Consider the following 110,612-nt stretch of genomic DNA (forward strand, 5'->3'; position numbering starts at 1 on the left):
AGGAGAGAAATGGCGAAGGACAAAGCAACTGCTGAAAAATGTCGAAAACACAGTTTTTGTTTTTGGGCTGTAACTTTTCATACAAAGATCGCAGCGTATTGAGACTGCGCCTAATCGATTTCTCTCGCAAAATTACGTCGAAATAGTGCCACAACGAATTTATTCCAGCACTTTTCAAAATCGCAAAAATTTTCGCCAAAAATGCTAAGGGGTTAGCCTTACTTTTTCTTCATTTTCGGAGCCGAAAATTTTTGGTCTCAGATTCGATTTGTATGACCCTTACCTGACCAATTGGACCCTCAGGAACTCAGAAAATGCAGCGAAAAGAGGGTGGGACCAACAGGAGAGAAATGGCGAAGGAAAAAGCAACTGCTGAAAAATGTCGACAACACAGTTTTTGTTTTTGGGCTGTAACTTTTCATACAAAGATCGCAGCGTATTGGCACTGCGCCTAATCGATTTCTCTCGCAAAATTACGTCGAAATAGTGCCACAACCAATTTATTCCAGCACTTTTCAGAATCGCAAAAATTTTCGCCAAAAATGCAAAGGGGTACTTTTTCTTCATTTTCGGAGCAAAAAATTTTTGGTCTCAGATTCGATTTGTATGACCCTTACCTGACCAATTGGACCCTCAGGAACTCAGAAAATGCAGCGAAAAGAGGGTCGGACCAACAGGAGAGAAATGGCGAAGGAAAAAGCAACTGCTGAAAAATGTCGAAAACACGAGTTTTTGTTTTTGGGCTGTAACTTTTTATACAAAGATCGCAGCGTATTGGCACTGCGCCTAATCGATTTCTCTTGCAAAATTACGTCGAAATAGTGCCACAACCAATTTATTCCAGCACTTTTCAAAATCGCAAAAATTTTCGCCAAAAATGCAAAGGGGTTAGCCTTACTTTTTCTTCATTTTCGGAGCCGAAAATTTTTGGTCACAGATTCGATTTGTATGACCCTCACCTGACCAATTGGACCCTCAGGAACTCAGAAAATGCAGCAAGAAGAGGGTGGGACCAACAGGAGAGAAATGGCGAAGGAAAAAGCAACTGCTGAAAAATGTCGAAAACACGAGTTTTCGTTTTTTGGCTGTAACTCTTGATGCGTCGATCGCAGCGTATTGGGACTGCGCTTAATCGATTTCTCTCGCAAAATTACGTCAAAATAGCGCCACAACGAATTTATTCCAGCACTTTTCAAATCGCAAAAATTTACGCCAAAAATGCAAAAGGGTTAGCCTTACTTTTATTTCATTTTCGGAGCCGAAAATTTTTGGTCTCAGATTCGATTTGTATGACCCTTACCTGACCAATTGGACCCTCAGGAACTCAGAAAATGCAGCGAGAAGAGGGTGGGACCAACAGGAGAGAAATGGCGAAGGAAAAAGCAACTGCTGAAAAATGTCGAAAACACGAGTTTTCGTTTTTGGGCTGTAACTTTTCATACAAAGATCGCAGCGTATTGAGACTGCGCCTAATCGATTTCTCTCGCAAAATTACGTCGAAATAGTGCCACCACGAATTTATTCCAGCACTTTTCAAAATCGCAAAAATTTTCGCCAAAAATGCTAAGGGGTTAGCCTTACTTTTTCTTCATTTTCAGAGCCGAAAATTTTTGGTCTTAGATTCGATTTGTATGACCCTTACCTGACCGAATGGACCCTCAGGAACTCAGAAAATGCAGCGAAAAGAGGGTGGGACCAACAGGAGAGAAATGGCGAAGGAAAAAGCAACTGCTGAAAAATGTCGAAAACACGAGTTTTCGTTTTTTGGCTGTAACTCTTGATGCGTCGATCGCAGCGTATTGGGACTGCGCCTAATCGATTTCTCTCGCAAAATTACGTCGCAATAGTGCATAAAATAATTTATTCAAATAGAATAGAGACAATGGTAGGGTAGAGTATGGTAGGGTAGGTTGCGGTAGATTAGGGTAGGGCAGGGGAGGGTAGGGAAGGGCCCCATCACCCCACTTGCATACTACCCCAACACCCCACCACCTTAACACCCCATCATCCCAACATCCAAACACCTCAACACCCCACTACCCTAACACCCCACTGCCCCATCACTCCAGACTACCTCACCACCTTCAATCACCTGAGACGACCTTCGTCCTTCTTGTCCTCTTCGTCCTCCTCCTCCTTTCCCTCCTCCTCTCTATCCTCCGTCTCATTCTCGACCACCTTCGTTTACCTCCTGTCACCGCCAACTACCTCCTATCACCGCCAACTACCTCCAACGACCTTCAACCAGCTCAAATCACCTTCTGCTATCTCCTACTACTGTCAACCATCTCTATCCTCCATGTCCACCTCGTCCTTCTCGTTTTTCTCGTCCTCCTCCACCTTCTCGTCCGCCTCGTTCACTCCTTGTATTCGAGTTTGATCAGGTAACGGAAGTAGGATATCCAAAATATTGTGTAAGAATTAATATACTCGTAATTTTTACATCGACACATTTTACCCAGAAGAATCGAAGAAAATTATGAAAAATTACAGAATTTTCATTAGCGCATTGATCGGTACTGAATTAGGGCTTGCGCGAAAAATGAATTGAAATAATTCATTGTAAACATGACAAGTTTGAAAGTTCTGAATAAAATATAATTACAATTGCTATTATACATCATAAAAATATTATACTCACTGGGAACAAATACTCGTCCTCCTTGTCCATCTTGTTCTCCTCGTCTTCCTCGTCGTCCACCTCGATCACCCGCAACCACCCCTGATCACCTCCGACCACCTCCAACCAACGCCAACCACCTCCAGCGACCACCGATAACCACCTCGGATTATACCTGGAATAGTAATAAATATTTACAATATAAGAACACTTTAAGAATATTGTGTAAGGATTAATATAATTAATCAATTACTTAATAATATAATAAATTTTATTAGTGCATTTATAGCTACTGAATTTGTGCTTACGAGAAAAATGAATTGAAATAATTTATTGTAAACATGACAAGTTTGAAAAATTCTAGATGAAATATAATTACAATTGCCAATAAATATTATGTAAATTTTAAACTCACCGAGCACAAATCCTCGTCCTCCTCGTCCACCTTGTTCTCCTCGTCTTCCTCCTCCTCCTCCTCATCCACCTCCGACCACCGATTACCACCTCGGTACTAATAAATATACCTCGAATACTAATAAATAATTTCAATATTAAAACACATCAAAACTATTGTGTAAGGATTAATATAATTTCTTTATTGACACATTTTACCATGAAGATTATGAGAAAATTAAAAAAAATTATAGAAATTTCACTAGCGCATTGATAGCTACCGAATTTGTGTTACGCGAAACATGAATTGAAATACTTCATTGTAAACAAGACAAGTTTAAACAATTTTAGACAAAATAGAATTACAATTGCCATTAAATACTGTTAAAATGTTATACACACCGTGCACAAATAGTAACATAGGTTTTTGTTATTGTTTTACACGAAAATAGTTGATTATAATCATCGATTTTGTACTATCAGGGTATACAAATGGTTAAAAACTGAAAGCAATCAATAATTATATAGCGAAATATTTAAGTAACACCGAAAAAAGGTCAATAATAAACTCAGATAATGGAGAAAAAATATCTTTCACGTCGGTTCAAAGTGGAAACCAGGTTCTTCAAATGCTGCCATATGAAAGACCGTGAAAAGTACACATATTATTTTTGTTTTAAATCAATCAAATACGATAATTCTTAAGCGAAACGTTGATCGTCGGTTACTTTTTTTCTAATGGGAGATATCTAACGAAGCTTTTTAAAATTTTGACTGTATTTTAACTCACATTTGGACAGTACCAGAAAAATTGGCTTATCATCAATTGTCGCAAAATGGCGGATTTATTAGCTGACCATTGAAGCGCTTTGCCACTGGAATCTCGAATTGGCAGGAAAGTTGGAGTGCGTAATTTTTAGCTGAAATGGAAAAACTAAAATTACTTTGAATTGACATATATTTTCATCATCGATGAACGAAAAAACTCAGAAAAAAACGTTAAGTCACATTCATTTCCGTTCAGAATTTTCTTAGTAAAAATTGTTACTTTCTACGTTTGAGCTCAACGATTAATCACGGTTTTTTCAGTTATTTTGGTACATCGATAATAAAATAGTGTACGAATTGAAAATAACTAGCTTTAAAACCCTTGCTCGCTAAAGCTCGCTCGAGGTCGGATGCCTAGTGTAACTGGTTTTTGTGCTCGTGCGCTCGCTCACTAGTTGACAGTGTTTTACCATATGCCATAGTTGTAGAGGAGACTGGGGCACGATGGACTTCCCAAAAAATTCTGGTATTTGCTTCACAGTACACAGAATGAACAATGTCTTTGTGCATGTGACGCAAACCGAATCTGCCCGTAAGATTTTTCCTATACAATAATGTTACAAATCACGTTTACACATGCATGTAAGTATCACGTATTGTTATTTTATGATAATAAATTTCGTCAAAAAGTACCACAGAACAATCAGCTAAGTGCTAACAGATTTGAAACACGACGCCCAGCAATTTTAGCTCTAACTGAACGAGGTTATTGTCATGTATTCTTATTTATACTATGCCAACCACTCACCAATTGCATTTTGTTGATCCTGGTCGTTCGGTTTTTTTTCCGATTCAAAATGTTATCTGAAGCATGCATATTGGTTTGATAGTACAAAACATGACGTTTTCATTAATCAAACTTGTAAACTTGAAAATTAGTCCTGAAAGTCAAAAGTCACCAGGTCAAGGACCTGGACAGTCAAAACCACGGAGCGCTTGTCCTGGAGGTCGAGATCCACCAAGTAGAGGACCTCGACAGCAAAATCTACAGAAAATTAGTCCTGAAGGTCGAAAGTCATCTGGTCAAAGACGTGGACAGCCAGACCTACGGATCGCTTGTCCTGAATGTCGTGTTTCACCAGGTAGTGGACCAGGAGTGCAGGGACCACGGAGCGCAGAAACTACGCAGAGCTTGGTCAAAAGTCACCAGGTCAAGAACCTGGACAGCCAGAACTAGAGAGCGCTTATCCTGGATGTCGAGATTCACCAGGTCGAGGACCCGGAGAGCCAGAACTACGGAAAATTAGTCCGGAAGGTTAGAAGTTAATAGGTCATGGACCGGGACAGCCAAAACTACAGAGTGCTTGTCCTGGAAGTCGAGTTTCACCAGGTAGCGGACCTCAAGCGCAGAAAACACGCAGCGCTTGGTCAAAAGTCACCATATCAAGAACCTGGACAGCCAGAACTACGGAACGCTTTTCCTGGATGTCAAGATCCACCAGGTGGAGAAACTGAACAGTCAGAACTACCGAAAATTAGTTCTGAAGCTCAAAAGTCACCAGGTCAGGGACCTGGACAGCCAGAACTACGGAGCGCCTGTCCTGGAAGTCGAGTTTCACCAGGTAGCTCACCTGGAGCGTAGGAACCACGGAGCGCTTGTCCTGGAAGTCGAGTTTCACCAGGTAGCTTACCTGGAGCGTAGGAACCACGGAGCGCTTGTCCTGGATGTCAAGATCCACCAGGTGCCGAACTTGAACAGCCAGAACTACCGAAAATTAGTTCTGAAGGTCAAAAGTCACCAGGTCAACGACGTGGACAGCCAGAACTACAAAGCGCTTGTCCTGAAAGTCGAGTTTTACCAGGTACGTACCTGGAGCGCAGGAACCACGGAGCGCTTGTCCTGGATGTCAAGATCCTTCAGGTGGAGGACTTGAATAGCCAGAACTACCGAAAATTAGTTCTGAAGGTCAAAAGTCACAAGGTCAAGGACCTGGACAACCAGAACTACGGAGCGCTTGTCCTGGAAGTAGCGTTTCACCAGGTAGTGGATCTTGAGCGCAGAAACCACGCAGCTCTTGTCCTGGAAGTCAAGTTTCACCAGGTAGTGGATCTTGAGCGCAGAAACTACGGAACGCTTGTCCTGGAAGTCGAGTTTCACCAGGTAGCGGATATGGAGCGCAAGTACCACGGAGTGCTTATCCTAGAAATCAAGTTTACCAGGTAGCAGACCTGGAGTGTAGAAACTACGGAGCGCTTGTCCTGGAACTCAAGTTTCACCAGAAAGCGGACCCGGAGTACAGGAACCACGGAGGTAGAGAACCCGTACCGCTCGAAATCTGCGGAGCGCGATTCTCTTACGTCCTCTCAACTGCGCGGTTGTTTCCAGACTGAGGAATTCGGCTAGCCGATTTTAGATTGATGACGTCAAGAGAAAAAAAAAATTGGGTGACGTCACTTTCTGAACATCTGAACATCCAAACTTTGGTTTCGAACTTCAATACTATGTATGATGTCGTATGATGTGATGTATGATGATGTATGATAATGTATGATGTATGATGTATGATGATATGATATAAGGTATAATGCTTTTAGTTTTCACATTTCATACAAGAAATACGCACTTTATCTTTGCAGCCGATTCCAGATTCAAGCAGCCAGGCGCTTCGATAGTCAGCCGTTGACTCAAGATATATTCTTCGGTTAACGGGTCAGCTGATAACGCTGCCGTTCTGCGACAGTTGTATGATAAAAAATTTTTCCTCGGATATTTAGCTTGGAATCACTACACTGCGTTAAATACTGTCTTATATACGGAGCATCCATTTCTTCTCGATCAAAATCAGCGCATCCGTGATGTATTATAGTTACTCTGAATTTGTTTTCATCCGAACACTTATCGAAAAACAATTCTGCTTCTCTACCCAACGTAGATACTTCACTTGCGACCAGCTGAAACAGCGCTTCAATCCTATGCCTACGAAAATTCAAGATCGAGAGAGCAAATGAAAAGTTGTCGGAATAATTATGAATAATAATGTTACGGAATACATCGAGCGCGTGTCGAATAGAATCCTATTTCGAATGGAATAGTTGTTCTATTTTCATATTATAGCCGTATTATTGTAGATAATCTAGTTTTTCTCCTTGAAAATTATAAAATTTATAGTATGCATCACGTATTAATCGTAAATGGATCATATAGGTATAGTAATATCGTACATGGACCACATTTACTTTTTGGTCTCTGCATCATTATTACATCTGATCTATTATTATTTCTAATCTATGTACACATTCTTCTCTCGGGAACCTATACTCTAATTAAATCACTGTTTTGCTGCGAATTTTGGAAGAAATTTACTGTCATTATTAATTTCTTGTATCGCCGACAATTCGGTAAGTACACACAGGCTAAGTACTGGCTTGGGCTCACCATTGCGAAGACTGTGTTATTCGGAAGGTGAATGCAGCCAGCATCGTGTCGAAATCCGTAACTCTCTGATGTTCTGCAATAAGCTCTCAACTCTACCGTTGGGACATCTCAGGGGGCGCAAGCGCACAACGATTTTCGATTGTCACACCAAAGCCCATTAGGGCAACAGTCTTTATATTCTTCAGTCAAGCGTAGAACCAACGGCACAGAAATTACAGAGGAAACCTCTTTCGTTTTTTGGCTGTAACTCTTGATCGGTTCCTCGCAGAGTATCCCGACTGCGCGCAATCGATTCCTTTCGCAAAATTAAAACGATATAGTACATCGAAGAATTCGATCCAGCATTATTCAAAATCGTAAAAATTTTTAGAAAAAATCCAGACGGGTGAGACGTACTTTTTTTTTATCCAAATTTTTTTTTCCGTTACCGATTTGTATGGCTCTTTTCCAGACTATTCAGACCCGCAATGAAGTAAAAAAAGAACTGAGAGAAGCGTAGGGCCAAGCACTGAAAAAATAGGAAAGAAAATATGAAAAGAAATTCGATTATTTGTTCATTTTAATTCAAGTTGTATAAAATAGTAACAATACAACATCGTACACAGTGAATCGTATCTGGCAGAGGTGCGTCGGGCTTGTACGCGAACCGCAACTGTAACCATACTTAGGTACAAACTACGACTGTTACTATCTGATACAATATTTTTCATACTGTGCCTAAGATAGTGTAATTACGCTCCGTTTTTTTCTCATAGTAGTCTGATTTCTTGAGTAGTTTTCAATCATATTTTAGCATTTTATGATTCACTTTTATACTATTTGACAACTGGTCAAATTGCTATAAACTGACACTCGAACACTTGTACTAGAATTAAGGCATATCGAATAAACTGGAAATGTGTAGCTATGAATTTGTAATTTTTTTCCCCACCTATTTGAAATCCAATACCCAGATTCGACGTATTTCGAATGTAACTTTTGAGCCGTTGATCGCAGCCTATTGTGACTGCGCCCAGTCGATTCCTCTTGCGAAATCACGTCGATATAGCACACCAAACAATTTATTCCAGCACTTTTCAAAATGGCCAAAATTGTCGCCAAAAATACAAAGGGGTTAGCCTTACTATTTTATTGCGCAAAAAATTTTTCGTTTCAGATACGATTTGTATGACCCTTACCTGACTAATCGGACCCGCAGAAACTTAGAAAATGCATTGAAAAGAGCGTGGGACCAACAGCAGAAAATTTACGAAGGAAATCTTTCGTTTCTTGACTGTAACTCTTGCACCGTTGATCGCAAAGTATTCCATAGAGCTTATTTACAAGCCTCATAAGTAGATGTTCACTTGTTCTAGATATATGAAAACAATCCAATCCATAAATCCCACTATTCCAAAACCATAATACATGTAATGCATTGAAATGAATCAACTATTCATAATTTCACGATCATTGTTTATTGTTTAGGAGAAAGGCCCTGAACACACAGCAATATTTTCGGTATGGCCTATGCGGTTAGGCTAGATTTACATGGGCGTTAAATTGACGTACAGCGTCACGTTGTGGACGGCAAAAAGACGCTCATGATAATGCATCCTCTAGCATTCTTCTTCTCGCTAAAATAGATATGACGTATTTTCATATGAGTTTATAGACGACCGTGTCCGTTTTACGTGGCGTTCAACGAGTGGTTAATACACTTGTAAGCACGTCACATACATACAAAATTTTTGTAATTGTGCTTTATAAGACGAATTTCATAATATACTAACACCAAGCACACGAAAACAAAACAAATTCTAACTTACAGGTGATGAGAGAAATTAAAGACAATGTAGTCAGGGCGGCTAGGTGGTCTAGTGGAGTAAGGCTCCGGCACCGATCTTTAAACACCAGATTCGATTCCTCCGTCGTTAATTTTTCAAATCACCAAAAATTTTCGAATTTGCATCCTCGCTCATGATAATGGATACCGTCGCAACGGCAAAATGCCGCGAGTTACGCAGTTGAGCCAGTGGTTCTTGGTTGCGTTTTTGTCCTAAGAATTGACAACTCTAGGATTGCTAATTTAGTGTGAACAAACGGAGAAAACGAAGAATCGAGAAGGAAATTGAATGAAACGGTAGCAGTTTTTCGAGATAAGAAAATAATCTGATTCATTCTTATCACCCTACAATTGGGCACTCGTGCATAATTAAGATATCTTCTTATACGTTTATTACCGCATAGTTCATACTGAAAATATTGCGGCGTATGAAGGTCCTTGCTTCTGAACAATAAACAATAACAAAAAAGATATCAGTACTTGATTGATTTCAATGCATTATATTGAAACGTGCGCGGTTTTCTTGAGGAGTCTACCTATAAGAAAACCTCGTTATTGTGAAGTTCTTTTCCCTTAACCCCTGAATTTAAGGTAAATATGGATAATATAAAGGACCCCCTCTGATGGGCAAAAGGAAAGGTCGGTCTTTCCGACCCAAAATCACCCTGAATCAATTAGCTGTACGGACTTAGGTGATACCAAAGCCGCCTTGGTTTATAAACAAGCACCTTCTTTTTATGCTCCCTCGCGTAAGACAAGAGCTGTGTCGCTTTTGCTACCGATCAGAGACAAGAGAGTGAGGTGTATGTCACCCGTTTGGACACACGGGTTTCCCGGTGCTCCCTTCTGACTGCGAACTCGGAGTTAACAGAGTCGGTTTTAATTGAAAACTATTACAGGGCTGCGCTGAGCGCTCAAACAGTCTAAATTCTACAAACTAACTGGGAAAATTAATATAAAATAAAATAATATTGCGAGAATTTCTAGGTTTTTCTTCTGGTTACTTTCACGGCTCAAATTTTCTATTCGAAGCTCTTATGAAATAACCTCCATACAAGGAACACTTCGCTACCAAACCTGGGTGAGTCAGTTCAGCGCTATGCCGGTCAACTGCTCTTTTACAAAATCTACCTCTGAACAGTGAGTCAGTTCGGCGCTGTGCCGGTCAACTGCTGACGATGCTCTCCGCGGTTCTCGTATTTATACTCATCCCGATTTCCCATCCCACTACGTCGTCATCGGCTCCTCCTTATTCATGACCTTTGCGGAGGATCTTCAAGTCAGTGTTGTCAACGAGGTGTCCGTCACCGTCTATTGTTGTTGTGATTTTTTGTACGTATGGACATTGCTGATGTCGATGGTGACCGCGATCGGCTGTCCGTTACAATGTATTACAGTTCTAGAATAATGCCTATTAGAGTATTTTAATTTTTTGTAATAAATAAATATTAATATCTTGAACAGCTGCTTCATCTCGCTAATTCATTTTCTCCATTTTTTCACACTTTCAATCAATATTCCTAGATTTCTAAATTCTTCGATTAAAAATTTAATCGAGACTGACAGAACCACGCGAGTTTCGACATGCGGCATTTTGCCGATGCGTCGGTACCCATTTCCATGAGCATTTTTTTGCTCGCGCAAACGCGTTAATTTTCCGTCGCATCAATTTGATCGCCGTGAAAATCCAGCCTCAGAGTTAGCTATATCAAGGGAAACAAATTTCACTGCTAGCAAACTTTTAACATTATTACTTCATTTGTTGTCGAGATTGAAATTAATCATTTCAATCCCTTTATCATACAATTCCATTTAGTTATACATCTATTATTATATTTTTATTTAGCATCAATGTATTTTGTGCAAGCAATATACAAAGGTGTGAATCTTTCGCGCAGAGTACATCACAACACTGGTCAAATTCGTCGATGTATTACCCGAGACAACAAGGAATGATTCCCCGTTTTCTACGCCGCTTAACCGCGTCATTCAGTCGTCCAAAATCTGCATCCTTATCCCTCGGACAAAATTCTGACCAATCAGAACTGCTCTCATCGCTGAATGAGCTTTCGAAACACGGCCGCGATTTTTCGTCGTCAAAGTCCTTCGACGAATTTCTCGAAATGTCATCGATCCCAAAATGATCGTGATAGACTCGGACCTCGCTCTTGGAATTTGAGTGATCAAAAAACTGCAATTCCGTCTCTTCGCCGCTCGGAGGATCTCCGGATTTATTCTCTGTGGTTTTTCTCGCGTATTCGAAAGGCAGAAATGCGATATTGACTGGAGGATACAGAGAGAAGTCTTTCATCTCCCGGAAATCGTTGTTCAGCACAGAGGCCAATATCGGTGTGACCGGGGTTTCCGGTTCATCGGGAATAATCCTGACCAACTCGGTCTCGGCGTGTCGGATAATTTCGGCTTCAAGAAACCGTTTGAAACTCCGTTTGCTCTCTTCGACATTTTTTAAATTTATCCTATCGAGTTTTTTCCGTAATTTCAAACAGTCTTCGAAATTCGTTACTATTTTTGCACTTCTTGAATCATCGTGTACTTCTGGCTTTTCGCCGATTGACGATACCGATGAAACATCTTCACCGCAGCGATTTTTCGATGAATCTTTAGACACTGGTTCGGTCGAATTTCCATTCTCACAACGGTGTCACTTGCAGACTGGAAACGACTGCTCGCTTTGTCTACGGTGCTGGTACGTCAAAGGCGCCACCAATCGACTGTCTCGGCTCTTGTAGTATTCGTTGAAATCAAGCCGAACGCTGAGAAGCTGAAGTGAAACGTCTTCAGCAGATGCGAGCATCAGGAGAAACTTTTTCACACGATCCTAAGAGAAACGAAAATGAAATCAGACGATTTCCGATTAGAGAATGATGGAAATTAGGGGCGTGCGAATCGAATAGTGGCAATTGAGTGTTCAAATTTTTTTATTAAATCGATTCAAGTTCGAGTAAACAAGATTTTTTGAATTATTCAATCGGATTGGCGATCTTCGATTTTTTTTTTCACACATCTGTGACAAAATATCCGAATAATTTCATTAGTACGAACTATTCAGTTACCACAATAATTGGAAGTGTGCGAATCGATTTTCCGATATAATTTCACTATTCGATTCGATTCGATTTGACGACAATTCGTACACTTCTGCCAAAATTAATTAACTAAAATTGGATTACATACTTGATAAGTTCTCGAGAGGAATTTCAGATGCAAAGAGAGTGTGGCTAGATATTTGGTGAAAATATTTGTACGTTTAGCGTCCTTCGCGTCTCCGCTTGTTGTCCTCCCCCACTTTTTACTTGAATCACATTTGTTCTCAATTTTATTTTCTGCTTTTGTTCGGTCCTCGTACTCCTGCATCGCTCTTTCTAGAAATGTTTCCTCCAACCCCTGGAGCTCCAGGATCGGACCGTAAACAGATCTCAAATGATTCATGAGCTCCTGAAAGAAACAAATAATTTTCTCAGTATTTTAAGGAGACACGAAACTCGTTGTTTTGCGATTTTACAGATGTTTCATCCTCGTGTGATCCAAATTCACTGAGAATCAGCTTTTGGAATTGATTACATAGTGAGAAACTCTATTTCACAACGAAATATTTCATCGCAAATCTATTTCAATGATTGAATCTTTGTTTCCTGATATTTTCGTAGACGTTCATGTGGGGAATTAATTCTATAGTTTGGATTCCGGCGATAAGAGTCAATCAATTCATATCAAATTTCGCAGAAAAAACTAAAATCGCTTCAAGATGCATCCTAAAATTTTTCGGAACACTCCAATATTTTATCGCGAAACTGCGATGGCCTAAACTTTCAAAATAATTCATAAATCATAAAATTCAAGATGAATCTTCACAGAATCAGCCACATCACTTGATCGCGTCAATTTATAATTTCCAGGACTTTGTCTGTAATTTTTAATCCGTGAGATACTGCAAGGCGAAATATTTTAGCCATTGACGACGAAAAATCGCGCATAAAAAATTGCTGCTCTCTACATTCTGAAAAATCCAGTGCGCTTTCACCTGCGAATTTTCGTCGAGCAGAGTGCCGCGTCTGACAGACTCAACGAAGTTGTTATGCGCAGATATAATGTCATCAAGAGAAGTTGCTTGGCCTAATTGTCGGGCGAAAACATCCCAGGAGCACTCTATCACCTGAAAGAAGGGTCAAATCGCTTTAAATGACTTGATTCTGTTGATTTAAGCGCTGATTCCGATCCAGGTTGAGGAACAATTGCTCACCTCGAATAAAAAATAATACTGCATTTGATGGACGAGATGAACCATGCTGCTCGTTATCAAGTGAATGTGATTCTGTATCGGCAATACTTCCGGCATTTTTCTAAATATCTTCGCTGACGTCGTCTGCCGTTTCCATATACCAGACAAAATCGATTCCATCCTCTTCGCTCGCCAAAGAGAGAAGAAGACAGTCTGATAAGTTTGGCGACAAGGCTCCAGAATCTATAATGCGTCAATATTGTGTACAGAAATGGTGGATTTTCGGATTTCTTCAATACTCTTGCGAAACAAAATCGTTTCTATTGATGAAAAATAGAATAAACATGCGAGATGATTCGGCAGATATAGCAGTCGGTGTGCAAAATTATTTCAGAATCTCGTTTTTGAATGGTTATGGATCAAAAGTTACGCTGCGCATTCGTGGTGAGTCGAAAATTCTCTTACCGTTCCAATCGGTCCGTCGACGTTGTAGTCTAGTATAAAAACGTCCCATCCAGTCTCGTTTTCGGACGGAGCAAGCGAGCGGACATACAAACGTCTCTGTACATCGAGATCGTCAAATTTCGCACTCGTAGCTCTGATCGCCGTTTCAAGGATGGGAAACAAGTTGTGAGTGTTCAACGAATTTGCCGGCTTCGCCAATTCCGGTCTGAAATGCAATTACCAAGTTTTCAATCGCGGAATTTCGTGGACATTCCGGTTAAACTAAATTTAGCAATTTTCGACGCACCAATGATTCGTTCAAATCAATAAAAGGAACAAAAGGATTCGAACACAGAGTAAAAAACACTGCGAGAAACCTTAAATACATTGACTTACTCGAGGAGATGCATCAGGTGTTGAATAAAATGACCTTGTCCAAGCAAAAGGTAGCCTTTTATGCCCTGGAGGTGTTCCATGAGGTTGTATTGTTTGGTCAAAATTTCGACGACCCTCGTTGAAGTTTCTTTGAATGCAGTTTCCATCATAGTTTGAAGAGGACCGTCTGGATCGATATCGAACAGAGCTTCAACTGAAAGAATGTCGATTTGTAAGATGTGGCAATGAATTTTTGGGTACAAAAAAGCATCGAGAATTAATCATTCAGGTCTCAAATTGAGGTAAACAATTTTTAGAGTCTGAAAATCATTACAGATCTTAAATAATCGATTAATTACGGAAAATAAGAAATGAATAGAAATTACACACTGCAAGTTAAAATAAATTTCAACTAAAAGAATTTTGTCCAGTTCGTTGAAAGAAAAATTTGAGTTGCTGGAACAGATTTTGTACCGTTTGAATCTTCCGCGTTTTGTTGAAAGGATTCCCTGTGTCTCTCCTGAAGGGGCGCGGAGTCCTTGCAAATCTCTCTCAGGAAATTGATACTCTTGCCTGTACCAAGAATCTTCCTAGCCTGAGCCTTGCTGATGAAAGTCGGAACCATGGAGTCCCTGACCTGATACTTTTCGTGCCACATTCTGTCGCCGGCGACGTCTGACCGTGCTTCGATAAAAAACTCGTTTCTAGAATCGTCCAATTCTCCCTCGGCGATCCATCGCACCAGCATCGTGTGTAGAGGGTCGCAAACTTTCTCCAGGATTCTTTTTACCAGCTGTTTTACGCCCGCGTCGCCGTGGTGGCTAAATCCGTAAACCGCAGATGCCAGGGCTCCGCCTTTCTGGCCCTCACAGGCTTTTACGATACTTGCGAGCCACTTCAGCGATTCCAATGGCTGATAAGCCCAGAGATGGAGATGCGAAAGTGTTACGCTGTCCATTCCCAGCGGACTTTGAGATCTGAAGAGACAAGGAATTTAATTTTGTAATGAGAGGTTGGGAATTAGGGCTGAATTTAAGTAGGAGTGGACGGCTGAGGAGACTGAGGAGGTGAATTTGGAGAATTTATATTGATTTGTGATCTTGATACGTGCATATTTTTTCTGTTAAAACCAATAAACAGGAAACATCGTTACTGTCCATACAATGTTAACCGTCTTGTTTAGTGACAGGTTTTGCAATGGCAATAATATCTTTATAACAGCTAGATCAATTTTGAAGACAGTAATGCTTGGATAGTTTATCCGCGTTTCCAGAACCAGACTTTTTTTTTATTGTCATATTTTTTTGCCAACGAAATAGAATAGTAGTCAGTTTTGGAACAGAAATCGAATTCCCACTTTAAATGGTCGACGTTTTATTAAGGCAAGGTAAAAACTAAAAATCGGACAACTATCACAGAATACTGTCATCGAATTTAGAGTGAATCCGTTAAGCCATTTTTAAAATATCACTGGCGCTGCAAAACATTTTACTACTCAAAATGGCTGAAGTTTTATTATCCATACCAATGCTCCCTTATTAATTGATTCTCATGAAAAAAATAAAACAAAAATCGAATCGAATAAAACAAACCCAATTATAATTGAATAATTGGATGTAGAGATATAAATTCCCGAAGTTGATCGATTTTCTGCTCTAAAGAGTGATACCAGTATTGGAAAAAAAGTCAAATAAGTCATTGAAAACTTGAGATTCGTGGAATAATCGGTTGAAGAAGAAGGTAGTACGAAACTTTCTTTAAAATAAATCTGAGAAAAGAGAATAAACTCTGACCTGTTCACCTCCTCCTGCATGATAGCAATAAATCTATAATATTCCGAGAGTTCCTGATGCAGGGCAGCAACAAAGCTGTCTGCGACTCGTCCAGAGCATGCAGCAGACATTCTTTCCAGCCCGCGGCTGACAATGTTGTGAAGATAGCCAAGCGCGCTGAGCCTCAAGACACCCTGTCTGTGCGTTCTGTTTAATTTTGCTTTCGGGTCTATTTGGAATCCATAGCTCGAATCGAGCTTCAAAACCTTTCCCTCTATCCCCTGGAATGAGTAAATAAGATCCTGGACCAGCAGATCTTCGGACACTGACTCCTCGTTGAATATTCTTGCGGGATGTAGAGATGGGCCGCGAACTATCGTCTCTGTGTAACTCAATGGAAGCATCTGTCCCTGAGAGCACGAGACCTGTGAGGTCTGACCTAATTCAAAACAGATGATATGCAATAAGCAGGGATAAATTTTCAGGAAGCCTTTACGTGACTCAGAAACAATTAATGAAAGAATTGATACTATTTTATGATATGGAAGACGAAAATAAGCTAATAAGAAACTCGAATCTGTAAAAAAAACAATGTATAAGACTAAACAAAGACAATGCGATTGAATGATTGTATTATGTTTGTTTATTCTGATTAATCGATTAATTAGTCTTTCCAATTCATTGTTTTTCAGTGAATCGAATAATCGGCCCGGTTTATTAATCATATTTCCGATTAATTGGTGTTTCCAACTCCATTTTGTCAGTTAATCGAGTTAATAATCCTTTTAATTAACTGCTTCTTTAATTAATCAATTAACCGGCATTTTCAATTATTCACTTTTTCAATGAATCGATTATTCGGCACTTTATTCTTCGTACGCTTGATTAATCGTTTTTGCGAGTAATTAATGATTAGATCTTGACAAATATTTATTTTTTCGGCTAATGGTTTGTTTGGCATTATCATTTAATCGTTTTTCCAGTCATTCGACTCTTTCAATTAATTGCTTTCATAATTAATCAATGAAATGCACAGCCCTAAACAAAGCATTAATTACAGTAGAAACTCTATTATCCAAACCATGATCACCTTAACTAAACCATCTATTGTCCGAATCTCAAGTCAAATTGGCATGGAATATATATACATATATCGTAACATATATGTGCATTACATATTTATTGAATATTTTCTAGAGCTGATCATCGCGTCACTTAACATTACTGTTCAACTATCCAAATTTTTGATTATCGGAACCAGGCCTGGTCCAAATTGGTTCGAATAATCGATGTTTTACTGTATAGACGTTTTTCTTTTAGGTTTGGTATCTTTAAGAAAAAATTTTCCTTTTTTTTTGACAAGTTCAGAGTCATTTTTCCCATACTATTCTTAATTGAAAATTCGTAACGAAGTTAGAAAGCAACTGAATTTCTTTTTTTTACAATATCATCAATTAGAAGTGGCTTGTTAATGCGTCCGGCATCAAATGCATGTTGTCACAAATGCATTATTTGCTGTGTTAATCAGTTTCATTTATGAAATAGCACAAAACAAAAATTCAGAAACTGGTACAAATTCTGAGTTTCTTTACGCACGGCTGGTAGATGCGACAGGTGATGTCAGACCAAGCCTCATATCGGGGAACGAAAAATGCCTGTCCTTAGTCTGATCAGCGGTTTGTCCCATGTAAAGCAGAAAAGTCAGGATGCTGAGCCTGTTCTTTAGTGGCTGAAAAAATAAGGTTATAATATCAAGAATTTAGTTGATATGAAAGCAAAATAAACTACAAACAAATCAAACGCACCCCGTCCTTAAGGTCGTTGTGGAGTTTGTCGAACTGAACGGCATCGCGAACTTCAAGTTTTCCCTTGATCTGTACGGCAACATTCATTTCATCTTCTCGGAGTGTTTCGGCACCTGGAGACGAAGAGAGGAGTCCCAATGCGAAACGCACAAAGCGTCTTATAGCCTCTGCAAGTATTTAAACATGCAATTTTTAGTCTAAATTGATTGATGATGCTCTCCTCCTTTCACCTCTGATATATGGATCCTTAACAGGCATGTTTTAATTTAACAATAGGATTGTAAATGATCCGAAAATGTTGTGACCCTGCATAGAGGTAAGAATAATAATATCTCAATTTTTCCTTATATCAAAAAACGTTCAAGTCCCCGCCGAAGTGCTTGCTTTCTGCATTTGTTTTCTGCGATGCCATGGCAACAGCAGGAAAGAAAGATGCATCTGCATGCGAAAAATTTGGGATAGCTGAAAACTACGCGGCTGTAAATTGACAGTAATTTCTGATTATTATCATCCTTGAAAAATAAATTACGGTAATTAAAATATTGGTATCAACAAAAACCATCAAAGGAAAAATAAATATAATATAAGAAAGTAGGAATTAAGGTTTTTTTAACTTCTCGACACAATAAATAACAAGCTACACAAATTAAATATCCAATCGAGATAATAATGGTAGGTGAACTTTATTTTCAATTGTGTAGTGAAAAGATTTTATGCTGAAAATAGGAGCAGAGTATTTCGGCACATTGAGCATAGGTTTTTTAAACGTTTATATGGTTTTCGAATCGATAGTCATTTTCATTCCAACAAACTTATTGCTGATCTTGTTCGTCAGATTGTAAAAGCTATGCGAAATCAAATCTTTGGTAGATACTTTGTAGGAATTAAAAATTGAAAACCTTCTTTGCTTCGTTTGTTATTTCATTTATTTAAATAACATTTAGAGTTAAAAATAATTCTAGGGATGAAACCTAATCTATGACTGTTTCTGATTGTAAATATAATTTTAGTAGAGTTAAAATATAGCAATTAATGTCCAAAAATTATCACAAATGACTGTAAATGATGAAATGAGAAGTAAAAAAATTCCAATCGTCAATGTTTCAAGGTTTTATAAGGTCGAATAACGTGTACAACCAAATCTGGAGATTCTAACAAAGCTGAAATACATATTCAACGGGATTAAACACTTGCATAACATGTCATTGTGCTTAAACACAGACGTAATAAACTCGTAAAAACGATTGTGGCGAGCGGTTAGCCCGGCCTTAAACCAACCTAAGCTAATTTAACGTAACCTAACCTGGTTTCTGATCTCCCCAAAGAGAAACGACAAGTTTTTGGATGAGATCACTGATCGTCTCAACGTCAGGAACGCTCATTTTTATACTCTGTAGTGCAACTGATGCACTTCTACCAGGCTACGGCTGTTATTAAGTTTCTAATAATCATGCACATTTGTTTCCCAGAGAGTGACCATAGAGTGAGTGACACACGGGTGACAGGTAAGCAATTAACTATTTACAGGCGAGAAGCTAGCTTTTGGGCAATGTTGCCAACTTCGATTAGTTAACGCTGCAAATCGATGGCTAATAATCGATGTTTTCAGTATTTATCGTGGTAATTACAGAGAGAAACCTGTAATTATACCATACCGCTAGCCATTACGTAAGCATTACGTAAGCTAGACACGGAATACTACTGGGAGGCCTACCAAGGCCGTGTTCGTAAATTGACTGCCAGTACTAAAAATTCCCTAGGACAGAGACAGAGCCATCCATGAACTCGGCAGCACAAAAGAGATAAAAGATTGCTAACAGTACTGTGAGTCAATTTTCGAACACGGCCTAAATCTAGTCAAAGTCATGAACTTTCCCTTTAGAAATGTCGAATTATGGGCGAATCACTACATTTTTCAGTGAAAACACTGATTCATGTTCAAACCGTCAAAATTTTTCCACCAAAAACCTTCAAAAACCACCAGATCCAATCAAACACCACCAAGTTGGCAATGCTGGTGACGTTTTCACATCTTCCAGTCCCTGCATCGATAAAGCAGCACGTATCCGAAAAACTAAGCCGAAGGCAGTTGTAACGTTACTGTTTTGTCTCTATTTGGCGGGAAATATTGCGCGCGAGCAACAAGAAATAGCGCGGGAAACGGCCGAGAGTAAATACGATCATCTTTTATTACCGAACCGGTACGCAAACGACAAACAGATTTTTTCCCGCCACGTGATTGCCAAAGAAATGAGCATAAACCGGTTAATCGACGTATGAGCAAAATTTGGCGGCAACATCACCTTTTCCGATTGGCCATCACGGTCACGTGCCGCATTGTGTTGGCAAATTGGCCAACCAGAGAAATGAGAAGCGGAGCCTCGATGACTGAGAATCAGCAATCCGAAACCGTTTGTTAACTTGTCGTCAGAAGGTGATCAAAAGTAAACGATAATGGAACCTGAGCATAAATTGCCTGTAATCACCATGCCACTCCAAGTTTCGCAGAAAGAGAATGTTTCCCGAAAACTGGAAAGTCTGCAAATCAAGGAAAATGTAAGTCTGAGTATTTGTAGTGTTAAAAATCATATTTATTCACTGTTTCAAACTCACGCTTAGCGCGGAGCTTGTCTCATTCAGCAGCCTTTTGCAGCTGCGCGTGACGCGCGATAAGTGTTTTAACGTGTGCATTAATGCCGCAATTCACACAGTCACACATGCACATCGTTTTAATTTCCTTACGCGAGTTGTGCTCTAACCGCAAACTGCGTCACGACCTCGAAACGCTTAAATTCGCCAAAACTGGCTCTCAGTCTCACTTTTCGCTTCGCATATTCTGCTTAGTGAAACATCGTCATGCTTACATCCGCAGCTAATTCCACGGCGAAATCTGTAATCCCAGTTCCCACAGTAATCGACGAAATTTATGTCTGTGCAAATGCCAACGAGGACCTCAGGTTATCGGCCACTTTCCTTCTATTCTTTGCTCTCTCTACTACAATTTTTTACTGCGCTGTGAAGCGCAACTTCTTCAGTGCCTCCACTCACCACAAATCGTCTCTTTTCGCCTCCTCTGGTCATCACGATTACTGCAATTATCCTGTCGTACGTATCTACAAATGTTGATGCGAGGGATTGTTGACTTGAGAAAGCCATGAATACATGTTAATTGAAGAAACTAAGCAATTATTCAAATATTTCTTGAAATTACAAGCAATCTGTCAACATAATTAAAATCGTCTTAGAACGACTTGAAATGTTATGAAATCACATGATAGCGCTGAAGAATTCATCCAGCAACAAGTTTTGCAAATCGTTGTAGGTCTTGCGGTAAACTACAAATTATTTCAATTCATTAAAATCAATGTCCAGTCTTTTTATTGATTTCTATTTTACCATGTGCTGATTTTTAATTATTTGTTGTGATTTCCCGTGATCTTGTTGAATCTCAAAATCATTGAGAATTGCTTGGTCAACTGGAAATAAGCCACAATCAGATATGGTAGAAATCAGAGATAATCAATTCAAATCAATCATTTGATTCCCAAGTGAAGCCACAAAATTAATTAAAAAAAAAAAAAAAACCAAAAACACAACAAACCAGATTGAGTGTCTGGTTTTTATTTCTACTAATATATAAAGTTGCTAAGATGATGATATTGCATTTTAATACTTAGAAGAAAATAAGTTGTCTTGATGGATCAAATTAATCGAATGAAAGAAATTGCCATATTTTATCCTGAAAATAAAGACAAGACGTGCAAAAGTATTTTTTGTCGTTCTGTTGATTAATTGTACCATACACAGTTTGTATAAATGATAAAATAATTCAATAAACTAGGCGATGAATCCAAGGACTCCATTAGAACTTCGTGGGAATTGAGAAAGTACAACTAAATTGACGGTTTTCTTTCTACTTACTTTTCAGGTTTCTCCAAAGAAGATCTGCATCTCTCCAAACTTCCAACAGAACGTGAATGGAAAGCCTGAAATACAGAATGTACGGAATTGGTTCGATCAGAATTAAGCATTTACAGTACACGAAAATAAAATATAGTAAAAAAAAAAAAATTTTATCTCAGTAATAAGACATAGTTTAACTGCTAGAATGAATCGAAAATCGTTTTTGAAAAAGTGCTACGCGATTATATTTTGTTCACTACAAACTGACGAGAATATTCGTGACAGATTTTTTTATCTTATTTTATATATATATCGTTATTCACTTTCTTTTTAACAATCAAGCGATTCACTTTCAGGTTGACAAATCTAAGGCAGTGAGGAAGATTGATCTCAAGGAAAACACCTTCAATCCAGAACTGGAACCACTGCTTAGAGATAATCCTCAGAGATTCGTCATATTCCCGATTCAATGGCCGGACATTTGGAAAATGTATAAAAAGGCAGAAGCCTCATTTTGGACAGTCGAAGAAGTAGATTTATCCAAAGTAATTGAGCATTCGATGAATTTGATGTATTTTTTAGTTTGTGCCGCACTTTATTGCTCTACCTGGTTTTTTAATCGATCTCATCATTCTTGTTTGTTTAATTCTCTCAAATCCTTTCAGGACATGACGGACTGGAATGATCTAAAGGACAGTGAGCGTCATTTCATATCTCATGTCCTGGCATTTTTCGCGGCATCGGATGGAATCGTCAACGAAAATCTAGTCGAGCGTTTCAGCCAAGAAGTGACTGTAACAGAAGCCAGGTGCTTTTACGGCTTTCAAATAGCCATGGAAAATGTTCATTCAGAGATGTACTCGCTGCTCATAGACACTTACATCAGTGACGCAAAACAAAGGTGAGAAAAATTAAAAATGATACGAGTTAAGAAATGTCGGGGTAAAAAAAAAAAAAAAAATTAAATAAATTTCTGGCAGTGTTACTGGCACTAATGATGGTGAAAACTAATTATATGATATTTTAACTGTGTGCTAGAAATGATTCCATGTAAATTCGAACAATGACAAAAGCGAAGATATCAACGATTTGAGAAAAGGTTCTGTAATTAGGACATTCTAAATTACTAAACTGTGGTATTTTTGAACCGATTCTAATGTTTTTGTGCATCAGAGTTCTCCAGAGATTTTCTAAAGAGAATTTACCAATTATTCATTTCCAGAATGGATAAAAATAGATTTTTGTAAGTACCGTACCACAGATATTCGTCAAAAGTTATATTTACGCCTTACAAATATACTATAATGTAAAATTTTTCGAATGTATCTCAGAAAATTAATCAGGATCTGATCAGCGAGAAAATGAGCGCAAAAGCATTTGATTAAAACATCGAATTTTGATCGTTTTGCACGTTCTGATCATTAAATCTTCTCTTAAATTGTCGATATCTCAGCTTGCGTGTTTCGAATTTGTTCAACATCGTTTGTATTACATGGCAGGGATATTATTTGATTTGTGTTGCAAATCATAGGCGTAAATAACACTGCTAGAGATTTTTTTAAACTGCTTTGCTCCCTCGTTATGTCTGATTCAGTCGTTAAGATCTATATATCCAGAAAAAAAGTTCTAGCTGTAATTTTCATACTCAAAATGCTTGAATTTTTCAGAGACTTCCTGTTCAATGCCATTGAAAACCTTCCCTGTGTCGCTAAGAAGGCAAACTGGGCGCTGAACTGGATAAACAACGACAGTGCAAACTTCGGTGAGCGAGTCGTTGCCTTTGCAGCAGTCGAAGGGATCTTCTTCAGTGGAAGTTTCGCCTCCATATTCTGGCTCAAAAAGCGTGGATTGATGCCAGGTCTGACCTTCAGCAACGAGCTCATTTCCAGGGACGAGGTTAGTCGCAGTTGATCAGCATTTTCTTGGAATTCTGGAGATCGAATCCGTCTATGAAACTTCCATCTCAATCTCCTCATCTTCGGTTTTTCCAGGGATTGCATTGCGACTTTGCTTGTCTCATGTTCCAACACATCGTCCAAAAACCCTCCCAACAACGAGTCACTTCCATCATCAGAGACGCCGTTGTTATCGAACAGGAATTCTTGACTGACGCCCTTCCCGTCGCTATGCTGGGAATGAACTGCAAGCTCATGTGTCGCTACATCGAATTCGTCGCTGACAGACTCCTCGTCGAACTCGGCTGCCCGAAGGTAAAAAAAATTCATTACTCTGTTTGAATTTCTTATAACACAAGTTTCTCACTTATCTGCCCATTTTTAAATAGTTCTTATTTTCCGCATTTTTACGTCCACTAGTGTTGCCACTTTTTGTAAATCTGTGGTAAATTTCTGTCCATTTTCGATTGATTGAACAGATTATCAACAATTTTTTCACCTCTTAGACCAATCATTTATAATTTTTGTCACTCTTTTACGAAACTTGATAGTTTGGACAATTTTTTTTTCCACCCAGTTTGTTCTCTAACGATGAAAGTCGGATCGAATTTTCATGAGATATACGTAATATTGAATATCTGCAGATATACAACTCCGAGAATCCGTTCGATTTCATGGAAAACATATCGCTAGAAGGTAAGACTAATTTCTTCGAGAAGAAGGTCGGAGAATACCAAAAATGGGGCGTGATGAGAGAAAAGAACGAGAGTGAGTTCACAATAGATGCAGATTTTTAAAAAGAAAGAAAATTACACCATTAAAGCGAACAATCAGAGTGAAAGTAAATTATTTCATACTCAATTTGTGTAAGCAGTAACTGAATTATAAACGAATGTGTAAAACATGTCGATATGAACTCGGTCAAACTTATCTCTGAAAATTCGTTGGTAATAACTAATTGACTTCGAAATTATAATGTAGGATAGAAGATTCGGGATCTTGTAAACCTTTGTAGATTTTGTAAAAAGAATACCAGTTACACGCAATATTCGAATTATTTACGTTTAGAGTATAATTATTTTCTAATTCGGAACCCGAGAAAAGTTCATGAAAGTAGTATTCGGCAATTGAATAGAAATAAATTTACTTTTTTTCCCCATTACTTAATCTATCGAATATCGTTTAAAAACGAAACTTTAATATAGTCTAGCATTTAGTGTGTTTTGAAATATTATCAGACGCGTTCTTCTTAAGATAAACGATTATTTGTACACGTTTTTTCCTATCTATGTTGATTATTATTGGTTTCTTTCTTACTTTTTTCATACATAAATTGTAAATGATACTGCATCACAGTTGACTTGATATTTTCGATAACACCGCAAATTAGTATGATTCGTATGAACAAGATTGGCTTTCTGTATTATGTTTTTTTCTTGACTGCGAACTCGCAAAAATTTCAAATAGCATTCGCTTCATTTGTTTGTTGTATTTTTCACGATGTGTGTTTTACCTAATCACGCCGTACAATTTGAATAACGACAGTATTTTTCACGACTATGATAGATAAGTTAATAAGTAAGTTAAGTACTATTACCATTACCTGTGCATATACAATATAAACACATGTAATATTGTTAATTACTTACAAATTTTATAAAATAATACACGATAATAATTATCTTCATGTGTTCAGAATTTTTTTCCCCTTTCTTCATCTCCGATAATTACCTAAATCGCATTTTATACAGCCATATTTTGAAGAACGAACATTTAAGTACAATACCAAAATAAGTGCGCTGCAACTTCGCATGAAAAAAGAAACAATTGTTGATGGAAATAATTGTTGAACAATCTGAGCACAGAACGAAAACAATCGGAAAAATTACACGTAAAATCGTGTTGAGCATGTTTAAAATTTATTGAGGGTAAAATAAAAATGAAAAAAAAAATTACATGTATACTGTTGCAGTCACAATAAATATACCTATGTACATAATATAATAAATTCTATTACATATGAAATTTATTGTTATTCATTATTGCATGTGTATTTCTTTCGTTAGTAGTGACTATTATTTATAATATCATATATACTTGTATATTATATCAAGGCAATAAATTATTTAATTAGTCAAATATATTTTTCACGTACGCAATTAAAGCGATTCGTAATTTACAATTATTATTATTATTATTAAAAAAAATAATATCTGATATATTTCGAACCTTCTAAAAACAATTTAACAGATCGTGGAGAGATTGCAGGCTTATCGTTTTCGTAGTCGTTTTGTATTTCGAGTTTGAGTTTTTGTATGTCATATATAAATATTAATAATCTATACATTCGCATCCCCCGATGAGCGAAGAAAATAAAAAGGGAAAACAAATCTAAATACTTGAATATATTGATTTGTTTATTTATATACCTAACCAACTTTTCTCTAAATTATCATTTATTTATTTATAACAACCTGCCGGTTAAAAACACAGATCACATAATATAATTTATAATTAGAAATCTTGGAAGAAATTATTTAATGTTATAGGTGATTCACTAGATATTGCCAAGAAAAAGAATAATGAGTGAATAAATTAAACAAATAAAATTAGTGAAAAGATAATAACAGGAACCAAATTATAAAGCGAATGCGCAGTGTGCAAAATTAAACTACATATCGTAAATAAAAATATCGTTACTTCAATTCTCGCCCCTTCGAAAAAAAAAAAAAAAATTAAACAAAGCGAAGGGAAAAGTCCTTACACCATAAGCAAACAAAATTTTTTACCTACTAAAAAAACATTTTTTTTTTTCTTTAATTTTTTTCTTTGAAGCACAGTTATAGCATTAATTTCAGTGATTATTGATAAAGACAAACACTAGAACAAAAATTCGCCTCGAGTTTTATTTCTGGGAGCGCCCCGATACTGAAACAGTATATTGTGTAACAAAGGGGCAAACTCGGTCTTTTCGGGCCGAGCATAAGCTTGCAATATGAGTCGTAGGTGGGCACGCAACACACGAGCCGAAGGCGACTACTGCTAATACGAGAGGCAAAAAACCGATGCCTCCTTGTTGCACACTATTCTTTATATAACAAGAGTATGTTATGCGTTTTTTCACGAAGCACGAAATTGAGGTTAGGATCGCGTAGTATCAGATTTGTTTACCACAGCGCATGCGAGCAGTAAGGAGTTAAAGTGGTCTTTTCTGTACTCCGCGCATGCGCATTCGCAGATTCACGCTATCGTCATAAAAACAGGTAATTCACTTACGGAAAACACGGATGAAAAAAGGCGTAAAACATGCTCGTGTTATGTAAACTCATTTCTTTTACTCTTTCACTTCCAATCTCTCAATATCTCTGTCAGTCTCTATCTCACAAGTTCGCTTAGAAAGTAAAAAATATAAAATCACTTTATAAATCTTTTTTTTTTTGGTATTAGATTCGTTTGTAGTTTTTTTTGTTATTTTTTGTAGTTTTGTTGTTAGAGTCGATTTACTTGTCCGTCATCTACGTTTATACTCGAACGATATTTCAACAATTGAAATGTAATGCAACATGCATATTAATTTTTTTTCGTTTATTTTTTTCAACGTTGCTTTTTACTTCTATCTCTCTCTCCCTCTCTCTTTCGCTTTCATCGACATTCTCATTATTAGTATTTAGACTAGACTATACTTAATCACTGATCATCGTCGGTTCAATCCTTAAAGGACTTATCAGGATTCTCTTTCGTCGCCAAGAATATAAAATACGCGTAAAACAAAATCTGAAGAGCACCGTGTAAAATTTTTAATATTCTTGAGAATTTGATCATTGTCTGAAAATTGCGTAACAATAACAAGAAATAGAGAAGAACGTCCTTTTTGTTTCTATTTCGTTTGTTTTTCAAATAGTTGAAACAAAGTAGCTAAAAAATTTAATGCTGTTCGATGAAGTAAAATTTTTTTTCGTAACTTGGCTCCTCAGTTTTACGCCTTCAGGACTGTATTATTTTAATTAAGTATTAGAGCTGCGTTTTTTCTAAGTTAGCGATAACATTTTCATAAATAATCTACTAGGATGCCACTATTTTACAGACAAAAATATAATTTTTTTTGTTATTATTCTTATTTTGGACGAATGTGACAAAGAGAGATTCCTAATAAAACTGTACGCATAGTACATAATATAAATAACTAATAACCATTTTTTTTCCTACGCTATCTTTTTCTCTTTTGCAATAAATAATTTTCTCAACGCCAGGAGTAAAAGAAAAAAAAAAACAAGAAAAAATTAATTTGACAAATAGGATAGAACAACCGTGTGTTTGGTTGATAAATAAATAAATAAATGAATAAATAAATAAATAAATAAATTAAATAAGTGAAATAAAGTAAAGTGAATAGAAAAATTTTCTCACGACATTAATAATTGATAGCAAAATTCGGGAAGCGAGAAAAAATATATAGTACAAGTTTAAAATAGTGACACCCTTGCTCTTCAATCAACTAATTTCAATCAAGAGTCGCTCAAAGAACAAAAAAAATATATATGTAACCAATACATATGATGAATACAGTTTAGCTATCTTTAGAATACTCGTGTTTATTTTTGTTTTTTCTTCTCTGATATAGTGTGTAGGATTTTCACGCCTACCGCTAATTTTTCACACTTGTCTTTACAAATAGGCGGACGAAACAAAGAAGACAAATGTCCAAAAGCGCGACATTGAATAAAATGAAAAACTAAGTACTCTCAACACTTGATAATTAGGCTTGTAACATGTGTAAAAGGCGCTGGTCGCGATGAATGTTACATCGATTTGATAATCAGATTTCTGCTATAGTTGGAGAATAAAAGGGTGAGAATAAACTGAAAAGACGAAAGTAATTAGAAAAATAAAGTGAACGGGATTGACTCCATGAATACTTTTAGAAATTCTCTGATGCTTCTACCTTCTAGCATTAAAAACCAATTTTCAAAACAGAGTAACGAAATCGATCGCGAAATTCACGTACAAAAAACCTAAATAATTCCTTAATTTCTGGAATTTCGATTATTTGATGAACCATAATTTGATTGAATCGAGCTTGTTGTTTCAGATATTCTCAAATCTACTTTATCATCGTTTTCTAAAGCAAAAAGTTTCCTTTCGATTATAAAAAAGAAAGTTGTACAGTCCTGAGGCAAAAGCGTTATTATGTTACACAATGTAATAATAACGATAAATTTATTCTATATACTGTTAATAGTAGATCTAATTAGGGATTAGAGAAGTTATTAAATTTATATATATATATATATATATATATATATATATATATATATATTGATTTTTCACCGTTAAATTCACTCTGCTTCATTTTCTGTGTCACCGGCAGGTACGACGGTAACAAGACCTGCAGCTGCGACTCGCACCTTGTATGCCTCCGGTTCAAAAAAGCTGATCGGAGCCTACGAAAACAAATCGAAACAGAAAACCAATTATTGTACATGAATGTAATGAACAGAAATATGTTTTCAAATTTCATTATATATAAAAGCCTAGAATTTCATTTAAAAAGTATGATTTTTTTTAATATGTAAATTCTGATGGAAATATCGATAAATTTTTTGGTACTGAATGGTTGAAAAATTGGGTGAATTCAGGGAATTTATAACTCGATCAATTGATCAATTAAAGTGGGAATTTCTTCTGTTCAAAAGCATGTCAATCAAGCTTTTATATTTTTTTTCTTTCATTTAAATCAATCAACAGGAAGCATTGTTATTGACAATAAGTCGCACATTGTCTATCCTCTTTGCTATGATCAGAGACTTTTTATTTTGAAGTTCAAATTTGATTTACGGTGTGAAACTGTTGCCTTCTTTATTCAATTACCAAGGTAATATGACGATTAAAAATAAGTAGAATCGTGGCAAAGAGGATAAACTATTCAAGAATACTGGCTCCGTATTTGAAGTGAATCGGTTCAACTCTTTTTGATATCGGGGACATAGCAAAACATGTTACTTGAACAAGATAGTTGACATAATTCTCAATAACAATGTATCCGATAATTTGATTCTAATGAAAAAAAAAAAATGAAAAAAAATTACAGACCAAGTTCGATCTACATATTTTTGAACAAAACAAACCACAACCCGGTTGAACAATTGGCAATCAAGATATAAATTCTCCAAATTAGCCTACTATTTCAATGATTCATTAATAAAAATTAATCGATACTTCCATCAGAATTTATTACCAATATTTGAAAAATATAATTAGATTACTGAAAATGAATGAAAAATAAACAAGTATCTAAGAATTTGGAATAAAAATTCTGAATTAGTTGTGATTCAGTTTCATTTACTTCCTCTTGCACAGCAGGCGTTACTGAGGTGATGGTAAAATGCTTGTGGAACATGTATGAAAGCGTATTGTTACATCTTATCTTATCGTCAAAAGCGTCGATTAATGATGAAAAGTATGAATGGGGCGGCTTACCTTCACTGAGGATTGGTTACATGGAGGAAGAAGCAGCATGCCATAAAAAATTTGAGTATATAGTGATAGTTCGCCTGGTCACAAAATGCTGTGCAGATTATTTAATGTATTAATATTCACAAGTGAATATGTATGTACATATAGGTATGTTATAAATTTATCCGTACAGGTATATGTATGTGGATATGTAAACGGGAATGTATGCGTTGCGAAATTGTTAATTTGGAATCAATATTCACGGAAATTTATGCAAATTTTCCGGTTGCATATACATGTATATATGTATGTATTAAACATTATTCGACAAAGTTTGATGAGTTTCTCTGTAACTCGTTGAAATTACACAAGATCTCGAGAAATTTGTGAATATCTTCAGAACTTAATGACTGTATCTATAAAAATTATTTCAATAAATACAAAATTTCGTCGACTGTCTGAAAATCTTTGATAAATTTTGTATGATTTCATTATGTACGTGTAATGAAATCGTTTTATAGAAAATCTTTCAATTAAAAATTTAGTTCTCGCATATTTTCCCACTTTTTACCGTAAGATGCATCACTCACAATTAGTACGCTGAATAATGACATCATCGTTAATAAATGTGAAGTATTATTATTATGGTAGCATTGCATTTGGCGATGAATATCGAAAGCTGTTAGAAGACAAGAATTTTATTTATTAGTAAGTTTTTTTTGTTTGTTTTTCTATTCCACAATAGTAACAAACGACTATTATCTTTAATATTATAATAATAATCGCTTGGTAAGCGTTATTAATTTAACGATAATGTTGTGTACGATTTTCTTTTGTTTTCTCCGTTTGTATTTTGGTATTGATAATTTTTCCTTCTCTCTCACATCTTCTTTGGTTTTGGTATTGGTTTTAAGAATAACTACCTATTTAATCATAGCTTTCTTTCGTACGAGAGTTAACTACTAATTAGCGTTAAGTATATAGCAGCAAAGTTATTTGTATATATATTGCTAATTCAATACACAACAAATTTGTAAATTTAAACAAATACACACATATATATATATATATATATATATATGTTTTTTTTTTGTATAATAACAAAGTTACACAGAAAATTCAAATAAAACACGAGATAAAAATATTCATAGGAACTGGAACTGACTGAAGTAAATAACGACAATGCTTTTCAATACTAATGGTAACAAATAATAATAATAATAATGAGTAATAATGGCAACTGGAACCAAATTCTTTTTCTTAATTGGTTCCGCTTTGCATAGCTTTCGCCCTTTTCTTTGTCAAATTCTTTTCATTATAGAATAATATACATGCGCCTATGCGACACAATATATAAGCATGGAATAATTGCATGTGTCAACATCATAAACTTTAATAACATTTTTAATAATAATAATAATAATGATAAACTTCAATCTCTACGAAAATAAATTTTATATACTAATAATAATGAAAAAAATAATAACAACGCTGCTATTATTATTGTTAATAATATTGTACTCGAAAGAAAATACTGAATTTGTTTATATCTTTTTGGTTTTTTACCTGTTCATAATTATGAACACTGCTAAGAATAATTATCAAGGAGATGCCCTGGTCGTTTTCGACGTTGATTTATATATCTCCAAATATCAAAGTCCACGTGTCTCAAACGCGAAAAACAGCTTGACTGCCCCATTCTATGCACGATTCTGAATAAAAAAAAAAAACGATCCAACACATTTTCGTTTGTCGGAGATAATAAAGAAATGGCATTTCTAAGAAATCGCAGTAAATTCGTAGAATTCACGCCATTTCTTTGTTACTGTGTAAAATGAAAATGTATTGAAATGTTTTTGTTCAGAATTGCGCATAGAATGAGGCTGTTAATAATGGGTCCTTTTTTCGCGTTTTAAATACGTGGGCATACGATATTTGGAGATATATACTCCAATGTCGAAATCGACGAGGGCACCCCCTTAATCACAGAATCATTGGAATCTGTTAAACGAGTAACGCTAAATATCAATTTTCCGTAATCACAAGAAAAGAATGAAAGAAAGCACGGTGTAAAATATATTTTAATTACGGTAATACTATCAGATCGACCATTAGGTATATATTCAAAACCCTAAAACTGCCATGGAATATTGAATTGAAAAAAAAAGAAGGGAAATTAAATTTCTGACAGTTTTCGTCAAGCTCGATTTTTGTTTCCTTTCCTGTTTCTCGCGTTTATACCGCATTTCAAGATAAAATCTATCGAAATTACAATAAATAACTCGAATCTGTTTATCGGTTAAATAAGTATTCCATTATTAATTTCATTTCTTGAATCACGATATTTACGAAGACTTTTAAACCTTCTTTTCACCAATGTGATGTATGAATACGAAAATGGTAACGATCTTTGGTTAACTTGATCTTGGCATTGTAATTTTATACTGTTAAATGCGGCGAAGAAAGTTAAGCTTTTACGCATTTTATACATTAATAATAAGAATAATAATAACAATATACTCTGTTCGATAATATCGTGTAATAGTTCGTTTTTTTTCTCTTTTTTATGATAATAATAATGAACCCGAGGAATTATATGAAATGCAATTAATGCGATTCCAATACACAATACACCGTAATATATGTAATACTCTTGTATGCCTTAGTTTTTTTTTCTTTTTGACGATTTTCCTTCTCTCAATTTTTATCGGTTTTCGTTAATAATAAATCCTCTAAATAAGCACAGATCATTTTTATAATCTTCTCATAGGATACTTTTTCGTCTTTTTTCTCCCCTCTGATTGATTGTCGCGCTAGAAATGATGTACAAGTATTGCATTTTTCAAACGAGCTTGAGATAATTTCAGCCAGTAACAATTGAACATGTTAACAATTGAAAAGAAAAAAAGAAATCATCGGAAATGAAATTAGGGGTTTATAAGCGCAAAATTTTTGGAACAAGTATTTCATCTTTCTGATAGACCATAAACTGGAATCCAAATGTGCAAAAAATTTTGAACGAAGCTCAAAACGATATTCAAGACTTTACTGTTTATTTATGACTTCGTTTAAAATCCTTAACTAATCGATTTCCGAGTAGTAGTTAAAAAAAGATCTAAACACGAGTTCATAGAAACGTATTTGGAACATCTCATAAGTCAAAAACGGAATACGCCAGTTTTCTTCCAAATCTCAAAATGAAACTAAAACTTTGAACTTTATTTTGAATCTTGATTTAACTTATTGACATACCGAATTACAGAGAATGAAAGAAACTATCGCGAACTCGATACATGGCTAAGTAATCAAAGACAAAGGCCTGATTTCATTGCCAAAGAAAAAACACGTTACCTTCAATCTCCGAGCAAAGTGCTGTGGGAAGAAAATTCTTAAAATTAGAAAAACATGTTCACATTGTTAGGATAATTGTTAATGGTTAATATCGAGCTATGTTAGTGATTTGTTATTCCTTCTGCACTACCGAACCAGAGCCCCGCGTATTTTAATTCAGTACTGACGAACGGCAATCGTGGCAGAGTGAGAATTGCGATTTTCAAACCATCTGCAGTTGTTCTGTTGATTATTGTCGAAGTCATAAGCTACGTTTTGATTGTTATAGCAATTGTTAGCGTCAGAATACGGTGCGATTATTGAGCAGTTTGACAACGAATAGTGATTGTCGTAGTTGTTGTCACGTTGTTCTTGTTGTTGCTGTTGATGTTGTTGTTGTTGTTGTTGCTGTACCTTTCTAACAATGCTCGGACAGTCCTTTTGGATTCTAGCCCAATCGGCCGGGGCTCGTTTTGCGTACGGGCCTGCGGAGCACTGCAGCAGAAACTCGTACGTGAGCTCTCTGCTCTCTGAAACAACGTAACATAAAACCCTCTACTTGTTTCAGAACAATCGCTGCACTGGCGTGTTTTCTATCTTCCAAATTGTTTTTGTGTTTTAGTTTCTCCATATTGCGCAGGAGATTTCGAGTTTAAAAGAAGCGAATTTGAAATGTGCGAGTTTCGAGAATTTATATCTCTATAACCGGTTGTCCAATTTGATTGGAGTTCGTTTTATTCAAAAGCATGCTATTCCAGCTCGGTTTAGTTTTTTTTTTTTTTTTTTTTTTGTCGCAAGTAACTAATGGGAACCATTCTTATTTGCAATAACCTCGACCATTTTGCTCAGCGACAAGTTTTACAGTGTTCACATCTCAAAAACAAGTCGACTATTTACTTGAAATTTGGAGACAGCATGCTTGGATAGTTTACCCTTTTTGCCGTCATCCCACTTTTTTTTCATAATCATTCGTTAATTAAATAAATAAAAGGCGTAAATTTAGGACAAAAATCAAATTTCAACTTGTATTGCCGATTGCCATTTTAGCGAAAAAAGCCCAAAAAACACCTTGGATCGTAGCAAAGAAGATATAAAATAAACTATTAAAAAACATAGTCTCCAAATTTGAAGTAAATCGGTTGAGTTGCTTCTGAAATGTCGCAAACACCGCAAGACCTGTCTGACGTTATTATCAATAACAATGCTTTCTGTTAATTGATTCAAATGAAAAAAAAAAGGTAAATGTAGCTCATTTTACATGCTTTTGAATAAAACAAACCCCAATCCAATTAAATAATTGGTTGTACAGGTATGAATTATCGAAAATCATGTGCATTTTAAGAGTTTTTGGCATATGTCAAGAGTTTAATGATCAACAATAAATGGATAAAGGGTCAAAGAAATAGAAGCCAATATAAACGAAAATGAAGGAAAACCAAAATGGGAATGGAAAAAGAAAAATTCAAACAGGAATGTGTAAAACAAACAATACACATGCTTTCGATGCTTTTGTTTGTAATCTACAGAAGCTGAGGAAAATAAATTTGTTCGAGAAGAGTTATCAATCATATTATGATGAGAATTGACAAACACTTTTAGCTTCTCAATTTTAAAAATGCACAAAAATCAAAATAGAGGATTTCAAAATTGTTTGGCAAGACAGTCAATTCTCATTAAATACGCAATATTCTTTATTTTCTAACACAGAGGAAATATATGCAAATATATTCACCATTAGGTATCAAGGATACTCTTCTTTTCAAGAAAAATCCTCAAATTTCACTTCTAATTGATACAGTGTGTAAAACAAAGAAAACAATTCGAGCAAAAAAAAAAAAAAAGAAAAAACAAAAAACAAAACAAAGTGGCAAAAATTGTCTAAACTAAATAAAAACCGTGACTAAAGTAAAATGAAATTGGATTTTGAACAACGTTCGATAAAAAAAAAAGGTGATCATCTGAAAACGAAAGAAAGTATCGCAAAATGTAGATTTAAATTATAATTTTCGACGCACCGGCTGCAGCAGCGGGACTGAGCTGGGAATTGGGACGAGGTTTGTATGTTTCCTCGCTTTCTGAAGTAGCTGCGCTGTCTAGGCTTAGTTTACGACCGACGGCGTTCAATCCGCCTGGAGTAATCGGGGTGTGCGGAGTCGTGGGAGTAACAGGAGCGTAAGCCGGTTCCTCCTCGAAACTGAAGTACTCAACTCCACTGGTAAAGTGTTCAGAATCACCAGAAAAATATTCCTCAAGTACCAGTTTAGCTGTCTGAAAAAAAAAGGAGGAAGAAAAGAAGTGAAAGCAATCCGAAATTGGAAGATTCCTCACGTTTTTTGGAGCGAAGAAAGGTGTAGAATACAGAAATTGTTTGCGCTCGGCGTCGATGGCGGTAAGAGATTTTTTACCAACAAGGGTTGTAAATCCTCGTCAAACCAATCGGGAAAGATTTTCGATGCACTGGCTTCCTTGAGACAATTGGGTTTGACTCAAAGATGATTCAATGTTAGAAGGTTTTAAATCAACAAATATATTTATTAAAAGGCTTGAAGTAAATTGAATACACTGTTGATCTAATGTTGTACGAGATTCACGCGGGATAAAGGTAGTGAGAAGAAACTGTGGAAGTTAGAATAAGCTGGTCTTCTCTTCGCGTTGGTTGAAACGAATCTGATCTTAGAAGTAGTTCTTAAAAATTAACTGAGTTCCGATGGCCAAAAAACCCCTGGAAGGGGTAGGAGTGTCCCTTGTGAAAAGGGATGAGTTTTGCTTGGGAGTGGGAGAGATGGTCACTCATAGGAAAGTTTTGCACCGAAAAAAGGATTGTAGTGGGTAGGTACGAAGGAATGAGAGGGAGTGAGCAAGTGAGCGAGAAGCAGAAACGTACATCCCCAATGTAAGATGCACGTGCGGGCGTTTTATGATACACGTCATAAAAAACAAGGTAAGGATTAGAGGATTGGTAGGTAGGCAAAGGTATTTACTAGTAGAAAGTAGAGAAATTGTCGAGATTGCAAGACTGGCTGCCAGATGTGGCAGACAGGCGTAAGGATTATCCTTTTTTGCAAATCAGTCGAAGAAAGTTGTCAATAAGGAATGGGAACTTCCAGCAGTTAAGTATTTTATGAATCTTAAAACGTGACTAAAATGCCCACGCAGAGATTTAGGATTAAAGAATGTAAAATAAAAATTAAGAATGTTGAACGTGAAAAAGAATGCCGCTAATTTACAGAGCGGATTCAACAGAAATGTTAAAGAATTCTAACTCGCATTGAGATCAAACACTTCGTTTAGCTAATGAAAAATCATTCCAGTTTTTTTCTTTCTTTTTGGAAAAACTAAGTGAAGACATCGAAATAATAAACGGAAACTGTGAAAAGAACTTCGAGACAGTTATTTTAACCTGTTTAAAACTTGAAAAATCATTTTATTCAATACGCGAAATTCAGTATACTCGAAATTCAAACAAAAACATTCAAGATGAATTAAAATTGAACTAGAGGAAAGAATTTTAACATAAAAAACACGAGACATTAACATTAATTTTGTATATCTATAAACAACCGTACACTGTTAATTTGCGATTTATAATGTTTCGGCTACATTGGGCGAAATTTTTTTTAATAAAATCCAAGTAAATCTAATTCAGTTTAGTCTTTGAAACCCTGCTTTTCGATAATATTTTCACCAAAAAGATGATTTTGACAATGGAAACTAACGTGAACTTTCCAAATTCACCTAAAAACAAACTTTCTTTATTTGAATTAACGGTTTTCAAAGTCTTTTCGACATCAAGGACAGATTCTCTGGATAAAATCTTAATCTGATAAACTCGACTTCCAATTTTTAAACACCAATCTTATCTACCGTAAAAACTTCAAAACGTCAAATACCTTAACGAGATCCAGATTGGATCCAGTGATCTTGAGGGAATGGTTGTCAACTGTGACTGTATATTTGTACTCGCCAATGCTGGCGTCGTTGGTGGAAAAACTGTGGAGTAGGGTGGAGCGGAAACGGGAGGCTTGCTGCTGCTGTTGCTGAAGCCTGTTGCTCTCGTCTGATGCGCTGCTGTTCAGCGAAGAGCTGGAGCCTCCTATTCCACTCTTGTCGCTTCCGCCCTGCTCCAGCCTCACCGGGGATGCGTTTCGCTGTATTGTATCTTTTATAAGGTCCTTAGCGTAGCTGAAACAGTTTCAAAATTCTCATCGATTCCTCTCATTTGTGGTTGAAAATCATCGAATTCCTGTTACTGAATCTGTTTTATGCAATTTCAGCACTATTTTAAAGACGAATCAAATCACACCAGTTGAACCAGGAGTTTGGATGAAAAAAAAAAATGAACCGAAATGAAACTACATTCCTGCTGTGCAAGAGAAATCATTTCGGGCAAATTCGATTAACACAGGCTAAGATATCGACGATCTTAGCAAAGATTTTTGTAATCAGAACATTAGAAAGGCTAAAACACTCAAAAATTAACTCAAAAACATTAAAATCAACTCAAAACCACCAATGTTTGATCATTTTGAACGTTCTAATTATAAAACCTTTTCTAAAATTGTAGATATTTTAGCTTGTGCTGTTTGAATTTGCACAAAACCATCTTTATAACACAGAAGGGTTGTTATTTCATTGATGCTTACTATTGTTGGTATAAATAATCTACTGTCAATTTTTCAAACGATTTTTTGCCCTTTCCTAACTTTTAATTCAAATTGTTGATTTAAAATTAAATTTATGAACAAAGTAGCTAATTATGAGATTTTCCAACAGTTTAAAAAATATTTTTCCATAGTTCTATATACTGAAATTCTGGTCAAAAAATTACGGCTTGAATTGATTACCGATACATTGAATATAACCTGAACTACGAATTTCGGACCTCCAAAAACCGAGTTTGAAGGCTTAACTGTCCCTGAATTGTTAAAATTTTACAAAATATATGAAAAACGCTCACTTTATCTTGTCCTCGGAGGTTCCCGTTATTTGGACAAGTCGTTCTTTGGCTCCAGGGTTCACTGAAATCATTTCAACGCCGTCAGTCGGAACTCGTAGCTTTTGTCAAATGCGTTCAAAATCCGTTAATTGCGTTAATCAATCACATTAATTAGTCGTTTGGGTTTATTTATTAGCATATGAATGTGCATGTATATTTATTTTTCATTCAAGATAATTCCACGCAAGAATTTCCACCAAAGATCTGCAAAATTCCATCGTTTCATTTCCAACAGTTAAAAATTTGATGAATAAACTTTTCAGCTGTATTAAATAAAATCTTTCAACTCTCACGTGGAATTTACCTTTATCGATTCACTTGCTTTTTATTGTTTATGCGAACATATGGCAAGTTAACAAAATATCGTATTATTATTGTTATTATTATTATCATCTTGGAGATATTAAATATATGAGCACAGCATTCGACAATCGTTATCGATGATATCAGTTATATGTCAAAAAATTGATAACATGAAGGATTTAGAAAATAAATCGAAAGCGACAGATTTTAAAAGTAGGTGATAAAAAAAAATCATTAACTGTACACACTCTGAATACGATTAATTGAAAACGAAAATCGAATAACTGTAAACGTAATTCACTGAAAAACAGATAAACGAACAAAAGTTACGAAAAATAATTACTATAATAAATAGAAAAACATTAAACAATTCAATAATCGCTAGATGAAAATATTAAAGAGCAGAGTTATTTTGACAACAAAATAGCAACAGCAAGATGCAAAAGGATGATTCGATTTTAGCGTGTCGGAGGAGCAGCCATGTTTTTTTGGTTCCATCCATTGACGTTCGATGCACGTTTTAAGTTTAACAAATAATCTAATCTTCGAGCATGAAAACGATTTTGGTGAATTATTTCATGTGAAAAATATTTCGGAAACTTATGTGTATGCAACATTTTCAGATCTTCAACTTTATTCTCTTTTTCTTCGATGTTTTTTTTTATACCATGTTAAAATCGCTGATTCAACTAACTCGTAAAATCTTAACTTGTTATTCTAGTTTCTTAAAGAATTAAAACTTTCACAAATACGTCGATCCGCTTCATTGATTATTAAATGATAATAAATAAATCGACACATGGAAAACTCTAGCGACTTACTAATAATTTCGTTCAATGAAATATTAAATAATTGTCTTTCAGAAAGTCATTTTTCTAATTTGTGGTCAATTCTAATAGGAATTAATTAGGACAAAAAAACAAAAAATTCGTTTTGTCCTATTTCCTTTGTCATTGTGGCCACAAAAAATTCCCCTGACATTTTCCGATCAAATCTTAATTGTATCCTGACTATAATTGGAACTAACATCATCAATTTAATTGTCCAATATACTTATACATAAAGCTCGGAATCAATCGGAATTCAAAAATATGTTCACGATCTATCTTTTTAACCCCCATAAAAGTGAGCAATCCAAAACAACAATTATTCTGAGAATTTTTCACATTCAACAGGAAAAGCTCAACGTTGTGTCTCGTTTCATACCGCAAAAAAATTCCCTACTTTTTTCCCGACCATTTTTCAAATTCCTTTACCTTTCACTGATCATTTTTCAGATTCCCTAGCTTTTCCTTGGTCATTTTGCAAATTCTAGCTTTTCCCTGAACATGTTTCATATTCTCTGACTTCTCCCCAACTTCTGAGTTTTTCCTAACCAATATCAATTTGTTTTAATCCTGAATTATTCTTTCTCTGACCGCCGACTCATTTTCTACTCTACCACTCCCCTAACAGCATAGTGTAACAGTTCAAGGTTAGATAAACGGCTGCAAGCAATCATGCGGGCAATATTTCATATCGCAATTCATCGAAGCAGATTGAATGACGATTATCAAATCGTGCGATAATGTCATTGGTACATTATGCCGATATTAATAACGAACATTCAAGTAACATAAAGGATGAAAAAAAAAATCGTCGTCCAATCTTCGATAAATTAGATAAACAAAATGAGAGAATCTAATCATTTTTGTTATGACATTAAGTGATAGCGATGCAAATATCAGTCAATCAGTCGCTATTTGTAAATCTCTTGACTGAAGTTGAGTCGTTGCTTGGTTGTTACTGGAAAATTTTCCCTTCTCTCTGCCTTTGATTATAACTTCTTTTTTCTCTTTTTTTTACCTACCAATAAATTAGCTGATAAAAAGTGCTATTCTTCATTTTAATCTTTTTAGCCTTAGTTCACTAGATGCTTACAATTCAAGTAAATCAACATCGGCACTTGTCGATCAAAGAAAAAGTGCGCAAAAGACAATGAGCATGAAAAATTAACCAAAACAGTCACATATTTTTTCAAAAGTTCTCTATTGTCTACTTTGTTATTATGCTTTCAAAAAAAAGAAAAAACAAATATGAATATCGGATGAATGTTGAAATGCTCTTCCTCCAAAAGTATCGCAACGGCCCAACTCAGTCAGAAAAATTCAGCATGAAGCTATTTATACTTGCATTTTGCATGTTTTCAAAATTATTTGTAAATTTTTTTTTTGTTTGAATTCTGGTTTGTTTGTTTGTTGATATGTTTTACCTCGCTGGAAGGAGATGATTGTCTCGCTGAGCTCCTCAATCATGTGAACTCGTCTCCCCTTTATTCCCATCACTATAGTATAGCAGAGTTTTTGTGTGATTCAAATTTTTTATTTTAGGCAATGCAGTTTTCTTTTTTTCTCATTTATACCTTTGTTTGAAATTAACAAAATATTTATAAGCGCAGCTGCGTTTCGTTTTTTGATAAAATATGACAATTTTACTTAGATATTGAAGTGTTCAAAAACTTTCTTTTCGCTCTCAACAAAAAACAGTAATAATAAGAATACGAAAATAAAGAAAACAAAAAGTCAATTTAAAAGAAAGAAGTAAAAGAAATTTTATAATATTTTGAAATAATTATTTTCTGTGAAATAAATATATATTCAGATTATATACATCAGATATTGAAAGACAAATTGACGTTGACTCACCTTTCCCAGAGTCGCTGTTGCGTATCACAACTTCATCCTTGCAGTAATTTTTTCCTGATATACGAGTCGGTTTTGAAAATTTACCACTGTTCTTTATTACTTCGCCAGGTCCGAGGATTGGGGGAGCGGTCGGCGATGCCGTTGGCATCAAGTTAGAAATCAGCAAGTTTGTTGGCGTGTCTGGGGTCAGCGGCACATCTCCTTGCTGAAGATAAACAATATGTGAGAAATTAATCAACAAACCCATAAAACTATGTTATTTTGCAAATTCGTAGGACATTTTTGGGACGGAATAATTTATTTAAGGTGGTTGTTTGCAGACTGGACCCAATTTTCCCCGACCTAATTAAACCCCATGACATTTTACCTGAGAAAACCCACCTGAAATAAGTCCAATTTAGAAAAAACATTTTTTTCTATTTTAATATTGTTTCCGTTTTTTTTTTTTATTTAATAAAGGTGAAAAGAGTATATTTTTGGATTAGATGTGTTTATTAAGTATTGACAAAACGTTAAAACGAACGATTGACCTCAAAACAATATGTTATAGTAACCTAAATATTAGTTTGCAGTTGAGCGAGAGAATGCCAACCACAGAGGTCAGATGAGAGAGTGCAAACTAGACCGAACGTTTCTTACTAATTTGGAGTCGAATAACACTAAACAAAAATGCAATTATCAACTTTTGACAATCACAAACATGCAATGAATTGAACCCATTTGACCAGGGTGGAAGAAAAAAATAATATCCCAGGTTTTTGCCCACCCTGGTGGTTTGCCCAAAGTGGTACTTTTCATTCCTTTTATACATAGTTACACATTGAATATTTTTGAAATTTTTGTGTCTTTAAGCCACGAAGATTTATACAAAAGAACAAAAACAGAAGAGTCTAATTATGAACTAAATGTTAGATGTCCATGATTTATTTTAAATTGCTTCAAAATGATGAAAATCTAGTAGATTCGTTCAATGAGACTTTACGATGGATCATTTTATTCACAAGAATATTTTCTGTGCTTTCACTGATACAGATTTTCTGTTTTTTCAGTACTCAATATTACCATTTTTTGATCATAACAAATATCGGTCGAACAATATAAAATTAAATATTTAACAATGCTAACTGCAAAATGATGAAAAAGAACTTCCGCCGATTCATAGACAGTCACCTGGATAAAATGATTCATCAAAGAATGAAATTGAACAAATCTAATAGATTTTTAACTATTTTCAAACAACTTAGAACTAACTATAGATATCTAGATTTTTGTTTATAACTCAAGCATTTTCCATTTTTCTATTTTTAAAAAGAATTTCGTAACTTACAAATAGAATAATTTGATAAATACTTAATAAATGACTATTTAGTAATGAAATTAATGAAAAGTTTCTATTTTGGAAAACAAACTTTAGTAAAGAACAAAAAACTGCAGATTATGAGAGTGGAATTCTCAGAAATGAGTTAAGTGGTGTTCCTCAGCCCTTGTATGACCCTTGAAAAAGAAGGGAAATTTGGAAAGGATCAACAACATTTGACCAGGGTAAGGGTCTGGCTTTTTTTCTGGAAGTGGTTATAAATTTTGCACATGGCCAACACTTTGTGACCGAGACTGTTTATAACCTGTTTCTTCTCCAGCCTGATTTTTCTTTACCCACGTAACAGTTCATTGTTTATTTTTTTTTCCCCAACTTTGTTTAGATCAAATCAACGAGCCTTGACTGTCATTCAAAAGTCGGTACAATATGTAAAAATGGTCGTAATGATAAAGATGAATAAAAAAAGACTTACAATGTCGAGGTGGGAAAGTTTATGGCAATAATAGGAATCCATCGCGTCTGTATGACGCCATTGTTTCGCTCTGAGTTCAATCAGCTCCAATAAGTGAACTCTAGTCGTGACGTCAAGCCTTTCATCTTGACTACCGTTTCTGATAGCAACGAAAGCTCTGTCAAGTTGATCTGGAATAGACGGAGGTATTAAAGAAGTTAAAAAGAAACACATTTTTCCAAAGTTTATTCTCACTATTTGTGAATCAATTTTCAATTTCACGAGTTTTATGTGTCTCAAACAATTCCCCTGGCATTTTCCAACTACTTCGAAACTTTCTTTGATTCTGCCAAATATTTAGTGAATCGGAAAATTTTCATCTGTTTTTACTACCTATTTCTCAATGAAACTTGAAAAATTAAATAAAAATCTGCGTAACTCATTTTCCCTAATCTTTTGGGTCAATCTGCGCCCTACATCTTTGCTTATTTCTACTAATACAAATTTTGTAATTGAAAAGTATTTAAAATACGATAACAGTGTGTCGGGATTTTTTGATCATTCTTATACCATAATTCCATGGCTAAAGATAAATGGGAAAGGATTTTGCATTGTCTTAGCACCTCTTATAATCGACAGCGGCACAACAGAGAGATCCTCATAAAAAATGACCCACTTTAACTAACAGTAAGGAGGGAGAAGGCTTGTTACAATAGAAAGTAATAATTTCACAAAGTAACTGTAAAGCCGACAGTGTATTATATAATTATTATTTCGTCTTAGAACTTGTATTCTAAATTATATTGTTCCTTCTCCTTTATACGAAAAGAATCATTCACTCTTTATCAATGTTTAATTGCGCATTATCAATCAACTTTCTTCTATCTAATTTAAACGATCTCAGTCGATTTTTTATTGCCTTAAATCGTCTGACAATAATCAGAAAGCAGGGAAAAGATAGTAAAGCATTGAAGATAACATACTATTTTTCATAATATCGTACATATTGTTCATGATCATTTGATAAAACGATTAGAGTAGATCATTTGAGCGGATTTTCGAAAGAATCAGTTGAATTCATATAGATTTTCTAAGGTTTTCAATAATTATCGCAAATTATATCTAGCAAAACACTGATATGATTCCAAAAACATCGAAATACGTGAGAAAAAATTATATATCGATAGAAAAAAAAAATGTACTAAAACAGATATTTTGCAAGGTATAATCATGAAAATGCATGTACCATTTCCAGAGATAATTGTTAGATACGCACCCTTGTAAATAGCTTCCAATTGGTGGGCATGAAGCTTGACGTGATTGCACATTGTGATGACGTTCATCTGCAGAGTTCTGTCGAAGTAGCCATTCGATAGATGTATCGCAACATTGTCAATCAAGGAAACTATCTCCTCAACTGGAAGGAAAGTCAAGCAAAAATGAAATTAAAAAAAAAAGTCAAATACAACAACATAACTACTGTTAAATAAAAGTATTAACCCTTAGCACTGGGATGTTTAAGACCCCAAGCAATAAAATTCATATCGCGAGTACACTACTGGTTGTTTTAGTTTGCAACAATTATCAGAAAATCTGAGAACTGTTTTTTAAAAAATAATACAGTTTGAGGATGATCTCGAGGGTTAGAAAACAGTTGATATTGACATTATTCCAAATTTTATTATAATATGTAATAAAAATGTTACCAGTCGTGATCCGCCCATCGACAGTCGTGTGGCGATGCTGCGTAAGCTTTAGAGGTCTGGGCTTCTCAAGTTTTCTTAGTGTTCTACTTCTGTTCAGTTGCTGTGTGGTCGCCATTGTATTCTGGAAAATGAACTGGTATTTATTCGTGAATAAAGGCCTCAGCATTTTTATATTTGATAGATTTTTTCTTTTACTTCCCAATTACACAAATTGATATGTAAACAAAAAAAAAAAAAAACACACTAAATTTTACGATGTCCATATTACAATACAAATAAACATGTCATCTACTCTTCAATCCGATAAAATACATGATTAAGGGGGGGGTAAGGTATTAAATTTTTTTTTTTTTCAATTTTTTTTTATTTTTCTAATTGATTGCACAATATGTCGAGAATATTGTGTTAAAATTTCAAGTCGATTGAAGCAAAATTGAGGAAGTTATGAGTAAGCGTCCGTTGCTCCGGGATGAGGTTTTATACCTGACTGACAGTTACGCGACGCGCTCACCCGGCCCAATTAAAACCAAACGGGTCTGTTCAGGTAGAGTCAAGAATATTCGAGGCATGGTATATACATCAGTTAAACACTGTACGCCGTGCTGAGCAGTAACAAGTGACGCTAAAATTTTGACTCTGTTTTCCTTCAATTCGTACATCGAAAGTGTTACTTTGTTATCGTTCGTGTTCGTACATCGAAAAATGCCCCGAAAAATTAGCCAAAGTCTGTCAGTGGCACCGCTACAATCGTTGAAATTGCAGCTCATGTAGCTGCATGTACTTTCAATGAAGGTTCTTTTGCCTTGCTGGCCTTTATGCAAGAGATGCACATCCCGACAGGGCCAAGTTCTCACGAATGGGCACGACAAGCTGACGAGTTGCGAATTAGTAGAGTAGAGGAGCAAGCAGCGCGTGACAGTAAAGAAGAAAGAGTTTTGCGTAGACAAATGCAAAAAGATGCTCTAGACCATCTTGATGGAAGCCTTTTGCTCTACGGACCTGGCATCGACGACTCTGTGGGAGTATAAAAAAATTATCGAATTTTATGTTGAATTTTTCAGTACGCAAAACTCTAAAGCGTTTTTCTGAGACTTGTCATTTTTGGAGTCCGTGCCCACCATAACTAAAAATCTACTGGACCAATCGTTTTGAAATTTTGCACAGTGTTTTTTCACATTATTCACCAGGTATTGTCGGGAGCTTTTTTTTTTTTTTCAATAATTATCAATTTTACAACAATAACTTAGACGTTTTTTTTAGCGAAAATCTGGTTTTTGGCTTCCAAGTGCTACGAAAAATCGAAAAATCGAAAAAAAAAAAAATCCTCCCGTGAATACCTCGACAAACATCTCCTTTAACAAATGCATTTTGATTTTTTCGTTTCACATGATTTGGTTGCGAGTTATGATGGGCACCGCAAAACAACTTTTTCTCGAGGCGCCTCCGGAGATTCATCGTCAGTCGCTCAATTTTTGATATTTTGCAATGAAAATTTAGGGAAATATTGTTCAAATGTTACATTATCATGTATGGATTGCCTGAATAAACTAACACCATCTGTATTGCCAAAAAAAAATCTTATAAACATGCTTTTTTTTCACCGAATTAACCTTACCCCCCCCTTAAAATATGCACGATACTGAAAAAAAGCGGACAAGAGCGAATACAGCTTGCACCCTGAGGGTTCCATACGAAATTAATTATTTTTTTTTTTTGTATGATATAAGTGCAAATTAACTATTTTCCTACTTATTCCTTTACTTGTGTTGTGAGACCTTACTTCCCTCCAAATTTCATGATTCTGGGTCAACCGGAAGGACCCTATAGGTTTTTATTTATGAGTTGCGAGCAGTAAAATATATGACATAAATGGCCGTATCTTTTGAGCGGGTAAATTTAGAAGCTTGAATTTTTTACACCTCCAAGGGACCGTAGACCTTGGTATTTGAGATTAATTGCAACTTGATACCTTTACCTGGTCCTGAGAAAAAAGGTCTTGACAGACGAACAGACAGACGAATAGACAGACAGACAGATATACGGACAATGAAATGATCCTATAAGGGTTCCGTTTTTTTCCTTTTGAGGCAGGGAACCCTAAAAATGAAATAAATCTCATCATAAAAACACGTGATTTTTGCGTTTCAATTTTACATGAATGAGACAAACTCGTAAAATCGTTAAGGAAGTACCCTGGTCGATTTCGATGTGACGTATATATCTCGAAATATCTAATTCCACGTATCTCAAGAGCGACAAACGGCTTAACAACCGTATTCTATATACAAATCTGAACAAAAACACTCTAACCCATTTTCCATAGACACAGAAATAAAGAAATGGGTTGGATTCTACGAAATCGTAATATAAAATTCGTAGAATTCATGCCATTTCTTTGTTTCTGCGTCAAAAGAAAATAGATTTCAGTGTTTTTGTTCAAAATTATGTATAGAATAGAGGTGTTAAGCCCTTTCTCCGTGAAGTAAAGAATTAAGTCCCTTGTTCCCGTAAGCCCCTTAAATGAATTTAAAAAACGAAATAAATAAGCATTAAATAATAAAAATATTATGAATAAAAATTGTGGCGGCGAGGGGGGTCGGGGGGGGGGCTGCATACGGCCGCCGCTGAGACGCTTGGAATTTTACTTCGTCAGTATTATCATTTCCAGCATTCCAAAGTTGTCAAACGCTATTTCACGCCCAATAAAACTACGGTAAGAATAGCTAAAATGTGATTTCACTATCGTCGAGTTCCAAGACTCGAGAATTTAGTCCGTAAAACTCCATCGTATGGCTGAAGAGTGAAGTTTGCTACTTGCACATTCTATTTCCTCTTATAGGTTTGAAAGCGGCTAACTTCACCCTCCAATAAGACCATAAAATACATCGGGCGAACCGTTGAAATGTAAGAAAAATTTATAATAAATATATTCGCATCGAAATTATTCCCATTAAACGAGTTGATGAACGGGAAATTAGGATTATTCCGAAAATTTCCAGACAGATGTCTGTGACCTGGAAATATTCTGCATCAACGATTTTGTACGCACACGTACGCGGATACGCGTCTATGTGTTTGATGTAAAACAGACGTAAGTCAAACTGTACATGCACACTCGGCTCGGCCTTCAGTTCAGCAGCCAATGCTCAGCGCTCAAGCAAAAACTGTGTTATGTATTTGATTCTATCCACATAAGTATGCGTATGATAATTTATGCACGTAACACATCCCAGGTAAGTGTAATTGACGTTGTGTTATGTTATGACAAAGTTTTTTTTTTGTCGCAGTTAAAGTTGGGATCACAAAAAGGATTAGAAAGCTACAGAATCAGTTATACCTAGAAGTTTGCTTCAATAAGATTGTCGGTAGAGTACATAAATAATATGGATTTAGCGTAGATAAGATGCAGGTATGTTACATTACATACGTAGAATACATGGTTATGTTGTGGTATCGTATGGCGAACGTTAAATTAGGTTAGGTTAGTGCGAATGTTATCTAATCAGGGTCGTTGGCGCGCGTGGAGGAGTAACAAATTGCGCGCCAAACAGGGAATAGAGGAAAATTAAAGGCACAACTCAGTACTGACAGTACCTTCGATAATGACGCGAGGGATGCTGAACGGCAGTGGAGTCCGTTAATTTGGCAAGTGCTCTACAGACCTCAAGACGCAGGGACCGTCAAGTAATCGAAAACGGCGAATATGCGAGAGATTATCGCCTGGCGGCATCGCGTAAGGATTACAACGCAACGTCTTTAAAAGTCACCACCGGCGGATTTCTTGAATTATGGGACAAGGAAAAACGGATCTCACGACGTCGAGTAAATTTCGTAAAAGCACGAGAAAACAGAGGAAGGTCTAATGATGAATATGCGAGAATAAACGCACATCGTCGCTTTCGGCTACCAAAGGTTTATAGTAAAAATGAATGATATGGAGAACGAAAATAACCTCACGTGTCATACCAGCGATATGTATTGTATATACCGCAATGTATACTTGAACATGTGCCTATAAAGTCGCCTAGCTGTATCTACCATACACTAGAGTAGAAAATAAAGAAATTAGTCTTATTACTACTTGCAATTATTTATTAATAAACATTTTTCGTGCCCGATACGTGACCGTTTTTAGCATTTTTAATTGCATTCTATCAATGCGGTTGATCAATCATTGTATATTCAAATGGCGACGATTTTTGATCGCACAGCTTTCGATATCCGATCCTAACGCTGATTCCGATCTAGCTCAAGCGAGCAGGCGAGTCAGCAGGCGATCACTGTATAAAAACCGTAAAAAATGACATATGTAAACGCTTACAGCATAAAGATCACCGCTATTATGGATGTAGACGAACGTGTGTGACAATTTTCAAAAATACACGCACGCACGCGCGTTTGATCATTAACACATACATGCAGGCATACTTATTACTTACTTCAGGTAGATAGGGATGTTGCTGATTTGCGGTGCGCACTGTCCTCTTCTTTTCCACCCAGAATGACAATGAACAGTTGCTTAATTTTATGTGGCCACACGGCGATCGAAAAACGTGCGCGCACGGATCTGACGCGAATTCTAGTATGTTGATTTTTATTTTTTCGATTTTTATTTAGGGATCAAACCAAAGAGGACGACCAACGATTCGTCATGGTATTTTCTCTCTACCCTGTCCTCTGCCTCGCCGCACCTCGCTTAGCCGGACTTCTCACCCGGGCTCTCACGACACGATCTCCCAGCCTAGAGCAGAGAACGGGCAGAGAGTCAACTAACCTACTAGTCGACTAAGCGCCGACTTTCGTTCCGCCTTCGTCTCCCGACAGAAATTCAGGGGCCAATCAGAATTCGAGTCTGACGAGAAATACCCTAAATTCTTGTATATTTCTTTTCTGATTGGTTCACTTAGCCTTAAATCAGCTGCCTTCGGTGAATTCTCGTTACTTTTTTACCAGATACCTGATGCGGGAAATTTGAATTTCCGCTCAAGTTGTAAATACATATTCAAGGGTCACAAGTCGATGTAAAATTTCAAAAGTGAAGTACAATGCAGTTTTAAATACATGATATTTGAAGAATATTATATAATTATGAAATATTCATATTCTCGAACATCTCAAAGTAAAGAAAAAGTAAGATTCTCTGACTTTAGAGACGGTAAATGGATGTTATAAGGAGGCAAAAAGAATTCAGACATTGAAAACATTTTATTCAGTCAGTAAGAAGCCTTCTACATAATAATTCATTTTCATATGTAAATCACACCTCGTGGTGTAATTTACACAACAATATACATCATTTTTCCACGTACCGCTTAGTTTTTTTTTCTGTTTTCATTTTTGTATTTGTTCGGATTAGTTAGTTTACGTTTATGTTATGCCGAAAATAAAATTATCCTAAAAAACATAATCAATAATAGTACTCATAATATTATTTATCCATTATCATCGTCGTCCTCGTGTATATTTTATACTATTATTATTGTTGTTACTGTTATTATTACTAATTGTAGTCAATAAATGATTCCTATTTTGTTTCAACTTAGTTTTCACTGCAACAATGTTAAAATTTGTTACTTTTTTTTTTTGTATCGGTTTCTCCCGCTTTTCGTCAGAATTCGAAATAGAATCCATTCAGATCTCACATTGAGTATTTGACGTTACGATTGAAGAATTAGCAAAGCTGACACCGGATAAAATATTCTCTACCTCAACATAATTGTTTGTTTGTTTCAGTTTTTTCTACAATCGTTTTTTTCAAAGTTCAACTGCAATGTTCATGAAATCTCAAAAAGAATCTTTCGAATTCGCAGAGGTTTCAGTCTCAGGGCGCAAACGAGGTGCTAAAGTACAACATTGTATATCATATATCGTGATCTATAAGTAAAAATTTGCCAACTGTTCGCAGAGAGATCGTAATTTAATAATACCTTCAATAATTATTAATATGTATGTTATGTATGTATATGTTATAATGTATGTATAATATTATCAACTATAATTATAAGTTAGATAATGCGAGATAGAATATAGATGAAAAAGGCACTCGTTTTGTGTAGTAGAAACATAATCCAGGAACCAATATAACGTTGTGTTAACACAACGCTCCAAAACACAATCTCCCTACATTTTGCAACAGCTTTCCTCCGTCTTTTCATTCTTCCTCTCTCTTCCCTGTACTAAAGGTACTCGATTGATTACGTAAATGAATAAATTATTATCATTATCATCGTATAACCATCATCATCATCATCATCATCATTATTTATCATTATTAGTATTTTTTATATCAGTCTAAAAAATTATTACTATCATCTCCCTTTCATTATTCTTGTTCTTCTTCTTCTCAGAAGGACTGTATAGTGTATTTATCGATAAAATTAATACAATGTATACGCTGTATTCATTAATTCTCTCTGTTCTCATCTTCGTCGTCAGTATTGTGACATATTTTATTATAAAAGATCTCGCTTTCTGCAACAGAAGGTAATTTCAACTTTCTTTCAATGTTTTTGTTTTTCACACATGTATAATCGAAAAATTTGTACGTTAGCACAATGTTTGCATCAAGATCGGGAGCGATTGATACGTAACTTAAACAGGCTTCAGAGAAGAAAGAAAACAATATTTGTTATTTCCTTCTGTTTTGCACATTAGTATAATATATACTTACATTGATTATGTTTACATCAGAAATAATATTATTTCATGCTAAAATTGACTCAATTGCTTCGACAGCGTTTATGGATTTATAGTAGGTGCAAGTTTAGTGAAGGGGAAATAAAATCTTTGTAAAATAACACAGAATCGTGTACAGTGGAAGACAAAAAAAACAAACTACAAACAAACAACCATTAAACCAAAGGATTGATTTTTTATCTCGATGTAAACATGACAATGTTCTTTTTGTTTTCTTTCCTCTTTTCTATTGACTTGAGGTAGTCGATTAAATAATAATAATAATAATATCATTTTTTGATTCTATTGTGTGCGGATATGTGTGTTTTGCTTTTGCTTTTCCTTCACTTTGCTACGTACATTTCTTGTGCCCAAAAACATTCGAATGTCCTCAAATGCGAGTCAGGAGAGAGCGATGCGATAAAAAAGTTATGGAAAATCTACAACTGATTTCCTCAGAGAGAAGAAGAAATCAATTTTGTCGCTTGTCCTTCTCTCCCGAAATACAGCAAGGAACAGTGATACCGAACATTTTCTGTTTCATACAAGTTTTACCAAGCATTTGTAAATAATGCAAAGGCAAATGCGCTATTTTGTTAAGTATCATTATATCATTAGTTTTATCATTATTATTATTATTTAGTTATAGTATTATTTTTAAAATCTTCCTCGTATTCTTTTCTTTCTTGGTTGTTTTTTACTTTTTCCCCATCAAACTGTTATTTTTTTTCTCCATTTTCTCTCTTCATGTTTTTTATACTCATGAATAATTCATCGGTTATCACATTTTTTTTCTTCTTCAATTTATTCATGTAATTCTTTATTTACTTTTTATTTTACTTCACTTTAATTTTATTCATCTTGTTCTTTATTTATTTAACTTTTTCACCTTGTTTTCACAGATTTAAAGATAGGGAGGAGTGTTTTTGAAAAATTAAAAGCAAAAAACCAACCAACGCCGTCTAATTTTTTCAACTATCCCCGGAACGCGACTCAGCAATTGAACACTTCTGTAAAAAATATAATTTCTATGGATGGTTGATGAGCGAGTACCGGGTCAGCGATCATATACACATTTCTATATGTATATATACATATATACATGTATATATTGACAGTAATGATTTTAAATTACGAAACTAGTTACGCAATAATTATTTTTGTTTTCATTCTATACCGCTCACCAATATGACGCAAATTGACTATTAATTCGTCCAAAACGAAACAAAAAGAAAAAAAAAAGAAAATGATAAAAAACTTACCTAAACGTTTATCGACCAAAAACGTGTCCTACAAAAACTGAGATTAGTATTGACATATTTTCTCCATGATATCAATTGGTTATCCAACATACGGTTTGAGCCCCAATTAATTAGCCATTTGGAACAAACGGTGAGCAGGTATCAGCATCTCGGTTATTTAAAATCATACTATTCGTTTTTTTTCAGCTGTTAGACGTCGTAATTGGCTTTTCTATTCACCCCAGTGATTCAGAAATTTCAACTCAACGGCCATAATTATTATTAAACCTAAGTAGTACTTCTTCGGACACGTTAACATCAATTTTGAATTTTGTCACATACACATTACTTTTAATTAATTAATGATTTTTTTTTTCCTTACTTTTCTCCTTTTTTTTCATTTCTTCTTTATAATATAAATACCATAATACTATATGATTTAGAAATCAAGTCGATACTTGAAAAGAAAGAATCAATCGAGAGACTTCTTCTCTTTTTTCTTGCTTTCTCCGAGTAGACATTGTTACTTTCTGTAGATTTTTTTTTTTTTTTGCTCCTTTCCAAACATATTGACATCCTCTCTTACTACGATTGTAGCAACGAATAAGAAAAGAGATCAAAAAAATATAATAGTGATATTAGAAAAAACTCGCAACAAACACGTTAACACAATAATTATGTATAATTATAACTAATGATAATAATAATTGTACACCGCGAGAACGAAAAAACTTAACGATAAGAATATACATAATAATAATAATAATAATAATAGTAATAAATACCTAAATAAAAACACAATAATTAATTAGACAAATATCGCCAAAAACTTCAACATATTTTTTTTTTTTCTTTGCTTGGAAAAATGCGAACAAAATATATTTAATTGCTAATCAACGAGATAAAAAATTGATGTTAGATGAAAACATTATTCGATCTTTTAACGCTATATAGCTGAGATCTGTATGCTCAAAGGAATTTGATCAATCTAGGGTGGCAAAAAAAGCACACAACGAAGAAATTAAACAGCGAGAGGAAAAAATTCCTCGAGTTTTCTTTTAGAGACTTTGATATTGCATTAAATAAAATTTTAACATCCGTTGTATTTTTGTTGGCATTGTTTGGGTTCATATTGCATGATTTTTATCAACGACAACTTAGATCTCTGTAAAATATCATAAGTACTCAACTAATATTTAGCTGGTTTAATGTTGTTGGTCCACCTCCTGCGTAAAAAATCGATCGATTAACGATCAAATGGAGTCAGTATACGTTTACATATAGTTTTTCTTTTTTTTTTTGCAATTTATGAATTCTTTCGTTCTCCTTTTCCCATTCTGTCTGAGAGAGAAAGCTTTAATATTTGTTATTCAATCATGTTTTTTTTTTCTTTTTGTTAATTTATAGTTAATGTCATATAGTGACAGAATTATTCGATTCGTTATTGTTCGATGTATTGTCATTACGGATTGAAAAAAAAAAAAAAAACATCTAGGACAAGAAAAAAAACGTGGAAAATAAGATTTGGCAAAAATGTCAGCAAATAAAAAATTACAATCAAAGATTTTAGCCTTCTCTCTCTGTTCATCTTTCATTCTCCTTCTCATTTTCCTTCCTTATTCCTCTTTCAGAATCACTTTCTTAACAATTAGAACCGATAGTAATATTATTAATGACATTACTACATTAATTAATTACTTAAATAATAAGTAATCGATAATAATAATAATAAATTAAAAAACCATACCAAAATAAAAACAGAGGTATACACATATTATATATATGTATACGAGGGTGGTTCTTATTTTGATCATGTCGGAATTTCTTCGCGCTCGCCCCCCAAATCTAATCAACATATATAGAAAAAACTGGCTAAATTCCTGAATTTACCGATAACTCCCAACACGCCTCGCCAAGCAGTCAAATTTTTTATATGAAAAAATACATGAAACTATTAATTACTTTGAAACAACATATTCTAAAAAAAAATTCTATTACAGATCACTATTCTGTAGGGAATTTAATGCTCTACAAAAAAGATCTCTTATAAAATTTTCTTAGATCTAATATTTATCACGCTATCAGTGGAGAACTGTCTTCATTTGTTAAAATATATAGTTTTAAAGTAATAACCAGTTTTCATGACAAATTTTCAAACGCATCCGTTTTTCGATAAAAAAAAATTCGATAGCTTGGCGGGGCGTGTTAGAGTTATTGAACAAATTTGGGGACTTAGCCAGATTGTTTCTATATATATATTGATTACTTTTGGTGGGTAAACGCGAAGAAATTTCAATACGACCAAATTAAGAAACACCTTAAAATATATACATATATAGTATATATATATTATATACCTATATATATATATATATGTACGAATACACGACGTTATCGATATTAATTAATTTGATCACGTATAAATAATAAGTGATTAAATTGTAGATTTGAGTATCTCGTTGGGTTATTTCCAGTGAAATACGGATATTTCATCGATTTTCTTTTTTCTTTACACTGATAAACTATTAATTAACCAGTGCGCATTTTATTCAACTCATTGGATTATCTGAGTAAATTCCATGTATAGTTTATTTTATTTTCATTATTATTAATTATTATTATTATTACTGTTACGTTTTTCTTCTTCTTTCATTTAAAATGTTTATTTTATGTTTATTTCAATAGTTACCGCTGTATGATCCTCGGCTTTGTGGGTTTGGCTTGCTTGTTTTTTTTGTGTGTGTGTGTGTGTGTGTGTGTGCGTGTGTGTGCGCGTGTGTGTGTTTCTTTCAAGGTTTTCAAATTAATGCTTTTTTTTTTTGAAACCTGGAAAAAAGAAATGTACAAATTTAATCTCAAAGATCGAACGACGATTTTCTTATGCTTGCGAAATTCAGACAGACAGACAGACAGGGAGAGAGAGATATTGTCTACCTTCAAAAATTCAATAAAATAGCGCAGAGATAATTACTTTTTTTGGCTTTTCCTTTGGGGACTTTCCTCTTCTTTCCGGTCTTTACAACGGACGAAGGTCCACCGAAGGAAGTGATCTCGTCACCCAAACTTCCAAGCGTAGTAACCTGCCGACGACGGTGTCTCTCTTGTTTAGTGACGGGAAGACGAGTCATGTAGTTCTCCTCGTACTCCATTTTACGCTTGTTCTCGAACCCAAGACTTGCCTGCTTCTCTCCAAGGCTCTGCGAGTCCTCTGCAGGCGCGTCCAGATATTCCTCTCTCAGCTCTCTAAGAACCGCTCCTGACACAGCACGCCTTTTTGCTCTTATATCCGCCTTGCGCTGCCTCTCTGTATTTGTTTCATCTCCATCTAAACAGCCAGAATTAAGATTAGTACTTTCGAAATGTTTTTGTCTGCGGGAAGAAGACGTTAGATATCACTTGAGATAAGATGGCGAAAAAAAGGAATAGAAATATCGAAGAAAAATCAGAGTTCTTTTTCCTATTTCTTACCGTAATGAACGGCAGCCAATCTAGGCGGTACATAAATGCCGGACTTCTTGATTTGAGTTTTAGTGATCTCCTTTTCCTCGCCGTCTTCGCTATCCAGGTCCAAATCGGAGGCCTCCATTTTTCCAACGAGAGCGTCAGGATTTGCCCTGAAGTTGGCTGGATCACCTCCGCTGGCAGCACCAGTCACAGCGGTTTTAACGAGCTTGTCTATCTGGTACTTAAGTTTATGATCAATTGGTCGAATTTTCTCAAGGACGGTCCTTATCTCAACGAGACGGTCTATTGATGGATCACCCTCGATCTTTTCTCCCGAGCATTTCCTCAGGACGACATAGGTCAGGTTTATGAGATAGGAGAGAAGCATGTGATACTTCATCTCCAGGAAACTTAGACCCTTGTCCGTCGATATTTCTCCACTTTTTACCCTTGCCAGCATGTTGTCCACAAGCTGATTCACCTGCGTTACATTGGCGTTCATTTCGCCTAAAAGACGGAACGCCTGTGGCAAATCACACTGCTCCATTTCATCGATTGCCTGATGATTATAAGAGAAGTATGTCTTAATTTCTTGGCTCGGAAATTCAACAGATTGGGCTTTTCTATCGTTTTCATACAGTCAGATTAGGGGAGGGAAAAATGTAAACGTGTATCAAGAACCTACTTACTTTGGAAAAATTTCAAAATAAATTGATAAGTAAGATCGTGCTACAGCAGATTTTTCAGTATCAAAAACCAATATTCAACTTTTCTCATATTTTATTTTAACGGTAATAATTGAACTTTTTGATAGATAAAAATTCAAATTACTTTTAATATCTGAATAGAAATTTGTGTCGCTAACTACAATTGAATGAGGGAAAGGCACAAAGCACCGTTTCTTCGAAAAAAGAAAACTATGTTTGATTGTGGAAAATACTTGGAAATTATGAGAGTTGGGAGATTTTAGGAATGAGGATGGGAAAGCATGGAACAATTAGCTCAATGACAGAATATGTGAAGACAGAAACAAAAAAGAAAAATGATTCTTTTTCTTTTCCCATATACCTTATAAAACTATGACATAACAACAAAACATGTGCATTACAAGTACAATAACAAAAATTATCTAAGCTCGTATACCAAGTGTAAAATGAGAAATTTGAGTTGTGGGATACAATATAAAAGTAATTCAGCTTCTCTGATTAATGAAGTGTAATAATAATAATATTCCGTACTTTAAAACACACACGCATGCATGCATTAGCATTACTTTGTGAGAACACAAGAATATTATTTATAACAATTATAATACAGATTGAGATCTAGTTAACATTGACTGTGGGCGTGTAAGAAATTGGTACTAACAAACATTAAATAAAAAAGAAAAAAAAATTAAAAAAACGATAAAAAAGAAAGTAACCTAGTTCGTTTCGTAGTACTTGTAGCAATATTCGATTATTTACGTATGTATACTTTTTCAGCTCGTTATCGCAGTCGCAGTTAAAAAGCAGCAGATATATGTATAATAATGATAACAATATTATTGGGTTTTCGTGTTATGTTTTCTTCTTTCTTTTTGTTTGTTACTTTTCTTTCGTTTCACAGAAACAACCCTTCGCAAAGTATTATAAAATTGAAATAATCTGCCATCTTCCTGCGTATAATGTGTATCTGTATTTACTATAATGGATGGCTACTGTGGATGACAGAGTAGATACCCGGCAACCGAGAAAAGAGAGTGATTCGGGACGAATTGCAGTCAACGAAGAACCAAGGGTGCCGGAGATGATCGAGGAAGCGAGACGGAGAAAGAAACGAGGCAACGCGCTAACGATAAAGAAAGAGCGAAATGAAAGATAAAAGAAACATGAGGGAAAAAAATTCAGGTACGCGCAGCGCACAGCGCAGAGAAAAACACGAACACAATCACCGGCACATGGATGCCAACTATACCACCGCGAAATACTTTACGACGTTGTAAGGGTAAAAAGAAAAAGTGAAAAATGAACGAATATGCATCGGTTCTTTTATCATTATTTAATGATTGTTCTGATACTATTTATACAGTCAACACGATCCTCTTACCTGCACCATTGTTATTCAATCAAAATAAACTCAACAAACACATATCTAATCGAACAAAACTTGTAATTAAAGCCCCCCACGTGGGACGATATTTTCCTTTTTCGAGGGATATATTTCGTCTTTTTTCTCCCCCCCCCCCCCCCCCCCCCCCCGCCCCCCTCTTCACGCTGGGATTGCGAATCCCGTTACAAATTGGCCAACCGTATGGCGTCAAAAAGTCTAGTCAAGATGAAGACTGATCTAGTTCCGTTTATTTCGTGCCCACGTCGACCTTTTATATCTTATTTCGGAAGGAGTAGAAAATATGTGAAACTATTTTTCGCTACTTTTCAAGTCATCAAAGAATATAGTTGCGGCATTCATTTTATAATTAAGTGTGACCCGAAGTTAGCTACTAGTGCTCAAAATTATCCAAGCCGAGATATTTATAGTGATCTCTGGTGATATGCTTGTAAGGCATGGTGGAAGAATTATTATGTTGGTATGATTATATAGACGAATAACCACACCATTTTGTGTTTTCGGCAGGAAAGAAGTGCGCTCAGTGCGGTTGAATCTTGTACTAAACTTCTGCCTAAGAACAATATCTGATAGTAGACAACCACCAGACGATATCGCATTTATTGGGCGCTGCCGATCACCCTCGTGCACGGTCTGATGCCGCTGATGCTACAGGAAATATTCCCTGGGTTGACTGCAATTTTAATCGTTCTTACGATAAATTGCCGAAAGATGGCGCAAGGCGCGATGAAAGATTCGTCAAATATTTATTCCATCAATCTCGCCAGTCTAGCATCGAAAGTCGAATAGCGGCTACGTTCAGACGACTGTTATGGTTCTGCTGCAATTTTGACGTGTGAACGAGTGGGGTATCGCGATTAAAAGTCAGGTAGGGTCGGCGTGGCGCGCCTTTGGCCAAACACTAACGTCAAATAATGGTGAGTAAAATAATGAAAATATTCAACAACGATGCATCTTAACGCTGAACATGTGCAGCGATATTCGAGCGCTCAATTTCTTTCTGTTACCCGCATTCTCGAATTTCCGTCGAATCTTCTTCATCTCCTCGCGGTTTGAGCGTTTCTTACACGTCCTCATCGCCTCCTTTCTCAAACATTAGCGGTTCTTACACCCCAAACATCATTCATCGTCCAAAATCGCACGTCACGTCATCGTCGACGGTTCAAACCGCGTTTCGATCTCTCTTCCTCTAAGCTTATTTTTTCCACGTATTTCACGCACTTCTGGTAACGCAAGCTATCAGCCACTAGACTGACAAACACAGCTAATGAATAAAAGCTGTGCAAACATTTAGAGACAACTTGGCACTTTTTGTCAATTCAACGCTTCACACCTTTTTATTAGTAAATATTGCACGAACTTTATCTAGATCCAATAATCCAAAATTGTGATCCTATGACGCTCAATTTCACCCGCGTCACCGAATCTTGTAACATGCTTCGATTCGTTTTCACTTTTTTTGTGTTTTCAGGAAAGGTTAAAATGGTGGACGATCTGGCTTTTCGTCTTGCTTCTCCAAGCAGATGCTTTTTATGTACCAGGAGTTGCACCGGTGGAGTTCACGGCTGGTCAGAAAATCGACGTCAAGGCTGTCAAAATGACGAGTACCAGAACTCAGTTGCCATACGGCTACTATTCGTTGGACTTCTGCAATCCAAAAGGCGGCGCTCTCATCTATAAGTCCGAAAACTTGGGCGAGATACTCAGGGGCGACAGGTGACATGATATATTATTACCCTGAGAGGCGTTCTGCTTTTGTAAATGACTTATGCATGATATATCCAAACTCTGCTGGAAAAATCCTTTACTAGAATATAGAAATCAGGCAACAAGCCAGGGATTGTATTTAATTTATGAATTAATTCATAGCAATCAATGTCATTTTATTATTCCATTTAATATATGCTGACAAAATTGCGATCAAGCGTTTATCGAACCAAATATTAGCTTTTCAAACCCACGCAAGTATTTTTCTGTTCAGAAAAGAGCAGTTTTTGGTTTTTGCTTGTACTATTGGTTATTTTCAAGTTTCAACAGCATCTTTGCTACTAAAAATCTTCATCTTTCCTGTATTTTTTTTTTTCACACCCAATTCAAAAGCCCTTTTCTTTGTTCAAAGAATTGTCAACACGCCTTACGAAGTTGAGATGAATGTTCCTGTTCATTGTCGACTTCTGTGTCACACGCCGAATGAAAAGATGACTTGGAGCAAGGAAAAATCTGAGCTAGCAATAGAGCGAATTCAGCACGAGTACTATGTACATCTGTGAGTACATTTTATGACCATTCCAGTGATCCGTGTCGAAAAATCTATGAAATCATTTTCTCAAGAATTTTATGTCAACGTTTCTCTTCATTCTGTTGCCCTTCCTGATTTCAGACTGATAGACAATCTGCCTGCGGCAACTAAACAGCAACATCCAGAGACCAACGACTTCACAGTACAACCCGGATACAGATTGGGTGGAATTAAAAATGGCCAAGCGTACATCAACAATTACCTGAAGCTGATTCTCAGCTATCACAAACACGGAGAGTAAGTTGATCTTTATTGGAAAATATTTGAAATGTTACTAATTCCAGCTAGTATCTTGTAACAAAACACTTTTAGAGTCGAAAATCGAATTATAATCAAATTCGAAACTTGTGGGTAAAAATGTAAGTCAGACTTATGAATAATATACGTTCCTTTTTTTTTCAAACAGAAACCAGTACAGAGTTGTTGGTTTTGAAGTGGAGGCAAGTTCTGTTGATACCAATCAAATCGAATTTACTGACAAGAATGAATGCATCATCCCTGATAATCCCAAGCCACTTTTCATCAACCCTGAAGGCACCAAACTCCAATTTTTCTACTCTGTCGTGTGGAAAGAGTCCGCCGTCAGTTGGGCGAGCAGATGGGACGTGTATCTTGGCATGAGCGACGTCCAGATTCACTGGTTCTCTATAATAAACTCGTTGGTTGTGGTCTTCTTTCTATCTGGTAAGAAATTGAGTCTTTGATAATTACTGTTTCCGTTAAATCGAAGTTGTGGTAAACATTTGTCGTTCCTCCACGAAATTCGCGATTGTCTGAAAAACTGGGTGAATTTCGAGAATTTATATACCTACAACCAATTCAATTTAATCGGGGTTTGTTTCATGTCAAAGTATATTGATCGGGCTTTGCTTGTTTTTTTTTTTTCATCAGAATCGATTGAAAAAAGCAAGTAGACGAAACAATTTCTCATTCGATTTGCTTCAAATATGAAAACAGTATTCTTGGATAGATAGTACCTACATCTTTCTCCCTAGAATCGAAATTTACCATTCCAAATTTTCTCAGCCAATATAGTGTAGTTTTCACCATTTTTTTTGACGATTTTAATTTTGTAAACACATGTGCGATAGCGAAAATATCGAAATCTTATTTATTCCAGGAATACTGACTATGATAATGGTGAGAACACTCAGACGGGACATAGCAAAGTATAACGCAGGCGAAAGTGACAGTTTAAGCGGTCTTGATGAAGCGATAGAAGAAACTGGGTGGAAACTTGTTCACGGCGACGTTTTTCGACCACCGACAAACTCTCGACTCTTCGCTGCTGTCATTGGTAGTGGAATTCAGATTTTCTTCATGGCGCTTATCACTATATGTAAGTCATTCTTTCAGTTTATTTGTATAATAGAGACGTAGATACAGAGAAAAAAGGTTTTGGAGTAGCATCCAAAGTTCAATGGAAATAGGAAAATTCTCTCGTAATATCATTTCAGAATTTGCAGAAAACTATTTGAAGTAAGTTTTAGACACTTGCCGATTATAAGTTTTCAGTCTTCTAGACCGTTTTCACATTTTTTTTTTTTTTTTTTAAATACTATTTCAGCCTGTTATCCGGTTTCTTCATCCAATTTCTAGGGCTTTCAGATCTGTTTGGGTTTCTTTGGATGGTATTTTTATCAGTTAATTCTATAATAGTTTGTCCATATTATTCAGATGCTTTTTCGTTTTTTTCTTTTTAAACTGTTGATTCCAATTATTCACGACAATTCTTCACAGTTTTTGCAATGCTGGGTATGTTGTCACCTGCGAGTAGAGGAGCCCTTGGCACCTGCGCTATATTCCTTTACGTGTTCTCCGGGCTTGTCGCCGGTTACTTTTCGGCGCGTCTCTACAAAACGATGCGAGGCAGAGAATGGAAGAAGGCTGCGTTACTGGTGAGTGATTCTCTTTCTCGGTTGTTTCAATATTTGTTCACCTTTTCCTCGTCGCCATCTGTGCAATAAATAATTTAAAATTTTCACTTTTCAGACCGCAATGCTTTATCCGGGGATAGTTTTCACCACTTGTTTCTTCCTGAATTTCTTCATTTGGGGAAAGAAGAGTTCAGGCGCTGTTCCTTTCACCACTATGTTGTCCCTGCTTTGCCTCTGGTTTGGCATTTCTCTGCCTCTCGTTTACCTCGGTTACTTCTTCGGATATAGAAAACAGCCCTTTGCTCATCCCGTTAGGACGAATCAGATTCCCAGACAGGTTCCTGATCAGTTGTGGTACATGAATCCAATTCTATGGTTGGTATTCGTTTTCTCATCCATTTATAATGAAGTTTGAATATAAAATTTCTCACCGATTTCTCTTCTGACCGATGTATTAGTGTTTGTGAGAAACGATCCTATTTTTTCTTGGAACATCGATTCGATTTCATATTTTTTGTAAAATGATCGCCCCAATGTTGGAAAGTGCACTCCCGTCAGCCAGGATTGATAAATTATCTTTCTAATTGATAACAAATAGTTTACAAAATATAACCCCAACGGCCGTCTCGCTGTGAAATAAATAAAGTCAAATTCTGTAGAATATGTATTCAGCCGTAGCTGCTTAGAGCGAACTTTTTGACAATAGTTCGATCGTTATTAAAAAATTCCTGATCGATTTGATGAATCGAGAAACAATTAGACTGCTTATGGTATAGTATGTTGTGTGATAAGGGACGAAAGTTGGCGATTATGACATAATTTTTTTCTGAAACACCCTAGTATACATGGATTGCAAAAAGAAACTAGTGTAGGTGACCCTTGATAAAAACCTAACCAGTGCTTCTTTTCTCTTTACTTTCCAGTACACTGATGGCGGGGATTCTGCCGTTTGGGGCAGTTTTCATTGAGCTGTTTTTCATCCTGACAGCACTGTGGGAAAACCAGTTTTACTACCTATTTGGTTTTCTCTTTCTCGTCTTTTGCATACTCGTCATATCCTGCTCGCAAATATCCATTGTTATGGTCTATTTCCAACTTTGCGGAGAAGTAAGTAAATCGATTTATTATGTTGGAAAAAAATGGAGACAATATCGACAAGTTTTCAATCAGTATAACAACATAACAAAAAGACCAATAACAAAGAAGTTCATTGAGTTAGTACATCCATTGTCAAAGTATACATCTTTTTTTGGTTTCAAATTTAATTGCTATTCTTATGCTTCATTTGCAATTTTTTTGCTCAATTCCTTCACCCGAAATTTCTGATGTTGCCAGCTTTCCAATAAGTTAGCAACATCACAGTGTTTCATGGAGAACTAGTGTCGATAGAAAAAAAAAGACAACACCATATTTTTAGCCTTTTATTTGCTCAAGTAATCCAACGACCCTAATTTGTTTTACGAGAAAAGAGATGACCAACCAAAAATCGAGTATCGTCATATGACAGCCTGACCTGTATTTCGGCCCTTGGAATTGATCACACACAGATGCCGCGAGGGCGATTTTTTAGGTCATCGACGAGCCTGAAAAATCCATCCTTGGTAGGGAGATGGTAAAAAAAAATATGGCGTTGTCTTTTTTTTTTTTTTTATCGGTACCAGTTCTTCATTTATCGCTGTGGCGCTGCCAACTTTGCTGAAAGCTAACCGGAACACAAATTTCGGCAGAAGGAGTTGAAAAAAAAATAGCAATTAAAGAGCAATTACAGCTTAAAATATTTTGGATGTGGGTGTGTTAATTTATAGACTTAGAACATAGAATAAACCCATCAAGTAAATAACGACAAATCGGACCGATAAAAAAATTATTGTTACAATGATTTTTATTTATTTTCAGGACTACAGATGGTGGTGGAGAAGTTTTATAGTGAGTGGCGGATCAGCCATATATGTATTGGCTTACTCGATATTCTACTTTGTGACAAAGTTGGAAATAACCGAATTAGTGCCAACGTTGATGTACTTCAGTTACACAGGTCTGATGGTACTGACATTCTGGCTTTTGACCGGAACCATCGGATTCTTCGCGGCTTACGCGTTTATTGGGAAAATTTACGCTGCCGTGAAGATAGACTAGTCAGTGATAAAAATAATAGTAATAATATTATAATATTAAGACAAACGTTAAAGAAAAAAAAAAGAAAAACCAGAAAGACAAGAACTGAGAGGAAAAATAAACAAACCAGTAAAAACCCCAGACGAGTTCGTTGGATCTTAAATAAATTCTTCTCACGATATAATATGTATATTGTATATCTTTGCGTTCGAAGCAAAAAAAAAAAAACAAATACAAAAAAATACGCAGAATTACAAAATTTCAGGACTGTGGTGTGAAATTCATCGGATATTGATTTTCAAAATATCTAATATGAAAACGCTAAATCATCCTGCATCTGGAATTTTTTCACAGTGATGACAACACTTTCGACGTTTAGTCAATGACAAGGCTGCGGAAAGCATTTTGTCCAAATCGAATCTCGTCGAATTTACTTATTACCCCTCTAAATAATAGTAATAATAATGACAAGAAAAAATATTAATTTCGTATAATTTTCATTAATATACAGGAGGTATGTAGTATTTAAAATAATGTTGACCAGGATCAATATCGTCACTCTTTTGTTTTCAAGGTGAGCGATGGAAAGAAAAGGAAATAAAGAGAAAAGAAAACAACATTTAAATAGCTGAAGAAATAAAAATCTGAATGTCATATGGAAATGAAAAAATGACGAAGCGTACATTGAACGTGACGACTGAAAACGACGCTAGAAGCTGTCTCGGTTGTATATAAAAAAAGGAGAAAAAAAAAACAAAAAAAAACAGGAAAAGAAATAAAAATTTTATATATAATAGGTAGAAATGGAAGTTATTATAAGATTCTGAGACAATCGTTACGTCGATTGATTTCGATCGTTAATCATCAACGTCGTCAAGGAAAGAGTAAAAAATAAAAATGTATATTCAGACCACAAAAGAGTTTCCTCTTAATTATCACTATCATTAGGATAAATAATAATAATCGTAATAATAATAATAGTAACGATAATATTGAGCTTGCAATATGTACATCTCTGTTGCTGTTTATTAGTATCGTCTTCATATATATCATACATTTCATTCAAATCCATTTGGTATGATCGATTTTTTAATACGAAAAAGGAAACAAAATATACCATAACTGGGGTAAGAATGTGAACGGCGGGTAAGTCAGTCTAGCATATGATATGTGTGTTTTTGTGATTTCGTACATGCAGTTACATGAATTCGTTTTACGGATGAAGTTTCACCAGACGACGGTAATTAAATCCTCTTCTAGCTTTGAGCACGAGGTAAAGGAATACTACAATAGAACCGATTATATATATTCCTATGACCGTCGTTTCGACAGGCATGTAACACTTTGATACCGAGTAATTGTTCGGCGTGAATACACCCTGAAAAAAACAAAACAACGAAAAATATGGTTTGTTGTTGGTTCTATTTTTTTTCATACCTCGGTACGATTAGAAAATTTTTTACTATGTCATTGCAGCTTTACATTTATTATTTAAATACTTACGAGTAAAAACGACGGATTGTTTTTGTTGCGCCAACTGAAAGACGGAACGGTGAATTCGAGGATATTTTCTCGGTGAATTCGCCTGCAGCCATGATGCGTGTGACCATTGACTATAAGTCTCGGTTCCATTATGTCTAAAAGCTGACAAAGAAACAATCGATCAGCTCTGTTTAGGTTCATTAAATCATCAAGCGTGAAATCTGATGTGATAATTACTTGTCGACTAAATATCAGCGTTTTTTCTGCCGATGTTTTCATTATTATCACCTTGAGAAAGTTGTTTGGTTAAAAATCGATACATTTTTGTTAATTTTATTACTAAATATAATGAATTGATAAATAATCAACATACGATTATGTTGTTATAAAATTCTTTACAATGTATGAATATTTAATCAAAACAACCTCCTTGAAGTTCAATCACGCAACATTGGTGATTTTTTCTTCTTTCTTCAATTTTTGTGAACGAGCATCACGAAAAATATAATGCCTTACGAACTTGTTCAGACGCTTCTTTCGACAGGCATTCCCAACGTTCTCGAAATTTTTCGCTCTTTATATTGGCTGGAGCTTCGTCAACCTCGTGGCAAATTTCATCAGATTCACGGTACATAGGATAGTGCTGAAAATACATTTGATGTAAAGATTATTTATTCGCTCCTTTGAATATGAAACTTCAAAAAGCATTTGGCTCCCGAAAAATAGCCAGAAAATTTTCTTTTGGCTCTAATAAACAAAAAAATATGATCTTTCACGACGAAGCAAATTGAAACGAAAAGAAAAAGAAAAACATAACGAATCTGTTATCCCTTTTGCACAAAACTTGCAAAACCTCTGATTAAAGGCGTTTATTAATAATTTTGCCCCTTCTTTCAATTTTTACGTCAAAAAAAAAAAGAAAAAAAAATAAAGAAACCAAAAACCCGATTGTAAACGTCGTTTTGTAAATCTCACCTGCAAAAGTATCGGCTTGCTGTACTGCTTCAGAATGTCTTTACTTTTGCAGCTGCTTCCGATACCTTTTGTGCATTTTAATTGCTCTGAAAGCGAAAGAGAAAAGGGATGATTTTCACATTTCTTTGATCGTAATTTTAACTGCAACGCAAGTTGAAACTTGCGGTTACCGACAAAAAATCAAACAAACTTACTGGCAATTCTGTTTAGCGCCATTTCTGTAGGCTTGCAAAGGAAGCATCCGTCTCCTTCCAACGCCATGCTGTTCATTAGAACGAAATGATTTCCCCTCACACTAACTCGCTTAACACTCGGCGCGTTCATCGCGTTAACGAACCTTTGATTTAAGTAAGGGATGATTTCTATATTATAAAATTTTTACAATATTAGCTTTATATATACTCGATTAAAAAGTGTTAAATGTCTTTGAGACTACTGTAATTTTCATTAGCTTCTTTTTTGAAAAAACTTATAAAATATAAGGATGTTCTTTGCAAACCCATATTATAGCTATAAATTGGAATTTGTAAGAAGAGAAGACAAGAAAATAAACTGCTCTAACTTTAAGGATGTCAGTTGCCCAAAAATTGACACTTTTTGTCGATTTTGTTACAAGAAACTATTATGTAATAATATTAATAAGAAATGGATACTGATTTTTGGCTAATCAACCTCCTCAATAAGGAGTAATATTTTTATAGGCAAACTGAAGGAAAATAAAATTGAAAAATGCACCCAAATCGAAGCCACGCCATGACTGATAGCTCAAATACTGCGCCACTCAAATTCAACGTACTGTAATGAAAGCCCATGTCGTGGTTCCCAGCAACGACATATAGCTGTGTATTTTGCGGAATGTAGAATAGGGAATTGAATCTAGCGACGTAACGATCAAATTCGGCACTGCTGCACCAAAGTCCCTCGTCAAATATGTCCCCTGAAATTTATTTCCCATTTTTATCACTCTTTCTTGCATTTCACATATGAAATTAAAACTTTCCGCCGATTTACAAATTGTCTTCTTACAAACCTAGTATGAAAACCAATTCCGGCTTGTGAATAGTCATCGCTGTCTGAAATGCTCTGTACATTTGCCATTCCCTATAAAGAAACAAAGAAAAGGGATTACCATAATTATTATGCCCAATGTATTTTTGAATTGCTATCGAAGTCAAAACTTTGCAATTTTATCATTCGAAGTTTTACCATTTATTACTCAATCAACAGTCAAAGCTAAAGATGAAAGAGTCAAAGAAAGAGATATAAAACACACCATGCATGAAATAACTTCGTGTAATCTTTGATGAGAAAATGAAATGGACACAGCGCATACAGAACATGACAGAGACGATAAGAAAGGCAATCACATCGATTGTGAATACAAGACCGATGGCTGGAATAAAAATAATGCAACAATTATACTACGCAGTAACGATAGAATACAGAATAACGGTACAGGGAAGTGCATATGACAAAGCGGACGAACCACTCGAAACGATGCAAAATATCATCCTTGGATAAGAGTGCACAAATCACGAGACTGTTCAAATGACCAGCTCTATTGAGCAGCAAATACATACCTAACAAACATCAGGATGCGACTCAAAAGGAATCCCTGTAAAGTCATACAAAGAACAATACAGCGTGAATACAGAATATGAGCGAGGGAACACAGAAATCTCAAACATGGCAGGAAGAATGTATGATCAAATATCTGAACGTGTACGTAACAAATCCATAGATTTATTTAATAAAAAACATTATGAGATGGATAATTCAGCAAGCAAGAAATTATTGCAATACAATCATGAATAAATAGACGCGACGAGGATGAAAAACCAAAATCAGCCACACAGAGAAGAATTATAAGTGAGAGAGGGAAATAAAAACACAATCAGACTACACTGAAGGACCAACAAAAATATATGAGAGATTCAAAATATCAAGCATACACTCGCCATACACAAGCATGTATGTAAATGCTCATGTGGAAAGAATAAACCACATCGATAGTACAACATGAATCAGTAATGAATGTAAGACATGGCAATGATAATAACAGACATGAACAAAGAAATAAACACACTCGCATTACAAATGAAACATCAAAGAAATGTATACAAAAACGATGTAACAATGAAAGACGCTGTTGGAAATATTGAAACTAGTATATTTCGGCTCTCCCTGCATCGATTGTATTGATACAGGGCTTAAATGAAAGCTCGTAAAATCTAGAAACGTGCAAAACTTTCCAAATGTCGGATTTCAACGTGAGAGAAGAGGTATATGTGATAATATTCTCGCCGCCAGGGCCCAGGAAGTAAAAGAGTAGTAGATGTACTCAAGCCTATGTGCCAGCTAAAATTATGCCCGTTATTGATGCAGAGTTAGTAGTACCGATTCGTTCTAAATATGTAAACCAGGCAGCTGTCAACACCTGGTCAGCACTTCATAATTGTAATATTTCAACGACCAAAGAATACAGATGCAATGAATGGCCAAAATCGGTATTACGAACTCTGCGCTGAAATCTCCTCTAACATTTTAATCCGGAGTTTTATCTCCTTTCTTACTTCCTGGGAAGGCCAGAGGCGCCTTAGTGCTGTAAAAAATTGTGCGTCGGCTCGCGCATGTTCAAATTTTTTTTTAGCGAACTTGGCGTGATAGGTGTCCGCCAATCTTTATTATTATTTTTTTGACTGTAATCACATTGACTTCGATATGAGTGCTATTGATTACAATTAAAAAAATTACTTGTTAGATTGCAAAAATTTTTATGATGTGATTACAGTGATTTCAAGATGACTAAAGTAAGGAGTGACACAATGATTGCTTTAGTGGCCAACCCCTTAGATTTATGCGGATTTGATAGTTCAGTGATTTTATTGTCGTTGTTTTGGAAAAAAATTTCAACATATTTGAATTTGGCACTTGGCTGAAATTCTTATTAGGATTATTACTATCAATTCAGGATAAATATAAGTTTATTAATTTCATTAGTATTTTTAAATCTTTTATTTTGAGATTCTTAGTTGAAAATCAGGTGTCAAAACACAGGGACTTGTATATGGTTTCAAATAATTGTGCAGATGAAGTGAAATTTGACCAATTACATTTCTTTTGTGCTTGTTTCATGTTTTTGCACATTCCATATTTGCCAGAGGGAAAATCTCAGAAGTGTGATATTGTTTTAAAAATTTTGCAAAGATATTTTCTTTGATGGAGGAATTTGAATGATAATTTAAGCACCAACCTTTTTAACTTGTCGAACCAGTGACCGTTTCTGGATCCCAACAAGTGAGTATCGGATAAAAACATCACTTTCACAGGCCGCTCTTCTGCATTGTTCAGCAGAATAGCTGGATCTGCTTTTTGGGCGTCCAGATCTGGCCACCCACACTTAAAATAAGACAAAAATTAGAAACCAATTTGAGTGAAAAATTGACGTTCAAACAAGCAAGATTTCTATTTTTGAGGAAAAAATATGAGCGCTAAACAAAGTCTCCAAACTGCGAAACGTTAGCCTTTTCATTCATATTTAGCAAATGAGAAAAAACTTATGAATGGTGACCGCAGGTTTCTAAAAATAAATCCAGAAATTGAGTTTGCTCGAGTTCATTTTTTCAATAGTTTTTCTGTAAAGTAAAAAAGAAATCTGAGCTAAAACAGACTCTTCAAAGCGAGTCAATGTGAGCAATGTTCTTTGATTTTTGGGAAAAGGTGTGAGCAAAATTGGAGTTTCCTCAGTATCAATGAGTAAAAATAAGTTTCTCTTTTATTTAAAAAAGAAGATAGCAGCATGTTTCTTAAAAACCGAGCGAGTATAATTTACTGAATGTAAATGCTTGTTTTCATTAGAAACAAAAAAATACGAACTAGGTGGAAGTTAGTCTTAAAGTAAATGAGTAAAAGATGAGTTGTTTGAAGTAAAATGCAAGTATAAGAGTAAGATAAGGACTCATGATTTTTCAATTTTGTGAATGGTCGTGAGTTTAGTATTATATTCTTATCACTTAAAAAAAGAAAAGAGATGAGTAGCACTTGCTCCTATTTTTAGTTAGGAAAGGACAAGAAAAGTAAGAAAGTAAATTTCACAATACATTAGATTTCTCGTTTCTCTTTTCTGAAAACAAATGAGTTGAACTAAAAGCGAGTTCATAAAATAAAATAGCAACATTATGGAGTTCATGATTTTCTTTTGTTTTAATAATATGAAAGACAAGCAAGCTCCTCAAAACAAATGAGTGGAACGACTTTCAAGATTAGTTCAGCAGAGACTTGGGTTGAGCGAAAAGATAGTTTCTGAGGTAAATTATGAATGAAAGGGGAGTTTCTTTTTCTGTTTTATCAGTGTTATCACTTCGTCCGGTAATCTTTCTATTTCCTTCATGACCACTGAAGTATAGTAATACAAAAGACGTGTCGCTAGTTTAATCCCCACTATCGCGTATATCCCCAAAGGTTGAACAAGGATAGAAATATGCCCCATTAGTACAAGAGATGTCCTCCCAACTCTATCTCTTTCGTTGCCAACAAAAAACGAGTATCTAAGAAAGACAGATTCCTTCCAATTTTCCATCTTTCTCGGGCAACGCCGCGTTACGGCGAGCGTTCCAGTATTACCATATTTCAGTGTTCGCCGCTACATCCCGTTAGGACAATTGCTTATTTGTCCGTTAAATGATTATCGAAGAAGCAATGTGTTACAAATATTACGTTTCTTCAAATGCTGATGAGAGAAAAATAATAAGAATTAAAATCTTGGCCAATAACATTCGGGCACTGACATGCCGAATCGTTAATATCTGGATACCTGGTTATACTCACTTGAAAAATTACGAGATAGTGAACGGCGTACTCGCAGTAGAAAAACAAGGTAACCAGGCCGAAGAATGCCCTGAGTATACAACGATTGTAGTAGTTCATTGATGGTCTCCAGTTTCAGATAACCTAACCTTACATATCGCAACGAGATATCGCAGCCGTCCATGCACGGTCAATGTGGCTGATTGTATTATGGGGGGATGCTTCGTCACCGAATCACAATAGAGGCACGATAAGATTCGAAAAAATCTGGGTCACCCATGGCGCGGAATCTCACAAGGTTTTTTGTTCGCTTTTACCTGACGTAAAATTATTGTCAATTTTCTCGTGTGGTAGGGTAGAAATCAATTTTCATATAATCATCTTGGACAGAGGGAGAACGACGTAATAACACTACATGCCCTCTCTTTCTACGACAGGCGCATACCTATCGTAGTTGAGTGCCCCGAGCATTTCGTTGATATTATCTGGATAATATGATTACATATGCAATAGTGCCTAGCCATCCGCGGCAACAATTCCTCCATGTAACATCGTGGTCAGAAAGGGTCGGTATGACCACAATCGTCTTTAAATAGCTGTCGCATGAACAGCATCGTCTCGATCGACTCATAGAATTTCAGGGATATACTTTGGACATTGTAGATTAGGAATCAATCGTTGTTACATGCAAAATTTAATCATGAAGTGGTGAAAAAAATCTGAAATGTGTAAAAGTGTGAAACATTCCTTTTATCACTAAGAAATTCATAACTTTTGCGTTTTTCAATATTTTTTAATTAACTTTATGGGGGATACTTTTGAAATGTGATACTCGTAAGGAAAAAATAGCTGTATGGTGGGCGACCTAAAAACGGTATTTATTCTGAGATCTGAAGTGGGTTTATTTTGGAGTAAGTAAAAACGAAAAATTATGAGAAACTTTAATTATTTTATTATGTATTCTTGTTTTAATCATTTTTTGAGCAGTACAGGGATAGATTAGCGTATGGGCACTGCTATTTCTTATTGCGGTCAATTTTTCGAATGCACATCACGAAGTAAGGTGTCTCGAAACATGCGACTTCGTAAATTGTAAGCCATCTGATTATAAATATCGCAGTAAGTGCGTGTGAAATACTTGTTACGAAAAAAACCGGTCATCATATTACCACTCGCGTTTCTTTTAGCTGCTCCGGTGTTGAAAAAACAAAAAATAAAAACTATTTTCACGAAACAGTTCTTTGTTGGTCACACGAGGGGTTTTAATGACCCCAAGACGCACTCACGTCAATGTTTTCTCAACGGCTGTTGCGTAGATACTAGCACGAGGACGTAACGCCTCTATTCTAAGTATAGGCACAAAGGACATTTCCAAGCGCTGCTAGACAGCGCGCTAACAACTTATAGTTATTTGGGGTTAAGCGGGTAGCTTGGTTGATTTCGCATTGATGTATATATATCCAAATATCGAAGTGTTTAGTATCTCAAACGTGAAAAAGGGCTTAACAGCTTCATTCTACATGCAATTCTAACCAAAAACACCCGAATACATATTCATTTGGTATAGAAATAAAGAAATGGCATGAATTTTACGAAATGGCAATAGTGAATTCGTAGAATTCGTACGATTTCTTTATTTCTGCGTCAAATGAAAATGTATTGGAATATTCTTATTCAGAACTGTGTATATAGAATTGAGCTGTTAAACCCTTTATCGCGTTTGAGATACGTGGATTTTGATATTTGGAGGTATATAAGTCAGTGTCGAAATCAACCGGGGCATCCCTGGAGAGCTAGTGAGTCGGGTTATTGAAACAAACTGTCAGTAATATCAATGTTTGGCATATTTTTAAATGAAGTAATATGATTTGTAAATGTGGTACGGGCATTTTCGCCGAAAAGTCTCATAGATACATAAAATATTGAAACGTAAGGTAATTTCTTATAAAATAAGATAAAAAATTCTAGTAAATGGCTTGCAGGAGGAAACGCAACATTTAACGACACAATTCAGTAACTAAATGAGACTTAATAAGTACAACAACAACAGCACAATAGAGCCTTTAGAGGCAGGCGTCGGGTTTTTGTAGTACGAGCATGAGTGCTCGGAACATTGGCGTGAGTCGGCCAATTGGAGCCTGCGAGACAGAGAAAGGTTGTAGTGTCGTTAATTCCCTCTCTATACCGTTTACCACTTACACGAAAGGGTATGCTGGTTTCCTCCTTGTCTGCATGCTCTAAGATAATTATGTACGTCGTCGGTAAATTTTTGTTGACACGTGAGCATGAGTCGGTAATTTCTAATAACACGTGATTGTCGGTCGGTAAAAAGAAAAATAATCGTCTTTGGTGTGACAGGATGAATTCTCACCAACTGTTCTTATAAACCTCAGTAAGCATGCAATATTGATGGTTTTTTCTATTCGCGTGGGCGCCAGGCTACGGTACAGATAATAATATTTAGGTTTATATCAGAAGTAAATTCGAAACTAAAATTCTGAGAGGCTAAATTATGGCCCATAAGTCATGTTAGCAATGTTTCTAACAATAAGTTTATATCGTAAATCACAATTGATGTAACTTTTACATGCTTCTGTCTAATCCATGCAACTCGATCTTTATTGCAACGATCATCTTAGGTGCAGGGAATTTAAGAAAAACAAAAATTCGCGAATTGACAAGTTTTGAATGAAATCATGATTTTCTGATATTGCTGGAGACTGTGCATCTACGCTAGTAGTGTAGTATATTTTGATTATTTTTCTTTCAAAGCGTCGTTACATTAACGTTGCAAACTTTAATCGGGTTCATAGTCATCTATGTTCCAAATTGTTGTGGTCTTGCACGTTTTCGGAAAAGTAGAGTTCAGAGAGTGTTAAGGGGTGCACTGGTGATTTCAACGTTGACGTTCATATTCTCACTAGTCAGAAAATCGATAATTTGATCATTCTTAAACGCGAAAGAGGGCTTAACAGCCCCATTATACACAATTCTGAACAAAAACTTCACCTAACCTCATTTACTATCATAATAGAGAAAAATAGTGACGTGATTAGTGAAGTGAAAAAATATGTGGAAAAATGATGGATTCCGGACACGGGCCGCTTCGCTGCAGCAGATGTCATCAGGAATGAACTGCAATTGGTAAGTTTTTTTGAAATATCTTAACAATATTTCATCAGTTTACAGTGTCGTTTCAGGCTGAAAAAATTTAGCTCTGAAATTTTCATTGCAATGATTATAAAATGACTAATAGCTCACTATTTTTCAACACCATATGACACGAAACTCTTGAAATTTAAAAGAATTTTCGTTTGCGAAGACTTGAATTGCAATACTAATTACTATTATCATTACACAAGAAGAACAAGTAATTATTGGATGAAAATTTTTTTTCTAATCTAAATATTCACCAGCCAATGTGCAACGAAGTATACACATACATTCTATATTTATTCACTCTTTATGAATCAACCATTTACAATATAATTCAAATATTCTTTTTTACGTAACGAGGAATTTACTCCCCCAACGATGTTTCGAAACGTGTTTTATTCATTTTAGAAGAGGACCACAAAAACACTGTTTTTTATACAAGAATAAGGTATGATAAGGAGAGAGGGAAATTAAGTTCGGCAAATGGGTAAATTACCATGATTATGATTATGATTCAGTTATGTTGTAATTATCTCGTCAAACTACGGCTATATAGCACAAATAACTACACATGAATGATTTAACGTGAATTTTTCGCAGCCATTGCAGAGAATTTGTTTTTTTGAATATGTTAGTCAATGTTGATAAAAATACTGTAAAAAAAGGGTCTTGGATATTTTGAAAAATATTTTGAGACGACCAGAAATTCGTCAAGAACTGCATTTATTCAACCACAATAATTAAAATAGCAAAATTTGAAAATATTTTTAACCAAAAAATATCCAGCACTTGAAAAAGGTAATATTATTCAACCGAATCCGGGTGCATTCTCTAGTTTTATGACACATACTGGTTTTCATAAAAACGCGTTACATAAAAGCGCGATATTTGATTAAGCTCTGGGATTTTCTTCTGGATCAAAAGCGAGATTAACGACGCCTGGATGCGTCTCTGAGACTCGCATGATGATGGATGCTTGGCTGCCTCTCGTACTCATTTTGGGCTGCATGGTCAACGATGTCCTTGCCACGCCGTAATTACTGCTCGATGCTCCTCCCGGCATAACTTGCATTTGGGATTTTCTCTTCTCGGCCAAAATACTGTGGCGTCTAGCTTCGAACGCCTTGAAAGCTACAGTTGATCTTCGGGAAGACATGCGCCGTGAAAAATCTGGGGAGCCAATCAAAGAATGAGTTTATAATTTTGTACCCTTCATCGACTTTATCTGATTACTTCCTTCTTACGAGGAGTAAAACCTACCTGGGCCCTCGGCTATGCTAAAGAATCTTTCCCTAAATGCACTGTCAAGATTTTTATTCGTCTGCGTTTTTCTTCTATTCTTTTCCAGGTTGCGAACAGTGGTGCGTCTTGCAGGCGGTTTTAGACTGTCTTCATTATTTGTTTCATCAATGCTATCGAGTCGTTGAAGATCTTTCACTATCTGAACCGCGTCTTTGCTCAACAATGCTTGTTCCGATACGTCTTCCGGCTGTTGAGGGGAAAAACGCGAATAGGATAATGCACGTGTTAGATACGATGAAAGACAGATGGCAGCGAATTGTAGAGATATGGTAATAGAAGTGTGAGTTAAAGGTAGATGGAGTGTACAGCGAGAGAGCAAGTGAGTAGTAGAGAGTTGACAGTGAAGGTACTAAGAAGAAAGTCAGAAGAGAGAAGAGTGTGTGTGTCGAATGATAGAAATAAAAGAACGAGTACATCATATCAAGTTACTGGATTTATTTAATCTGGCGTCTCTAAATTATCGACGTGTTGTTAACGTACTGTTATCGAGAATATATATATATAATTTGTTCATTCTCCCGATTCCTGAGCGGTATTGAATATTTCTTCCCAGACATAATCTTTCGTTATCCGGGCCATTCCTTGTACACACCGTTCTTTAACACGCGTGTAGTTTTTAAGTCACTTACGATCGGGATAACGTCTTGGTTCAAAGATCCGAATATTTGCTTACCTTTTTGCAACAGTACCAATCTAGCGTTGTGGTTGCCACGATATGTGCAAAGGTGCCGCATCTGTGGAACAGCATCGCTATAAATTGTATGATCAGTACCAGAGCGAACGAAAATACAAACACTAGACCGATTGGCTCGAGTTGAAGGTACTCAGAGGTCAAGTTTACCTGGAAAGTGGGAAACAAACTGAATTCATATCCATATTGTAATTAAAATTAAAATTTGGAAAGAGTAAATGACTACTCGCGAACCTCCAGGGCGGTTTCGTCGTAGGTAATATTCGTTTGGATACCCCAGGGCCACTCAATGTGTAGATCATCTTTGTTGAGCTGCATCAAGAATACGATCATGACGAAAAGGGCATTCAGCATGAAAAATGCGAAGAAACTTTTGTCGCGAAGTTCTTTCAGGTCACCAGCAATTCGTGTCTACAAATCCGATTACCGGTATTAGGGCAAGAGTCATAAGACATGGAATGTACTTCGAACAAATTTCTGTTTTTTTACCTTCTCTGCCTTGTCTTCGTCGATCGGAAAGAGGTACTTCTCGAGTATGTCCTTCCAGAATTGTTCCTCTTGTGGTGATAGGAAATCGACCTCTCCCTTCTTAAGATCCTCATCCTCCAACCAGTAAGGACTCACCAAAAATGTACGGTCTCGCTCGCCCTCAGTGTTCTGGCTAACCGTGCTCTCCGTGTCACTTTCAACTTGGTCCTTGTTCGTTGGATTCTCGTCGTCCAGGTTGGTGGCTTCGCCACCAGGCCGGGTGAACGAAACTCGCCTTTGTCTCGGAGCGTGGCCTTGAGGATCTATGGCCCTATTGGTGACAGATTTCAATTATTTTCTCTCGAAGGGCGCTAAGATGTTTTTTTAATTCATTTGTGACAATTAGCTCTTACTTCGATATGTTCTCCAACTTCTTCTCCATCTGGTTTAGGGACGTCGCAATTGCGTTTAGCTGCTGCTTTTCGTCGGATGAGTTGTTGTGGGTGCATAATATGCACTTGAACAATCCGGCCAGCGAGATCTCTATCGAACCGTTATCGTCCGTGCTGTTTCCTTTGCCGTCTTGCAGAAAACCGAAGAGCGACTTTTGCTTACCCTTTCGTGCAGCCTCCTCAGCTTCTTTTTTATCTTCCTCTAATTCCTGACGGTGGTTGAAAAAATGTGATGACATTTTCATTACGATATCTAACATCATTCGGGGATATCCAAGCTAATTAGGTCTTCTAGGAATATTGGGAAACTGGTAATTTGTTCGATTTCTCAGTCCACGATTGAAAGTACGAATTTACTATTACATGAATTGTAACGTGACATGATGATATATAATTACCGCAGCTGTCTTCTTGACTTGCACTTCTCTGGTACCCCAGGCGACATTGTTAAGATTTGTGATGGAGTATATAACCAGCAGCATGTACATGGCAGGTATTGTTACGTAGTAGATTATTCCGCACGGAAGACACATCAATTCTTGGGGATGCATGAGTCCCGCTAAGACCAGCTGGCCGGTGATTAGGATTAGAAAAAGAGAGCTGGGAGCGACCCAACCATCGTCCGCCATTTGTATTATAATAGCCACTATCACGGCCATCATAACAATACCGTATCCCATGCTGATTACCGCGGCTACGAAAAGCTACCGGAAAGTGTTATTAGTACCTACCCATGATAAACGCATAATGGAACTGTAAAGAGATCACGTACAAACACACACACAAACATCTATACTGTCAACATTAATACGAATAAGCATAATAAAGATGAACCCCGGTACCGCGAGAGACACTAACCATAACAGACGTGTCTCTTATTTGAACATACATATCGCAGAAAATTAGTGTCAATATAGTGATGAACTGCTTACTTGTATACTGGATTTACAAGTTAGGCAGACAATCATGAATATCACAACCGGCACGAGATTGTAATGAAAACTCGGCCAGTTTCCAATTCCGAAAGCCGCGCTACAGGCACCAACCAGCATGAGAAATATTGTTCCCGGTCCGAGGATCGTTCCAACTGTTGATTAAACGGTGATTTTTAAGTTCAAACAAACCGCTTGAAGTAGTTAAAGGTATCGACTTACCCATAAGGAAGGTCTGATACCACATATAAACAGTCGATATGTTATCATTGTTTTTTACGGTCCGTTTGGAGTCTCCTATTAGATCCATTATGTTGGCCATTGTCGAGGGAACCCAACGACGTCGTTGATTAAAAAATTCGTTGAACCCTTCGGGTGCGTGTGTGTAGGCGTCACTGGCAGCCGAGTACTCAACCTAAAAACAATGCCAATAATGAAAATGCGATGAAAGAGAGCAAGGAATAACTATTTTCGTTCAGATAATCAGTTATTCATATTTTTCCGAAGAAATCAGAACTCGCAAACCATACCCTGTAACCCCGCTGCAACAGCAGAGTGCATAGCCATCGATCCTCACCCTGATCGTACTGAACGTAGTGCCGGGCTTCGTTGGAAGTCGTCGTGTATTTGCTCATCACTCTATCGTCCATAAGCGCCTTGCCTCTGAAAAGTGAAAAGCATCCAGGGCTGCAAAGCACGCAACCGATCGTGTGCTCGGTCGCCTTTTGTAGCCAATGTCCGATCGCGTATTCGAACATTTGGTACCACACCATGAAACCTGGAATAGTGACGGTATCACTAGCTGTACTGGTGCGAAGTTTACGATCGCGAACTTACCAGATCCTACTGGATGGATGCGGCCACATGCGGCACCGAGGTTTTTGTTTTTTTTCATTAAGTCGATCAGGAGCTTGACAGCGGCTGGCTGGAAGTCAATGTCGCCGTCAAGCGCGAGAAGGAATGTATGCTCAGCAATAATTTCCTTCCGTTCGATGCTGATTGGCAGTTGCATTAGTCGGTGACCGAGAAGATAGTACATGTACATGACCTAAAAGCAATACAGTGTCGCAAATTTTAATGACTCAGTTCACCGTTCTGGGCTTAGCTTCATCTCACCTGGCTCCAACGTTTCCTGTGCCGAATTTTACTCTTGTCCTTAAGATGAGCAATCATCTTTGTCTTTCCTGGAAGTGTCCATACTAAACGACCCCCATAGGGTGTCGGGTACTTCTTTGGCGCACTGACGTGCATCGTCGTTTGATGAACGTTCGACGCTGCCTCATCCAGCGTATTCACGAGAAGTTTTACAAACCAATTCACCTGCGATTCGTTTTCATCATGATCTGACATCTCGAACGCGTCGTCAAAGAATATGTGAGCTGAGAACGCAGTCAGTAGATTTGGGATAATGCAACGGTGTCATGTATGGTAATAAAACCGATTGACCACTTACTTTCCAATTCATAGTAATCGGGGTCAATAATCTTAAGGAAGTTCTGTGCGTTCCTTCTGGCGCACTGATCCTCATCCAGTCGCAGAATGCTCTTTAAGAACTCCATCATTTCCTCCTTGTTCTCATGCCACATCGTGGCGCACACGTGAATTCTAGTCACCAGATCGCTATTCCTGCTGGCTGTGTGAGCAGTTCCCAACCCTTCGTTCTGTTCGTATAAGGTGTCATAGTCTTCGCCGTGCCTCACGAAACCCTGTAAAGTGTTTCATATTCCGTATAAATGATGAAGTTTTCAATACCTCACAGAAAATATTGTTGCACCTCATTGGTCATGTTCGGCTCATCGTTTCGCTGTCTGTTGAGTGCCAACGATTGGTCGACCAACAGTCCATCGTACAGCGGCAACACAAAAAGCTTCTCGGTTGTCGCAAGACGTTCGCATTTCGGAGTCCATATGTGGATGGTGATCCACGTTTGCGAAAGCAGCCATAATATCCATACCCAAGCGTACTCACTCCAAATGAAATCGCTCAATGAGTTTAAAGACGGCGACTGATAGAAGAGATAGTCAGGAATGAAACCGTGAAAAGTGCAAGGTTCTTCGTTTCGCAGAATGCACATGACGAGCAGGAGTGATATCGAGACGGGGACGGTCAAGTTAATGGGCAAGGCGTAGCCAAATCCCTGCATTAATATCTTGCAAGCGAGTTTACCTGAAAAATTAATAAATTGCTATTACCATTTAAATGGAAAGGCACTTTTAATGTTAAACTTACCAAAAATGTAGGTGAAGTATGCTGCCAATATTTGTATCAGCATCACGTACACCGGAGTGAGAGAGTTCGTGGTTACAATCGCCGTTACTCCGTCGGGAAGAACCTCTGATAGGTCGGGGATGGTCCCTCCGCCAATCGTCGACTGAACCTCGGAAACGGTGACATTGTGCTCATTGAATGTGGTTCCGAACATGGTAAATAAGTTACTGATCGTAGTACCCTTCATGTGTAGAATTGACAAAGTAGTCAGGACGAAAGCCGCTATCTTCCAAATTGACACCACGAGGTAGGTCGCGGACCTCGTAAACTTCAGTTCCTCCTTCACTTGACCCAAGTATCTTACGATTCCTGTAGTCGTGGAAAATTTAAGGATTATCACATGCTACTGCGTGGATGTTTCGTTAGACTCACCCAAGGGGCTCTGAATTGAAACGTAGTTTTCCCACCAACGGCAGGATACTAGCACTAGAGCAACGGGGGTTAGCCATAAGGCTGGGTTCGAGATGTAGACGAATGGCCATACCACAAATCCCGTGACCTGCATCGCGAGAGCGGCAACATCCACGATAAATAGAAGGAACAGTATCGGCTTATCACGTTTCTTGTAGCGAGAGAGAAGCCCTACGAATTAGCCATTTTTCATCATTCCCCATACTGGTTGAAAGACTTTTTTGTTCAGTTTTCACTCACCGAGCAGTCCTGGAACGAAGCACAGGCAATTTGTCAGCATTGCTCCCTGAATTACATCGAGGTCAGGTAATACGCTTACAATCAAAATGGCCAGTCCAATAACATAGGCGGTTTCTGTAACCCATACAACTATGAAATGGGCCACCTTTGGTTTTTCGTACGACTTGAAACAGAGGATTCTCAAACTTCGGACGAGCGTCAAGATTTCGGTGATCGAAAAGGCAAACATTATGCACCATATCCAAGCTATCTTTTCTTCCTCTGGTAAAGTGGCTGCGAATGTTTTTGTCGTTCCTGAAAACAGCGCGATCATTCGTAAGCGCCCAATAAATTGATTTAATGGGCTTTCATACCTAGCTGCTCGTTGCAGTAGTAAATAGTCCTGTCGTCCCGCAGTTGAGAGGTCATGAACAGTATTGTTCCCTTGGCAATGACGCTACAGCTCAAGACTATAGCAAAAACAAGGAGGTAGGCCACGATTTTTGATATCTTTATCACCAGCTGCAAGCAGTTCTGTTCGGCCATCGAACCCGAGTCCTCCTTTAATGGTGGGTTCCGAAATAAGTCCCATTCTTTAGCTTCCGTGACTGTTTTTAAGCTGTGTGTATTTACGAACGGAGGCATAAAGAAATGAACGTTTATGATACGTTGCAGTTGTATTTGCGAATTCATATCTCGTTTGGTGGTTCTCACCTTGCAGCATATTGCTCTTGGACTGCTAGTGGGGTGCTTTCATCATCTGAGAAATCGACTGGCCCGACGGTCCCGATGCCCGGGACAAATCCGTTAGGATTTTTGGCCATCTCGAACCTTTGCTGTAAACGAAATACAGTCTCTTTTTGCCTCACTGGGTCTTGATAACGGAAATTTTTGCACGTTGGTATCGATTACGCATAATTCAAGCTCATTATCTTCAGACACCCGATGGTGTGAAGGTCCTTGCGATTTGACGAAGCCGATACTTGTGGTATTTGAATTTATCTTACCTTGGCATGTGCGTTCTCTAGTCGAGCAATATTGGGTGATATTATACCAACTTATTGTTAGCGGCCTTTAGTCAGAAAGATACGGCTACGCGATACCGTTTATCTAAAATTCTATCATATTTTTATCAAACCAATCATTCCAAAACCTGTGAAACATTATTGTGTTGCCTGATGTTTATCGCAAGAAAGTAATTGAACAATAAATAATTTCGGGACAAATGAGCTTATATTACAGGTCATAAAAAATCGTAAAAAGTATTGCTGAAGTCTTAAGTTTGAAATATTTAACGAATCTTTATACCTCGCGCTCAGTCATCTAGTCCTTCAGATTTGTGCCAGAGTTTCAAGAGTTCTTAAGTATCATACGATCGCAGCGGTCATATCTTCGTAAATAATGCTCTATATGTCATATCTGACATGCCGTAATTATTTTGTAATTGTTTATGATACACGGCTGTAATTTTTCATGAGTTTTTGGGATTAGAATTCGGCACCTGGATTTTGATGCCCGAGACATTTTTTTATCAATAATAAATGAAGGTTTTTTGTGCGCCAGATGCTGATTCTTTCGTCGAAACTTTCAAACCAAACAAGACAACGTTCGAACTCAGACGGCAATATTAACAATGGCCTTTTGTTGGCTGGATATGAAACGTGTCATGATTTTTGGTGTACTTTTTTATCACTGGTATCACCTTCTCTGAAATGATACCGATCGTCGTTGGCTAAGTAATTGAAACGTAATCAAGTCTATATCGTATAGACAATACGTATAGACAGACACATTTTTATAGTATATCTGTGTTTCTAAATAAGCTTGATTATGGGGCGTTATTTGGAGAAGCCATATCAGTGGACTGATCTTAGGTTTACATCCCTAATTGCTGGTTGCCGATTAACTATCAGTAATATCAAAACAACTCAGTAGCTATGATTATTATTGTCATTGCTGTATTCACTAAATCACATCCTTCATAAAGTGACGTATAATCAAGAAAGTAGAAATGACGTGTTCATTTCATAGACCGCGGCTCATAAATTTTCTTGGCTACACGAACTCAGCCGTCCCATATGCTGGCTTTCAACGAATCATCTATCTCAATCGAGTGTCAAATTATCCAATTTGTAACTGACTGTCGATCATCAGCTAATATCGACGATATCGAATTGTCCAATTATACACCCCGCACTAGTAAATCAGTGTCTACTTCATAATCATCAAAATGGCACATAGTTCACCAGTCCAGAATCATTCATACAATATGAATACTTCCATGACAGGCGAAACCTAAAATTTAGATCATTTGATATGTGTTTTCTATAGCTGTCAGAGTTATATTAGGGTTTACTGATGAGAAATTATATATGGTCTCCGAACTGTGCATTTATGGTTGGAAGTCTTAATGGACTAGCAGTACTAACGCGATATTCGTAGATACGTTAATTGTCAGCTTTAAAGATTCGAAGCCACTTTAAAATCTTCCAAATCAGTAAAACAGTTTTTGTATCATCCGTTATTGGCAAGGCTATTTTGGCCAGTTTTACCGGCACGTGGCACAGTGAATTTTCAGTTTCGAGTTCTATGTTATGGATTTGGATAGACCAGCGTAATTTATAATTCAACTTACTGTTCGGTGCCAATTAGCAATTAGTATTAGTCACAGACTACGTAGTTGCAGAAATTTGCAACATGGACGCCTGAATGAACGGCTGATATCAAACTGAACACACGCGTCGTGTTCCTTTGATTTGTGGGATCAACGATCAGTCCAAATGTCGATTATCTGTTTCCACTGAGCACTTTGCGGACTGCGTCCCTCGCCGAAAATTTAAACCAATTTCTGATACAAATCAACACTTACACTGAAAACTAGATTATGGAATTTATTGCAAGTGTGTAAAACGCGTGTCGTCTCAATACTGACTCGAGATTAACGAGAGAGACCTAACGCGGCAGAGTTTCTCATACTTTGAGGAAGGTTACTTCGGAATCTGATACTGACGATGACGTCATTCAAAAGATTTGCTGTTGTATCAGAAAAAAAGCAAAACAGAACAGAGTGGGGAAGGGAACGGAACGAGCTCTCAAGTAAGTGATACTTACTTTGCAACTTTTGGATCACCGATCGTAATAGACATTGATAAACCTATTCTCGTGGCAACCGTATCACTCTCGATTTCGAATTTATATTTTACACTGCCTTGAAAATAAGTTTGCAACATCGTCAGAGCTCTCGAAGTCGAGTCATGCTCGATTCGTTGGTGGGGATTTTACAGATAAAAGCTAACGTGGCTCCGTTCACAGCAGAGTGACTCTTGATCAGGGAAACAACAGTGATTATCTTTTGATACTATGTAAAAATTTATTTAACACTTCAAAATATTTAAAAATAGAAGATAAATTTGTACAAAAAAGTAGCCTAGAGACACAATTATTTTTATATATTTGAATATCGTAGTTCGGAAGAGTGAAATAGAGTGAGAGAAAACCAGTTCCATTTTACTGATATCGCCACCGGAAATTGAAATTCACTCGCGCACTGACTTAAAGTTCCGCGCCAGTTCTTCAGTAGGTTATATTTCACTGCACTGCACAATAGTAACAAGTTTCTGGGATACACCAAAGAGAACGAACAGTTTATACTCTCGGGGAATCTTCATGATCAAATCCGAGGTTGATAACGCCTGGGCTTCTGTCGACTTCTTCATCATCCGAATTATCGGGATTACTTACTGGTCTAAGACGCATACTAGTGGGTTTCCCGAACATTCCGTATATACTGCTTCCCCCTGCTTGGGCTTGCAATTTAGACTGCTTCCTTTCAGCCAAAATTGTGTTCCTTCGCATCTCGAATGCTTTCACTGCTTGAATCGATCTTCGGGTTGCCATTTCGCTGGGCAATCCTGATAGACAGATTAGAAAGTTTTTGGCCATGAGACATTGTAAAATTTTTCGAAATCTAATTACAGGAGAACCTTACTCAAGTCTTCTGCTATACTGAAGAATCTCTGCCTGAAAGCGTCGTCCAGGTTGTTCATCACGCGCGACTTTCGTTTACCGCTCTCTAAGTTACGGACAGTCTTTCTTCGGCCAGGCTCTTTGCTAGTTATTTCCTCGTATTCACGATCCATTACGTCCAATCTTTGAAGGTCTTTAACTATCTCAACAGCATCGTTGATCTGTAATGTCTCAACCGAAACATTCTCCGCCTGTTGAATGAAGTGTAATAAGGTAAATTTTGCTTCTTCATATTTGTGCTCGCTCTACTGAAAGGCACTGACTTACCTTTTTGCAGCAATACCAGTCCAGTGTTGTACTTGCTAGTATGTGGGCTAATGTTCCAAACCGATGGAAGAACATTGCTATAAACTGGATTACCAGAACCAGTGCGAACGAGCAAACAAACACAATACCGATTGGTTCGAGCTGTAGGGATTCTGTGGTTACGTGAACCTATAAGAGGAAAGAAGAAAACCATAGGTTTTCATAATTTATCATTCATTGAACTTCGTCAAATTTTGACGGTGTTACCTCAAGGGCAGTCTCGTCGTAGGTGATGTTTGTCTTAGCGCCGAACGGCCACTTGATGTGTAAACTCTCCTTGTTCAGTTGCATTAAAAATATGATCAGCACGAACAGTGCGTTTAACATGAAAAATGCAAAGACACACTTGTTCCGAAGTTCTTTCAGATCGGTAGCGATACGTTCCTGCAAAGAGAGAAAATTCACACTTACAGAATTTGTTCATATTCGTCCGACCATCAATGCGAAGGAACCCCGAACTACCCACCTTCTCTGCTTGGTCTTCATCAATTGGGAAGAGATACTCGTCGAGTATCTCTTTCCAGAACTGTTCCTCTTGAGTTGAAAGGAAATCGACTTCTCCCTTCTGCAGACTTTCGTCCTCCAGCCAGTAAGGACTCACCAGAAAGGTGCGTTCGCGGTGGACTTCCAGATCCTGACTCAGCGTATCTGACTCGCTGTCCAGTTGATCGGCCTCGATTGAATTTTCCTCAATTGGCTCCATCATGTCTGCATAGGCCATTGTAAATTTCCGTCCTGGTAGATGTGGTTGAGGTTCAACGACTCTATCGTTAGATGAATTGTTATTTCGAATTAAAAAAGTTTTGAGATTTATTCTTTAACGTTTAATTACCTCTCTATCTTCATTAGTTGCATCTGAACTTTCTCCAAAGATTCGGCGATTGTGATTAGTTCCTGTTTCTTGTCAAATGGCTTGTCGTGGGTGCAAAACATACATCTGAATAATCCGGCGCATGAGAAGTCGATAGATCCCTGGTCATTCTTGTCGGTGCCCTCGCTGTCTCGGAGGATGTCGAGAAGCGGTTTATTTTTACGCTGCCACGCAGTTTTCTCAGCCTCTACCTTCTCGTCGTCCCATTCCTGTTGTGAAAATCGTTGGATAAATGATTCGATGCGAACTTATCATCATTTGTTAAACACTTTGTGGTGCAGTAATGTAATTACCCCAATAGTCTTCTTTACTTGCACTTCTCTAGTTCCCCAAGTAACGTTGTTCAGGTTTGTGATAGAATATATCACCAGCAGCAGGTACATGGAAGGTATTGTTACATAGTAGATTATTCCGCAGGGTAGACAGAGCAGTTCCTGGGGATGCAGTAGCCCTGCTATAATCAGTTGCCCGACTACCAGGAAGAGAAAAAGGGAGCTGGGCGCGGCCCAACCATCGTCTGCTATTTGTATCAGTACTCCAACTATCACAGCCATCATTACGAGTCCGTATCCGATGCTGATGAATCCGGCTATGAAAAGCTGTAAAAGTAATTTATTAATGACCATTCGTTGTCATTGAAGGTTGAAAAAAAATTTGCAGATTTTTGCACACGGAGGAAGTCAAGGATCAGTGTATCGAAGTTTGTGGTTTTCTGCATGAATAGCGAATTGCAATGGTGAAGCTATATCATTAACTTCTGGTTCGAATCAATAGCCATGTTGATTAACACGTTGTAGTCTGAAAAAGCAGTCGATCGTGTCACGATTACAAGAAAGACAAGCAAATGAAAGACAGATACGAACGCGAGCCTAATTCTGTACAAAACAACCGCAAGCCATGTTCTAAAGTTACTTTATTACCATATTTATCTTTGTACTGTGAAACAATGTTCTCATGTACTTACTTGCACGTGAGATTTACAAGTGAAACAGATGATCATGAATATCACAATCGGGATTAGGTTCCAAAAGAAACTCGTCCAATTATCGATCTGGAATGCAGCAACGCAGGCTCCAACCAACATTAGAAAGATTGTACCCGGTCCAAGGATTGTACCGACTGTTAATTCCAAAATCATTGCGTTAATTACCTGGTCATATGTGCATTACTCTTCTTACACTAACTATCGCATTCATGAAAATCAATATAAGCTCGTAGGCAACTTACCCATGAGCAGGATTTGGTATGACATATACACCAGCGATATGTTGTCATTGTTCTTGATGGTACGCTTAGAGTTCATAATCAGATCCATGATGTTGGCCATTGTCGAGGGAACCCAACGGCGTCTTTGATTGTAAAACTCGTTGAACCCTTCGGGTGCATGAGTGTAGGCATCACTGGCAGCTGAATACTCAACCTAAAAACCACGTCAATAATCAAAATGCGATGAAAGAGAGGGATCGATTACTGTTTTCGTTCAGAGAGTGTATTTTTCTCGTTTCTGAAAGTGAATAGGGCTTCGTCACACTCACCCTGTAACCACGCTGCAGTAGCAGAGTGCACAACCATCGATCCTCACCCTGATCGTACTGGACGTAGTGCCGTGCCTCGGTTGATCTGGTTGTATATTTGCTCATCACTCTGTCATCCATAAGTGCCTTTCCTCTGAAAAGTGAAAAGCATCCTGGACTGCAGAGCACACAGCCGATTGTGTGCTCGGTCGCCTTCTGTAGCCAATGCCCGATCGCGTATTCGAACATTTGGTACCACACCATTGGACCTGCAATGTTTGAGGTGTCAACTAACTACGCTGCCACAGAATTTACATATAGTAGAACCTCGATTATTCGAACCGCAGCCATCCGAATCCCAAATTATCCCAACCATGACATGGTTTATCCGTACACTTAATTACCCCAACGTTATCTTAAAAAATACATGTTGACGCAAAGTATACAACGTTGCGGTTTTGCGAGAACCACACGTGTTCGAGCATGCTCAATTGCGTTTTTCATCTTCCAACGTTAGTTTACTTGTCCTTATCTGTTCCTTATAGCACACACAGAGTTTGCGTGAAATATATATTGTTGCATGTGATGGTATTGCGATTTAGGTATTTAGAATAGATGTTCATCGTTTTAAATTTGTGTTGTATATATATTACTATCGCTTGAGAGGAATTTCCCGTCGATTTTAACAAAAAATGAATACATCTCTGAAACGATGCTACGTAGCAGATTGTTCCTTTGGGATTGACTTATGAGTCTTAGGATCTAACGAAGACATGAAAATGATCGAAATTTGCAAAAAACGTGTGAAACAGATCTTATAGAATTGACGAGTCTCGGAGGCTAGCATGACAGTTTTACCGACGGATCTCGTATATTTGATTCACGCGCACTCTGTTGGCCGATTGTCGAAACGAAAACTGTCATTTACCCAGCCTCCAAAACTTGTCAATTCTGTAAGATCAAATATCAATTACCAAATATTACAGGTTTTTTTTGCGGTGCAACTGTTGTATGAAACTAAATTATTTTTGTATATCTGTGTTCGGCATTGAATATGGAATGGGGCTATCATTGCCTGAATCGCACCAGTGATGCGTACGCTTGGAGAATAGTCAAGATAAGTGACACGTACACACAAAAAAGTAATTTTTTTTAGTTGTCGATGATTTTCGTGACTTTGTTAGATCCTATTGCTTATAAATCATCGAATCCTATAGAAGCATTCCGCTACGTAGCATCATTTCGCAGATATATTAATTTTTCGTCAATCTCGACTGGAAGTTCCTCTTAAGATAAAAATATATTTCCAATTATCCAAACTTTTGACTATCCGAACTATGTTCGGTCCCAATTAATTCGGACAATCGAGATTCTGCTGTATTTCGAACTTACCTGATCCAACGGGATGAATGCGGCCACACGCAGCGCCCAGGTTCTTATTTCTCTTCATCAAATCAATCAAAAGTTTAACGGCGTTGGGCTGAAAGTCAATGTCGCCGTCGAGGGTGAGGAGATATGTGTTCTCAGCAATTATCTCCTTTCGATCGATACTTATTGGCATCTGCATCAATCGGTGACCGAGGAGGTAGTACATGTACATCACCTGGAAGGTATAGGCATTACTGAAACTGCACTTTTGCTTATAATGCTACACGATGTCGGCATCAAATCTCTGGCACCCTCTCACCTGACTCCAACGTTTTCTATGCCGAATCTTGCTTTTATCCTTCAAATGAGCGATCATCGTCGTCTTACCCGGTAGCGTCCAGATCAGACGACCGCCGTAAGGCGTCGGGTATTTTTTCGGCGCACTAACATGAACTCGGGTTTGATGGACGTCGGAAGCGGCTTCGTCTAGCACGTTCACGAGCAATCTCACGAATCGATTTACCTGCGAGTCGTTGACATCGTGATCGGACACCTCAAAGGCGTCATCGAAGAAAATGTGAGCTGATGACATGGGGTTCAATGGAGATTTGTATCATAGGTCAAAAGTCGATACAGACAAGTTTTGAATTATTGTTTAAGCTAAGTCGTTCTCCCGTGATCAATCATTTGTTTACACTTTGTGAAAATTCAACACCATGCGTTTGAAACTTACTCTCCAATTCATAGTAGTCTGGATCGACCACGTTTAGAAAATTTTGGGCGTTCCTCCTGGCGCATTGATCCTCATCCAATCGAAGTATGCTCTTCAGAAAATCGATCATCTCGTCCTTATTCTCGTGCCACATGGTAGCGCAGACATAAACCCTCGTTACCAGATCGCTGGTGTAGGTAACAGACGTGCCCAGAGCGGAGTTATTGGTTTGTTCGTACGGAGTGTAATCAGAGTCACTGTCATCCTTTTTTTTATCCTTCGTTTTGATTCTGCCCGTCCCATTCTATGGGCAAGAAATCATGTATGATCGGTACTGGTAGTAAAAAAAACGTTGTGCTCACCTTCGCCGAAATTTCTGGCTGGTCGTCACGCCGCCTGTTCAGTGCCATTGCTTGATCGACGAGAAGTGTATCGTACATCGGTGTGACGAAGAGTTTCTCAGTTGAAGCAAGACGTTCGCATTTTGGTGTCCAAATTTGGATCGTTACCCAAGTGTAGGACAGTAACCACAAGACCCACACCCAGGCGTGCTCTTCCAATATAAAATCGGTAAGGAAGTAGAAGGTTGGAGAGTCGAAAAAGAGGTGATCGGGTAGCATCCCGTGGAAATAACAGGGATCTCGATTTCGAAGACTACAGGCTGCGGTGAGAAGGGAAATTGACGTCGGGATTGTTAGACTGATCGGTAACGCGAAGCTGAATTCTTGTATCATTATCTTACATGCGAATTTACCTAAAAAAGAAGAAACGAACACTGTAACGAAGCTGCGACGAAATTTGGGAACCAGCTAAAAATCGCGTTTCCCAACTCACCAAATATGTAAATGAAATATGCTGCAAGCATTTGTATCAGCAATATGTATATCGGAGTTGTAAAGGTCATCGTGATGACCGCCGACGTTCCGTTTTGGACAACCTCAGACAGTTGCGGAATCGTTCCGCCGCCAATGGTTGACTGGACCTCGGTGACGGTGATGTTATGGTTGCTGAAGGTACTTCCGGCCATCGTGAAAATGTGACTAATTGTGTTTCCCTTGAAGTGTAGAATCAGTATGGAGAATGCGAAAAACGCAATGATTTTCCATACGGAGACGAAGATGTAAGTGAAGTATCTCGTGTACTTCAACTCCTCCTCAATTCGACCCAGCGAGTTTATTATGTCTATGATTTAACGCGAATTCGCCCATCGATCACCGGATTATTGTATTTAGCAGTTGGATTTCGCAATTTCTAATCAATTACTCACCTACGGGACTGTGGATGGTGACGTAATTCCCCCACCATCGACAGGACACAAGGATAAGCGAAACTGGAGTCAGCCACAAGCTTGGATTCGAGGTCTTCTGGATGGGCCAAACTATGAAGGACGTCATCTGCGCGACCACGGCAACCACGTCGGCCAGGATGTACGGAAGCTTCCTCGTCCCGTCAACCTTTTCATTCCGTGAAAGAAGCCCTGCGATTAAAAATCATATTTTGAGTTTTGTTATGCGTTTTGATCTTCGACAATTGTCGGGTATCACGTACCGAGCAACGCTGGGACGAAGCACACGCAGTTCATCAGCATTGCTCCCTGGATGACGTCTAGGTCGGGCAAAACGCTCATGAACAGTATCGCGAGTCCAATCACGTGCAGCGTCTCCATTAAAAACACGAAGACGAAGTGGGAGACTTTGGGCTTCCTTGACGATTTGAAAACACAGATTCTCACGCTGCGGATCAGCGTGCCAATTTCGGGCACCGCAAACCCGATAAGTATGCACCATATCCACGACACCCTCTCCTCCTCAGGCAGCAGCGCAACGAAGGTTTTTTCCGCCCCTGGTCGCATATCAGAACATTAGAGACTCTTCCATCGCACTCGGTAATCTACCGGATCGTTTCAAGTTACCTAGAAGTCGGTTGCAGTACAAAACCGTCCGGTCAAGCTGGAGCTGAGAGGTCATGAGGAGAGCCGTTCCTTTCGCGATCACGCCGCAGCTCAAAACTATCGCGAAAACAATAATGTAGACTAGCAGTTTCAGGATTTTCAGCGTCACCGCGACGCACTTCTGGTCCGCCATCGAACCGGAGTCTCTCCTTAACGGCGGGTTGCGGAACACATCCCATCCCTTGGTGTCCGCTGATAACCTTTGGACAGTCGTTAGAAATGGAACCGTTTATGCCATGCCGACTATGTGCAACGTCCACTCACCTTTCACCGTATTCGTCTTGAGCCGTCAAGGGCGAACTCTCGTCGTCGAAAAAATCGTCCATGTCGGTTGCTTCCGCACCTTCTCTTGGGATGCTGCGGTTTTGATGCTTCAACATGTCGCGACCCTTCCTTGCGGAGGAAATAACACAAGCCTCAAACGTGCAAAAAATCTGGTGACATTTACATGGCGTAGATATGTAATCGCCACCGCGATTGTAACGTCGATCTTATCTGTGATGACTAGACAACCAGTACCTAAATATCATCAGGTAAACCTGTTGTAATCAGGTCGCGACATAAGTGTATACAATGGTATTCGATATCGCCTATCTTTCGTTCCGCACGGGATATCTTGATCAATGGCAACTGCGTACGCCGTTAAACTTGCGCGTTTTCGAAAGGTGTAGATTATGTTTTACATGATCACAATCAGTGACGTAGTGGCCAACCATCAAATCCCCAACCTTGTCGACCTGTAAGAGTATCTCAATTTACGGCACTGAAAAAAATACGCTTAGGACAGCAGGAAAAAATTATACCGTGAACCATACGATTGCTATTCTTCAATGGACGCTTCTCTACAGTAACGTTAAGGATTTTTTTCTCGTATTCTGATTTTACTGTTTATCGGATATCGTATTAATAATAACACACAAAGATATTTATCGCATTTGAAGGGGCTTATTGAAATGCTATGTATGAGTATGTACTTCTCACTAGATATGATGTGAGATTAGAGCTTGTTTTAATAAACGATCAGTGTAGGGGACTTGGAGCCTGAAGCAGAGTTCGCATTTTAGACAACCCTGGCTATGAGTAATACCAATCATTAGGCACAAGCGTTTAAACCTGGATAAGTTTTCGTTACTTCTGTGTAGTAACCCGTACTTGGATACCAAGTTAGTTAGTACTCTACTATAAAGACTATCATGGTTGACCATCAAAGTGGTAAAAATCGGTTCATTCTCAGCAAATCATCACTTTTCGGATCAGTTATCAATGTCCACGTGGCATGGTATTCATAAATGAGTTCATCAATATCAAGAATTAGATGATTAGCTAATGAAAAGCTAATACCTTCATCGTATCTTGATCGGTAAAGGGAATTCCTAAATTAAGAATTCTTTTCGTCCAAGAAATATTTTGTTTCTTTAGGCACGTCAATGAGCACAAACTAAATTTTGAAAAATTTTACAGGCAATGAAAACCGATGATGGCACTACAAAAACGGATTCGATCGTCAATTTATCGTGCTTGACAAGCAGTAGATCATTTGAACAATGTTTCAATGATTTCAAGATAGAAACTTTTCTGAACGTGTCTTCTGATCAAAATTGATGATTATAGTAGACATTTTTTGAATGCATTGCAGTCAGTAAGGTTTGACAGTTTGATCAGAAATCCAAACCGAGTCGATTGTGAAAGACGATTTATGATTCACCACGTTAGAATTGTATGGTTTGAAGGTAGTATTATAAACTATATTACAACCCTATGGGTTGGAATGACACAAGCTGAAATCCGAATTTGAACCGAATGCAGCAGGCACTTACCAATATTCTTTCAATTACTCAAATGAAGAGAAAACCTGAACCTCGTCCTTTTGAGCACTTTGATCACCGGGTTTCGCAATTCCTTTACTGCACAACTATTTTCCTTTTGCTCACAATTTTCAGTGAACCAGTCACTCACTTGTAGAGAAGTCTGATCAAACCAGTGTCAATCTGCGAATTGAGTTAATTGGCAGCACAGGTGCTGTAGGCCACTGGCCAGAGACTGGCTGGGCTTCTTTCTGCGTCTCATGGCATCGGTATCCGATGTTATCAATAAGGTTACCCGGGTCTGATATTGACCACGCCGTGACGTAACAGAAATATTTATTGTGGGTTATATATCAGAAATGATGTACACTATTACTCAATTGTCGTTGAAAGTTCGGGTCATCAATTATACAATATAACAATTGATCGATCGGTCGCGATTAGCCTCGATGCATTTTGAGTGTCATCTTACGTGACTTATTGTTTCTAGAAAATTTCGAACTTTCGTACGAACGATCATCAAAAGTCAGAGTCGGTAAAATTCATTCATCATCTGTCATTTGGATTAATTTTTCTATAATAATATCAGAACCGTCAATTAAACAAGGCTGCAAGTCGGTCATTTTTTGTAGGAGTTGTCATATTTTTACACCCATGTTATATTATATGATATTTGTCATACTTTTGGAAGCAATGGCTTTATTCAACGATCCGTGATCTAAACATTTTATTCGCTAGAAGTCCCATAGACATGTCTTGGCCGTGAAACCCCATCGCGAACCATGATTTATTCATCTAAGTTCGAGCGCAAAGTACGAGATGTATATTGCGATGGGAAGGAGAGCTAGAAAAAATTCTTCTGTTCAGTGTGCCCAGTACCTATAACGATATCAAGAGGATTCCAATCGATCATACGTCATGTTTCAATGGTCAGCAGTTCACCAGCAAGTTATCAGTGCTCACTTGAAAACTGTTTTCATGGGCATTGAGATTGCAGAAGTGCATGTTCGGAAATTTAAAGGAGCCTTACTCTTACTTCTTACTCCTGGCCTTGCTAGAAATGCTTGCATTGGGATGGAACTACTACCAATCAAAAAGTACTTCGTCTTCTGAATGAAGATATAATTTGCTGTCAAGGAAAATTTGACTACTTCAACTTGGGAGCGGTGCTGCAACAGACAGTTTGCTTGGTGAGTGGAAATTATTGAAAATTGAAAAGGAGCAAGACAGTAGTCAAAATATTCGAATGGATCCTTATTGGTCAGAATTTTTTTCTGTGTCAGGTTCGTCGGATATTGAAAAATACCCCATCATATGCTTCGTTGTCAAAGCTGCTTTGTGTTTTTCACATGGTCAAGATGATCTGGAACGTGAATTTTCATCATCGCATTGGGTCGAACTTTAACTGACGCTGTAACTGTCCTGTCTGAGAGAACTCTTGATTCCTACATGACGGTTAAAAAGTGTGATGCAAATATACAAGAATTGTTCTCATTTAGTTCCGATAACAAATGAATTGTCGGTAAACGCACACAGTGCTTATGGCAAATACAAACTTCACCTTGAAGAGGACAAGACGAAAGAGATACGAACATTACAGAGAGAAAAAAAATAGGCAGAAACAAGAACTCTCGAGCAGGGTAAATCTGACGAAATAGAATAGGAAAAAGAAGTCTTGATGGAGAGACGGGAAAATTGAAGACACTGCGTAAAGAAGAAGGTGAAAAGAGAAATACGGCAGAAAAATTAGTCATTGAAGCGAATAAAAAATTGAAATTAAAAATCGAAAAGAAGAGAATGGAAGAAATTAATCTTGCTCGTGCATTAATGCAAGGAGGAAGTCTAGTACGTTAGGATGCCGAAGAACCAAATAAAGAGGCTAGTAGTATCGAAAAAACAGTGGAGAAAAGAACGAACTGATGAGTGATTTACTTTCTAAAGGAAGAAAAAATAAGCCTAGTTCATCTATATAAAAAAGTGAATATCACAGTGAATGTTGCCAGTCATTCCGATAAGTCATAAAGCACCTTATGGATATGAAAAGAAAAAATACTATTGTTTTCATAAAGACGTCTATTAGTTGGTCGTTCTATAGTGTTTTCTTAACGTGCATAAATTTTATCTGTAATCGCAACTACTTGTGCAGTATTTTCGAACACAGGTTCTCAAGTTGCGAGTTTTTTTTTTTGACAAAACGTTGCAATAGAAAATACTGAAAATTTATATGCTATGTTCACTACTATTTTCCTTTATTTTTCCATCTCTTATACCTGTGCATATCTTTAGTAGACTGGGCCAAAAAAATTGACTATTTTTTTTTTTTGAAAAATATATTGAGAATATCATTCAGTATGGCAAAAAAAAATTTCATGAAATTTTAACCCCTTAATATTAACTTTAAGAGGTCTATCATCGCTATTTTTGATTTTTAGTAATAATTTGATGTTTTACGTCAGAACTGTCGAAATATTGAAGTGAAAAAATTTATGTTCACTTATCCCTTTATAAAATTAAATTCCCTACAAAAAAGGTCTGATTATAGATTTTTGTCAAACAAGCCGTTTCCGAGTAATTAAGCTTAATAAATTGATATAATTTCTCGATTTGACTTTTTTAAGTTGGAATTTTGTGACTAACGAATCAATGAATGTATAAAAAAGATCGTGACAGATTCTTAAAGGAAATTTAATGTTCTACAAAAAAGATCTCTTAATATTTTTGCCTCAATTTAATTTTTCAAAAGTTATTCTCAATTGAAATTTCAAGTTTTTCTCCAATTTTAATTGAGAATAACTTTTGAGAAATTAAATTGATCAATTGAAATTTCAAGTTTTTCTTCAATTTTAATTGAGAATAACTTTTGAAAAATTAAATTGAGGCAAAAATATTAAAAGATCTTTTTTGTAGAACATTAAATTTCCTTTAAGAATCTGTCATGATCTTTTTTATACATTCATTGATTCGTTAGTCACGAAATTCCAAATTAAAAAAGTCAAATCGAGAAATTATATCAATTTATTAAGCTTAATTACTCGGAAACGGCTTGTCTGACAAAAATCTATAATCAGACCTTTTTTGTAGGGAATTTAATTTTATAAAGGGATAAGTGAACATAAATTTTTTCACTTCAATATTTCGACAGTTCTGACGTAAAACATCAAATTATTACTAAAAATCAAAAATAGCGATGATAGACCTCTTAAAGTTAATATTAAGGGGTTAAAATTTCATGAAATTTTTTTTTTGCCATACTGAATGATATTCTCAATATATTTTTCAAAAAAAAAATAGTCAATTTTTTTGGCCCAGTCTAATCTTTAGTTTCGTTTTTGCCAACATATTATGCTACATAGATTTTATGGGTATTGTACTATGTTTTTCCTATTAGATATTTGTTTTACATTTATCGTGAATTGATTGTTTTGTGCGTATTCTGGTCACTTTTATATATTACGGTCATGTTTTTAAACCTGTGCAAGTCATATAATCATATTTTTTGGATGACTAGACCATTTGCAGCTATGATTAAAGTACGTTAATTAATTTCTGTAAAAATTTTGAAATTCGTCATTCAGAGAGCTAAACTACCCTGGCAAAATCACAATTTTCTTTATTACGTTTCTTACTGATTCCATCTTCAAACCACAGGTCGGAAATTATAACTGATCCGAAGCTTGTTAATCATCGAATATATCAGCGTGATAAAGTTGGACGTATTTGATGCGTATCTTACGATTTATTTACGAATCTTTTCTCATCAGAGTCGGAGAGATCGCAAACATGTGTTTTTAAATTTATCTTAAATTAATTCTTGCATAGTGTTAGATCGTTATACTTATCACTCTTACCCTCTGTTGTCGATTAAATATATCCCGCGGTGGAATCGTTAGGTAAATTTTTTTTATTCCAAACCTTTAATTCATCTTCATAATCTCTTCTATTCGTTTCATAGATTTTATATATTGATTTTTATATCTTATATTCACCAATCCTTTCTTTCAGCGCTGCAGGATTTCAATTGTACATCAATATTTATTTCGCTTATTATTCGTTAATTTCTTTCATAATTATTGCCAATCGATTTTTTACTTCACTGAGCCTCTTCTCCTTACCGACGATGGTAAACAACGTTTACAGCACTAGAGAAAGTCTTACAGTGTTTGCGAAGACTGCCACAGGAGGTCAGTAGCGGATGCTGTAATATAAGATGAAAAAGGTCTTTCCATTTGTCGTGATAAATTTTATTTTATTTTTTAAAAACCGGCTAAAGGTTCGAAGATTAAGTTCACGCTATAAAAAGTTTAAAAAAAAAAAAATAAGTTTTTGAGGAATGCCAATTTATTTATTTCACTCTACTATTTATGAGATTCTTTTTGTTCTTCTAATCTTTGTATTTTCACCGCTTAAAGAGAAAATATTTTTTTAATTAATAAAATTCATCAGTCGATAATACTGCAGGTCAGTTAATTGATAACGAATAATTAATCCCTGAAAACTGGTGACGAGACTTTTCAAAAATTATTCTACCCTCAGGTTGATGTGAAAATTTCGGTAAGGATAAAACAGATTTGGAATTTGATTTACCTGCATCAATTAGGATCCAGAAAATCTCACGACAGATTTTATGGATTCTTTTTAGAGAGATGAACGATTCAACTTTTCGTGCATTTTGGCATAATTTTTATTAAGGGGGCTGAAACTCCTTGCGGAGCTTTATGGAGATGGTTTTGGGTTTCGGGTGCATCATCATCAGGAATACATTCAACACACATTTATAGTCGCGTCGGTTTGAGTGGGTGGTCATGTTGTTGATGCATACACGCATGCGGGGCTGCACTTTGGGATACGGATGGAAAATGAGAAGAATAAGAGAAAAAAGAAGGGAAAGAAACAGAAATAGGAAAAAGAGTAGTGAGAGGTGCAGCGAAGTGACGGTGATCAGCCTCTCAGCTATTATTGTTAGAAGTGCAGCGTTGCATGCTGGGTCGCATTGGTTGTGGTTCGGTTTTGGTTCTTCATCGCCTAATTCGTCCTTCGCGTCCGTCTCCCCCTCCTTTTTCTTTTGCTTTTTCTCTATATTGTCCTTTCATCTATGCAAACTCACACGAAAACGCGCTGAAAGATATTTTAACCTACATGACTTGTGTTTAAGCAACGTGAAATTTAGCGTAAAACACCCGGTAGATACTTTGGGAATATAATCAGAACCGCGAATTTAGGAATTTACTGTTTTTCCATCATCCCGGAGAAGAAATGGAACTTCGTAATATCCGCTCATCGTGGTGCCACACCGTAGAATTATCAAATTTCGCGCCATTTCTAAGTCCGCATTTTATTTGAACGTTGATTTTGAAATTCGTTTGGTATTACCAGTGAGATTAATTTTTTATTCTTCATTTGCGAATGGAATTGTAGTAAATAAAGTAGATTTTGATTGTATTTTTTTTTTTTTATTTTTTTTTTTTATTTTTTACCTCGGTTTTCAACAAAATGCCAATGGTCGTGTGTTTGTTTCACTATCGGCATGTATAAAAACTGATCAATTGTTACGCAATGGAACGCAGAGCGAGTATAAGTGCGGGAAATCATCTGACCATCAACAATTCTATAGTACGTATCACATTACAAACCAACATTTTATTATAGCATGTTTTATAAACATAGGTGTAAAAAACAAACGTAATTGATATTTGTGAAATAGAAAATCATAAACAAAAGTGAAAATTAGTAATAATAATAACAGCCCCCGTGAAAACTAAACTAAAAAACAAAAGTAATTTTAAATTGAGAAATTTCAAGATTTGGCAACATGAAAAAAGCCACGTGATAATTATATTCTCACGAATTTTTTTGCCTGTAGATTTTTTATTCATTCAGTTCGTAAACAGTGCTCCTATTTTTCACGGATTGAGTATTAAAGACAAATTATAGGGATCGAATACTCTTATCTTTATCGCTCTCTCTTTCTCTCTCGCTCTCTTTCTCACTCTGCAGATAGATGTTAGACGGTATTAACGCAGCATCAAACCTGCGGTTTAAACTCAGACAGAGCATCTTTTGATTATGATACATAAAATACGTAAATAAAATAAATACACAATGAAAATTAAAAAAATTGATAACTCAAATATTCTCAGAATTTCGCATCGCTGAGTGCAGTTTGCGTTAAAGAGACTTAGAGGATGAATAATTAGATACTGTGCACCAGATGGCCGGGGGCAAATCCGTGTATCGTCATATCGTATGGAAGTGACGTAAAAGTTGAAATATTACAGATATGAGCGTAGATGTATGATATATTAAATGTGTGAATGCGAACCTCTCAAGTCTAATCACCCACGGTGATAAAAAATGTGTATATATCTATTGATACTATTTACGTTAGAGCTCGGAGGAAGAATACTTTTGACGACGACACCAGTTTGTAGATTTTACATATACGAATATGTATGGACTAATCATATCGGTTTCAAAGATTCTGTAGTGAATAATTCAACTCGGAACCAAAACATCCGATAATTTTAAATAATTTCAATCCGAAAACGAAATTTCCGATGGATACTTGTAGCGAGATAATTTGTTGTAGGTACTCTTCAAATAATTGCAGATGTCGAAATGAATCCAACGAATTTTTGCTCGTCCATTTTAGACCATGCGTTCCAGGAATGTCGCACTTTGAAATTTAATTCACATGCGATTAGCCTTACGAATTAGCAAAGCGAGCTGCGTGTTAGCGATGAGTTCAAAGGGCGATATCTCAGCAACGGATTGTCCAGCATTGACGGACTTGAAGCTGGTTGGATTTATATCAACGTTCTTCACAACTTCAGAAACACGAAAGTTATCAATTCGATACTACAAAAGTTGTTCAGCATCAAAATTTTGCCCTTTCCAATGCCAGGTACATTTTGTGAAACTTTCCACGTTCACTTCTTTGATCCCCAGAGTATCCACCTGTGGTTTTTCACATAGATTTATAAGACGCGATGAAAAATATATACATTGACAGCGTCAGATTTCTGACCAGCTGCTTCTGCTTGGGCGTACTTAATTTGATATCGTGGGTTGTTGGCTTCAGGGCATAAAACGGACCTTGTGCAAGGTTCAGAATTTTCTCGGAAGGGAAATAATGATCGGTATTCTTGGCCGCGATGCGTTTTTTATTCCGCGCACGTATCGATTTTGGGTTAAAAGTAACGATCGGTTGTAAACACAACCATCATCATTTGGATTGAAAATTTTTATTCTTTGTGTAATTCGATTCTACCGGTATCGTGTGATAATTAAATCGGGTAAGAAATCTGGTAGAGGTTAAACTTTATTCAATTACATGGTTCTTTTTTACTCGTCTTTCGATCAATCGACTTCTGAATGGTCACTCGTAACTGAAACTATAACCGAATTGGTAATCCATGCTCAATATTGAAAACTGGGCTACAATAATTATTATGAATTATTTACTGAAAACTAACTAAACGACGAAGTAAGTTACGTAAGTAAATTAATTATGTACGCTTAGTGGTGAAATTGTTGTACTATTCAGTATAAATTACTAAATAACTGACTGTAACGCTAAAATAATGAGATGTATTGCCAAACTGACCTTACATAACATCAATTAGGAACTAAAACCCGACTAAACTGAAGTTAACCAGAATTTGTGAGAGCAATAGATGGCAACCGGGTGTTTACAAACTACGATACTTTCGAAAATCCATGCCATCGGCACATTGCAACGAAACGACCGCTGATTTTTCCTAATCTGGAAAGGTTCGATATTATCTATCCGGAGCCCACGCGTCACGCTCTTAATCGCTAACGATTTAATTCCAACATCTAGACGTGGGAGGAAGTTGTATACATAGATTTGTATAAAGAGTATTTAGCGCAAGTTTCCCTTCCTAGTTCCTGCGTAGGTGATCGGGCCTGATGTCCCTGACGATGAATGATCGCTGCTATCCCTTCTCCGCAATTGTGCAATTAGTATACCTAAACACACATTATTTTGTTACTTACATTCGTTTACTGTAGAAAAATTATCAAAGAAAAGAAATAAAACAGTTTGTCCACCGACTATTTGATAGAAACCAAGTGAAAATCTTGACATACGATCGATAATTGATTTGGATACGTAAAGAAATTTAATAAGTTGGAAGTGAATTTTTCTGTCAACATTAATTCATTCTAGACATTGTCGCTCTCCCAAAAAAATATTAACTGGCTCCGGAAGTACGTGTTGAGCAGCTACCAGTAGCACGAGTCTGGCTCAAGATGGCGGTTTATAAATCCAGCTCTCATGCTAGGTTAGGTTACTTCGTACAGCCGTTTGCCTGCCGGAATGGTCGTTGATCGTTTATCGACACGAGGTGTAAACGGATAAATTCCTGATTCTCTCTAAACGGGTACCTAGCTTTTATTTACACTCGACGATGCTGCTTAGCCGTAGTCTGCTGCCGTGCTGTTGTTGCTGATCGAGCACAGGAAATGCTGCCTGTGAAGCTGCATGGCCGTTCAGGAAGTACGAGAATAGCACCGAGCATACTCGGTGTCCATCACTTCGCAGTTCACGTTTATTCCGTTTCTCCGTGTACGTAACAATTCTTCCATTTTCTTCCTCGCACTTACGCTTCGTTCGATGAAGGATCTCTCCATCGTCGTTACTTGACAAGTTGCTTTATACTTCCTGTTTTATCGACGCCAATGATTATCGGATTCGTCGGTAATATTGGAATTATCTGTATCCAATAAGAATCGTTATAAATTCACGCGATTCTTTCCTTAAATTCTGATGTCACTGTCAGGGAATTTGGTTTCTTGTATTTTGGTGCTACAAAGCTTGTAGCAGACGCCAAGACGTAATCAACGAGTCCAAGATCGTCGAAATCAGACGAACCGTTCGCGAGATATCGCGATGTGAACTTCATCGCTAGCGCGAACTTGCATCGCCCGCCAAATCGCTTTGGGCTAGTCGCAGGCGAGTTGAACTTCAAAGTCCGATATCTCTTGAACGGAGATTCGGACATCAACGAGCCTGGGCTCGTTGGATTCGTCTTGAAACCGACTACAAGCTGACTAGTACAAAGCACATCATATCGTCCGAAAAGACCATCCGCGTTCCAACATTTCAAACGGCATGACGTAGAAGAGAATTAGCAGTGCTGTTTTCTTCTCCATTCAAAACCAGGAAACTTTACCCCTGACTTTTTCTTCTCTAAACACTTTCAGTCGGTGAAAAAAATGTGTTTCTAACAACGCACATGAAAAGATCCCGAATGATGATGATGATGAATACTCCTAATCCGATCTAAGCCTCGCAGTAATTGATCACAAAAAATAATCTAATAAATTACGCGTTTCCTCTCGACTCACGCGTCTGTACGTATATCTATGCCTAGAAACGCGTTTGTCTAGATGTAGATTGGGGTTTCGATCTATTTTTCTTCGTATCCGTGAGCATATGACGAACATTACACGAGTACCATATACATACACTAATATTATTTTAACGCCAGGACATACGGATGCTGCACTACAGTTATATGTATAATGCATCTAGGTATGTCTACTCAAAATGCATTATATACACATATATCTACCGGAAAAAAAGCTCAGACTTAATACGACTAATTTTGGAACGCAGAATGGCTCTGCAGTCCTTCCCTTTCCCTACCCAGTAATGCACTCACCCCAAAGTTTAGTTACCTACCGCACTCGGTTTTCGTTAGCATGTATTTCGTATAAATGTATGCATATACCTATATCTATGTAATTTCATGTATATATATATGCACTCAGCATATCGTACTTGACACTGGGCTGTATAAGCTCTCCGATATCAAAGCTTAGCTCTTCTTTTCTCGGGCTGTGATATTTTTGTAATGTGCTTGGAGCAGGTAAAAAATGAAAGATTGACCCGCAGCCGAGACGAAGAATTCAATTATAGAAATGAAAAGTGATAAGATAACCATCCATATTCTTTATTCATCTTTTTACCGTAACTAATAATAACAAAAACAACAATAATTATAATGATTATGATAGTAAAAGTAATGATAATAATAAAAAATATTTGTCAAATCATGGCGTAAAAGATTTTTTCAAATATTCTTCTACAGACTTTTTCATATTATTATAATTTTCCAAAAATAAATTAAAAAACTGCGCTGGTTAACGATTAAATTAAATAATGTTTAATCCAGTTTCTTTCTGTTTGTCGCATGTATGCGTTTTCGACAACCCTGTAAAATTGGCCCCCTAAGTTTCGAATCATTGAAAGTCATTCTTTAATTGCCTAATAATGATGATTTTTTAACCTGAGGTTTCGTTACGTTAACGTTACTAACTTCACACAAATGAACACGTACCTATTTATCAATGCAGTGATGAAATAAGTATTTTATAAGCTCATTTCATCATAGACATCGTTTTTTTTTTTATTACAAGTGATGGATAAGGTAAAAATTCATGTTTCTTCAAGTATACATACATGTATATTGTAGGGGAGATTGGAGTACCTCGGGCACGATCGGGTACCTTTAAAATAAAAATAAGGAATGGGGCACATTGAAAGACCTTAAAAATTTCGTGTATGCGAGGAAAAATGGAGACATACGTCGAAAGTTCATAATAACCGCGGCAAAAGGAGGTGAAACATTTCATTTACCTTGAAGCATTTGCTGCAGGTAGGGGAGAGTGAGGTTATGTGTGACATAGGGCACAGTGTTCCATAATGAATATCATGCAAAATTCTTGAAGCGGAAGCTCGAACTTAACCAAACATTCTTTATACACTAAAATGCGACAGTTCCATTCGAATTTCTTACAACGTAGGATGGGCATAATGTTGAAAACATTAGAAATATGATTTGGACCTTCGGCGGGCAGATTTCAGCTCTGCATATAATTCGTTTTTTCCTCATTGCCGTCAAGTTTTTTAGTATAATTATAGTCGTACATCACTTGTCAACCATCAAGATGATTGTGAGCGTTAGTAAAGTGTGCTTCCAATGTTTGCCTTGTTGATTATTAAAAACAAATGTTTTTAACTATCGGTGAGGATCATTGTGGTAAATTTTGTTACGGCTCACTGCGACAATTCTACAGTCAATCGGGCGAATGGATATTTTTCGTTTTACAATTAGCCAAGATTCGGGGAAATTTGATGAGAGTTTAAACTTTTAGAATTTCACACGTTCTGTGAGCTAAATAAAAATAGTTTTAGCTTGTATACCACATTGTCACCAGATTAACGCAGGGAATTTTAATACAAAATGAGCGTCCGTGAAGAATGTTTATTATCAATTCCTGTCCCAATTTATTAGAAAAACATACGAAGCTTATATTATTTCAAGTATACACGTGTTAGAAGTGCCGACTGTAAAAGTTATCTGTAGTCGATTTCAGGGATTATAAAGGATTTAAAGAGAGCGAAAAATGAGAACGACATGTTTATTATCAGCTGTGACGGCCATGACATACCTCGATATGTATGTTAGATACTTTTTTTTTCTACCTGGCAGACGGTACTCCGTCCTTTATACTATATATGTCACATGGTACCTCACGCCGTGGAAAAAATCTTTATCCGAAAATATCATTATTCGGACGCGTCTGCAAATGATGTGCAAACGTTTGCAAGAAAAAAAAAATGGAAAATTGAAATTTGGGAGGTGGGGGGGTAACTTCAGACAGGTGTTCTCGTCTTGCATTACGATACAATTTAGTGAGAAATAAAAAAAAAAAAAAAACGTACATTTTAATTCACATAGCGTATAACATAATTAAATACTACTTAAGAAACATTTCTAGTACAAAAATTTCTACTCTCTAACTGCCGCGTACATTGAATCAAAAACACAACGGCAGAAAAACGACTCTTGAGGCGATCTGCAGGTGAACGATTAAACCAGCGAAACGTCGGTTTTAATTATCAATTTCAATTCTACAACGTCGCCTCTCCAATGATGGAACTTTTTTTTTTTTTTTTGCAGATCAGGCCATCCGGCTCCCGGGGTTTCACATTCGTTACCACAAAACGTAGGAATCAACCGCTCAGGGAGTACCAAAGAATGGCCAGATATTGCCGGTGAGTCGAAAATGAACACGTTGCTTTTCTACTTTGTTCCCGGTCTTATTGAAAACATTTTTGTAATCTTCTTGCTCGAATGGATTTGAGAGATTTATTTATATCGTATATAATTTTACATACATACATTTGTGTATTTAGTCAATTGCTAAATTAAATGTTTTTTTTTTTTCATCCGGGGTCGGGTGAATCTTAATTTCTGACTATAGAAAAAAAAAAAAAAAAACCACATTTTACCCACGACAGAGAGTGAAACGGTTTTTGAAAATATTGCTACATTGTTGTATTAAGTTGCAATCGATGGCTGCGACGTGATATTTGAATAAGCTTGAGCGTAGAAACCGAAACAAACCTTTGAACAACAGAAATAGGAACATTTTGGGTGATGGGAAAAAGTTACTCGAAATCCCAAACGATCAACGAAAACGAAAAACGATCAGTGATTGGTTATTGAGATGGAATTTGAAAGTGTACGAAAGAAAAATAAAAAAAAAAAAAAAAACAGTTTTTGTGCGCATTTTTCGAGTCATTGACACTACACGCTACATAAAAAAACACATCAGCGCAGTTTGAATAAGACAAACGGCGTGACCTCGGAGGTATTTATCCCTTGAGCAAGGAAGGCAGCTTCCTCCCGAATTCTTGACAAGGCAGCTTGACAGGGGCCGCGAGAACGGCGGCGTTCAGAGCCAAGAGAACCGGTCCGAACTTCCGGCGCCCCGGGCGCGAAGCAAGCGAGACGGTGACCGGATTCATGCATTTTGTCCGTGTATCGTGTTTGATAGAAGTAGGCGTGTACAGCCAACCGCGTTGACTGTGAAGCTAAAAGCGCCGCTGGTGGTGAAAGAGGGAAGCTTGATTTTTCAAAACTCGCTGAATGAAAAAAATTGAACACAAATGGAATCGCGAAAATTTTATGATGTTAAATCGATAGAAACTTTCGTTTCTACGTGTGCGAATTTTCATTGATTCGTTGAGGGAAAGAAGAGTAATGCTTATGTCAAATTTTTCTCAGTCATTGAGGGAAATAATGTAACTTCTTTTTAAACCCAACCTTGAAACGGTTCTTTAAGCGCCTCGTGATTGCATTTTCTCCTGCATTTGATCCCCAAATTCACCTCTGGTAGAAAAAAATACATTAATTGTGTGGAAACCTTCAACAAAAATTCACTTTGCACTTTAAAAAAAACCCTAACGATAACGTTTATTGTAACAAGTACCGGCAACGATACCTTTCCTAAAAAAAAAAAAATAATGAAATCAAAATCTTTTAATTACTGCCAAGTACATAACTTCTTCGCAAAAATAAGAAATGAAGACCAAGTATATCGAATTAGGGACGAAATGAAGAATTCGGGGTTAGTTGTACAAATTGATGGAACATTTGAAAATCTTTTGCTTTGAATCAAAATGCCGACAACTATAACGACAGCTATATTAGTTTCTTACCATTTTCTATATTTCGAAATTACCCAACAGCTCCCATAGATTTTTTCTCACAGCCACTAAATAAGTTCTCCTATTCATTTCACGTTTCGAATCACTACAATATTATTTATTTTTGTCGCGACGAGCAATTCTGACCTCTTGATTGATAGTGATTTTTTTTTAGAGTGTCAATGCTTATTATTTTTTGCAGTTACGCTTTGAGGCTAGCTTTGGTTACTAAACGAGAGATTCGCTCGTTCGCTTCTCTAATCGACATTTCGCCAGTCTTACCATTCATCATTTCATCTCTTCTACCATTATCAGAAACGCAGGGTGTACGATTGGTTTGGAAGAGGCGCGTGGCTGCTGGCCACCAGCCCACATAGTGGGGAGTAACGATTGCTGATCGTATCGCGGGTCATTTGCTCATCGTCGAAGGCAATATTGTAATCACGCCAAACGTTCGATTTACTCTCTATGTATGCGTATATTTACCACTGCATAGTTCGATTTACAGGATGCAGTGTGTAAGATCATAAAGTACAATCGAGCCTCTCTTCTTGGAATTAATTGTGAAATAAAAAAGAAATGTGCATGCATTTGGTACGATGTAACGATAGTAATTCAAAAATCGAAAAAATGCGACTGCAATTCAATTGGCAAAAATCATCGAGTACAAATTTTTCATGTACCTAGTAGAGTTATACGGTTTTTCCGCCATCCTGACCTCCAAAAATATGAACATGATAGAATTTCGTCGAAAAAATAGTACCTAGGGAATTGCTGAGTCGCGAATTCTGAACCGAGAGTAAAAAATTTCAAACTAAAACATGATGAAGTACAATTTAAAGGGCCAAAATACAACAGTCAAAATAAAAATAGTCTGTGGATTTATATATGAAAAACGAACGGTAATTCTTGCGTTATTTTTATGATTGCTGATTTCGATTCCGAAGTCAGAATATGTGAAATAGCAGATAGATGCGGTGGAGTGAAACGCAAAAAAGAGTTTGTCAACTCACAAATTTCGTATCTGAAAACCGAATGTTCAGATTCAAAATGGCAGTAGAACGAAAAGATGAACAAATCGACGTGTAAATGTGTACATGGGGTTCTTTCGGGCCTCTGACGTCGAATGTAAAGTCAGAGTGTGCACTGAGAGAAATTTTTAGTTCCGGTTACCGTTCAGTCCTTGACTATTTTCATTTTTTACCACAATCTAAAAATATAGCTCTAGGTAGAAAATGAAAATCAGTTTTCTAGCTGTTACCAGAAAGTCTAGTATCCGTTACTATTCTTTCTCATTACGATCGCTGTTGCTATATTTTCTTGTAACTGTTGCGAAAATTCAATGCTTGTGCAAGAATGAATTGACGTTAAAGTCTTATTTAACTAAAAAATTAGAGTAAACCTCACAAACTGATTTTGCATTGCAATAACCAAAAAAGGATCGACAATAGAGGAAAATGGTTACGCGTACCTCGTTTTTCGTAATTCCAACAATATTCAAACAGTTTCTTTAACGATATCTGTTTTACTGAATTTTTCTAGTTACTGTAACAAATAAAATTTTTCCCAGTGTCCGAATCCAAAATGGCGGTCCTTTTTTCAACTCTTATAACTTTCCCATTGAAATCGTGTTATAACTAAAAGTAAAGGAGAAGCAAAAGCGTGAGACTTACATCGTATTGAACCGTCATTGAAAACGTTGTTTGAATTCGTTTGAAATTGTTGCCGCGTCGCAGTGGATATGCACGCGTATGTACCAACAACCCGCAGTCATACCCGTTTATTAAAGCGCCGACTTTCTCGCCGTTTCCCTTTTACCGCGTCTCTTACGTCCTACGCGCCCTACGTTAAAGTCCTACGCCTTCATCCCAATCCCGATCTTGTTCCTCCTCTTCTTCGCATTCTGATTCGTCGCTGTGTTTAATACCCACGTGTCGCCCACGACGTGCACGTGCGATACATACACAAAATAAACCTGCGCGACATGTGAAACACACGAATAAGTGTGTATCCGTAACTGTCCCGTGTAACTTTGTAAAAATTGGTAAACCTCCTTCCATCAACCAGCTATCAACTCTTCCTAACATAGTGGGTATATTTTACATCGCGTAACATGTTGTATGTATAATGTATTTATGCGCTATGCGATTCAACCGCTTTGCGTGGGTCTAAATCGATACACCCACTGAGAAAAATTCAGTAAAACAGGTATGGTTAAAAAAATGAAAATAGTTAAGGACCGTGCGGTAACCGGAACTAAAAATTTCTATCAGTGCCGTACAATAGAAGCTGTATAATTTTCAAAAGTATCTAAAAGAAATGAAAATTACTCTCGTATTGTGGCAATAATAAATTATACTCACGAATTTAGTCAAAGCGGAATTTCAACTTGAGTTTTATTGAATCGAAGGAGAATCATGCCAACTCAAATAAACGGATCGTTACACGTTGCACATAATTCGGTAAACTATCCAGCTAACTTTAAAGAAAAAAATAAAAACGAAATCAGTTCTTATCATTTATTCTTTCGGTTATAAAAAATTAATCGAAATATCACTGCAAGTAAATATACATTGATGCATCGAATATAAAATCAAATTGAAAGGTACGATGGGATCAGGATCGATAACGTTCAAGCTTTTGGAAGAAGTCGTCTCTACGTTTCTTCGCACGTCTTTTCCCGATCACGCTGCAGCGTTTACGGTTGAATGACTACGAGGTATGATGTTCCGCAGGGTATAATATCGTGAGCAGAGAAGGCGTCGTCAATTCCTACAACCGAACCTTGACATCCGATCCCTTTGCATTCTTTCCTGTATACGTGTAAATGTTTTTCTAACTTTGTTTTCAATCTTTTCCCTTTCTCTTGGACGATTTCCGCCGTTACGCGATTCTCTC

The 110,612-nt window shown here is 36.7% G+C and overlaps 8 protein-coding genes and 2 long non-coding RNA genes across 32 annotated transcripts; 3 read left to right on the forward strand and 7 right to left on the reverse strand.

The window, feature by feature from the left end:
* Positions 1-1,918: 1,918 nt before the first annotated feature.
* LOC124294631 lies at positions 1,919-4,032 on the reverse strand. Its single transcript, XR_006904555.1, has 4 exons — positions 3,804-4,032; positions 3,036-3,152; positions 2,642-2,795; positions 1,919-2,363 (listed from the first exon to the last, which is right to left on the reverse strand). It is a non-coding gene; the product is annotated as an uncharacterized LOC124294631 (long non-coding RNA).
* A 6,746-nt stretch (positions 4,033-10,778) lies between these two features.
* Positions 10,779-19,358, reverse strand: LOC107222362 (gamma-tubulin complex component 3). Of its 4 annotated transcripts, none has more exons than XM_046740701.1 (11): positions 19,334-19,358; positions 17,679-17,845; positions 17,470-17,602; positions 15,895-16,312; positions 14,576-15,078; positions 14,123-14,315; positions 13,748-13,952; positions 13,304-13,525; positions 13,085-13,216; positions 12,238-12,498; positions 10,779-11,881 (listed from the first exon to the last, which is right to left on the reverse strand). In XM_046740701.1, exons 1-11 carry the CDS (start codon positions 19,341-19,343, stop codon positions 11,705-11,707), a joined length of 2,421 nt encoding a protein of 806 aa, XP_046596657.1. In that variant the 5' UTR covers positions 19,344-19,358; the 3' UTR covers positions 10,779-11,704. The 4 variants fall into 4 exon arrangements, with proteins under 4 accessions (XP_046596657.1, XP_046596658.1, XP_015517183.1 ...); XM_046740702.1 differs by lacking the exon at positions 19,334-19,358 and adding an exon at positions 19,204-19,323; XM_015661697.2 differs by lacking the exon at positions 19,334-19,358 and adding an exon at positions 18,982-19,188.
* Positions 19,359-19,758: 400 nt separating this feature from the next.
* LOC107222359 (ribonucleoside-diphosphate reductase subunit M2 B) lies at positions 19,759-25,174 on the forward strand. Of its 2 annotated transcripts, none has more exons than XM_015661693.2 (7): positions 19,759-20,234; positions 21,607-21,678; positions 21,938-22,126; positions 22,247-22,482; positions 23,249-23,477; positions 23,573-23,791; positions 24,121-25,174. In XM_015661693.2, the coding sequence occupies exons 1-7, from the start codon at positions 20,133-20,135 to the stop codon at positions 24,271-24,273; spliced, it is 1,200 nt and encodes a 399-aa protein (XP_015517179.1). In that variant the 5' UTR covers positions 19,759-20,132; the 3' UTR covers positions 24,274-25,174. The 2 variants fall into 2 exon arrangements, with proteins under 2 accessions (XP_015517179.1, XP_015517178.1); XM_015661692.2 differs by lacking the exon at positions 19,759-20,234 and adding an exon at positions 20,413-20,783.
* On the reverse strand, positions 24,922-49,494 carry LOC107222357 (eukaryotic translation initiation factor 4E-binding protein Mextli). Of its 6 annotated transcripts, none has more exons than XR_006904549.1 (11): positions 49,157-49,494; positions 44,718-44,850; positions 44,288-44,428; positions 43,033-43,202; positions 41,243-41,447; positions 40,810-40,881; positions 38,217-38,277; positions 37,150-37,441; positions 35,275-35,527; positions 29,954-33,789; positions 24,922-28,917 (listed from the first exon to the last, which is right to left on the reverse strand). XR_006904549.1 is itself a non-coding variant. In XM_015661690.2 (11 exons), exons 2-11 carry the CDS (start codon positions 44,830-44,832, stop codon positions 28,813-28,815), a joined length of 1,530 nt encoding a protein of 509 aa, XP_015517176.1. In that variant the 5' UTR covers positions 44,833-44,838; positions 49,157-49,492; the 3' UTR covers positions 24,922-28,812. The 6 variants fall into 6 exon arrangements, 2 of the variants coding, with proteins under 2 accessions (XP_015517176.1, XP_046596661.1); XR_006904547.1 differs by having other exon boundaries at positions 44,718-44,838; positions 49,157-49,493; XR_006904548.1 differs by lacking the exon at positions 49,157-49,494 and adding an exon at positions 48,312-48,691 and having other exon boundaries at positions 44,718-44,838.
* Positions 47,395-48,795, forward strand: LOC124294630. Its single transcript, XR_006904554.1, has 3 exons — positions 47,395-47,430; positions 47,557-47,621; positions 47,717-48,795. It is a non-coding gene; the product is annotated as an uncharacterized LOC124294630 (long non-coding RNA).
* A 4,356-nt stretch (positions 49,495-53,850) lies between the features above and the next one.
* Positions 53,851-58,297, reverse strand: LOC107222356 (neuroguidin). 7 transcript variants are annotated; one of them, XM_015661687.2, is made up of 4 exons: positions 58,166-58,297; positions 56,102-56,636; positions 55,605-55,958; positions 53,851-55,459 (listed from the first exon to the last, which is right to left on the reverse strand). In XM_015661687.2, exons 1-4 carry the CDS (start codon positions 58,172-58,174, stop codon positions 55,437-55,439), a joined length of 921 nt encoding a protein of 306 aa, XP_015517173.1. In that variant the 5' UTR covers positions 58,175-58,297; the 3' UTR covers positions 53,851-55,436. The 7 variants fall into 7 exon arrangements, with proteins under 7 accessions (XP_015517173.1, XP_046596672.1, XP_046596671.1 ...); XM_046740716.1 differs by lacking the exon at positions 58,166-58,297 and adding an exon at positions 57,762-57,940; XM_046740715.1 differs by lacking the exon at positions 58,166-58,297 and adding an exon at positions 57,554-57,940.
* A 645-nt stretch (positions 58,298-58,942) lies between these two features.
* Positions 58,943-65,273, forward strand: LOC107222363 (transmembrane 9 superfamily member 4). 2 transcript variants are annotated; one of them, XM_046740704.1, is made up of 11 exons: positions 58,943-59,103; positions 59,658-59,902; positions 60,306-60,452; positions 60,567-60,722; positions 60,892-61,169; positions 61,606-61,824; positions 62,226-62,383; positions 62,478-62,737; positions 63,286-63,469; positions 64,259-64,497; positions 65,052-65,273. In XM_046740704.1, coding segments are annotated over exons 1-11 (1,890 nt in total). In that variant the 5' UTR covers positions 58,943-59,100; the 3' UTR covers positions 65,053-65,273. The 2 variants fall into 2 exon arrangements, with proteins under 2 accessions (XP_046596660.1, XP_015517185.1); XM_015661699.2 differs by having other exon boundaries at positions 64,259-65,273.
* A 196-nt stretch (positions 65,274-65,469) lies between these two features.
* Positions 65,470-72,116, reverse strand: LOC107222365 (metallophosphoesterase 1). Of its 7 annotated transcripts, none has more exons than XM_046740709.1 (9): positions 71,762-72,116; positions 70,188-70,333; positions 67,965-68,035; positions 67,670-67,871; positions 67,129-67,271; positions 66,935-67,020; positions 66,480-66,602; positions 65,981-66,121; positions 65,470-65,855 (listed from the first exon to the last, which is right to left on the reverse strand). In XM_046740709.1, exons 1-9 carry the CDS (start codon positions 71,858-71,860, stop codon positions 65,691-65,693), a joined length of 1,176 nt encoding a protein of 391 aa, XP_046596665.1. In that variant the 5' UTR covers positions 71,861-72,116; the 3' UTR covers positions 65,470-65,690. The 7 variants fall into 7 exon arrangements, with proteins under 7 accessions (XP_046596665.1, XP_015517188.1, XP_046596664.1 ...); XM_015661702.2 differs by having other exon boundaries at positions 67,129-67,296; positions 67,731-67,871; positions 71,762-72,114; XM_046740708.1 differs by lacking the exon at positions 71,762-72,116 and adding an exon at positions 71,295-71,702 and having other exon boundaries at positions 66,476-66,602.
* A 3,127-nt stretch (positions 72,117-75,243) lies between these two features.
* Positions 75,244-84,599, reverse strand: LOC107222360 (chitin synthase chs-2). The gene is made up of 20 exons (XM_015661694.2): positions 84,275-84,599; positions 82,354-82,475; positions 82,014-82,258; positions 81,661-81,954; positions 81,382-81,591; positions 80,971-81,318; positions 80,516-80,907; positions 80,195-80,447; positions 79,858-80,120; positions 79,579-79,789; positions 79,272-79,519; positions 78,964-79,156; positions 78,742-78,896; positions 78,208-78,513; positions 77,771-78,018; positions 77,379-77,688; positions 77,124-77,300; positions 76,872-77,039; positions 76,157-76,385; positions 75,244-76,066 (listed from the first exon to the last, which is right to left on the reverse strand). The coding sequence occupies exons 2-20, from the start codon at positions 82,461-82,463 to the stop codon at positions 75,789-75,791; spliced, it is 4,638 nt and encodes a 1,545-aa protein (XP_015517180.1). The 5' UTR covers positions 82,464-82,475; positions 84,275-84,599; the 3' UTR covers positions 75,244-75,788.
* Positions 84,600-85,071: 472 nt separating this feature from the next.
* On the reverse strand, positions 85,072-94,409 carry LOC107222361 (chitin synthase chs-2-like). Its single transcript, XM_015661696.2, has 20 exons — positions 94,205-94,409; positions 92,652-93,124; positions 92,349-92,587; positions 91,985-92,278; positions 91,704-91,913; positions 91,271-91,618; positions 90,799-91,190; positions 90,458-90,740; positions 90,044-90,306; positions 89,749-89,959; positions 88,378-88,625; positions 88,070-88,262; positions 87,807-87,961; positions 87,136-87,441; positions 86,804-87,051; positions 86,438-86,735; positions 86,179-86,355; positions 85,933-86,100; positions 85,628-85,856; positions 85,072-85,550 (listed from the first exon to the last, which is right to left on the reverse strand). Exons 2-20 carry the CDS (start codon positions 92,765-92,767, stop codon positions 85,285-85,287), a joined length of 4,644 nt encoding a protein of 1,547 aa, XP_015517182.1. The 5' UTR covers positions 92,768-93,124; positions 94,205-94,409; the 3' UTR covers positions 85,072-85,284.
* Positions 94,410-110,612: the final 16,203 nt, after the last annotated feature.

Source organism: Neodiprion lecontei, chromosome 5 (assembly GCF_021901455.1).
Source record: "Neodiprion lecontei isolate iyNeoLeco1 chromosome 5, iyNeoLeco1.1, whole genome shotgun sequence".
NCBI classification, from domain to species: Eukaryota; Metazoa; Arthropoda; class Insecta; order Hymenoptera; family Diprionidae; genus Neodiprion; species Neodiprion lecontei.

Excerpts from the sequence above, each read along its gene's own strand:
- LOC107222365 (XM_046740706.1), bottom strand. The coding sequence starts at position 71,513 with ATGGAAAATTGGAAGGAATCTGTCTTTCTTAGATACTCGTTTTTTGTT. Across the intron at positions 70,334-71,294 it reads TAGAAAGATTACCGGACGAA|TGTGGGTGGCCAGATCTGGA; the intron begins GTGATAACACTG and ends TCTTATTTTAAG. Across the intron at positions 65,856-65,980 it reads ACAATCCGTCGTTTTTACTC|GGTGTATTCACGCCGAACAA; the intron begins GTAAGTATTTAA and ends TGTTTTTTTCAG.
- LOC107222361 (XM_015661696.2), bottom strand. The coding sequence starts at position 92,767 with ATGTTGAAGCATCAAAACCGCAGCATCCCAAGAGAAGGTGCGGAAGCA. Across the intron at positions 88,626-89,748 it reads CATTCATCCCGTTGGATCAG|GTCCAATGGTGTGGTACCAA; the intron begins GTAAGTTCGAAA and ends CAAACATTGCAG. Across the intron at positions 86,356-86,437 it reads ATGAAGACCAAGCAGAGAAG|GAACGTATCGCTACCGATCT; the intron begins GTGGGTAGTTCG and ends CTCTCTTTGCAG.
- LOC107222359 (XM_015661692.2), top strand. The coding sequence starts at position 20,535 with ATGCTTACATCCGCAGCTAATTCCACGGCGAAATCTGTAATCCCAGTT. Across the intron at positions 22,127-22,246 it reads AAGAAGTAGATTTATCCAAA|GACATGACGGACTGGAATGA; the intron begins GTAATTGAGCAT and ends AAATCCTTTCAG. Across the intron at positions 23,792-24,120 it reads TCGAACTCGGCTGCCCGAAG|ATATACAACTCCGAGAATCC; the intron begins GTAAAAAAAATT and ends GAATATCTGCAG.
- LOC107222363 (XM_015661699.2), top strand. Across the intron at positions 62,384-62,477 it reads GGAAGAAGGCTGCGTTACTG|ACCGCAATGCTTTATCCGGG; the intron begins GTGAGTGATTCT and ends TTCACTTTTCAG. Across the intron at positions 62,738-63,285 it reads TACATGAATCCAATTCTATG|TACACTGATGGCGGGGATTC; the intron begins GTTGGTATTCGT and ends TTTACTTTCCAG.
- LOC107222360 (XM_015661694.2), bottom strand. The coding sequence starts at position 82,463 with ATGGCCAAAAATCCTAACGGATTTGTCCCGGGCATCGGGACCGTCGGG. Across the intron at positions 79,520-79,578 it reads CATCCATCCAGTAGGATCTG|GTTTCATGGTGTGGTACCAA; the intron begins GTAAGTTCGCGA and ends TCACTATTCCAG. Across the intron at positions 77,689-77,770 it reads AAGTTGGAGAACATATCGAA|GGCCATAGATCCTCAAGGCC; the intron begins GTAAGAGCTAAT and ends TGTCACCAATAG.
- LOC107222362 (XM_015661697.2), bottom strand. The coding sequence starts at position 19,060 with ATGAGCGTTCCTGACGTTGAGACGATCAGTGATCTCATCCAAAAACTT. Across the intron at positions 14,316-14,575 it reads AAACGCGGAAGATTCAAACG|TTGAAGCTCTGTTCGATATC; the intron begins GTACAAAATCTG and ends ACATTCTTTCAG. Across the intron at positions 13,953-14,122 it reads CACCTGATGCATCTCCTCGA|ACCGGAATTGGCGAAGCCGG; the intron begins GTAAGTCAATGT and ends ATTGCATTTCAG.
- LOC107222356 (XM_015661687.2), bottom strand. Across the intron at positions 55,959-56,101 it reads ATTGGCTGCCGTTCATTACG|ATGGAGATGAAACAAATACA; the intron begins GTAAGAAATAGG and ends CTGGCTGTTTAG. Across the intron at positions 55,460-55,604 it reads CAAAGGAAAAGCCAAAAAAA|GTTTCAAAAAAAAAAAGCAT; the intron begins GTAATTATCTCT and ends TCTTTTTTCCAG.
- LOC107222357 (XM_015661690.2), bottom strand. The coding sequence starts at position 44,832 with ATGGCGACCACACAGCAACTGAACAGAAGTAGAACACTAAGAAAACTT. Across the intron at positions 43,203-44,287 it reads ATTGGAAGCTATTTACAAGG|ATCAACTTGACAGAGCTTTC; the intron begins GTGCGTATCTAA and ends CGTCTATTCCAG. Across the intron at positions 28,918-33,673 it reads GTCCGAGCATTGTTAGAAAG|GCTCCGATCAGCTTTTTTGA; the intron begins GTACAGCAACAA and ends TTGTTTTCGTAG.